This window comes from Vulpes lagopus, chromosome 3 (assembly GCF_018345385.1).
Source record: "Vulpes lagopus strain Blue_001 chromosome 3, ASM1834538v1, whole genome shotgun sequence".
Lineage (NCBI taxonomy): Eukaryota > Metazoa > Chordata > Mammalia > Carnivora > Canidae > Vulpes > Vulpes lagopus.
In genome coordinates, this window is record NC_054826.1 from 30367728 (window position 1) to 30485762 (window position 118035).

At 41.7% G+C, this 118035-nt stretch overlaps 2 protein-coding genes and 1 pseudogene across 2 annotated transcripts; 1 reads left to right on the top strand and 2 right to left on the bottom strand.

Annotated features, from left to right (window-relative positions):
* Positions 1-10143: 10143 nt before the first annotated feature.
* SLC36A3 (solute carrier family 36 member 3) lies at positions 10144-35368 on the bottom strand. The gene is made up of 10 exons (XM_041748475.1): positions 35229-35368; positions 32095-32185; positions 29600-29688; positions 26423-26518; positions 20288-20372; positions 18972-19190; positions 16721-16819; positions 16178-16344; positions 13268-13437; positions 10144-10412 (listed from the first exon to the last, which is right to left on the bottom strand). The coding sequence occupies exons 1-10, from the start codon at positions 35366-35368 to the stop codon at positions 10144-10146; spliced, it is 1425 nt and encodes a 474-aa protein (XP_041604409.1).
* LOC121486332 lies at positions 23043-25987 on the top strand (annotated as a pseudogene).
* Positions 35369-39979: 4611 nt separating the features above from the next.
* On the bottom strand, positions 39980-65296 carry SLC36A2 (solute carrier family 36 member 2). Its single transcript, XM_041749663.1, has 10 exons — positions 64985-65296; positions 61767-61857; positions 61138-61226; positions 60516-60611; positions 56599-56683; positions 53186-53404; positions 51360-51458; positions 46005-46171; positions 43995-44164; positions 39980-41336 (listed from the first exon to the last, which is right to left on the bottom strand). Exons 1-10 carry the CDS (start codon positions 65146-65148, stop codon positions 41065-41067), a joined length of 1452 nt encoding a protein of 483 aa, XP_041605597.1. The 5' UTR covers positions 65149-65296; the 3' UTR covers positions 39980-41064.
* Between the last annotated feature and the right edge of the window lie 52739 nt (positions 65297-118035).

The window sequence follows — 118035 nt, forward strand, 5'->3', positions numbered from 1 at the left end:
TTTTGCTTTCCTATTGCTCTGTGACCACTCCAGCCTATTCCCCTTTTGGTTTTTTAGGCCTTGTTCTCACAGTTGTTCTCAGTTCATATCCTAGAATGGAATCTCATTAGCTCGGTTAATCTTTCCATGTCGTGCCAAGCTCTTGGTTCAAATGCTTCCCTGGGTCTCAGTGGGGAGGGTGTGAAAAATCTCAAATCACAGGCAAAATAGACTTTTTTAAGCAATGGTACTGAGCCAACTGGAAAAAGTTGAAAATAGATTCATACTTCACACCAAATGCAGAATAAACTCCAAATAGATCCAGGGTCTAAATATCAATGAAACCATACAACTACTAAAAGAAAACATAGATGCAAAATCCACAAGAAATAAAAGATTGGTACATTTGACTACATTAAAAAAAAAAGTCGCTTTTTACGAAATACCATGAAGTCGAAAGACTGTAAGAGGGATGCCTGGGTGGCTCAGTGGTTGAGCGTCTTCCTTCAACTCAGGATGTGATCCCGGAGTCCTGGGATCAAGTCCTGCCTCGGGTTCCCCTCAGGGAATCTGCTTCACCCTTTGCCTATGTCTCTGCTTCTCTCTGTGTCTCTCATGAATAAATGAAATCTTTGATTAAAAAAAAAAAACAAACCAAAAAAAAATAAAAATAAAAATAAAAATAAAAACAAACCAAGAAGACTCGAAGAAAACAGTTTCAGCACATATCATAGACCAAGTGTTAATATTTCTACTATATAAAGAATGAAACATCCAAGGGACTAAAAACCTGATAGAAAAATTGAGAAGAGACATGAATAGACAATTCTCCTCTCACACATACACACTAAGTTGTAAAAATAGGCCTTAAACATGAAACCTGCAGACTTACCTATGATTAGAGAAATGTCTGTCAAAACAGTAGAACATCACCTCTCAGACTGGTGCACAATGGAGATAGAACCACACTGCTAGTCTAGGCTGTAGGGAACAGGCATGCCTACACAGCTGGTGGGGATGCAAAGTGGTACAATCCTTGACAGGAATTTGTTAGTACCTAACCAGACTTCAAAAGTGCTTATTCTTTGATCCTACATTCCACCGCTGGGAATCTCCTCTGAAGATACACCTCCTACCATACAAAAATACACCTGCATGTGACTTCATGGCAGCATTGTGATTGCAAATACTAAAAATGTAAACGTCTCTAAGAAAGTGACTGAATAAGCCACAATATGTTAACACTGAATCCTATTTGGCCATAAAAAAGAATGAGGGAGATCTTTGAATCGATATTGAGTGATTTCCAGGATATGCTGTTCAGTGCAAAGGCAAAGTGCAATGTGCTACTTTTCATGTTAGAAGGAAGATGGGGGTAATAAATAAATATACATTCATGTGCTCATTTGTAAAGATGAGCCAGCATTAATGAGATTAGTTGTTTGCAGAGTGTAGGTAGGGATATTTTTTTATAAATTTATTTTTTATTGGTGTTCAGTTTGCCAACATATAGAATAACACCCAGTGCTCATCCTATCAAGCGCCCACCTCAGTGCCCGTCACCCAGTCACTCCCACCCCCCGCCCACCTCCCCTTCTACCACCCCTAGTTTGTTTCCCAGAGTTAGGAGTCTCTCATGTTCCGTCTCCCTTTCTGATATTTCCTGCTCATTTTTTCTCCTTTCCCCTTTATTCACTTTCACTACTTTTTATATTCCCCAAATGAATGAGACCATATAATGTTTGTCCTTCTCCGATTGACTTCTTTCACTCAGCATAATACCCTCCAGTTCCATCCATGTCGAAGCAAATGGTGGGTATTTGTCATTTCTAATGGCTGAGTAATATTCCATTGTATACATAAACCACATCTCCTTTATGTTAGGTAGGGATATTGTGGAAAGAAGGGAAAATCATAACAGGGTATAAAGGATGAAGGAAGCAGGAGACTTCTGAGTGTATCTTTTCGTGTAATTGGCACTCTTAGAACTATAATAATGGTCCTCATACCTAAAACATGATTAAAATCAGTCAGGTGATGAGGAGAAACAACATGTAATACAAATGATAACAAACGAATTATATTTCAAATGAAGAATGCAACTGCATTGAAGGAGGTAAGAAAGATAACTGAAGTTACAGTATTTCGATGGGATACAATAAAGCTAAAGTAAAAGGATCTGCACACAAATATTGGATTCTACTCAATTTGTTTTTCACAGGAGTAGGGGTTACCAATTGAGAATATGTGTATTAGGATTGAAAAAATAAATATATTGTGGATAATGAGAGCATGGGGGCATACTGTAAGGACACAGGAACTAACTTGAAGGAGCTCTCAATGGCCAAATCTTGGACATTTTGAGCAATACTATAAATAATGACAGTAATGTGTTCTAATCCATTGAATAAAAAAAAAATCCATTGGTCCATACACAACAGAATCCCAGTTAAATGTAGAAGGAATCTTGGAAAGGGAAAAAAAAATCACCATTAGGCAAATATCATTGTAATAATTGCTGCAGACAGGAGAGACCTATGGATGCTAAAATTGTTAGGTCAAAGTATAATGAAAAACAGGATTTTTTTTCTTTTTATTTTTTAATTTTTATTTATTTATGATAGTCACAGAGAGAGAGAGAGAGAGAGAGAGAGAGAGAGAGGCAGAGACATAGGCAGAGGGAGAAGCAGGCTCCATGCACCGGGAGCCCGACGTGGGATTCAATCCCGGGTCTCCAGGATCGTGCCCTGGGCCAAAGGCAGGCGGCAAACCGCTGCGCCACCCAGGGATCCCGAAAAACAGGATTTTGTAGGGCGCCTGAATGGGTTCAGTTAAGTGACTGACTCTTGATTTCGACTCAGGTCATGATCTCAGGGTTGTGAGATGGAGCCCAGTGTTGGGCTCCATGCTGGACGTGGAGCCTGCTTAGGATTCTCTTTCTCCCTCTCCCTCTGCCCCTTCCCTCCCCACTTGTGCCAGCACTCTCTCTCTCTGTCTAAAGAACAAAACAAGATTTTGCAAGGTTTCAAGGTATTCCCCTTACAAGATACCAACTGCAAAGGGAAAGTAGTCACTTTTTAGTGAGGAAAACTGGCAGGCACCACCTTAACCATGTATATCATTGAGTTAACATCACTAGTAATAAGACATTGACATCGTGTATCTCCCAATATGATGGATCGATAAAACACAATGAGACCTCTGTGGCATTGTCAAAAATGGATCAACCTCCAAGATGAGGAAAGATTAGAAAAACCCAAATTGAAAGACATTGCAAAATAAATGGCCAGTATTCTTCAAAAGTATGGGGCCATGAACAAGACTGGCCATGGCCAAGACTGAAAGGTGCCTGGGTGGCTCAATCCGTTGGGCATCTGTCTTCAGCTGGGGTTGTGATCCCAGGGTCCTGAGATTGAGTCCCATGTGGGGCTCCCTGCTCAGCGGGTAGACGGCTTCTCTTTCTGCCCTTCTCCTTCCCCCTGCCTGTGCTTTCTCTGGATCACTCTCTAAATAAATAAATTAAGTAAGTAAGTAAGTAAGTAAATAAAATAAATTAAAATAAATAGGAAAGACTAAGGAACATTCACAGATTAGAGAGAATAAAGATACTGTGAGCTCTTGAACTGGATGCTGGATTAGAAAAAGGCCCAAAAACAGGATTTCACCAGTTAATTACTTTGGCTTTGATTGTTGTATTAGGGTAAGATGTTAACATTAGTGAAAGCTAGATGAAAGGTATATTGGAAACTCTGTATTATTTTTGCCACCTTAAAGATTTTTCAAAAATAAAGTTTAAAAAATATGTTGCTGACGTCTCCATTTTGAGGGACAAAAAGAGTTTGAGCTATCTCTCATGTAACTTCAGTGCAGGAAGGGAGACAAACATGCAAATAAACACCACAATTGTGATGTGTTACAAAGTAGAAGTTACTGGGGACTGCAGAGTCTGGGTCAGTGCATGACGTCAGAGAAGGTTTTCTTGAGGAGGCGATGGCTGACATCTGAGAAATGAGGACTTAAGTAGGGGAAGAGAGGAATAGTGTATGTGGAAGCTCTGAAGCAAAGAGGAACATGGTGCTTTCAGGGAACTGGACAAGGACTGTTAAAACTGGAAGGAAAGGTGCTGCTGGTGCACGAAGCAGCTGGAGAGGTCGGGAGGGATCAGATCACCCAGGGCCTTTCGACTGGGTCCCAGTTTTTACCAAAGCAGCACAGACATCAGAGAATTTATCCTAGAGGATCAGTTCGGGTCCTATTAGTGATCTTCAGAGTGCTGCTGATTGTAATCAGATAGTGTGCGTGTTCGGTCACACGGTGCTGGATGTTCCTTGTCTGGGAACTTACCTCCCTGACCTGTAAGTCCAGCTTCTGAAATTGGAGTCCTCCTGATGAACTTCCCTTTCAAGAGTCGTATCGCCTCAATTTCACTTTCAAGTGGTATTTGCCATACCAGACAGTTCTGGCCCGTCACCCATTTTTGATCTTTGAACTCAGGTACTCGTTTGAGAGGCTCCTGTGTAGGTTTGAGTCAGCCTGGACATTGTTTGCCAATAGCAAATCTTGTCTATCCTTAGGAATTTGCCTTTCAGTTTCATTGCCAGGGGCACTGTGACTTTTTTTTTTTTTTTTTTAATTTATGATAGTCACAGAGAGAGAGAGAGAGAGGCAGAGACACAGGCAGAGGGAGAAGCAGGCTCCATGCACCGGGAGCCCGACATGGGATTCCATCCCGGGTCTCCAGGATCATGCCCTGGGCCAAAGGCAGGCGCCAAACCGCTGCGCCACCCAGGAATCCCGGCACTGTGACTTATAAACCATTGCACTGTGTCACTAATGTCCACTTGGGGCCAACTCTGAATGCCTCCATTTCACTTGGGTGACTTCTGCTGCCCACCCGCCCATGCAAGGTTTGTGTTGCTTTAGCAGTGAGTTCTGTAGCAATCCCAGTTCTCTTATCGTTCCTCATTTTGATGGGCTTGCTTGCTGAAGATCCAAATTAAGCCTCTCCCTAAAATGATTCTGCAGATCATTCCACTTTATGCCCCAAATGTGGTCCAGCTCTATCATTTTAAGACTGATCACAGTTGTCCAGCAGAGAACTGCAACAGGAGATATTTCTGAAGGTCCTGAGGTAGGGGAAGGAATCCCTCTCCATCCTCGATATCCCCTAAAATATCTCTATTCCAGTTACCGGGTCCCAGTTTTTGCCAAAGAAGCACGTAGCAGTAGAGAATTCAGCCTACATTGTTGCATCAGGAATGAGCAGTTTGGGTCCTATCAGTGATCTTCAAAGGCCAGGCTGCGATCAGATAGTGTGTGTTGCACCAGTCACATGGTGCCTGACGTTTAATGTCTGGTAGCTTACCTCTCTAATCTGATCTTGCATTGCTTTATTTTGCATGCAAACCTTAGTGCCAGGGTTGGCTATCCACTATCTGTAGATTGTTCAATGCTATGAGAAGCAGACATTCTTGCATTCCTCTTTCCAAAGGTTCTTTTGCAACCCAGGGTCTATTAACTTCATGGATTTTGTGATTGTTCCTGAAATTGCACATAAAATTTAGCAAGCATGCATTTACGTGAATTTTATGAAGGGGGATCTATAGTTTCCCTTAGAATCTCAACAAGGTGTATGACTCCCCCCACCAAAGTCATAAACCACTGTCTTAACTTGCTCTATATTCTATAGGAAAGCTTCCATATATTCCTCAAAGCCTCACTTTCTCCACGCTTGTAGCTTTCTTATCTAGGGATGGGATGCTCCCCTCTGCCTCCCCTCTCTTTCATAGTTATTTCACATCTCCTCCAAGAGCTAGTTAGTTGCTGGACATCTGACTATTGGTAAATGGATGATGATGTGCTGAGGATGAGAACTCTGCTAACTCCAGTTGGGATTCCTGGGATTCCATAGCATCAGTCATGTCATAGAATGGGAGGTTGAAAAGTGACATTACCTGTAAGTATTCATTACACTGTACATTTATGCTTTATGTACTTTCTCATATGGGTTAAAGATAAAATTTTTATTTTTAAAATTGTGTTTCTGTTATAGTGAAACAAATCATTAAATTTCCCCCTCACACACACACACACAAATTTTCCCCTCACATGCAGTTTCTTTAGTTATAAAATCAACGTTACTGCTAAAAACACAATAACACAGGCAGCAAAAAAAAAAAAAAAGCATAAAATTTCATTTCTAACTCAACCAACTTGTGAAAATTCCTATAACATTTTATGTTCTGTATACCCTTCAAAATTGCTTGAATATATGCAAATGACTTCTTTTTAAAAAAGAACCTGAATGGAATCATGCTTCACATTTTGTTTTTTAACAACTGTATTGAGGCATAGTTAATATTAAATGGTGTATATCTAAAGTACATAATTGCTGAGTTTTAAAATATATATACACGCCTGGGAAGCCACCCTCACAATCAAAATTATGAACACATTCTCCATCAAGCCCAAAAGTTTCCTCGTGCCCCTTTGTAATGCCTCCCACTTACTCATCCACTCCTTCACCTTTCAACAATCTTTCTGTCCCTACAGAACGTGTTGCATTTTCTACTATGGTAAAGCTACCATGAACATTTATGTATAAGTCTTTTGTAGGTATATGTTTCCTTTTCTTCTATGGGAGCTGGAGTTCCTCTACATATTTGCCAACACTAGTGATGTCAATCTTTTAAATGTTAGCTATATGGTGGGATCTCATTATGGCTTTTATTTGGGTTTCTCTAATTACTAATGGTGTTGAACATATTCTCATATGCTTATTCACCATCCATATATCTTCTTTGGTAATGGGTTTTTCAAACCTTTGCCTATTTTTTAAAAAAAGGATGTTTTCTTATCCCTGGGTTTTAAGAGTTCTTCATGTATTCTGGGTATGAGAGTTTCAATAGACATAACTTTGCAAAGATTTTTCTCTCAGACTGTGGCTTTTCCTTCCATCCTCTCAACAGTGTCTTTTGAAGAGTAAGAGTTTTAATTTTGATGAAGCTCACTGCACTGAATTGTTCTTTTATGGATTGTGCTTTTGGTACTGTATCTAAGAAAATCTTTGCTTAACCCAAGGTCACAAAATTTTTTCCCCTATGATTTCTCCTAAAAATTTTATAGTTTCAGGTTTTATACTGAGGCCTAAGATTTATAGGACTATTTTGAGTTGATTAATATATGCAATGTAAAGTATGGAACCTAGGTCCCTTTTTTTGGCATATTGATATCCAATTTGTGTAGCTCCATTTCTTGAAAAGGCAATCCTTTTCCAACTACTTTGCCTCTGAACCTTTGTCAAAAATCAGTTGCCCACATACGGAGAGAGTTTATTCTGGGTGCTATTCTGGTCTACTCATCTACTTGTCTGTCTTGGCACCAACACCATGCAGTTTTGGTTACTATCTCTTTGTTATAAATCTTGAAATCAGACAGTGTTAGCCCTCCACCTTTGTTCTGCTTTTTCATAGATATTTTGGCTCTTCTAGGTCCTTTACATTTTCATATGAATTTTAGAACCAGTTGGTCAACTTATACAAAAAACAAAACAAAAGCCTGCTGAATGTGGTAAAAATTGTTATCTTAACCACAAAGAGTCTTCTGAGTCATAAAGAAGGTTTATGTCTCCATTTATTTAGGCATTAATTTCTTTTACCAAAATATGATAGTGCCTGCAGAATAATATTAGTGCCTGCCTTCGGCCCAGGGAATGATCCCAAAGTTCCAGGATCGAGTCCCACTTCGGGCTCCCTGCATGGAGCCTGCTTCTCCCTCTGCCTAAGGCTCTGCCTCTCTCTCTCTCTCTCTGTGTCTTTCATGAATAAATAAATAAATAAAATCTTAAAAAATATTATAGTCTTCATGAATATTATATATTATAGTCTTTAACAGGTGTTTCATGTCTTTCATCAGATTTATTCCCCCATTATTTCATCTTTTTTGATGCAATTATAAGCGGAATTTCTGACTGTTCTCAGCTAGTACAGAAAAATAGAGTTGGATTTTGTATATTGACTTTGTGTCCTCAAGCTTTGTAAACCAATTTGTAGTAGCTTTTTCTTAGATTCGGTTGGATTTTTCTATATTCGTATAATGACATCTTCATAAAGACAGTTCTTTCTTCCTTTCTGATCTGGATGCCATACATTTCTTTTTCTTGACCTATGTCATTGTTTAGATATCCAGCACAATATCAGATAGAAGTGGTGAGAGTAGACGTCTCTGATTTGCTTCTGATCTTTCTTACAGGGAAAGCACTGAGTTTTTTTCCATCCAGCATGACATTAGTTGTAGGTTTTTATTGACACTTTTTACTGGTTGTGAAAGTTTCCTTCTATTCCTAGTTGCTGGGAGTGGGAGTTGTTTTTTTTTTAAGACATTTATTCATGAGACACACACACACAGAGAGAGAGAGAGAGAGAGAGAGAGAGAGAGAGACACAGGCAGAAGGAGAAGCAGGCTCCATGCAAGGAGCCCAACCTGGGACTCGATCTTGGGTCTCCAGGATCATGCCCTGGACTGAAGGCAGCGCTAAACCACTGAGCCACCCGGGCTGCCCAGTTGCTAGGAGTTTTATGTTAGGAATAGATGTTGGATTTTGCCAAATGCTTTTCTGTGTCTAGTGAGATGATTATTTTTTCTATTTTAGTTTATCAATAATGGTGAACTACACTGATTTCAAATATTAAACCAACCCTATATTCTTAGAATAAATCCCATTCTGCCATAATACATTACCCTTTTAATATACTGTTGAATTTGATTTGCTGAAATTTTTTTTACAATTTTTGCATGTCTGTCCATGAAAGATTTTGATCTGTAGCTTTATTTTCTCATAACGTCTTTGTCTACTTTAGGTTCACATAATGTTCTTAATAAACCAGCTTTACCTACTGATCAATCACAAATATATTTGCATATCAATGGGTGCATTTTTGCCATAGGTGGGGGCATATACCATTTTATTTTGGAAGAGTCATAATTTAACCTAATGTGTCTATTAGGTTAAAAGTTAGGTGTTTCCAACTTTTTAATATTATAAAAATATAAGCTCTCCTTTTACATAAATTTTTGCAAACACAAAGTATTCTTAGGATAAATTCCCAGGATTAGTGGGTCAGAGGGCCACATATTTTAAAACTTATGTATTATAAAATTTTCCCTCAGAAAAGCTATAACAATGTATATTCCCATCTGCAAAATACAAGATTGTCTGTTTTTCAAAACCCTTCCCAAAACTAGGTATAATTTTTTTGAAGTAGGTCAGTAGTCCTTGCACATGATGAAATCCTTCTCTCTCATACAAATTGCATAGACTCTTCGGCCTAAATAGCTCTAAGTGGCCTTAAAATTTCAGAGGAAAAAAGAGAAGGAGAGAAAGAGGTAATGTCTTTCTAGGTAGGAAATCACCATAATGACAGATTGCTAAGAAATATGTTTGTATCCCTTACTCTACTTCCAGTAGGTCCATATCTCCAGGGCAATAGTATGGCTTGCTAGATGGCAATCACTTTGCTTTTCACACATGTGGTTGAAGGACAAATTAATCTATTTTTTCACTTACAGAATGTTAGATCTAGATGAACCCTTAACAACTGACTCATCTAGTCCTGCATTTCATAGATGGGACAGAGAGAAGGAAGAACTTGCCCAAGATCCCATAGGACATTAGTGGCAGAGCCAAATGGGCGGATAAAATTACTGCTAAGTTCTTTGTTCCATCTGTGATTCTGCCACTTAAAAGAATATCCAAATAGAACACTGCCCTTTCCCCAACACACACTTCCCTAAATCTTATGCTTTAAGGGAAGCAACTGCAGAATAGAGAAAACAATTGCTTTTGCATTTACATTTGTGCTTGGTCTGTTTCCAGGGATACCGTGGGCGAATGGCAGTCCTCTTCCCAGTAAATGAGGGAGATGATACAAATAATTGAATGCGGTTTTGGTTCATAGGTACAAAAGACCTCTGAAGACATCCAAAACCAAAAAAGGCATAGCCTGAGAGATATGAGTACTGACTTGTGTCATGTACATTTTTCTTGGAAAGATAAAGAAGTCACTAATTAATATAGAAATATTGGGGTTTGATGAATGTATATAACATCCACAATGGAAGTCAAGTTGGGATGGGAGAAAGAGCTACTAGAATAAAAATAGATAATTATGCATAGACACCTGTGGAGTTGGCTATGGAATGGTTGATGGGTTGGATCAACTCATAGAGGGCTTGGTATGTTCCAAATACACACCCTAAAAGGCCCAGGATGCTGATCATGATGTCTTTTGCAATGGTGACACAGCTCATGTCTTCAGGATAAAAGGTGATGAGCTCCAGGAGGGGCGGGATGATGAGGGCCAGGGCACTGCTGCTCACTGAGCCCACAAAGGAGATGACCAGGTCCAGGCGGGGGATGAGGATGGCTGAGACACCTGCAGAAAGAGAAGAAATTTAGAATCATTGATGGTTCCTGCAAGAAGGAAGCTTAGAAACAACCATTTCTTTGGAGCCTTATAATCCCATAGATGCCTGACAGACTATTTTGGAAAGGTGGGAAAGAGTTTCATTGCAGATGTGAGCAGGAGGTCAGGCACTGTGGTTCTGGACTCTCAGCTCTATTTTAATGGCCAATATAGATGCTTTCCTTCTATCTATTGGGTTTTTCGAATATAATAGTTATTTTAAAGGCTCCTCTGTCATCTATCTATTATCATCATCTTCTTATTAAAGAGGTGGGGGCATCTAGAGCCCTAGAGGGAATGGGATATGGCCGAGGTCACATATTCTCTTGATGAGAATCCATCGAAATGCCTGTCTAAGGCTCTTTCTTCTAGGTGCTCAATAAATGTCTGGCTCTTAATCAGACACTGAATCTACTGTGAATTTTTACTACTCTACAAAATATAGCTACTGTTAAGAAGCAAGAATGAATTAAAAATGAGATGGCTTTGTCATTGTCAGAATCTCGACTACTTGTTTTCCTACTCCTAGAATGATCCTGGTAATTAAAAGCATAAAACATAAACACAGCAATAGGCTGCTCTCTCCCCACCTTTTCTAAAACAGGGTCTTCTTACATCTCCATCGTTTATACCTATGATGAACATAAATATGAATTTTCCATGGGGGTCCAATTTCAATAATGTATGAATGAATAAATATAGCAATTATGTGATTTCACTTTGCATAACTGTATGATTTTCCTATGAACAAATTAGGGGAAAAACTGTCTTGGAAAGCACTCATACTAGCCTGCTGGATTTGAAGAAAACCTCACTTCTTTCTGAAATTGCTGCAACATCCAGTCAGATAATGAGACTCATCGACTCTCACAGTTGAGAATTCATCATCCCTCTGATGGGATGGTCATGTCCACAGCTTTCCCTTCTCAGATATTTAATAAATTGTTTACTTAGAGGAGGGCACAGAGAGGAATCAGTGTCTGTTCTCCAAGAGAGCCCATACTGACAGGACAGAGAAAATAATGTAAAGGAAAGCTATAATGCAAGGTAGGCTGGAGGAACTCTCTAGAAAGATCATGCTCATAGACCTTCCATAGCCCTCCATTGCCGATCTCCTTTAGCACAAGGTCTCTGATGACTCCCTGCCAGGTCCTCTGGCTTCAGATCTTATCACTCCCCACTTTTAGTTTTCCAAAGAGGCCAGTACATAAGTACTTGTCTCAGATCTGTGCACAGCCTACTGCCTACACATGGTACCTTCTTTGCTCCTCCATCTACTTCCTACTTATCTCTTAGATCTCAACTGAAATATCACTCCACTGGAGAGGACTCCCTGACCTGACCTAGGCTAAAATATAGGACCTTCTTATGTACTCTTAGAGAACCTCTTCTTATCTTAACCATCATACGGTGGTACATCATTATGTACCATCGTAACATTCATCACAATGTGCTATAGTTATTTCTTTGCATATATTTCTTACTCAGCATGTCTTCTTTATTATTCATCATTGTATCCCTAGTGCCTAGCACAATGTCAGGCACACAGTAGGTGCTCAACAAATGACTGTTGAATGAATGAAGGATAATGGAATTGACAGAAGAAGGAGGAGGAAGTGGTCATACCACATATAATAGAAGCAGGGCATGTCGTTAGATGGTCAGCTCTGTCTAACACTGCCTTCCCTGATCTTAAATGGCCTGAACTACTCAGTTTTTCTCAACTTAGACCCTTCCTATTAGGAATGATCTCAAAACAATAGAGCCACAGGTCCCTAATGTCTTGGTACAGACTGGAAACTCTGTGATACCTTAAACCATCAAATGTGCTGCTTCTGCTTCTAGAACTCCATCTATGTGAACATCTGAAAGCATGTTCTTCTTCTGGAAGCCTCCAAGAAGTACAGTTTCTTCTGACTCTGAACTGAAACTGCATTTCCTCAACTTTAAACTAAGAGTCTCTAAAACCAAATTCTCTCTCTCTCTCTCTCGTGTGTTATCTCACAGGTGTTTAAGGACAGATATAGAAGTTCCCAAGCCTTCGTTTCTCCAAGAAAAACATCCCTAGATTTTCCCCCTTTCCTCATGGGGCACCATTTCTGATTTGCTTCAGAGAAAAAAATTCCCCAGCCCCACTCATGATATTTCCCAAACATCTACAACAGTGCCTAATGTAGAATGAATGAGTGAACCAATGAATGGAAGGAAGCATTAAGAAAGGAAGATGGAAGGAGGAGAAGAGTAAATATTGCACCCAAAAAATGATCTCCAAGACTAACAATCAGCCCCTTGTTTGCCCCTATAATTCAATGCCACTTTATGATAAGGGACTTGATCTTAATTTATAATAGGAAGGAATATGGCACATGATAGAAGAAGACAGGCTTAGGTGCTATAGAACCTGTGTTCAAATCCCAACTCTGTCACTTAGCAGCTGTATGATTTGAGTGTGTTACTTAAATTCTCTAGGCCATAGTTCCTCCAGTTGGTAACATTATGTTGCTAGGCTGTCACGAGTATAAGGCAATGTCAGTATGGTGCCTGGCCTCTAGCAGGAACATAGGAGTGTGAGTGAATGAATGCTACTTCTTTCTCCCATAAACCAGCCAAAGGATACTTTCCATGTGTAGACAGTAGAGACGATTGCAACATGTGATCATTCTGTTAAGCCCCCTTTTCAGGTGGAAAGTTGAGGTGCAGGGAGGTGAGCTATCTTGCTCAAGGTCACAAAGAAGGTAAGTGGCAGAGTCAAGGATACTGGGGTAGACGCCAATGTGACTCACAGCCACAGCTTTGGGCAAAGAGTGCCCTTATATTCTACTCACAGGTCAGACAGACCAAGGCTGTGCGGACAGACAGGTCTATTAACAGTGTCCAGCTCTCTGACACCTGGGAGATGACGAAGGGGATGATGATCTCAGCTGGGACGTGGAACTGGAGGGCGTAGGTGAAGAAGATGCCAATGGAGTACATCAGCTTGACCGACTGGTACAGCCTGCAGACAGATAGATAGGACATGACATTTGATGTAACTTCCGGGCAGGGCCATTCAGGACTCACTCATTGCTCAGAAGCTGGTACCTGTCACCCAGTTACAGAACTGGCTCAGGCCTGACCTGCCATCAGAGCCATCTGGGAAGCTCATTAAAAGTGCACATTCCTGAAAATTCTGATTCAATAGGCCTGTGGCTCAGGTGTCCGTGCCTTTAATTCTTTTACTTTCTTAAAAAGGTATATTTGTATAGAGTAAAATTGCTAGTTCAAAAGTCATATAGTAAAAAGCTTCCCTTCCACACTCGATCTCCAGCCTCCAGTTCTTCTTTCCATAGGCAGTTCCTCAACAGTTTTCTTGTAGCCCTTTCAGAAATAATCAGTGCACATAAAAGCTTATACCCGATGTAGGTATACCTACACACACACACACGGTAGCATCCTCTACACACCACTGAGCTCTATTTTTGTTCATTAAATATATATTGGAGATTGTTTCCTGTAAGTACACATAGACTTGGCTCTTCTATTTAATAGATGCTTGGTATTCTAATAATGTAGATCACTATAATGTTTTTGGCCCAGTCCCCAGCTAATCGATACTTAGATTATTCCCAGTCTTTCACTAGTAAACAATGCTGCAAAATATATCCTGCTACATACATATCTATGCACATTTAGCATACATCATGAGAGGTGAAAATGCTGGCTAAAAGTATATGTGATTTCAATTTTGGATAGCTATTAACATTTGTCCCTTTGTTGTCCTGGCATATTGGAATGCTTGCTTCCCCATATCCTTGTCAAAACACAATGTGTGAATATATGCTAGTCTTCGCCATTCTGTTTTTTTCTGGCATTTCTATCTTTTCAAACATATAAAAAGCCATTTTAAAAATTCGCCTGTGAACTGTGTGCACATGCCCATTTTTTCTCGGGTTGTTGGTCCTTTTCTTAATGGGAAGAGGTATTTCTCTAAGACTCCTCTGGGGAATCTGATGGCCAGCCCGGTTCAGAGCAGATGTGAAGTTCTCATGGCACCTGATGCCTGTTTTCTAGCTGAGGCCCACACAAGGAAAGTGCCGTGTCCAGGGTAGCCAGTGGCAGCCTGAATGGCCCGGAATAGAAATAGCATATTAGAATGATTATCTTGACTTTAAAGAAATCACATTATTACCCCACCTAGTTATTATCACAACACAATGAGGTAGGTGGGGCTGGTGGTATTTTTCTCATTTTATTAGCTGTGGCCTTGTGGGAAATGAATGCCCTACCATTCTACTCACCTCTGAAGGAACAGGCTGTGGGGAGATATAACAATGACAATAGCTAATACTTGATTAGTATTTACTATGTGCCAAGCACTTTTCTTTTCTAAGTAGTCTCTACACCCAACATGGAGCCCAACGTGGGGCTTGAAGTCATGCATGACCTTGAGATCAAGACCTGAGTTGAGATCAAGAGGTAGATGTTTAACCAACTGAGTCACCCAGGCACCCCTGTGTCAGACACTTTTCTAAGCTATATATATATATATATATATATATATCCTCACAATCACTCCCCGAGATAACATGACAGTTATTTATTTGTGATGTTCATTAATACTTCCAGTTCTTCCAGGCAGTGGTAGAATTTTACTTCCTTGCCCTTTGGGGTGAAATGTGGCCATAGGACTTGCTTTAACCAAAGAAGTGCAAGCTGGGTGAACATACATGTCACTTCCCAGGGAACCTTTAGCAGCTTCATGGTGAAGGGCCTGATTCACCGCACTCTCTGCCATGGCAGCATTTGAGGGAATGGCCATCTTATCATTCTGTGTCCTTGAGTGGGGATAGTGTAGAGCTGAGCCCTAGCCACCCCATACTGGGCATGTAGCATGAGCATAGATTAAGCATTTGTGTGTGTTCAGCCACTGAGATTTTGGAGTTGTTTATGACTGGAGCATAACCAAACCTATATACATAGGCATTAGTATTGTCATTTACCGACAATGGAAATGAGGTCTGCAGGATTAGGTAGCTTGTCTAAGGTCACATAAGAATCAGGATGCAAATCCCTTTACTTAGCTTTAGAACCTGTGCTCTTCAACACTTGGCTCTGCTGACTGCTTAGTCTCAATGCACTCAGTATACTGCCAGAATAATGATAATGGACAACACTTGGTGAATGCTATGTGCCAGCCCCCAAAACGTTAACTGGACAAATGAATGGATGAGTAGATGAATGATCAAGTGTAAGAACCCCAAACTAAATTCCAACTGAGGCATAACAATGGCATCTTAGGTCCATTTCTGGAAGTGGAGGCCTGACTAATGGTCCATCTGTGGGACCCTCAAGCATTATTCTGGAATTATACTTTTTATTGTTGCTATTTGTGCTTCCTAAACACTCCCAGATCATTCTGCGTTAGGGTCTTTAAACCACAGAGTCAGACAGATTCAGTGTCAAATATCACAAACAGTGTGAGCTGGGAAGGTTCCATGTGGTCACTCCAAACAGCAACTTCCTCATCTAGGGAATGGATTTCATAATAATCATGCTAACTCACAGGGCTATTATGAGGGTTTAACCAGATAATGCACAATGCCTGGATTGTCAAACCTACCTGTTATCATCATACGAACACTGGCAGTTAATATATGGTGTTAGTGACAATCCGAAGGAATGCCACATTCTGTTGCTAAGGCTCAGATCCCAGGACTCTGCTCCCCTCGCATCACCCCAGGCAGGCAAGGACATACCAGCAATTAGGTAAGTTGAGGGTGATGCTGGCCTGGGTACTGGACCCAAACTTCATGTAGCCCAGTGTCCCCAGGCAGATGTAGAGGATGATGACAAGGGACATCCCCAAGTACAGCACAAAAGAAAAGTGTTGTGGATGCTTCATCTGATTTTTGAGAGGCAGAACCTAAAAGTGAAAGGAGATTGAGAAAGAAGAGTCAGAAGCATGACTCCTCATGAAGGATAAGGTTTCCCCTACGGGTACAAACTTTTTTCTTTGGGTGGCCCAGGGTCAGAAAGGTCCACACTCCTTTCTATTTGCTTCCACTCTATTGCCAGGAGTGCCCTACTTGGCCTGGGCTAATGAGTATATTTGCACTCAGGCTTCAAGGCTTAGTGTGGTGCATGGAGTGGTTGGTGACCCAGTGCACGGGTCCTAATTTTCCCTTCCAGCAGGAGCAGATCATAGGAGCACTTTTCATAAATACTTTAAGACTTCTGGAATGGCCAGCTTCCCCAGAGGGCACCAGGGACCATTCTTGCAAACCTCATGTCCATCTTACCATACCGACGCCTTCAAACGTGAAAATGGCTGTACCAAAGAACAGTAAGAATGTCTTCCAGCTCGCCATCAAGGGGAGGCTACTGGGATCCGGAATCTCCTGAAAGGGAGTAGAAGAAGGGCATTGGTTTTGTCATGGCATAGGAGTCATCCTCCAACTTTGCCTGTTAGAAAGCTGGGCCACATCTGCCATCAACAGAGACACTATCAGGAGCACCTGTGAGATAGCTAGAGCCAAATCAGCCTTCTTATCTTTAAAAAAGTTCTTGAGGCACCTGGGTGTCTCCATCAGCTAAGTATCTGACTCTTGATTTTGGCTTAGGTCATGATCTCAGGGTCCTGCAATGGAGCCCTGTCACCATCCCATCATTGGGCTCAGCACTCAGTGGGGAGTCTGCTTGAGAATTTCTGTCTCCCTCTGCCCTTCCCCCCACTCATGCTCTCTCTCTCTCTCAAATAAATAAATAAATCTTAAAAAAATTTTTTTTAAAGTTCTTTATTTATTATAGTAAATTATACATAGTCTAATTACATATACATATAAATTATACATAGCCTAAAGTTTACCATTTTAAACATTTTTAAGTGTACAACTCAGTGGTGTTGAGAGCATTTTCACTGATGTACAACCCTCACCACCACCCACCTCCAGAGCTTTTTCATCCTCCCAAATCGAAGCTTTGTATTTGTGAAAGAATAACTCATTACCCAGCTCCTGGTCACCCCTATTCTACATTTCCATGAATTTGACTACCCCACGTTATCTCATATAAGTGAAATCATATAATACCTGTCCCTGTCCTTTTGTGACTGGCTTATTTCTCTGAGCATCTTTTTAAGCTTCAACCTTGTAGTGTGGATCAGGAGTTCATTCCTTCTTAAGGAATGCATTGCATGTATTTACCGCATTGTGATTTCCCACATCTTTACATGTGGGAGAAGTGGGACCCAGGGAGGAGAAGGGAGTTGCCCAAGGCTTCTCTGCAAGCTAGTGGCACAGCCTGAGTGAGAATTCAGGTCTCCTGTCTTCTCATTCTCCAAAGCCTCTTTCTCATCACTTCCCCCAGAGTCCTACAGTCTAGTAGCTGGTGTGCATGCAGAGAGAATGATTAAGAGACTTCCTGTGGTGGGCGGAATACTGGCTCTTTTCCCAAGATATCCATATCCTAGTCCCTGGAATCTGTGAATATGTTATGTTATATGGCAAGGGAGAATTAAGTTTTTAGCCTGAATTAAGGTTGCTAATCAGCATACCTTAAAATAAGGAGACTATCCTGGGTTACCTGGGTGGGTCCAATGTAATAACAAGGGTCTTTAAAAGTGGAAGAGGGAATTGAAAGAAAGAACTAGAGAGAGGGTGGCATCTCAATGGAAGGCTGAGCCTTATATTGCTGACTTTGGAGATGGAAGGGGACCATAAGCCAAGGCATGCAGGTGGCATCTAGAAGTAGGAGCAGGCAAGAAAACAGATTCTCCCCATAAGCTTCCAGAAAGACACCCAGCCCTGCTGGCACCTCGACTTTATTCCAGTGAGACACCCAGAAATGTAAGATAAATTTGTGTTATTTTAAATGGCTAGATTTGTGATGATTTTCTACATCAGCAATAGGAAACTAATATAGCCCCAAAGATTTTCAGATTCAAAGAAATGAAGCTATAATGGTAGAATTTCAGGGTGGTGATAATGGCAAAGCATGGGCCTGGGAGGCAAATTTTTCTGTTGATCAGTTTCCTTGTCTGTAGACTGAGGATAAGGGTAGTACTTACAAAACATAAAATATATAAAATAGTATCACTGTAAAGATTCAGTGAGTTAATATATGTTAAGAACTTGACACCAAGTAAATAAAATGTCTTTATCATACGTGTATCCCTTGTCAACCTACTACCATTGTAATTTTTGTTGGTTTTTAGTGAGGTATATCCTCCCGAATGGGTGTGACTTTCATGAGAGCAGATACACCACCAGTTTCACCTACCACTGAATCCCAGTGCTTTGTACCATGCCTGCGTCACAGAAGGTATTCACTAACTGTCACCTGACTCACTGCTATCCAGTGTGACAATGAGGATGATGGTGATGATGTTGACTAGCTTTTGTGGCTTGTGGGCAGAAGTGTTCACAGATGTCACTTAGCAGAGGCTGCTCAGAGGAGGGCACCTTTCTCACCTTCACCCACCCTGTAATACTATCCTATCTTTCCCCTGGTTAGTATCTAGAACCCCTTCTGCAGTCAATTTCAGGCACAGACCTGTATGATATACTCAAAGATCAGAGCCATGCTCCCCAGGGTGGTGATGTTGGCCAGCGTCGAGAAGATGGACAGCATCCTGAGGTTCTGGATAAACACCAACAGGACCACGAAGGGCAGGATTGTCAGCATGTAGAAGTGGATGTCCAGGATGGGGGTCAGTGCCAGGATCTTCCTGGGCTGGCAGTTGTTGGAGGTCATTTGGGCTTCTTCTACCATCTGACATAGACATAACGAGGGGCAGCATAGTCAGAGTTGTCAGATTAAATACAAAATACCCACATGAGTTTCTAGTTCAGATAATTAACAAGTAACTTTTTAGTAAAGTATGTCCCAAATATTCCATAGGACATACTCATAGAAAAAAAAATTCTTGTGTATCTGAAATTCCAACTTACCTGAGTGCCGTATATTTTTATTTGCCAAATCTGGTAACCCCAACTGTAGTGCCCATGACTTTGACAAAAGGAAACCCTTAGAATCTAAAGATCTCTTTTTGTCATTTAACCCAACCTCTTCCTCCTCGTCAAATGGTTTCCTCTCATATACTCGGAGAATGGAAGTTGATTACACAAGAATATCTTCTTTAACTTTAGATAGCCCTAAAAGTTAGAAAGCTCAAATACTGAGCAAAATCTATCTGCTTGAATATTTCATCTACAACAGTTGCCGTAGTTCTGGCTGTTTGAATGCACAAAACCAATTATGCTCCCTCTATTCCATGAAGCCAAGAAAGAACACTGTGATTGATTCGTTATGCCTCATGGAAATGCAACGAGGGCAAGATTGCATCTTGTTTGTCTTACATTTAATTAGTCATCTTTACTGTGACAACCCTGAAATACCTGAAGTGAATCTCACCAACACTTTTCAGGCTAAAAATTCCCAATTGTTTCTGATTGGACATGATTACAAACCTCTCTCTCCATCTTGGCTATATTCCCCAGATGTTGCTTTGGCTTCTCAATAATCCTCTTAAAAAGTTATTTTTGGGGCACCTTTGTTTGGCTCAGGTCATGATCCCAGAGTCCTGGGATGGATCCCTGACTTGAGGCTCTCTGCTCAGCGGGGAGTCTGCTTCTCCCTGTCTTTCTGCTCCTCCCCCTGCTTATGCTTGCTTTCTCACTCTCTCTCAAATAAATAAACACATTTTTTAAAAGTGATTTATAGGACTGAGAGAACTCCCAAGTAGTCTGATCAAGCATGAGAAATGAAACCATCTCCTCCCAAGATCTGAACACTACACTTTTGCTAATGCAGTCCTAGCAGTGGGATGTCTGCTTTTCTCCCACTCTACCCAGAAGTATCCTCTTTACCTGTTGTAAGTTGTCTGCCATAAACATGAAATAAACGCTGCAGAATCCCAGTTGGGTGGTAATTAATAAGAAGCTGACAGTGTACCTGAGTAGGAAAAGAGGAGACAGAGGGAGAAAACAAATTACTTTAAAAAATGTATTTATTTTTATTTTGAAATGATTATTTGTTATTTTTTTAATACTTTGCTTTTTTTTATTTTGAAAAATTTGAAGCCCACAGAAACAACGAAAAAATCGGTATAATTAACATCCATATATCTTTTAACTAAATATGCCAATTGTTAACTTTTGGTCCTACCTGCATTATATAAATATGTATGTGTATGAATGTACATATTCATCCATACACACACATGCATTCTTTTTCAGAACCACTTGAAAGTCAACTGCAGATATCATAATACTTCAACCTTAACTCCCCCAGCATATCCCTTTGAAGACTATGAGATTCAGTATTTTGTCAAATACTTTCTCTGCATCTATTGAAAGGATCATATGGTTCTTGTTTTTTCTCTTGCTGAAAATGGATGAAAGATCTAAATGTGAAATAAGATTCCATCAAAATCCTAGAGGAGAACACAGGCAACACCCTTTTTGAACTAGGCCACAGTAACTTCTTGCAAGATACATGCATGAAGGCAAAAGAAACAAAAGCAAAAATGAACTATTGGGACTTCATCAACATAAGAAGCTTTTGCACAGCAAAGGATACAGTCAACAAAACTAAAAGACAACCTACAGAATGGGAGAAGATATTTGCAAATGACGTATCAGATAAAGGGCTAGTTTCCAAGATCTATAAAGAACTTATTAAACTCAACAGCAAAGAAATAAACAATCCAATCATGAAATGGGCAAAAGACATGAACAGAAATCTCACAGAGGAAGACATAGACATGGCCAACAAGCACATGAGAAAATGCTCCCATCCCTTGCCATCAGGGAAATACAAATCAAAACCACAATGAGATACCACCTCACACCAGTGAGAATGGGGAAAATTAACAAGGCAGGAAACCACAAATGTTGGAGAGGATGAGGAGAAAAGGGAACCCTCTTGCACTGTTGGTGGGAATGTGAACTGGTGCAGCCACTCTGGAAAACTGTGTGGAGGTTCCTCAAAGAGTTAAAAATAGACCTGCCCTACGACCCAGCAATTGCACTGTTGGGGATTTACCCCAAAGATACAGATGCAATGAAACGCCTGGACACCTGCACCCCGATGTTTATAGAAGCAATGTCCACAATAGCCAAACTGTGGAAGGAGCCTCAGTGTCCATAGAAAGATGAATGGATAAAGAAGATGTGGTTTATGTATACAATGGAACATTATTCAGCCATTAGAAACGACAACTACCCACCATTTACTTCAAAGTGGATGGAACTGGAGGGTATTATGTTAGTGAAAGAAGTCAATCGGAGAAGGACAAACATTATATGGTCTCATTCATTTGGGGAATATAAAAAATAATGAAAGGGAATAAAGTGGAAAGGAGAAAAAATAAGTGGGAAATATCAGAAAGGGAGACAGAACATGAGAGACTCCTAACTCTGGGAAACGAACTAGGGGTGGTGGAAGGGGAGGTGGGCGGGGGGTGGGGGTGACTGGGTGGCAGGCACTGAGGTGGGCACTTGATGGGATGAGCATTGGGTGTTATTCTGTATGTTGACAAATTGAACACCAATAAAAATAAATTTATTTTTAAAAAAAGACTATGAGATTCAGAATATCAACTTCAATGTCCTCAAATATGTAGTCCATATTTTAAATAACCTAATTGTCTCCAAAACATAGTTTATAGCTATTATTTATTTTTTGGATTTAGGATCTAATCAAGGTTTACATATTGCATGTGACTATGTCTCTAGTCTTTATCCATGTAGAGCAGCCTTGTGAATATCCACATTTTTTGGTTTTCCATGACATTGGCTTTTGGGGAAGGATCCTATAGAAATGTCCCACACTGGAGGCACCTGAGTGGCAGGATGGTTATGCATCTGTCTTTGGCTCAGGTCGTGATCCTGGGGTCCAAGGATTGAGTCACATCGCAGGTTCCCTGAGGGGAGCCTGCTTCTTCCTCTATGTCTCTGCCTCTCTTTGTGTGTGTGTCTCATAAATAAATAAATAAATAAATAAATAAATAAATAAATAAATAAATAAATAAAATCTTAAGGAAAAAAAAAGAGAATGTCCCACATTGTGGACTTTGATGACTGCTTCCTCATGTTTAGATTCAGGTAAGCATATTTGGCAAGCATACCACATAGGTGATATTTTGTACTTTTTCCATCATATTGGGAGGTCCTGGGGTCCTGTGGCTCCACTGTGATGATGACAGTCAGTTGTCTCCATTGCCAATGCACATTTCCCTTGTTATAATCTGGAAGTAAAGCTTTGAGACAATATGAATATCCTGTCCTCTCAAACCAAGGGTTTTAACATTCGTTGATGATCCTTGTCTGAATCAATTATTTCATCTGTGGTTGCAGGGTGATGGTTTTCTAATCCTGTAATTGTTTCTAAATTTATTGGTTGGCATTTAAAAAATATGTATTCTTCCTCTTTTTTGGTATCACACACACAAAAAAACTCACATTAACTTTGAAAATTTAGTATATTATACTCCATTATTGTCATTATTCTTTTGGATTCTTCAATTATCTCAAATTTGAAGATGCATTTATTGTTTAAGGGACCAAAATATGTTCCTCTACTTAGATCAGTTTAGATGAGATTCGGTGTGTTCAGGGTGACATGGCCGTGGACTTTAGTTCAGTGGTTTTCAAAGTTGGGTTGCTGTACCAGTTGCATCAGAATTACCTGAGGTTTATGCCAAAAATACAGATTCCTGACTCTCTAATGCCTATCAAATCAGAAGCTCAGTGATATCATATGAGACCAGAATAGGGATGTTTTCTCTCTCTTTATTATGGAAATTTTAAAACATATACAAAAGCAATGACAATAATCCATGACTCCTCGTGTGACTATCCCAGCTTCAACAATCACTAACTTTTTGTCAGTCCTATTCCAACCATCCCTTTACCTACACACGTGCTTATTTTGTTGGAATATTTGTAGCAAACTAAAGAACTCAAGGTACTTCATTGTAAATAATTCTATATGCAGCTCTAATGGACAAGGACTATATATACATATATATATATATCCAACATTATCACCCCTTGCAAAATTAATAATAATCTTTATATCATTTAATAACAGTCCATATCAGATTTCTCCAAATATCTAAAAAATATTTTACTGCTGGTTTCTAAAGTCTATACTCTGTGTTTTGTTTTTATGTCTCTTAAGTTTTTAAAACTGCTATATTCCCTTTGCTCTCTTTTTTTCCCTTACAACTTTTAACTTTTTGGAGGGTGTTGAAGATACCAGATAATTTACCCTGTAGTGTGTCTCACTTTCTAGATTTGGTTGATGACTTCCTCATAATGTCAGTTAATGCATTTCTCTATGCCCTGTGTTTCCTGTATACTGATATTAGTTCTAGAAGCTTGACTAGATTGAGGTTCTTTATTTATCTCTCTGGCAAGGATATTTCCTGGGTGATAACAATACTCCCTGCTGTCCTGCTGTATCCCATCATAAGACACATTGTGTCTGGTTATCGCATGTCTAGACATGAGATACTAAGATTAATACCTGGGGTCAGATGACATCAGTGTTGTCTTCCTTCATAAAGTTTCCCAATGACTTTTTGCCTAATGGCTTGAGCATCCATTGATGATTGTTGCCTTTATCAAGCTCCCAGGTATCCCTTAGCACACTAAAAATTACAAATCATTGTTTAAAATACGTTCCCAACTCTTTTTCAGTTACTGAGCTTCTTGAAAAATGGTACAGTATAATGAGTGGGAGCTAGATGTTCAAGATTCAAGCTCTTGCTCTGTCACTAAATTCCCCTGTAACCCTGGGCAGCTTTATTGCCCTATCTGGGCTCTACATTTCTCCATTGAATAAGCATGGATATGGTGATCTCTAAAGACCCTTCTTACCCAAAAGTTTTATTCAGGGGTCATCAGAAACAAAAACTTTGGTGGGAAAGGATGAACAATTGTGAGTCATTTGTTATTATTGCCTCATGACCTCACCTGTCTGATAATCAGAGTGACTTCTGATCAAGAGAGCGATGACCTACTGAGAGTCCCAAGAGAGGAGCTGCAGAAGGGATCTTGGCAGTCACAATACTGACTCACTACCTCGTGAAGGGCTCTGCTGAGAAAGGCTGAAATGTTAGGTTTGGGTTGAATTTCTGTGCAACTGCAACTATATCTGTTTGTGGACATGTTATTTTTTTCCTTATGAGCTTTGGTCATCTCATATTTCTAGGACAATAAAGACTCTCCCTGCCCATCTACAAAGTCAAAGATATGATCAGAGACACTAAGACAAAGAAAAGCATCTTGTATACCAGGCACTTTTTATCACGCAAGGAAGCAGTCTGAATGTTCATTAGGGGAAGGCTTGAATGAAACCATGGCACATGTCCCCACGGAGGAACATCCTGAACCTTCACAAATAATCAGATAAGCCCAGGACCATCCTAAGCTGCCACAGGACACCACGAAGCTGCTGCCAGTTGCCTGGAGACAAGTTAGGAAAGCAACATGGAAGACCTTTACACATGCACACACCCTGCACCCTGGAGACAGATCCTGTGCTCCGGTTGGTCACAGTTGTTCATATGAACCCCCAGCAGGTGGTGCTGAGAGGCAAGGTCTTCATTGTTGGGGGGAGCAGATCCAAACAAGAGCTTCTCAGATGTGCACACCCCAGATCTGGGATTTAGCCACCTTGGAGGGCCTCTTGCCCCATTCCAAGCATACTGGCTTTGTTCTTTCTTATGCACCTCACAGCGTCTGGGTGTTTGGAGGTGATGACTAGTCAGGAAATTGAAATTGCCTGCAAGTTCTGAATCCTGAAACTAGGACTTTGGGACCATGCCAGAGGTGAGCAATCCCCCACTGTTCCCAAGACCATTCACACATCATCTGAAGCCACTGGAAACCAGTTGTATATCTTTGTGGGTGGAAAGAGAGGCACCCAGCCCATGCAGGATGTGAAGCTGCATGTGTTTGATGCAAACACTCTGACCTGGTCACAGACAGACACACTTGGAAAACTTCCAATCTCCCGGGCATGGTCATGTGGTGGTGGCAGCAGGGACAAAGCTCTTCATCCATGGAGGCTTGGCAGGGGACAGATTCTATGACGATGTGATTGCACTGACATAAGTGACTGGAAGTAGCAGAAACTAAATCCCACTGGGGCACCTCCCACAGGCTGCACTGTCCACTCAGCTGTGGCTTTGGGGAAACACCTGTATCATCTTTGGAGGGGTGACTCCCACAGGAGCACTGGATACAATGTACCAGTCTCACATAGAAAAGCAGCATAGGGGGGACCTTGCATAAATTTGAAACTTTTCTACCACCTGGACCATTGGATCATTCTATGTGTCATTCCATGGCCAGTGATGTGTAATTCTGAGAAAGAAGATTCCAATTCTGTTACTCTGAACTGTGATATGGAGAAAGGGGCTTCTACGGGCAAAACAGTGACCCAAGCTGTTTTTTTTTTGACCCAAGCCAAAAAACAGTGACTCACATGAAGAAAGTCAGGCTAACATGCTGTTCTGTATTGTGCTTGGTAAGATGAATAGAGAAGGGGAAATCTAGTGATTGCATTTTGACTCTAGCTGACTAATAAATTGCACATTTTTGTTAAAAAAAATCAGGTATGGAATTTTGGAAAGTGTGGAAAGAAACTAGACACATTGTTAGATGAAAGAGCAAATTTCCAGAAAAATATTCTAACCAGTGTTCAGGAAAATGCAAAATGAAATCTAAATTTCCACTCACACACATATACTCATGAACACGCAGAGACAAAGTCTAGAAGAATATTTACTAACTAGGTATCACTGGTTACTTATTGGATGAAGAGTGGGGATGGAGCTATCAGAGGAGGTTCTCTGTACTGCTCTACAGTTTGTAATGACAACATATTCACTTAACCCTGCATAACTTGGAACAAAGGAGGATCAGGTGAGGATTATTATTGATCTTACTACTCCTGCCACTACTACTATGACATCTATGAGTAAATACTACCTGCCCCACACCGAGTGGGTCCTCAGCCAGGCATTTGGGCAGGTTTCCAGGCTGTACATCATGGCCTCTCCATAGTTCACAAAAGTCTTTTGCAATCTAGGGAAAGGACAAGCAACATGTAACTTAAAACATTTTTGTTAAAGGCACAATTTACTCCCAAAGTGAGCAATTATTATATATTTGTGTGTTAACATGAAGCATTCTAGAAATTTTCTAGCAATGGTATTAACAAGATATCTTATAATACACTTTTAAAACTTTGAGGAGACTGCCTTTCCCCCCTTTTTTGTGGTGGTCTTCTTAAACATTATTATTTAAGTTAAAAAAGTTTTTTAAGGAAACAGTAGCTTTGCATTGACTTAGGTCATGCAGACCAGGAAAAAGGGGTCATGAAAGGTGTGAGATGTGTAAACCTAGTCAGGGGGAGGAGGAAGTAGGAGAAGAGGGGGTGTGGGTATGGCCAAGCTAGTGATCAACTGCTGAGGGTGTTGGAACATTTGAGATCCCTGCTTCAGACCAGATCCCATGCAAATGTGGTACTGAGGTTTCTGCCCAGCACCTGTGTAGGATGTGACACCTTAGTCACAGCCTCTGCCCTAGATGGCCCTTCCTAAGGACCAGGAAGGGCCTGAAGAGGAACCACTTGTGAGCAGTGGAGCAGCAGCAGGTAGTCAGGGGATGGATCCCCACTAAGGGGAGTAGCTGGGAGAGAGAAGGAGATTCAGACTTGGGTCTTGGGTTTAAAACCAACACCCCTCTCCCTTAGATGGCTGAGAGACCATGAACAAGTCTCTTTAGGTTTCTGAGTCCCAGTGTTTTTCACACACGTCTGGGGTTATTTTACTTATTTATTTATTTTTTACAGTCTGGGTTTAGGGGAGGAGACAGTGACCAATGAATGTAGAGACGTGCTGGAAACATGGCGTAATCCTTCTATTTTTATTATGGTTCATTGTGCTTGGTATTCCCAAATAAATGAGGTCACATTGCATAGGAGGGGCATATTTATTAGTCTGAAGGTTATAAATTCAAAAGCTGTGGGGCCAGGCAGGTATCAGTAACCTGGGGAGAAGGGCTGGTATACCACAGAAGCAGGAGAGTGAAGACTACGCCAGGCCCCTGGAGCACATCCTATTCTAAAAGGGATCAACTGGGACTTGGTTCTCCAGAGCAATGAAGGAATGACACTACAGAGTTGCCAGGTTGTCTAATTGGCAAGGAGAAGGTGGTGTTTGTTTGTTTGTTTATTTTCCCAATGTGACATCTCTAGGTTTTTAAACATGAAATAAAACAAAACAAAACAAAAACACTGGGGCAGCCCGGGTGGCTCAGCGGTTTAGTGCCACCTTTGGCCCAGGGCGTGATCCTGAAGACCCAGGATCGAGTCCCACGTGGGGCTCCCTGCATGGAGCCTGCTTCTCCCTCGGCCTGTGTCTCTGCCTCTCTCTGTGTGTGTGTGTCTCTCGTGGATAAATAAATAAAAAACTTTAAAACAAAACAAAACTGTGAAGATCTTAGACCATCAGTCTGTAACATCTATATTAGAAAAAAATGAAAAACAAGTCATCAAAAAAAAAAAAAATCAAGGGTGCCCGAGTGGCTCAGTCGGTTAAGTGCCTTCGGCTCAGGTTGTGATCTTGAGGTCCTGGGTTCAAGCTTTGCATCAGGCTCTGTGCTCTGTGGGGAGTCTGCTTCTCCCTCTGTCCCCCTGCCCCCTTGCTCATGCTCTCTCTCTCTTTCAGGTAAATAAAGTCTTTTAAAAAATCAGGAAAAGACTTATCATGAATGGCTTAGGTATCAGAAACATACAAGTGATATAATTGTCCCAGTAAGCTTAAGGGGAAACAGGATTTGCAGAATGGTTGGAGTGGGTGCCACAGGCCTTTGAATACTGGCTCTGCAACTTCCTAGAGTGTGACCCTGAGCAAGGCATTTAATTTACCCAGGTCTCCGTTTACTCATGTGTAAGCTGGGGATAATAATAGTACCTGCCATAAAAGTTTACTGTAAGGAGTAAACTCTTGTTACTTAAACACTTGTAAAGCTCTGGCCAGGTATCTGGCACATGTAATTGTGTGATAAATTTAATAGTTGGATAAGTAAATGCTATTAAAAGAGTTTTGCGAGCTGGAAAGTGTGCTGCAAGTTGGGTGTGACTGAGATACTCCAGATCCACCTGTTTGATAATTTTGCTTTATGAGAAGTTTCAGTTACTGTCTCTACTTTGACCTATGGGGAGTTTCTGCATATCTATAAGACCCCTTTGGATTTGCATGCCTCTGGAGCAGCTAAGTATTACAAATAGAGAGCCACCAGGCAGTTGGCTAGAAGGAATTACTAATCACCCATGAATTGGTTGGTTTATAAATATGAAACTTGCAACAAGTTTGTCTTCACTGCATTTGTCTTCTCTTTCAGGATTTTTTTTTTTTTTTTTGCATGGCAGTTTCAAATATGTAAACACCAAGTATTGTATGGATGCTTTATTAATGACTAGAGCCATTGTGAATTATTCATTTCAACTATGTTTTTTTTGCTTTTACTAAATTTGTCTCAGAAAGAATTTGCCTGGGACAAATTACCCCTATAAGGTGTGTGTGTGTTTTGAAGTTGGGGGAGGGAGGGTGTGGGGAGATAAGAGGGAAGGAAGGACATCCTAAGTATCTTGTATGTTCTCGGTAGTTTATAAAGCATGCTTGCGTCTTTTATCACCTTTTTTTTTAAGATTTTATTTATTTATTCATGAGAGACACACAGAGAGAGGCAGAGACACAGGCAGAGGAAGAAGCAGGCTCCATGCAGGGAAACTGACATGGGACTTGATCCCGGGTCTCCAGGATCACTCCCTGGGCTGAAGGTGGCGATAAACCACTGGGCCACTGGAGCTGCCCCCTTTTATCACTTTTGACCTTTCCAGGTACAGATATTTAAGGCAGAGGGTGCAGGAACTTGGCAAAGTCATCCAGCAGATTAGCAGAGTTAGGCCCAGACATAGGAGTTTCCAGTTGGGATTGTCTAACCCTCTCTACCACCTCTGTAGAATCTAGAGCAGTAGGTGTGTGTGGTGGTGGTGGTGGGGGGGGGGTTTGAAGTGGCTGGTTAATTGGGTCAGTGGTCAAAGGAAACTCAACACAGATGGGGTCTGGCCCCGGGGAGAGAGGAAAGCAGGATTCTCACCTCTGACTGAGGTGGTGGGCACAGTTCAACAGGATGACCATGCAGTGCACAGTGAGGATCCCAATGGCTAGCAGGCTGATAGGACCCACCTGGAGGGGAAAGAGAGGTGGGGACAGTGAGCCATACACTGATCATTCCCATAACTAGCCCTCTTCCCGTCTGGGTGCAATGGTCCCTTTCATCATAAAGCTGCCTTTGGGATAGAGGTCCTTGCCTGAATGTCCTTGTGGCCGTAGACACTCTAGTTTGAATGCCTTTGGAGTTAGCATCACTGCAAATCAGCTGTCTAATCTCTGCTGTCACACTTCCTGTGACTACCCCACCACCTCCACAGATAATCCATGCCTTTCCTTATCTGCCTGGAGTTCTGCCGTCTAGATCCCTTGTTCCTTTTCTCATACCCTAGCCCTTACCTCCTCCAAGATACTCGAAGACCAAGGTTTCTTTTAGGACTTCTCTTCCTCTAGCATAGAATTGCCAATGGGGGCGTCAGTGATATTTTGGATCAGATGATTCTTTGTTGTGGAGGCCTTCCTGTGCCTTGTAGGATGTTTAGCATGTTCCTTGATCTCTGCTCAAGGTGAGTGGCACTCCCTCTATGAGTCTGACAGCTGAGAACGTCTCTAAACATTGTTCATGTCTCGGGTGGTGTGTGTGCAACATTGTCCCCAGTTGAGAATCATTGCTCTAGTATATCTAATTCATCATTAACCCTTCTATTTAAGGATTGCATATATTTAAGGTGTAAAACATGACAATTTGACACACATATACATAGTGAAATGACTACTGCAGTCAAGTTAATAGAACTACCTTATCCTCACATAGTTTCCATTTTTTAATTTGTGTGATGAGATTAAAAAACCGAGGTCATTAGTAATCCTAATCTCTCAGATATGATCAGAGGGGAATAGAATAAAGAGAGACTCTCTCACCTCTCCTGTGCTGGACACTTGTGCCTTTATAGATGTGCCCTGATGTAACAAATGAGAGATGAAGAGCACCTGTAGATTTCACTAGAACATAGCCTCCATCTAACAGAGACTTCTTTTGATCTTCTTTACTTCTATATTCCCAGTACCTAAGAATCCACATAGTAGGTGCTGGTATGTATTTCTCAAATGAATCATGGTCAGAAGCTCTGGGAGATGGAAGGCAGAGGAATCACTAATGACTCTTCAGAAGCAAAAGTAAGAAGAGAACAGAGCTTATCTTCAATAGCATATACCACACTGGTATAGACAGTTTGGCTAAGGGCCATGTGGTAATAATACTCTTCAGAAGTTCTAGAACTCTGATGATTTCAAGGGGGAGAGTCTCATCTGTGGGTTGGAACTGTTACAGGCTGGAAGTCAGGTCAAAAGAAGTCAGGGTCTTTATATGCCTTCCTTTGACATGCAACCCACTTACCAGGCCTGGAGAAAGGGAGAAATTAGCATCACCTAAATGGAAGTAATATATTTGGCATCCATCCAATTCAATAGCCATGAATTGGAACTTCCTGTGTGTCAGTCTCTATAGCAGTTATTGTGAGGAGATGTAAGACTACATCAGTGAGTTCCTGCCCTCAGGGCTTTCAGGTAAGTGAGGAAAGTAGGTATACTAAAAAATTATGTCTTCTCTTTGTAAGAATTCTGGGTGAGGTAGATATAACTTCTAGAAAAACACAAGGGGAAGGTGGCATTAATTTTAGCAGGAAACAGTAAAGTTTCACGGAGGAGGCAGATTTTAAAAGACAAGAAATAAGGGAGAAGAAATGGCAGATGCGAAAAGATAGAGGTGGGATGATGCAAGGTGTCAGTGGACTGGCAAGGCCTTCGCTATCTTCCTCTTTCCAGCTGCTTTCTCACGGCCAACCTCCTGGTTTGAAACAAGAGCCAGTGTGCATATGTCTGTAGGGAGTAGGCTGTGAAAGTACATGAATGAAATGGGCTGGGTGTGTGGAGGATGATGGTACATACCAGTGTGTGAGGATGGTGGGTCTTTAAGTATAGTGGGGGGGGGGGCATTCGATGAAGGGGTTCAAAAGGTACCAACTTCCAGTTATGAGATAAACAGGTACTGGGGAGGTAATGTACAACATAATGAACCATAGTTAATACTGCTGTATAATGCGCCTGGACGTTGCAAACTATATGATATATAACATCTATATGTGTACACGAAGAGATGGATGTTAACCAAACTTACTGTGGTAATCTTTTTGCAATATATGAATACCAAGTCATTATGTGGTACACCTTAAACTTATATGTTACTGTATGTCATTTATATCTCAGTAAAACTGGGGGGAGAAAAGAATAATGGCCTATCCCCTCTGGGAACACTCCATTGGACTCCAGGTTGACTCCAGGGGATTGATGCCAAGAGGCACATTTCCTATTGCAGAGGGTATCCCCAATTGTCCATTGATAAAAGTGCAGAGTCTTTAGGGGCCCACTACCACTTTCCCCCAAATTGGTATACCTAGTTTCCATTGCACAGGTCCCTCTTACCAATAAGCCAGCATTTTTCATGGCCAAGGGAAGTCCCAGGAGTCCTGTGCCAATGTTGCATTTCAGTAAATGGACCAACGTTTGCATGATCCTGTAGAGGGAGAGTAGGGAGACAAGAGGGTATCTTAGTGGATGGGAAAGGTGACCCAAAATTCAGGTTCCTTCCAGCATCTCCAGCACTGTCTTTTGGGAAGAGGGACAAAACCAGGTGAAGTGGACTCTGGAACATCTGATCCAGGGCTGGTGCTAGTTTAGGTGACTCAACAAATATTTAACACACAACAGGCTCTAAAGAAAAGATTAAAAATTCCTCCCATTCTGGATAACTCCCTGCCAGCAGTTTATGCATTAACACATCCAGCGATTTTTTTTCACAGCCAATTCACTCAATATTTATTGAGACTACTAACTGCCTGGCATTTTAGATGGACAATGAAAAAAAAATTACTAGTAATTTTCTCAATTTCTAGAGTAATTATTGATACCTGGTTATTTATTAATTTGCTCACTAGAAAAAAACATAACCTTTCCCAGCATATGGGATATTTATGCTGATTCTAGTTCACTCCATCCATTTTCTCAACCAACATTCCTGTGAACTATTCCATGCTCTGCATTGGATACAATTTAATAACAATTGTTATTGCGCATATAGAATTCTTACTAAGTGCCTGGCAGGGTGCTGGGTACCAGGGTTCTAAACACTCTCCACACCTGTGCTGGCAGTTTCTGCCCAGCACCACTCATCCATTGGGAAGGGAGAAGGTGGGACAGGATCATGAGAAGAGAATCAAGAAGGAACTGAAATGAAAAGCTGAGTGCAAGAGCAATGAATTCAGAGGTAAGAAGCCCTGAGTTCTGAGTTCTAGCTGTGCCATCGACCTCCGAAGTTTGGTCACTACTTTGCAAAGTCCCTTAGCTGTGTACATCTTCTGTTCATCTGCCAAAAAAAGAGATAGAAAAAGGCAATAATTCTTGCCCTGCCTACCTCCCAGGGAAGAATCAGAAGAGGTAATGACATGATGAATCTTGGAATTATGAAGTGCTTCTAGGATGTGAGGCATCCTCACCACCACCACCCTCATCATCACCATCTTCTTCATTATCAGTATCACTACCACCTTTAGTCTGACTTTATGGTGCTCACCTGCTAGCAGGGCCCCTGGAAGGGGAAGCAGATTTGGGTTAATAGAAAAACAGCAAGTAAGGGCTGGGTTAAGTAGGTTGAGGTGTCCCCTGCCCCTGGAATGAAAGGTACATTGAGGAAGCCTTTGGAGGTACCTCCTTGTGCAGTCTTAGGACTGTCTACAGGCAGCTTGCCTCGGTCACACATTGGGTCCCTTAGAGACCGTGCTCATCACTCCAGGTCTTTGTCCCATCTGTTAGGGATTCAGGACTGTGTCAAATTTTACAATTCAGTAACAACCTGGGAGAGGGTTGGGGCTGAGACAACAGGGTAGGCCCTTGGCATCCCCCTGACTCTTCATATCTTCATTAATTTGAGGATGGAGGAGGGTACCTGTTGTCCCTTCACTTACAGGAGGCCATTTTTATAACTTTCATTTCTTGATAATTGCAATTATTGGAAAACATGTCAAAGCAAAACAAAACACTATGTTTTATGTTTTGTCAAATTTCTTAGTAATTTCTCCAACAGATAATGCTCTTTCTCCCCCCTTCCTGCCCTCTGTCCTTCCATTCCTTAGTTCTTTCCTATAGCATCATCTTATCCAAGCTGAATCAGATCTCTTTTCTGATCTGAAAAGGTAAGACCAACTTTTGGAGAAACCAGGTGCCCTAGATAACAGCATTATACATCAGGGCCTTGGATGGTGAAACACACGTTGGGATTTTTTTTTTTTTAATTATTTTCCCTTGAGAAATGATACATTGCTATTGTAAGATGAAATACCAAAATTCTACTAATTGGAAATAACCATGGTTAGCATTTGGACTAGCATTCCTCTGGGCATTTCTGTTTGTTTTTAAAGGTGCACACTTTCACATATGCAGAACCATTATTATACTGTTTCCTAAATTAATTTTCTTTATGAATGGTGTGTCCCACACATTTTCCACAAACAGATTTCCTTCACCACTTGTAATGGCTGTATTATATTCTACTGTATGTGTGTACCATACTTTATTCAGACAGTATCTTCTTATTTCCAAATCATCCATATTATAACTGGTGCTTCAATAAAATTATCACGAATATGTGTGTTAATAGCTCATTAGGAAGAATTCCTAGAAGTGGTATTTATTGATCAAAGGATATATTTATTTCTATCTGTACTTAAATAGTACCTAAGTAACACACAGTATGAAATTCAAAAGGTAAAACAAAAACAAGAACCAAAACCCCTTATGTAGTGAATATAAACCTCCCTGCCTCTCTGTCTCCCAATCCTCTTACCCCAAAGCAGCCACTGCTGCCAGCTGTGTGTGTGTGTGTGTGTGTGTGTGTGTGTGTGTACTTTCAAAGGAAGCATATGCCAAGTATTTGTATGTTTTATATAAGTAGGTGTTAGGATTTGACATACATTACAACATTGCCATCTGGAAAGGTACCAGTTTAATTCTTCCTAGAAGGACGAGCAAGGGCATTTCCTAACACCCTTATCCACACTGGGTATTGTCATTTACAATCTCATTATGACCAAGGATGTTATTTGGTCTGATTACTAGATAATAGTTAAATTGCCAATAAAGCTCTAAGAAAAAGTTCTGTGTGTCTGAGTTTATAGTAGTAAAAGTAGGGTCAAGGGGCTAGAAGGTGACCTTCTGTGTCCTGGGTGAGTTTGTAGGAGGGAGGGAGGGAGAGAGAATGAATAATAGCAGATGTAAGAGTCTGAAAACGTGGAAGAGCAAGCAGCATATGATAGAAACTGTTCCTAGAATCAAGCTCACATTGGGGCGGCTACTCTGCTTGGATTCTCTGCAAAAACTGGGAGACAAGGGTCATACCCAGAGCCACACGGATCAACCTTCTTAGATTCTGCTTTCATCTTTCCTCCACACATGTGTTCAGTTGGGCTAAGAGTGTTAGGAAGAGAGAAGTAGGCAGATGTGGCCTGAGCTGTGAGGGCAGCATCGCTTGACCTCAGATCTGGAAGGGCAGTGAGGCCACTTACGATAATCTGTTGGCTTCTTCAGTAGGATGGACATTCTCTGAAGCAACACTGCCTCTACTCTCCGAGAGTGACTTGGACCTGTTGTCCAAGGGGCTGGGCTCACTGTTGAAGTCTCTTCCAAGCAGTGACGTCTTCAACATGGTGGGTAGCTGGTGGCAGCTCAGGGTGAAGGCCTGTAACCACCTTGAACCAGCCTCCCATGGGTTTTTCTCCAGAGAAACCAGGGCTGCAGGCACAAGATGCTGGTTCCTGTTTCCCAACGATGCCTGACCCAGAATGAAGCCCGGATGTGCGAATCAGTGAAGCGCTGGAGGCAGGGGAAGCTGATCTTGGCTATGCCTCACCTGGATTTGGGGGACTTAGGAGAGTCTCAGCATGACACTCAGGGCCCCTTATATTTGGTTGGCCATAAGCCAGGACTTACCTGGGCTTCCAGTCCCTCCCAGTTCAGCCCTAAGTGCTACAGGGCAAAGTGAACAGTGTGACTGGGAGGAGGAAGTCACCCTGGGATTGCAGGTCCTGGTGCCTGGATGTGGGGCCAGGCTCAGTGCTCACCTACCTCCATGAGGAGGAAGCCACAGCTACCTCACAATGGAGGCTGCCCAGCCAATAAGGTGCTGCAGAATCCCAGGATGCAGGGTGGCCCAATCGATAGTGGATCCAGCCACCACCCTCACTGGGTGGGAGTGAAGAGTGGCCCTTTTAAGCCCAGTTCAAATGTTACCTGCTCAGGATTCCGGTACAGGAAGGGTATGTGTTCTGTACCTATTTGGAAGTGAGTACAAGTAAACTTTAAAAAAAAAAATCATTTATTCAAGAAATATCTCGAGTACCTGAGTATACTAGGCACTGTTCTCCCTGCTGGGAATACATTAGGGTAGAAACTTACTGTAATCTCTGCACTCATGGAATTACAGTCTAGTGAAGAGACAGATAATAAACAGATATGTCAAGTTATGTTAGTCGGTAATAAGAACTATAGAGAAAAATAAAGGAATAAAGGGGAATGGGAAGTGTTGGCTGGTGGGAGAAGGGTTGCAATCCTGGATGAGGTGGTCAGAGAGAGCCTCGCTGAGAAATTGTCATCTGAGTAAAGGGCTGACTGGGGTGAGGGAGCATGACTCGTGTATGTTTTGGGTAAGAAACTTAAAGCAAAGGAACAGTATGTGCAAAGGTCCTGAGGCAGAAGAGGGCCTGGGTATTTTGGGAATGGCAATAAGGCCATGTGGCTGGCTCAGCATGCACAAAGGAGAGGGGAGATGGGCAGAGTTGACACATGTCTGGTTTGCCCAGGGCTGTGCTGGTGTGTTTTTATTGCCCTGGCATAATCACCAATAGTGCCTCTTTTCCTTATCAAAAAGTGTCCTTGTTTGGATGATAAATTATATGGTCACACTAGTGGTGCAGTTAATGAAAGTGGAAGTAATGGAAGAGGGATGGAACGGGATAGGAAGGATCTTATAGGCCACTGTAATGCCTTTAATTTTTACTCTGGGATGGGAAATTGTGAAGGGTTTGAGAAGAGAAGTGACATGACTTGCATTTTAACAGGATCTCTCAGGGCCATTTGGTTGGGAGCGAATTCAAGGAGGGCAAGGGTCAGAGCAGGGAGATAATTAGGAGACCACTGTGATGAGTTGGGTGCCAGTCAACAGTGGTTTAGATCAGCACAGTAGCTAAAGAGATGGTAAGAAGCACACAAAGTCTGGGTACTTTTAAAAAGTAAAGCCAAGAGGATGTGCTGAAGGATGGACGTGGTGTGGGGTATAGAGGAAGGGGAGGGATCAAGATAACGTCAAGAATTTTGACATAATGGGAAGGATGGAGTTAGTGTGCACAAGCCTTTGTCTTGGAGATGCCTTTGCAGAGCAAGCCTGGGCACACCAATCTTGGCTTGCACGTTCATTTGGGATGGCCTAGATAGGCTACTTATGAAGATTATGGGAGCCACATGCTGCCCACGTCAACTCAATGCTGCTGTCAAATCTGCTCCAAGCGCCTCTTCCTTCCTCTGAATGTCATCAAATGAGACCTCTCCTTCCTCTGATGCCCCAAAGGTTTTTTCTCAAGTTGAAAAGAATCCCCCCGCCCCCAGCACCACTGCATTTGTTTACCACTTTAGTACTGTCTAGTGATTGTCTCTCCACATCAGGCACTGCAGGCTTCGCAGTGAACACTTTCAAGGAGTCCACACTTTAGTGGGAAGCAGGAAGATGACACAAAACAAATAAACTAGATAGTGAGAGATTATAGTCAAGGCCACGCTCATTCTAAAGCAAAGCAACACAAAACTCAAGAGGGTGAGAGTCATCACCATCTAGGGAAAACGACTGTGAACATTTGGATGTGCTTCATCACTTGTACACATCCCACTACCAACTTCCTGTGTAAGGAAAATAAGTGTGTTCCACATAACATCAAATCTAGCATCTTAACCATTTTTAAATGTGCAGTTCAGTAATGTTAAATAATCCCAACAGGGCAGCCTGGGTGGCACAGTGGTTTAGCGCCACCTTCTGCCCAGGGCATGAGCCTGGAGACCCCTGCTTCTCCCTCTGCCTATCTCTCTATGTCTCTCATGAATAAACAAAATCTTAAAAAAAAAATAATCCCCAACGTTGTGTAACCAGTCTTCAGCCCTCTTTTCTTCTCACAAAACTGAACCTCTGTCCCCATTAAGCAGCTGTGTGTTCCCCTCACCAGCCTGCCCCCATCATTCTATATTTTTAGGAGTCTGACTCCTCCAGGTACCTCGTAAAACTGGGATAATAACATTATTTGTCTTTTCGTGACTGACTTATTTCACTCGACATGTTTTTCCTCTTTTTCGCTTTGACCATATCAGCATTCGAGATCCCTGCTGGGCCCTACAAAGTGAGGGATGTTGGTATACAGCTGTGTAAGTCCTGAACCCAACTACATGTTTGATCATCAGTAACTTCCTTTCTATCTCTCAGCCTGTTTCCTTATCTGAAAACTAGGGACAATCACAGTACATATCTCATAGGGTTAAGGATTAGGTGAGATAATCCCAAGCAAAACACAGTAAGTGCTCAGTGAGGGAAGGAAGAAAGGATTTTTGCTAGGATTCCTTGATTCAAGAGCAAGATCCAAAAGTTAAACAATCAGTGGGGATGGGAGGTAGAAGGTGGAGGGCCTGTGTGTGTGTGTGTGTGTGTGTGTGTGTGTAAACAAGTACCAGACAAAAAAAATTTAATATCCCCACCACTGAAGCACAATTCTAGCAATTGGTATTCTTTAGCGCTGCTGACAATTACTAATGAGTCTCCCCAGCTTACTTTTCTTGGTTACATCCATGTTACTAAATTTTTTTTTCTGAAATTGAATTTTAGCCAGATTAGTCTAAATGGTAAGATTAACCTGAGCATCTTACACTGTAGGGCCTTGTCCCTGGACAACGAGTGACCATTTTTTAATAACAGGACAGTCTTAAACTTAGCAAGGCTGATTGGGCGATGGTGGAAGATGGTGGGAGAGGCAAGCATATAGAGAGGAAGAATGCTTTGCCATGGAAAGCATTCTTCCATGGACTGAGCCAGTCTGTGGAAGTGCTCTGGGTTTGTTGATGAAACAGAGAAGTGTAGGGTGGAAATAAGCCAGCTCTCTGGCCAGGTGGGCTGTGGACCACTGCATAACCTATGAGTGCCCTCCCAGCAGGTATTCTGTAGTCTACGGGATCTGGGTGCAGTCTGCTGGCCCTTCTTTCACCTGAGCAGGGCTGGTATGCATGAAGTACCTTCTGGAAGTCTAGCAGGTAGAAAGCAACATACAAAAGGAGCAGACCAGGATTTAGGAATTGGGGTGGACACTCTCCTCCAACATCTCTCCTAGGCTGTTTAGGAAGGATCGTGGTTGAAAATAAGTAGGAAAGGGCTTTTTCAAATATTCTCTTAAAATGGAAGCAGAGGGCAGCCCGGGTGGCTCAGTGGTTTAGCGCCACCTTCAGCCCAGGGCGTGATCCTGGAGACCCGGGATTGAGTCCCACATCAGGTTCCCTGCATGGAACCTCTGCTCTCCCTCTGCTTCTCCCTCTGCCTGTCTCTGCCTCTCTCTCTCTCTCTTTCTCATGAATAAATAAAAATTTTAAAAAAATGGAAGCAGAAACAAGCATGAGGGCATTCCCATAAATTACAGTAAGTTTGATGAAAAACTCTCCCCTGAGATTATAGATCTGCCTATAATATCTACTTGGTTATTTCGGGGTGCTTTTCCAATTTTAGTGATTTTAGGGAGGAAGGAGCAAACACTACGTGGAAGGTTGAGATAGTGTTTCATTCAGGTTGGCTGGCTCCTGCAGCCAGCCAAGCTCAGACATGAGAAAAGGCCCAGGACTGTGACGGAAGCAAATTGAAGTGGAAGGAGGGCAAGATTCAGTGTCAGGAGATCCAAAATCTACTCAAAATCCAGCTCAATGGCGCCACCTGTGGAAAGCCATGCTTAGTACTCCAGAGCAGTTAGTGTCCCTCTGCCCTTATAAGGACCTATAATGGTACCAACTAAGTGGGTTACCTGTAATTCTTTCCCAGTGGACAGAGAACTAGTTTTTTTGAGGGCAGGGGTGTTTTTCTCCTTGGCATATCTCCTTTAAAGTGAGTTTCAGTTAACTTTTGCTGCATAAAAACTCCCACACCTTATGGCTTAAAATTACATTTATCATTTCTCACAATTTTGTGGATCATCTGGGCAATTCTCATGATCTGGATCAGCCTGAATGGGGCTGGGTGTAGTCTAGGAGTCTTCCCTCATGTGTCTTGAAGTTGGCAGGCTGGTTGATCTGAGGAATGGCTTCAACTGAGATGATTCACTTCTGCTCGCACGGCCTCTCATCCTCCAGTCGGCTAGCTCAGGCTTCTTCACTGGGTGGTCGTGGCTCCATAGCACAGTGAGCAATGAAAGTCCTGCTGCACAAGCTATCACCAAACCTTTGCTTATATCACATTTACTAATGTCCCGTTGGCCCAAATAAGACATGAGGCCAAGACCAGATTCAAGGGGTAGAGACATATATTTCACCTCTTGATAAGAGGAACTGCAAAGTCACATTGTCAAGAGGAATCTTTGGCATTCTTGCAACCTACTAGGAGAACCTTGAACTATGCTTGACACACAGTAGGTAGAATGCTTGTTCCAAGAATTAAGAGGTAAATAACATCAAATACCATAATAGTATTGTCCACCTCCCTCCCCCTGCCACTGACAGATCTACTTCCATGCCTCCTATCTACTGTTGGGATCTTCAAACTGAGCCAGAACTTTATCCAGTGGTTTAGAAAGTTTATTGCCCTGGACTTAAATACGATGATGGCTCCTTTCTGAGAGTTGCAGTTCACATTGGACCTCTTTGTCCTACCCATTTTTGTCATAGGAGTTGTGTATACTTTATTGGATTATAGGTTAGGCCCTCTAGTCTTTGCTCTGGAAAAGGGGAAACCCTTTGTTTACCAGATCAGGGTCAGCCTTAGCCAGCTGCACATCCTTTTGCCAGTTGGTGTCACTTGGTTTCCCCCTGGTGGCTGCTTCTTGCAGAGCATCACTCAAGGTACAAAATCCACCTTGTGAATTGCCAAGAAGTTGGATGGAATCAAGAGCCTTCCATGGGAGGCTCTCAACTTAATGGAAAGCAAGAGATGGAAAGAAAAGTAATAAGCAAAAAATTTTAAATTACCATCTAGACCCTGTAGCTGGTGAGTCCTTGATTGTTTCACCATAACTTGGCCCGGAGGAAAGGTAAAGCAGCAAAATAAAGATAATACATACAAAAGATATCCATATCAGTAGAAGTCAGGTTGCTGGTGGGTAAGGAGTAGTGCCATTATCATTGAACAAAAATGGTGGAGTTGGAAGAGGTGAGGGGGTGTCCTGAGAAGATCAGCTCGTCCAGGGCCTGGTAGGTCCCCACAACAAAGCCCACAAAGCCCAGGATGCTGATCAGGAGGTCCTTGGCGATGGTGAGGGGGCTCATACCCTCTGAGTAGTAGGTGGTGATCTCCAGGAGGGGTGGGATGATGAGGGCCAGGGCGCTGCTGCTCACGGAGCCCACCAGGGAGAGGACCAGGTCTAGGCGGGGGATGAGGATGGCCAAGGTGCCTGCAGGAGATGATACAGGATACATGGATCTTCAGCACTTAGTCAAGGTTTTCAAGTTTGGCTTTAGAATCCGTTTCTTAAAACAAACTAGTTGTTTCTCACATTTAGTTACATAAGAAAAACATCAAAAGTCCTGTAATACTCCAAACACATTCTCTAGACATTATGAAAATTTGGTGTGTGTCCTAATAATTTTTCCAAAAAATGCATTCATAATGTTGGGAAGAGAAATCTTTCCTTTGAGGTTCAATGATTGGGGAGGGGGGGGGGGGGCGTTGGTAGGAGCTGGGGATTTACTGACAATGGACAAAATTAACAGGACAAAAGACAGAGTTTACTTCAGGCAACACAGAACAGCCAAAGATAAGAGGTTCACTTGCTCATTTCATAAGGGGAAAGAAGGGGGCAGAAAGAGCATCTATGTAAGAACAAGTAGAAGTTATGCAAGGTTCAGATCGTTTATTTAGGGAATTACTCAGTCTGTGATGATGGTTAGTCTCCTTTCCGGCAGAAAACCTTCCAGAGGGGATTTATGGTGGTTGAACTTGTCAGAAGTTCCTGCTTAATTCAGCAAATGAAGTTCAGATAAGCATTTATTTTTTCCTTCCCTGTGGCTGTTTGTTTAAATGCTTTTAGCTTAACATAATTTTTATGCCACTGAGGTGCACTTCAAATCCCCATATTATTCAACAATGATTAAGGGACACCTGGGTGGCTCAGTCAGTTGAGCATCCAACTGTTGGTTTTGGCTTAGATTGTGGTCTCAGGATTGTGGGATCAAGCCCTGTGTCGGCCTCCCTGCTCAGCACAGAGTCTCCTTGTCCCTCTCCCTCTAATCGTCAACTGCTCTCTCTCTCTTTCAAATAAATAAAATCATCTTAAATAAAACAGTGATCAAGCTCTTAATAAATAACATAACAGTGCTGGGAACTGTCCCATCTGTTTGGGACATATCAATGTACAAAAGATACAACAATTTTTTAAAAATGCCTTTATAGAGCTAACATTTTAACAACTAACATGACTACACACACCTCTTACTTGCAAATAATTAGAATATGAAATTATTTATAGGAGAAAAGGGGTGTTCAGTTGGAACAAGATCACAGGGTCTCATTAAGAGAATGTCTTTGTCAGGTTTTATATACATGTCAGAAAACAACAAACACCAGAAGCTAAAGATTTTGAAATTATGTATTTTTCAGTGGGATGTCTTACAGGCCTGGGCTTCTACATTTTTTATTTGACTTTTTGGAAGATTTTCACCAAGAAAGCCCAAAAGTCTCCCCCAGGCCTCCTGTGGAGGAGGTGTGTGGTATATCAGAACCAAAACAGGGCTGGGAGGCAGGATTCTGGTTTCCCCTGTGCGGCCGTGGTTCTGTCCCTACCTCTTGCTCAGCTTGTTTCCTCCTCTGCAAAATGGGGATAAATGCTATGTGTCCATAATGGTATTATGGTTCACACTGCAAATGGTGTTCAAGTTTTAAACTCATTTATGTCCTGGGATAACTGAGTTACTTGATGTAAAGCACCCAGAAAAGGTATCTTTACTGTTACTTCAATTTATTCCTCATTTGTGTGGATTGGGGCAATGCATGCAGAAGCCATAGGCTTCAGGAATTATATTCATACTTAGGACAAATTTCTTATCTTGCTGGAGTCTCTAAGGTTCCGAATGGCAGTGTCACTGCTTCCTGGGGTAAATCGAGACAAACAAATCATTTCAAAGAAAGAAAACTGGTGTCCATTGCATTGCATGGGTTGGTCTAGTACAGCAAGAAGCAAGAATCGCCCCAAGGAGAAGTCTTAGAATCAATTAGAAGGAGCCTTAGGGATAGCTGGGGAACACAACACTCTGTACAGGAATCACTAGCATCTCCTTCAACCCTTCTAAAACACTTGCAGAAGTGGGGTACCTGGATCAGTGGGCTTGAGGCATAAGGAGTACTGAGAGGCTGTGATGGGGGCCAGCTGAAGCCCAAGGGGCAAGTCCAGCTCACTGCTGCCCCTGGGGAATGTGATCCTAGGCTTGCCAAACCATTTTAATTGTCTCTCTCCCAAAACATCAGAAATCTGGATTTGTATGTGAGATCTTGGACATTTTAAATGTTGGCACAAATTTATACAACATTCTGAGGCTCAAAAAAACACCTCTTCTGTCAGATTGGACTCGCTGGCCAGTGACCTCTGTCTTAGAGGTGAAGGGTGCTGATGATGTGGGTTCAGATCCAAGCTCTGGCGCTCCCTAGCCAATTATCGCTCCCTGCTTCAGTTTTCTCACTTATAAAGTTTATCATAGTCCTGCCTCATGAGAGTCCCTGTAGGGCTGAATAAAATACTTTGAATATGGCCAAAAAAGAGGGCTGGTACACAGCAGGTATTTAATAAATATCAGTTCTTAACATTATGATTATTGTTCAACCAGCTGTGTCACTCCCTCAGGCTGGACACCTGTGACTCTGTCTAATTAGGTACATGGAGAAGAATTAGGTGTCCCTGGGCTTACATGAGTTACTCCTTGTAATGCTTTAATATGGTCCTTGAAATACAATTAGCACTTAATCAGTGCTGGTTATCATGACTGCCCCTCACCATCTGGTGGATTCCTGACAGCCCTCAGGAAAAGAGCAACATTTTGCTCTGCCTTGTTGTACTCACATGTCAGGCAGACCATGGCGAGGCGGATAGACAAGTCCAGAGGCAGCGCCCAGCGCTTTGACACCTGGGAGGTGGCAAAGGGGATGATGATTTCTGCAGGGACGAAGAACTGCAGAGCATAGGTGCACAGGATACCAACGACATACAAGAGCTTGACCGACTGGTACAGCCTGCAGGACAAACCAGAGAAATGTTCCCTAAGGCCACCATGCTCAGATACCTGGCCTCCTCAGAACATTAACCCCTGACCTTGGGATAGTCCCTTGGGCTCCAGTTTCCTTGTCTGAAAATGATGGGCAGAGGACTTGCCAGAGTCAAGAGGGAGTCATGGCAGAGCACGTGGTGAAAACAGAGGGAAGTATCACAGGTTCAAGTGACAACAGGGGGGTCATCTCTAAATAAAAAGAACCTTGAGCATGCTTCTATGGAATACCGTCATAAGCCACTATCAATTGGTCAATTTTAGATTTTAGGAACTAGAGGCTCAAGGCCAGCTACCTTGCCCAGGTGAAGACCAAAAAACCTGGGTATAAACACGGTCGTCCTTTGTGATCTAATGTTAGTCCTTAGCGATTCTCTGGATTTCCCCAAAGCTCTTGGCATATAACAGGCCATCAACACATGCTTCTTATAGGTTGAGAGAACTGCAGAGTCCCAAATCTTTGGGGGAAGAGGCAGTTTACAAAAGTCCCCAAAGCCTCTCTGCTACTCTGGAGGGCTCCTTGTTCTGTTCTATTTGTATATATAAACTAACCCTCCCTCATTCTCACTAGATCATGAACTGGGGAAGGTAGTGAAATTCAAGATCATAGCTTACTTGGTCAGCACCTTCCATGCCCCTATGTGCCTAGACTGGTGTCTGCACAGAATTGCCATGCAGTAAATGCTTGACAAATGATATTTGTCACCTTGGGAAAGGAGCCCCATTTAAGCAAATGAAGCTCCAAGTGACCCTTAAAAAGATAGCATCCTGTAATTAATGACATGTCTCAATGTGAGAGATAGTGCTGCACAATGCAATACAGGCTCATGTGTCTATTTAATATGGTACTGGGTAGCCCGGGTGGCTCAGTGTAGTTTAGCGCTGCCTTCGGCCCAGGGCATGATCCTGGAGACCTGGGATCGAGTCCTGCATGGGGCTCCCTGCATGGAGCCTGCTTCTCCCTCTGCCTGTCTCTGCCTCTCTCTCTCTCTGTCTCTCATGAATAAATAAATAAAATCTTTAAAAAAATAAACAAATAAATGAATATGGTACTGTTGGAGCACTGGGGTGGCTCAATGGGTTGAGTGTCTGCCTTTGGCTCAGGTCATGATCCCAGGGTCCTGATATTGAGCCCTGTGTTAGGATCCCTGCTCAGTAGTGAATCTGCTTCTCCCTTTCCCTCTGTTGCTCCCCCTGCTTGTGCTCAATCTCTCTCTCAAATAAAATCTTAAAAAAAATAAATATGGTACTGTTGAAGTCTGGGTTTCATGAATTGGGTTCATTTAAACGTAAAATTTTAAAAAAAATAATAAATAAACATAAAATTTTTACAGTGGTCTTCCCAAATTGGTTCTTGTTTTACTACTTTTTCATCCTAGCTATTCTAACTTGGAGGATGTGCATTCTTGGTTAGGGAAAGCAAGGCTCGGTGGTAGCACAGGCCTTAGGAAATGTAGTTGGAGATGAGTGTTGCCACCCACCAACTCCTCTCTCTGCTGTTTGTTCTCCCTGAGGACCCCTCCCTTCTCTCCTTAGGTGAGCAAGGACTGTCACTTCTTCTCTCTCTTCCTAAATCATGTCCTCCTTTATACTAAGCTATCAAAGCCTCACTCAACATGGGAGGCTATTGAAGAAGGAGCTCCTTGGACAGAGATACCAGAGCCCAGGGTTCCTATGATAGCTCTGTTTCTCATTCACTGTGGGGGCCCTTTAGACCCTATTTTGCCATCAGTGGAAGGGAGGCAGCAGTCACCCACACATTTCCACCTGACCCTGAGTGCCCACCACCTGAGGGCCCGTGAAGTTACCAGCAGTTGGGTAGGTTAAGGGTTATGCTGGCCTTGATGTCATTTCCAAACCGCAGGTAGCCCAGAGACCCGATGCCAATGTACAGGGCAGTGATGATAGACATTCCCAAAGACAGGATAGCTGGGAAGCGGCGGGCGTCCTTCATCTTGTTTTCCAGGGGCAGAACCTACAGAAGGATCATAGTGTAAAAAGAGAGAAGGGGAAAGAGGAACATGAACAAAAGAAGAAAGGCACGTGACTTCTGAGTATATCCCAAAAGAACTGGAAGCAGAGACTTGAATAGGTATTTGTACAGCTATGTTCATAGCATCATTTACAATAGCCAAAAGGTGGAAGCAACCCAAGTGTCCATTGATGGATAAATGGATAACAAGGATGGTATATACATACAAAAGATATTATTCAGCCTTAAAAAAGAAGGAAATTCTGACATATGTCATAACATGGATGAACCTTGTGGTCATTATGCTGAGTGAAATAAGCCAGTCACAAAATGATACATGGTACATAATTCCATTTACACTGGTACCTGAAGCAGTCAAATTCAGAGTCAAAAAGTAGCATGGTGGTTTCCAGGGACTAATGGAGGGGGAAATGACCATTTTGTTCAATGATTATAGGGTTTCAGTTTTGCAAGACAAAAAGAGTTCTGGAGATGGGTGGTGATGATGCTTTCATGATAAAATAAATGTTCTTAATGTCACTGGTGTGTACACTTGAAAATGGTTAAGATGGTAAATTTTATGTTAGATATGTTTTACTACAATAAATGAGAAAAGAAAGGAAAGAAGGCCTGGAGTCATAAGATGAGCCCTGGACCATTTGGAGCTGGAAGGGCCCTTTTTAGGTTGTGCAGACCAAGGAGCTCAGCCTCTGGGGCAGCCTGATCTGGCTAGCAGATGCATTTTGTTTGGCCAGCACAGCCTTTTAGACAATTGAAGGTGAATGCCTTTGGGCACAGTATTATTGCCCCATTCACCAGGCCCACCTCTCCCCCTCATGTGGACGTATACCTGGCCTCTTCAACCACATTGCCTTCTAAAGGCTTTGGAGTTTGAGACTTCCAATTCTAGTGCATTCGCTGCTGTCTGTTCAGATGGGAAGGCTGCGACACAGGTTACACACAGTGGGCTGTGGCAGAGCTGGGACTGGAGGTTCCTGGTTCCTCAGCAGGACATTCCCTATACACCATGTTCTTGGGATCCTTCTTCTCCAGATGCATACCTGGCTCTGAGAGAATCCAAGTTGAAACAGCCTATCTGGAGCCTGCTGGGCATCCCAAGTTCACTTCTGTCTTTGGAACCAATCTGCTGGGCTCTCCTCCCATAAATTCTTCCTTAGGCTTCTATCAGCTAACAGCCCACCTCCACCTTCTCCTTCTCATTGATCAGGCCATAGGCTAAAGCACATTTTACATGCATCATTAGGCTAATCTGTGTCTCGGTTTCTTTATCTGAAAACTTACCTACTGGAATTTTTTTGAGATTTATATGAGCAACATAATGGCATACAGTAAGGGTTTAGTAAATGCTAACTGTTCTCATTTTTTAATACTGTGAAGACTACATACATCTCTATGAAGATCGTGTTTGTATAATTCTTATATTATAGATGAGGAAGACAAGACTCAAGATGGAGTAAATTGCCCCAAGTTACACAAAGATGAAAGTGGCAGACTGAAGCTGCAGACTGGGGCTGTCCTCCAAAATTCAAGTACTTGCTTCTACTCAATCTTGACTATATCCCTCCAGCATTGGATATATTTATTATTCAGCAGGACCTTAGTGTTTACTCCTTTGTACTGTTAACTCCTTTTTTTGTCCTATATGCATCTCAACCCCATGCAAATAGAAAATGCTTGAGGGGAATGCCATGTCAAGGTCATCATAGTGCCTTTCCACTTTCTTTCAGATTAGGGGCAGGTTCCTAGTAGAAGCCAGTGCTCAGGAAAATGTCCGAGGGATTATGTGGAGCCTGAATGACCCAACCTGAGCTTTCCCACCCTGCAATACATTTTCACTGCATAATTTCTACAGGCTAAAAAATTATCTTTTTTCTCAGTAGCTGGCTCTCTCCTTCTACAATCAAATTGATAAACAGCCATTTACATAAAGTGCAAAGGTCCCTGGACTGGGAGTAAGGGGCACTTGGCTTTAGCTACAGCTGTAGCTGTTCCCAGCTTGTGATCTGGCTCAAGTCCCTTTCCTCTTCAAGGCTTAGGCTCTTCTTCTATAAAGTTAGAGACTGGGCTAAAAGATTTCTAGAGCTCATGTGAACTCTGAAAGTCATCATCATTAGCATGTAGTAGGTGTATTACTAATACTTATTGAAAAATTACTACTATCATTTAGTTGGGGAATTAGAGTTCATGGCCAAAGTAGATTCCAGCATATTCTGCTTCCAAAGTCATTTGCTCAACCACTGCACACTGCTTTCTTTTTGGTATCTCTGTCCCAAATCCTAAATATACTGTGCTTCCACTTCCATTAAGATGTTGCAGACACATTCCACCATAGCTCTCTTACTGATTAAAATTAAAATCTCTGGAAAGAATACATAAAACAACTATCCATGGACCTGCAAAGTATATAATAGCACGTGGATTGATCAAAACCAGTACAAATTACCTTTATGGTACTGGGTTTCTTGATTTTTTTTCTTACTGTATCTCCCAATTTAGACTCTAGAGGACCTCAAATCCTAGAATTCTATGCAGGGGATGGAGAAAGAAAACCGTCCAAGAGAAATCCTCTTTCTGGCTAGAGGACATGGAACAGAGACCCCTGTGGGACAGACAGTATGGAGGAGATCCCTATTTTTTTTTTTGTTTGTTTGTTTCCTTTTTTACTCTCACAATCACACTCCCAAGGCAAGTCCCAGTCACAAAACAGCATCCTAGTGTATCAGTGACTATGGTGTTCACACAGGTACCTAAAAATCTGATACAAATTTTTCTCTTTGAGCAAAAGAACTAGGAAAGGGGGCTTTGGGACTTCAAAGAATGTGAGGACAAATCAGCTCTGGTACATAATTTGCAGGGTCCATTGCAAAACGAGCATGCAGGGTTTCTTGTTCAAAAATTAAGAATTTCACGATGATAAAAACAGAGCATTAAACCATGTGTGGGATTCTTCCAAAGACAGGTCCCTACCCTATGTGACTGCACAGGTAGCATGTCCAGAAGCAGGGCCTAGAAGGAATCACTGTTCATTCATTCATTATTTTTATTTTAGTTTTTCCCTCTCTTTTCTCTCAGTGCTTAATCCCAGTCAGACTCGGTCACAGGAAATGCACAGTACCATAGGAGCCTAAAGCTTTGGCTTTCTAGCCAGAGAACCAGAAAAAGAAGCCATTAGAAGCTGGTGAGTGTTCAGGAAAATATGCATAAGAGGAGGTTGGAGAAAGTGATCCCCTAAATCTGTGGTGAAGTCCTAGGCTTTGTTCTAAGTTGTGCATGTGTGGGAGTGATGTGAAGCATCAAAGCATTGTTCAAAGAAATTAAAGAAGACTCAAATAAATGGAAAGACATTCTATGTTGATGGATTGAAAGACAACACTGTTAAGGTTTTTGCACAGATGCAAAAACAATTCAATGGAGAATGGATAGTCTTTTCAACACATGATGCTGGAACAATTGGGCATCCTATTTAAAAAAATGAACTCCAACATACAAATACCTTTATCAAAAATTAACTCAGAACAGATCATAGATCTAAATGGACAATGAAAACTATAAAATATTTAGAAGAAATATAGGAGAAAATCTTTGTGAACCTGGGTTAGGCAGAGTGTTTTTAGATAAAGTACTAAAAGCAGAATCCAGGGCAGCCCAGGTGGCTCAGCGATTGAGCATCTGCCTTAAGCCCAGGGTATGATCCTGGGGTCCCAGGATCGAGTCCCACATTGGGCTCCCTGCATGGAGCCTGCTTCTCCCTCTGCCTGTGTCTCTGCCCCTCTCTCTCTCATGAATAAATAAATAAAATCTTAAAAAGAAATAAAATAAATAAAAGCAGAATCCATAAAAATAAAAATTTTGACATATTGGACTTCATCAAATTTAAGCCTTTTGCTCTTTGAAAGGCATGATTAAGGGAAGGAAAAGACAAGCTACAGACTACAAAAAAATATTTGTAATTATATATCCAATAAAGAACTTGCATTTTAATAATATAAAGAATTCTTTAAAAAATGATATAAAGAATTCTTAAAGCTTAACAGCTCAGTTTCTTAGAAGTTTGCAGAAGATTGGAACATACACTTCATCAAAGAGTATATACAGATGACAAGCCCACAAAATGATGCTCTAGATTACCAAATACTATGTCCCTATTAGAATGACTGAATTAAAAAATGCTGACAGTACACAGAAGAACTAGCACCTGGAATGTTCATCTATTCCGGTGGGAATGCAAAGTGGTACAGCCATTATGAAACCCTGTTTGGCAGTCTGTTATAAAGTTAAACATACATTAATATGTGACTAACAGACTTTTCTAGAGAAATGAAAACTTCTGTTCACATAAAAACCTGTACACAAATGCTTGCTTATAGCAGTATTACTCATAATCGTCAAAAACTAGAAACAACTCAACTGTTCTTCAGTGGGTGAAACTAATCAACAAATCCTGGTGTTGTCCCTACAGTGGATACTCAACAATAGAAAGCAAGGAGCTGCTGATGCATGCAACACAGATGACCTTAATGAGCAGTCTCAGAAGGTTACGTACTGCATGATCCCAGGTGTATAGACATTGTGGAAAAGATAGAACAACAGGAGATGGAGAACAGAAGGTGGTTGCCAGGGGCTAGTGGGAAGTGAGGAGCTGACTACAATGGGACAGTATGAGGTAGTTTTTTGTGATGGGGGAGTTGTTCTGTGTCCTGATTGTGGTCCATCTGTGACTCTCTGCATTTCTAAAACTTACAGAAATGTACACATACCCCACAAAGTGAATTGTATTGTATGCAAACTAAAAGTAAACAAAAATCACATACATAGCACTACCCTTCCTCAAATGTGGAAACACAAACTATTTAATAATCCATTGTAAATATATAGTACTTCCCAGCTTAAGACTCCTTTTGTTTCATTAAATCCTGTAAATTGTATTCCTCCATTTGCCTTGATTTTAAAAGATTAAGAAACACATCTTGGTATAAAGATAAATGTTTAATAGACATTAAACATTAAATGTTTACATTTACATTAAACATTAAATGTTTAATAGATGAATTGGGACAAGAGATTACTTTCTCCTGTGTGCACATAGAGACTCAGAAACCCAGAGTTCCCTGCTCCTGTTCAGAGGGCCACCCAGAGCACAGGAGAATGTCTACCCCAATTCAAACCTTACCACACCAATGCTTTCAAATGAAAAAATGGCTGTTCCAAAGAAGAGAGGATAGGTCTTCCAACTTGCTACCAGGGGCAACCGGCTGGGGTCTGGAATTCCCTACAGGAGAGAGAAATGTAGTAAGACCTTTATTCTCAAAGCATGTTTCGGTTCATTTAAGAGGGGAGTATTCTGAGAGCAGACCTACATTAAAAAAAAAAAAAAAAAAAGGAATGTCAGAAATTCCAAAAACTTCAAAAGGAAGTAGGCATCAAACTTAATTTTATTTTATTTTTAAATATTTATTTACTTTTTCATGAGAGACACACAGAGAGAGGTAGAGACAAAGGCAGAGGGAGAAGCAGGCTCCCTGTGGAAAGCCCAATGTGGGACTCTAACCCTAGACCCTGGGATCATGACCTGAGCTGAAGGCAGATGCTCAGCTGCTGAGCCACCCAGGTCCCCCACCAAAGTTAATTTTAACATGCACCATACCATAGGGCCAGAGGACAGAAACACTGAAGTACTGTCAAAGAACTGAAGGGTCAGCACCTTATGGGGAAGGAGTATGGTTTACTAGAACCCTCCAAAAGAAAATCTTATGCACCACAGGTTGTACTAGCTTCAAGTCCCATAGACACTTGGAATGTACCAGTGGTTATGGGTGACAGAAACTGTTGTGACTATAGTTAGTGATAGTCTCAGGAATCCGAAGTCATTAGTTAGATATGAAAGTCCCCTTTTCTTCTTCAATGAGCTATAAACTGAAAGGATAGAAAGAGTGTGGAATAAATATGTTATATACCCTGTGACCTGAATGAAACAGTAATTACAGAGACATTTCTCCAACTAGGCAACCTTAGGAATGGTCTATACGTAAATTGAAGGTAGTTATCTTATTGGGAAATTCAATTTTGGAGAATTTCTCAATATTGTCTTGAGGAATATAATACCTATTTATAATTATCCTTAAAAAATTTGACTGATTTGTTATTTTTACTAAATTCCACAGACAAGATAATTTTTTTTTCTTGTGACTTCTGAAAGTGAAGAACATCTGAAAGGTTTGTGACATATGCCAGGGGGTTTCTAGGTTTAAATTTCTATGTAGCCTTGGGATGCCTGGGTGGCTCAGTGATTAAGTGTCTGCCTTTGGCTCAGGGTGTGATCCTGGAGTCCCAGGATTGAGTCCTACATCGGGCTTCCTGCATGGAGCCTGCTACTCCCTCTGCCTATGTCTCTGCCTCTCTCTCTCTCTGTGTCTGTTATTAGTAAATAAATAAAAATATTTTTAAAAATTTCTATGTAGTTTTGTCCAGCAAATAAATATTAGAAAGAGTAGAAAAGTAGGAAATTGAGGGAAAATCAATATTCGCAACTCAACCTCAGAGGTATTGTAATTTGCATTGTGATAGAAGGCCTGTAGCCTTCTGAGGCTGTCTCTGTGACTAAATACTATTTTTCTTCTCTTGAGTTCCTATGGGTAATTTTGGACACCTGGAATTGTAGCCTAGAGGATATAGGGCTATAGGTAATTTGGTAAGTTTCAGCTTTAGTACGAGCTCCTGCTTTTCATTTGCCTTTTGCTGCTATCCAATCATTGCAGGAATTGCAAAGCATAATTTTTTTCAAAGGCTAGAATTTGACAAGGATTGAAGAAGCAATATAAAAGAGGAGCTATCCAGAAGAATAACAGAGACATCTTTGTGGAAATAATGGTACAACAGTACAAGGTAGAAGAGTGAGGTACACACCTACCCTCAGAGCTGACCCTAGGTAGGAATCAGTCTGTTATTGATATAAAGCTCTGCCCAGTGGAGGAATCAGGTGTGTGTATGTGTACTCACTTGGGCAATATACTGGGTGATGATGATCAAGCTGACCAGCATGCTGATGTTGGCCAACATGGAGAAGATGGTCAAGACCCTGAGGTTCCGGATAAGGACCAGCAGCACCAGGAAGGGCAGGAAGGAGAGCATGTACAGTCGTGAGTCCATGGTGGGCGTCAGAATCACTGTCTCATTATAATGGCAGTTGTTTGTTGTGCCATTAACTGCTTCCACTACCTGAGGAAGGAATAGGAAAAGCAAGGGGGAAGATTCAATAAATCTACTAGCCACATGATTAACTTAGTGCCTGACCTGTAATCAAACTTCCTCACAAAAAGCATGCCTCACATGGTAGGGCCTCATAATGAGTTAGGGTGTTTCTTTTGCTTATAACCAAAAAATCCATCACTTACTATTTCTTAATTGGACTAATTCTGGTATTTGAGTGAGAGAGTTATTCCTTATGAAGACTGGACCATTCACTGCAAGACATATTCAATGCATGATCCAGCATTCCTGGGTCCCACCCAATAATAGCTATTTGCATCCCCCAATCATAGTGACAGACAAGAAACTCCCGCACCCGCACACAGTACAAACACCCCTGGCAAAGTCAGGGAGGGTGGGAGAGAAGAAGGATGGTATTACCCTGACTAAGCCTGACTTAATGGATACAGTCTTATTGCATAAGCAATACAATCCACTGCAGAACAATTAGAAACTAGAATTAGGCAAGAAGATGTGAAAGCAATGATAATCTCAGTACCCATTAGTAGCCAGGGTGATGTCCTAGAATATATTCATCTATGCATTTAATTTTTTTTCTTCTATTTTTCATCTATAAATTTTCTATGTCATATCACAAGTTACATGTATTATGCTCATCCTTTTTATTTTACAGCATATGTAAATTGCTCTTATTTTGAAATCTCCTTTTCCCTTAAGAACACACCACAGTTACTTAAATGAACAATTAAGTCTTATTTTTTTTTCTGACTCCTTGACTTCTAATTCCTTTCAACAGGAAAAATACCTGAAACATTAGCAGGCATTCATGGCCCTCAACCTGGGCCCATTCAATCCTGAAGGCTTATCCTCTCCCAAAGTCCACACCTTCTCCTCCAACCAATTTTATTGCCTCTCCTGAGCCAGTCCCCTACATTCCTGCCTCCAGGTGTTCACTCCTCCCTTGTTGGCTGCCTACCCCTCTTCTCCTCAAACCTGTCCTCCAACATCTAGCTCAGATGCACCTCCGCAAGGGAGCCTTCCCTTACTCCAGTGATCCTTTCTGCCCCCGCACATTTTTGTTCCTTAAGTTCATTATGAGGCAGCCCCGCCTTCAGAGTGTTGTTAGTGGTGTCATGACCCAGCACCAAAATATACTGATAGCTAACTTTTTTGTTTTAGGACACATCCTACTTAGCCTGCAAACTCTTCGAGAGAATGTTTGCCTTGTCTCTAGACAGATTATAATATTCTGCTGATAGCAGATTGATTTCCAATCTGGTGACACGTTTTAAGAGCCTTCAAGCAATCAAACTCTTTGACCCAATAATTTTACTTTAAGGAATAGATGCCAAAGAAATAAGGGGTATACAAAGACTTCCACAGATTACAGTAGAAAAACAAAGGGAAACAAATAAAATATCCAATGATAGAAGACTACATCCTAGCCAATCTGTGTGGTGGAATATTATGAAACTAGTAAAAATTATATTAAAAAATGTAAGGACAGGGCAGCCCCGGTGGCACAGCGGTTTAGAGCCGCCTGCAGCCCAGGGCATGATCCTGGAGACCCTGGATTGAGTCCCACGTTGGGTTCCCTGCATGGAGCCTGCTTCTCCCTCTGCCTGTGCCTCTGCCTCTCATTCTCTCTCTGTGTTTCTATGAATAAATTAATAAAATCTTTTAAAAAAATGTAAGGACAAAAAATGGTAAGGACATTACAAAATGCTAATCAGGTAATGCTAACTTAAAACAATAACTATGAATGGTTGGATTAATAATAATTTTCTTCCTTTCTTTCTTATTTTTTTAAGTAGGCTTCATGGAGCCCAACATGGGGCTTGAACTCACAACCCTGAGCTCAAGACATGAGCTGAGATCGAGTCCAATGTTTACCCAACTGAGCTACCCAGGCACCCCAATTTTGTTTCATTTTTATTTTATTTTATTTTGTTTTATTTTATTTTTAAATATTTATTTTTTTAAATTTATTTTTAATTTATTTATTTATGATAGTCACAGAGAGAGAGAGAGAGAGAGAGAGAGAGGCAGAGACACAGGCAGAGGGAGAAGCAGGCTCCATGCACCGGGAGCCCGATATGGGATTCGATCCCGGGTCTCCAGGATCGTGCCCTGGGCCAAAGGCAGGCGCCAAACCACTGCGCCACCCAGGGATCCTTTGTTTCATTTTTAAAAGCAATATAGCATAGTGCTCAAGAATTTGAGCTCTGGGGATGCCTGGGTGGTTCAGCAGTTAAGCATCTGCCTTTGGCTCAGGGTATGATCCTGGAGACCAGGGATTGAGTCCCACATTGGGCTCCCTGCATGGAGCCTGCTTCATCCTCTGCCTATGTCTCTGCCTCTCTCTCCCTGTGTCTCTCATGAATAAATAATAAAATCTTAAAAAAAAAATTGAGCTCTGATGTCAAAAGCCTGGGATCTTTAATGTTGGCTCTGCAATCATCTATCCATACATAATAGAGTTTATAGCTTCAGTTTTTTCATCTGCAAAATGGAAATAACCACAGTACCTACTTTGATAAGGCCATGGAGGGAATTAAATGGGGGAAAGCATACGTAATACTCCCTGTTCCTGACCCAGAATAGATGCTAACTCTGAATGCTTGCTTTTTATTCCTTCTTTCTAATTTCTTTATATCTCTAAATTTCTGTGGTATTATAAGCAAAAAAAGAGCCTAAAGAATAATTTCTTTTTTAAGACTAAGGATGTCCTTTGTTATTACCCATAATATTTTACTTAAATTGCTACAAGATAACTTCTGGGCTAGATCAAAACAATTTCCTGGAGACACCAACTGTTAAACCAGAGGTTAACCAGCTAAAGGTAGATAAGGATGGTCTAAGGAAGATTAGGTATCATCCAAAAAGAGCTACATCAGTCTTAGGAGAGTTAATAATGATTAAGGTCCAAGGCAGGACAACTAACAAAAATCCAAGGTTTCTTCCAGCTAGGTTTTAGAGAATGGCTTTGAGAAGAGGTCCAAGATACTGGAAAAGTAACCACTGTAGAACAGTAAGTGAATTGGGGAAGTCTGGATTCTTTAGTAACATCTAGTTTAACTTCCTTTGTTGTATTGATGAGGACAGTAGGAGCCCAAAGGAAGAAGCCACATTTGCTGAACAACTAACAGAGGACCCTCCTTTTCCATGTCCTTTCCCCTTCCACCTTCTCTAGAAGACTCTACCTGTTTTAAATTATCAGCCAGAAACACAATGTACACACAGCAGAAGCCCAGCTGGGTGACTATAAGGAAGAAGCTCACGATACGCCTGGAAGAGAGAAAGAAAATGAGTTATAAAAGAAGAATTAGTTTGTCATTTCTATTTCTGTCCCCAGGGGCTCATGACCTAGTTCCAGCACCTTCCCTTCTGCTATCGCAACCAGCAATGGGGCAATAAATCAAGTGACAATAGTTCTTTTAAAAAAAAAAAAATGTTTCTCAACCACCCTCACACTCCCAGCTCAGCAAGTGGCAAAATTCTTCATGGTTCGGAACTCCCCACACCTGGCTCTGCAGCATTCCTCATAATTGATACTAATTGATGTAAGGAAGTAGGCACACCATTTTTATTAGCTATCATTAACATGACAATTTTTTTCTACCACGTGCCAGACACCGTATTAGGTTCTGAGGAAACAAAAAGAATACATGGTCCCTTCTTGAGTGGTTTATAGGTTAGTGATCAAAAAAGAATATGGCACTAAGGGCCATGGTGAAAAGAATATTTTACCCTAATTTTAGAGTAGATAGCCTTCATAGAAAAACTAATATCTGAGGGGGAGTCCCTTGGGAAGGGGAAGAAAGAGAGAAATTTTTAAAAAGACAAGGAGGAGGAGATGGAGAGGGAGGAGTGAGGAAAGCATCTCAGCAGAGGGATTGGGCAGATTTCTCTGGCTGCAGGGAATCCACTGGAGGGGGCCAGCCTCAGCATGGGGTAGACTGCATAGGTCTTCACAGAGGTGTCCAGCAGCCTGGCCATTAGGAGGAGAGCATTAAAGCATTTTACGAGGTACTAGGGAGCTAGAAGTTACAGAATCTGGTGATCACTTACATCTAGGGGAAAGGGAAAGGAAATGATAGAAGGTTACTGATAGGCTTTGGCTCGGACAATGAAGTGCACTGGAAGGAACAGATTTTAGGGGAAGGGGAAGAAGTGACACATTCAGTATCACTGAATCGTTGAGCCAGGGGTTCCTACAGGAGACATTCAGGTGGCAACTATATGAGGGTCTGGAACTGTTGATTTGTCAGTAATGGATAAAGCCTTGAGAAGACAGGTCAGTGTTAGGGAGCCTGTAAAGGGAGAAGAAGAGAAGGTGGTGTGCCAAACCCTGGAGAACACCAATATTTAAAGGGAAGATAGGAACAAAGGAGCCTGAAGTAAAAACAAACGACTGGCCAGAGAGGTAGGTGGGAAACTAGGGGTGGGGAGGCGTTTAATAGAAGCCAAGGGGAGAAAGTGTCTGAAAAAGAGAATAGTCAATTGTACCCACACTGTTGAGAGATTCTCTAGGGCAAAGAAGGTGTAATAAGGAGGTCTTTTAGGACATTGGTGGAAAGAACTTCAACAGAAGTATAAGGACAGAAAAGGCAGATGACCCATGGAAGAGGTGTATGGAATCAGATGTATGGAAGTCAAGGCAGAGGATGTGCTGTTCTCTCACAGAGCTAAGGGTGAGCGCCAGTCTTGATGATGCCCATTCTGTCCATCGTTGTAGAGCCATTGCCTCATTGCCTGACACTGCAAGAATTCAGTAAATATCTGCTGAATAAGCAGCTGCTGAATAGGAGCTAAGACGGTGGCTAGAGGATGGTGTAAGGTCCAGGAAGCTTTATGAGTTTATTTTACTATTCTTAAGATGGAGATACGTGAATGCATTTAAATGTTGAGAGGAAGAGCCCACAGATCCAAAAAAAAAAAAAAAAAAAGTTGAAGTTATAGAAGAGGAAATGATTAGAGGAGCAAGCTCTCTAAAAAGAGCAGGAAAATCTGCTTTACATATTCAACGATGACTACAACGATTTGAGGGGTAAGTGACAGGCAAAATCTCCTCTTGAGTCACACATTAGGAACATTCTGGTTATCATCCCATAGCCTTCCTTGTCTACTCAGAGGCTGAATCTATTGATTCAGTATGTGAATGAGCTTTGGGCCAAGGGAGATGCCAGAGCCAATGGTTTTCTGCAGACTATATTATGTAAGAGGGCACACAGCAGGGCTGTAATGGTTGAGTATCACAGTTCAAGAGAGACTTTGATCTAGATGGTACTCAGAAAAGAGTATGGAGAGGGGGTGGGCACAGGCCTGAAAACAAAGATAAAAGAGCAGATACAATCTCAAGTACCAGAGGATAGAAGGGATTGACTTATTCTGTGTTTTTTCCTGAAAGCAAAAGACAGGAGCTGCAGCTCAGCAAAAGGTCCTTAATATCTCCATCTTTTTTACTCTTTTCTTCTTACTATAAACTCTCTCCCTGGGGAACCTGGGTGGCTCAGTGGTTGAGTATCTGCCTTTGGCTCAGGTCATGATCCTGGGGTCCTGGGATTGAGTCCCATATCAGGCATGGAGCCTGCTTCTCCCTCTGCCTATGTCTCTGCCTCTCTGTCTCTCATGAATGAATAAATAAAATCTTAAAAAACAAAAAACAAAAAACAAAACAAAAAACAACAACCCACAACAACTCTCTTCCTAAGGGACCTCTTCTGCCCCCTGGCTTTGTGGTTGATGACTTCAGTTCTGTATCTCCTGTATGATGACAATAAGTTCAAACGTATATACATATCACTGGCCACTTGGCATCTCCACTTGAACCTCAAACCCAACTTGTCCAAAACAGTAGCCATCAGAAATCTCAGTCAACCTTGACTTTCCTTTTTCCCCACAGTCCCAGGATCTGGGATTTGGGATAACCAAATTCATTTTTCTCCATCCCCACTGTTACCCAGCTTGGTCCCAGCTGTCACTGCCACCTGCCTGGCAGTTGTCACTAGCCTCTTCATGGGTCCGACTTAATTGATGATTGCTCACTTACAATGTATTCTCCTCACAGAAACCAGAGAGATCTTTAAATGATGCAAATAGGATCACTTGCCTGATTAAAACCCTCCAGTAGCTTTCTAGTTGTTGTAAAGAAAAGAACAAAAACCCTTAGGAGGGTCTAAAATGTAGTTTTCCAGGCTCCTGCCCACTTTCCCCTGGGTAATTCCTCATCCTTAAGAATTCCATTCCTTCAGGGATGCCTGGGTGGCTCAGCGGTTGAGTGCCTGCCTTCAGCCCAGGGCATCATCCTGGAGTCCGGGGATGGGGCTCCCTGCATGAAGCCTGCTTCTCTCTCTGTCTATGTCTCTGCCTCTCTCTGTGTGTCTCTCATGAATAAATAAATAAAATCTTAAACAAAAAAAAAAAAAAAAAAGAAGGGCAGCCCAAGTGGCTCAGCGGTTTAGCTTCGCCTTCAGCCCAAGGTGTGATCCTGGAGACCAGGGATCGAGTCCCACGTCGGGCTCCCTACGTGGAGCCTGCTTCTCCCTCTGCCTGTGTCTCTGACTCTCTTTCTCTCTGTGTCTCTCATGAATGGGTAAATAAAATCTTAAAAATTGTTAAAAAAAAAAAAAAAAAAGAATTCCTCTCTTCAGGGCTCATCTCAATTGTTCCATCCTAAGAGGCCCCCATGAGCCCACACACATCTCCTTACCTGCTAGTATTTCTTCATCATATTTATCCTAGTGGTTATTAAGTGACTGTTTCTTAAACTGTGTAATGCTTGTCTTTCCTACTGGATTATGGGTTCTGTGAAAGGAAAGCTCATTCGCATTGCTCTCCACAGTATCTCCAGGGCCTGGTATATAGAATAACTGGATAAATATAGTTTAATAAATAAGTGAAGATTATTAAAGCTGCCAAACAAAGGAATGAACACACTGTCACTGGAGGTATACAAGGAGGGGGGCTGGATCAGGAACATTGCCAATGAACCCCTTTCCATGCATAAAGTCCAACATTTTGTGCCACATGAGCCAGCTTTCCAGGGAAGAAGGCATCCCTGACAGCCTCATCTCCTCCTGTACCTTAGTCTACTTCAGGGAAAGCAAGAACAAGCTACCTTCCCCAGTGGGCATGGTTCCGGAGCCAGGTGCTGGGGCTGGCTTCCAGTCCGTGCTTCACCGTATCGCCATAGTCCATGAAGGGCTTGTTAAGCCTGTAGGAGAAGGTGCATATATAGTTACCATGACAGGGTTTAACCTAAGATCATGTACTAAAAAGTCAGGAGACACATAGCAGGTAGGACCCAGCTGGAGTAGAAAGACCACTAGGGCAGAGACCCAAGTTCTAGACTTAGACACCTGGCAGTATTTCCTGGGTTGCTTGTTTTCCTTACCTGTCAAGTGGGGGTGATTACTATATAACAAGGTTAATAAAGCACACCTCGCATGGGTTCAGTAGTTTTCATATCCATGATCCCAATGGAGTCTCATCACAATTCTCCAAGGCAGGGTTAGGCATGGATTGTTTATGCCCAATTTATAAATGAGCCAAGCAGATAATCACAGTGGCCTGATTCAGATTACCTAATATCCCAGAGCCTCACCTTAGGTCTCTGTCCCAAATGCTTTTTGGATACTTGTTGGAAGAAAGAGGGAAACTCTTGTGATATGTAGGATGTTTCTGGGATATCCTTGAGAACTGAGTACCAAAGGAACCAACATGAGAACAGTTTTCCTCACCTGTGGCAGAAGTGCTGGGCACACCTGACCAGGATGTGCATACAGTGGCAGGCGGTGAAGCCCATTGCTAGCAAACTGAGTGGGCCCATCTGAGGTAAGGAGGAGCCAGGGGAAATGGGAAGAGAAAAGAGAATGGATTCATGAAGAACAATGCAAGGAGAGATTTGCTAGTACAGATACCACTTGGCACTCAAGGAACTTTCTAACAAACTGCTTTGTGAGTCCTTTTTTAGCAGCAACAACTATTCTTTCAAATACAGTCTCAAGTAGTACTTCAATAAAGTACATAAAGCAATTACAATAGGAGTTGTGACCCTTAGTGGCCTCTGAGGTGTCCCTGAGAACTAGTGCTTCATAGGGCACAACTGGAAAACTCATTATAGTCCAACCCCTGCATTCTACAGGGGAGAAAACGGAGTGCCAACGAAGGGACAAATGATTCACCAGGGCCACTCAAAGTCTGCAGCAGAGCCAGAACTCAGATCCTAGATGTCTAGACTCCAAGTCTGGACCAAGCTGCTTCCCACAAAGAGTGCTTATTGCAAGCCATTATAAACTCTTAGAGACTGTCCTCCCACTCTCTGCTACAACTCAGTCATGCAGGCCCCACCTGCAGCAGCCCCTCTTACCAGGATGCCTGCATTCTTCACTGCCAGGGGTAGTCCCAGGATCCCTGTGCCCATGTTGCCTTTCACCAGGTGAACCAAGGTCTGGAACGCTCTGAAGGAGAGAAAAGAGACATGAGGGTAGGTGTGTGAAGGTGAGGAGGTCCAACAGGCATTTGCTCACAGCATGCCAACACCTGAGCACAGCTGGATAGCTGGGCCCCTGGCCATCACTCAGTCCCTGTGGCCTTGATTGGCACCTCTGGATCTCCTGTAGGGTGGTCAACCATCCCATTTGCCAAAACTGTCCTGGTTTTATTTTTTTTTTAATTTTTTTTAAAAAATTTTTTATTTATTTATGATAGTCACAGAGAGAGAGAGAGAGGCAGAGACACAGGCGGAGGGAGAAGCAGGCTCCATGCACCGGGAGCCTGATGTGGGATTCGATCCTGGGTCTCCAGGATCGCGCCCTGGGCCAAAGGCAGGCGCCAAACCGCTGCGCCACCCAGGGATCCCAACTGTCCTGGTTTTAGCAGCTAACATTCAACATAGCCATTCTAATATTTAGTATATAATAGATACCATACTAAGTATTTTACCCGTATTGTCTTATTTAATTCTCTTGTCAAGACTAGGAAGTAGGTTATTGCCTTTATTTTGCTGATGAGCAAACTGAGGCATAGAGATTTTTTTTAATGACTTGTCCAAAGATATAATGTGGAATCAGGATGCAAACCCAGAACCACTTCAGAGTCCCTGTTCTTCACCCCACTTCTACTGGACCACCTCCTGGAAACAGGCCCAGAGAGATGCATAGAGGGAAAAGTTCCATTTTCTAACCAAGGAAACGGAAGCAGAGAAAGGGGACAGCCCAAGGTCATTGAACCAGCAGCTGAGACAGGACTGAACTCAGAGAAGAGGGATGGAGACCATCAGCGAAGAGAAATCATAGTACCTTCTCAATTAAGTATGTCAGATGATTCAGGTCCTCAAATGGGATCTGTGGAGACAGGGTCATTTGGGGATTGGGCTTCAGAGGAATTTTTTTGCCTATCAGGCCAGGACCTCAAGCTGGGGAAAGGCATGTCTCCTCCCTGCCCCAAGAAAAGCAAAAACAAAAACTTAGACCCCTTAAGACAGATGGGTACCTTCAGGGATAAATAGTTTCAAGGAGGTACTCTCCATGCTGATGAGTTACAGAACCACCTATTACTATACCTCTTGGTACCTGATCAGATTCAACCAATGTGAGTGTTGGATTTATAATCACAACTTGAGAAACATTGGAAATTACTTGGGAGAGACTTTTAGCGAGGACACTGACTGTGAAGGGCACCAGAGGTATTCTGGAAGGAACCTGGTCTCTGAGGTTGGATGAACTAGGGATTAAATCCCAAGGCCACTACTTAGCTAGCTGTGTCATCTTGGGCAACACATCTACTTTGCTGAGTCTCTGTAAATGTTGGGAGGAATGATATTTTGAAAGGATTGCCCCAACCACCCTTATCTTTATGTTAATCCCTAGCTCCTCTAGCTTTCTGAGGATCTGCCCATTGATTTGTTATGGGTTAAAGAGAACAATTGAGGGAGAAAGTGGGCGGAGAATAGCGTGCCCTTCTCTCTCCCAGTGGGTGTCAACATCGCTGACTGAGCACTTGTGCCCTACGGCCCTCCAATAATAGGCTTGTTTTGCAACAAGGGAAGGGTCAACAGGTCACTTTAGAAATTTCTAACCAAGGGACTTAAGAAATCAGAATTTAACTTTGGGCCATGTAGCCAACTGGAAAACTTAGTGTGGTGAGCTGGGAGGCAGGAGACTCATGTTTGAGCCCTAACTCCTTTGGTGACCTTGGACCTTCATGGTATTCACAGTGGCCAGCTTTTAAGGGTGCTGGGTTTGTGAGGGGCTTTATGTGCAAATCACCTTTGCAGCCATCCTGAGTGGAATGAAATGTTATATCACAGAGGAGAAAGTGGGGCACAGAAAAGTTCTGTCGCTTGCTCAAGCTGGCTAGCAGCTAAGTGGGCATTTGAACCTAGGTGAGCTGATCTGAGTTCCATGCTTGCCTGACTTGATTCTCTTTCCCTCCAAACCCCTCTGGGTTCTCTCACACTGTTTCTCTGATTCTTGAAATTGCCACCAAGCCATGTGTCAGTTTAGGACACCAGAGCTAGTTGGTTTCCTCAAAGCCTCAGATTGAGAAACAGCCCAATGCAGCAGTGGATGGCCCAAGGCCTGGAAAGTTCACTCGCAGTGTCAGGAATTCACAGCCTCCAGGACTAGCACCTGAGGGCAACCAAACCCCATCGAGTGCCAATCACTGTGCTGACAATGGAAAGGGGCTTTGCTGGCCCATAACTTCTCCCTGCTTGCTGTCCACCCCCTCCCCTCAGATGTCATTCCCACAGGCAGCCTCTTTAAATTCACACTGCCACCCATTTACCTCTATTCTGTATATGGGGGACGCTGGGGCTAGGGGAGGAAAGTGCAGAATGACTAGTTGAACGCAGGTGCTCTCTACTTTATCAGTGTTGTCAACATTCTCTTAAAGCAGCAGCACTCTCCAGCAGGCCACCCCACCCACATTTCCTAAGTGAACTGGCCACTCTGCTTGAGTGGTGGAGGCAGAGGTTGCTGAGCCCTGTAGCTTGGCTCCCCCATCTAAACCCCTTTTTTGTCATGGTTTGCAAGTCTTCCCTACCCCTAATTACACCCCAGGGAGGTGGAAGAAAGTCTTCCACATTCTTTGCTTTGGATATCCTCACAATTGAAGTATGGGTCAAAGTAGAGGCCAGGGTCACTGTAAGAAGGAGGCAGAGAGGAGTCCATGTCTGGTTGTCAAGGAAGCCACTGTGGTCTTAAGTTCAGATCCCACCTCCTTGGAGAAGTTGAGACTCTGCCAATGATCAGGACTGACCAGAACAAAACTGGCTTAGGGCCAGCACTGGATTCTAGTGCCCATCCTGCCAATGACCCAGTGCGTGGCCTGAGTGACTGTGCCTTAGTGTCCCCATCTGCACGTGTTGAGTGTGGGGCCATGAAATCCTGGGGCTTTCTGAGCCCCTGCTCCTGCCCCTATAAGCTCTCACCTTGACTCAGTCTCTGACTACACTTTTTTTGACCTTGTTTTTCCCATCAGCGTAATGGATTGGGGGTCAGACACAGCCACCCCAGGGTGTTTTGTCAGGGCAAGCTTGTAGGCCCAGAGGCAGAAATAGGGGTGGCAGAAAAAAGCACTCACGTTATGCCCTTGGTCTTCTCTAAGCCTGGTGACTCGGAAGGGTGTCCATCCCAGAAACTGGAGTCCTTGCTCTGCAGCTTCTTGGCACTTTTGGGCGAGGATGTGAGGTCCAGTTTGAGGTCAACAGCACCCTGGTGACCCCTGCCACTCTTTGTCACAGGCATGACTGCTTCTGAGAGAGGACTGTGGATGCTGAGGAGGTCTGTTCTGGAAGGAGGCAAGCAGGAAGGTGTCCGACAGGTACAAACCCCAGCTCAGCAGCTTGTGCCTCAGCAGGCTCTGGTGGAGCTGGAATGAGGCCCCGCCTACCTCCCCCGGAGTACACTCCTCCTGCCCGAAGAAGCCCAGTGCAAGAGAAGCTGGAGCAGAAGAGGCGGGAAGGAATTTGGGAGAGAAGTCATCCATCTCACCTAATAGCAGTGACTCCAATACCCATCATGTTCATAACTAACATGTATGAAGCACTTCACTAAGAGGTAGATATTCTCCTGAGTGCTTTACCTGTATTTTTCATTTAATTCTGTAAATTAAATGATGAAGAAATCAGACTCTGAACTAAAAGGACCTGCCCAAGATCACATAGCCAGAAAGTGATAGATTAGGGACCAGGGCCCACCTTGGCAGGTTTTTAAACTAATATCCTATTTTTTTTTAAGATTTTATTTATTTATTTGAGAGGGAGGGAGAAAAAGCAGTGGGAAGGGGCAAAGGGAGAGGGAGGGAGAAGCAGGCTCCCCACTAAGCAGGGAGCCAGATGCAGGGCTTGATCCCAAGACCCTGGGATCATGACCTGAGCTGAAGGCAGATGCTTAACCAATTGAACCCCCAGGCACCCTACTAATACCCTGTTTCTGTCTCCAAGAGAATACCTACATACCCCATCTCCTTGTTCATCGCGGGTCAGGGGTTCCACTTCTCATTGGCTAACACCTACTGTAAGTCATCCTTCTGGAAGATCCCCTTCCCTGGGAAAAATTGAGGGTAAAAAGGAGCAAGCACTCACGCACCTGTAGCTGCTTCTTAGCTTTTGTGAAGCTCCAGGAGAAAGCAGTGAGGGTTCTTTTGGAAAAAGGGCAGAGATCGTACAACCCCCCAGCCACATTTCAGTGGGTAGGACACTGACACCAGGAAAGCACGTGATTTGCCTAAGGTTGTACATGACATTCAGGACAAACTGCAGCTAAAGAAGGCCTTGCGGGGGTTTCTCTGGTGTTCCATCCTCTGTCATTATCTCTGCTTCAGTGACAGATGAATGGGCCAAGACTTCCTCCTTCCTCAAAATTATAGCATTTTTCTCAAGTCATACCGCTCCCCATACCATCATCTCATGTGCCAGGAGCTTTACTCCAGTGATCTCTCAGCTAACTGGTAGCACCCAAGACAGATTTGTCCGGCCCCTCCCTTACATGGGACCCCTTCCAAGATCCCATATGCAATTTTGAACGTGTAATTTTGTATTCCTGTTCTTAAAGAGGCCCTCTCCACCCCTTACCGGCACCCACCCCTCCAAGCCCACCCAAGTGGTAGAAGTTTCAGGTTCCAAAAAGCCTGGTCACTTCTCTGGGTAGCATTGTCCTTCTGTTTTTACAGATGTGGAAACTGAGGCTTAGGGAGAATAGCTTGCCCGAGGTCACAGCTAATCGTCGCCAGAGCCCCAAATCTACCCTAGCCAGAACTATCTGTCTCTGAAACCTGTGGCTTTTTGGCCACCACACTGACCTCTTGGTTTGAATCCCGGCCCCACCCTTCAAGTTTCTTGCCCTGAATTAACTGAGACACTTGCTGTGGTTTGAGAAACGGCCTCGCTCACTCGCCTGGCAGCCTTACGTGGCAGCATTCCTGGTCTGTGGGGCGGCAGGCTTCATCCTTGGGTCTGCTCCTTGGCCGCCCTGAGCCTCAGTAATTTGATTCTAATCTCAGCTTTCATCCCACCAGCAGATCTTTGTTCCCGCTTAGGCAACAAGATGGATGAAGGAGATTGTCAAGGAGCTCGAGATGTTGAGATATGGGGCTAGTTCCTCTTTTCCTTTTCAGCTTGTGAGAAGCCGGAGTTAATCTTCGGACTTTTGGGGAAGGAGCCGCTGGAATACGGGAATTTGCTGGGGCCCTCGCCGGACATCCTCAGCTACAAGGAAACTGGCCGAGCGCTGCCTGCAGACACCCCACTTGTTGTACCCCCAGTGCGCAGGCAAGAGGCCTTCTCCCAGGTGGGGCCTCCAAAGCAAGCCCTGTAACACTGGCCCGGCACCGTAGCTCTTAATTCCACTGCCACTCTTCCCCCGAAGCTGCTGTGACCCTGGGAAAGGTGCTGCTCCTCTCTCCTCCACCTCTGGAAAGGGACACTAGTTTCTGGGGGCTTCTGAGGCACGGAGGACCCTGGGGTGCGCGCTTCTCATCCCCGCGGGCTGCCGAGCCGCAGGCCCAACTTCCCCTGGCTTGGGGCACGTGCCGCTGTGTGAGGACAGCCTACTGACCTGGCATCGCCCTAATGGGTGGAACAAATGGGCTTTAAATACTGATAATAATCTTTTATGACCCTTTAGAGCAAACAGAGGGCCTTGTTTCTTTCATTCTTTGACGGCCGTTTTGAAAGCTGGCGTGTATCAGAATCATCTGCGGAGGTAATAAGGCACAGAGAGACTCCGACTCATTGAAGTAGGGAGAATCTGGGCCTTTGCATTTTGACCAAGTTCCCCAGGCGGTTCTGATGCTGACCAGAGTTCGAGTTCCACCGTGCTATGGGGTAAAAGTCGTTGCTCGCGCACCCCGCCCCCCCTAACAGATTAGAGGCTGGGAAGTGCTTTGCCTAAAGTTGTAGGACTTGGCAGGACCCAACACAAAGCTCTCCTTCAGGCAGGAAGTTGGAGACTCCAGAAACAACACCGAAACCCCCACCCAGACAGGAATTCATCGCCTGTGCTCACCAACACCCCCCCTCCGCCCTGCAGCTCTTCACAGCCTATAGCCAATGACTAGGACTCTCTCCCTCAGTGCACAACAGTGGCAATAATCCTAACTCACTGCAGTGAATCTCTTCTATGTGCTTGAGAGTGCGTTATGCCCCCACTTTACAGATGAGGAAATTGAGGCTCAAGGGGGTTATTGACTTGTCTAAGGCACTAGAGGCTGAGCTCTGATGTGAATCCGGGCCTCTTGGAATGTGCCTCTGAAGCTGCAGTTTATCCCTGTGTGCCCTGACAACGCTTAATGTATACTAAAAACTCCATAGTAATAATAATAATAATAGACTCATCCATGTCATAATTTATGAGGTTCAAGACTTTGGGATTTCCTGCAGCTATCAAATTTCCAAGTGAATTTTAGGGACTGGTACAGATGGCCAAATTCTCATTTTTTTCCTGTATGTATCTTAAAAAGATCATTTCTTAAAAGAAAGAATATCTCAGTCCCCAAAAGCTGGGAGGACACAATCTTAGGATAAAGGACTATGTTATCATTTTTTATTTTTTAATTTAAAAAAGATTTTATTTATTTATTTGAGAGGGAGAGAGAGAGCATAAGCAGGGGGAGCGGGAGAAGGAGAAGCAGGCTTCCCAACTGAGCAGGGAACTGAGCCCAACACAGGACTTCATTCCAGAAGTCTGGGATCATGACATGAGCCGAAGGCAGACTCTTAACCAACTGAACCACCCAGGTGCCCCAAAAGGAAGATGTTTCTAACGCTAAAAGCACTTGTCCCTTTCTGGTGGCTCACAGCTCCAGGCCTTGGTGTTCCTCATCTATGAGATGCTGACAAGGGTGTCTCTACCATCTCTCCTGGTAAGAGAAATGAGGACACGATGGGGCCTCTTTCACCTGCTGCAGGTGTCGCACTGCTTGCATGACCCAAACCAGTGTGAGTGGTGTTCAGCCCAGTTTGGTTTTGGTAAAAGCTTATAAGGATAATGAGGATGGTGGTGGTGGTGGTGGTAATAATGATACCATAACGAGACTTCCACTTATGGGCCATTTCCTACGTGCCAGGTATGTGACACTCATCATGTTACTTAATGGTTACACCTTCAGGGCCTTCACCCTTGTCTAGGCCAGCACCACCTCTCACTTGGAGGACAGCAAGAGCTCCCCAAGGAGTTTCCTTGCCTCTCTCTTCCCTGCCTAAAAACCTACGTCCTCACAGCAGCAGGTGATGAAACCACCCCCTTTCCTGAATCCTCCTCCTGCTCCGGATTGCCTTGAGAATAACAATCTAGACTCCTTACCAGGAGTCCCAAGACCCTGCGGCTCTGGCCCCTGCTGCCCCCTCAACCTCCCCTTATTCAGCCCTCTCCCTAGAACAGGACACCCAGCCATACCAGGTGTCTGTTGGTTCTCCAAAATTCTGGCCTTTCCTCCATTTGCTCCTCCCTGTGCCTGCATTGTTACTCTGCATTTTGCCTTGCTGGTCTTAGCCGGAGTTTCTTCTCCTCTGAGGGCCTCCCCTGATCACCCTGTCTAAAGCACCTAGTTACAGTGGGTCCACACCCACTGTTTACCTTCACGCTGCTTCGCACAGTTTGTAATTGTCTTTCTTACATAGTGGCTTCTCTCACTAGAATTTAAGCTCCATAGAGGTGAAAAGGGCTTGGTCCCCTGATGTCCCCAGTGCTTAGGGCTGGCCCATGGTAGCTCTCAAAAAACATCTGATGAATGAATATGTAACATATGGGAATAAGGCTTGAAGAGTTAAGGTCCTTACCCCTGCCTAGATTAGTTTCCTTTGGCTGCCTTAAGACATTGCCACAAACTTAGTGGCCTTAAACATCACAAACTTACACTCTTAGAGTTCTGGATGCCAGCCTAAAATCAATTTCAAGGTGTCAGCAGGGCCCTAGAGGCTCTAGAGGAATCTGTTTCCGTGTGTTTCCTGGCTTCTAGACCTGCATTCCTTGCCTTCCTTAACTCCGGGGCCCTTCCTGCATCACCGTTTGGTGGCTTCTCCTTCTGACTCAGCTTCTATCACATGGTTTTCTTCTCTTTTGTCTGTCATCAACTCTTCCTCTGCCTCCTTCCTAAAAGGATACCTGTGATTCATTTAGAGTCACTTAGATAATCAGGATAATCTACTCATCTTGAGTATCTTAATTTAACCATGTCTGCAAAGTGCCAAAAACAGTAGCACTCACAGATTCTGGGACTTGGATGTGGATTTTTGGGGGGCCATTATTCACCTGATTGCTTTACACAGCCAATCATCAAACCCGGATCTGTCTTTTAGAGTCAAACTGTCAATTGGTAAGTGGTAGTGTTTCCATGGCTAGGTCAGTGTACCTAGCACATGGTTGTGCACACAATTACCTCTCACACAGAGCTCATCAAATAAATGTAACTGTTTCCCTTGGGGCATTACAGCTTTTCTCATTCAGGTATGACTAAGGACCCAGATGTGGCTTCTGGGCCAACCCATTTTCCTTGTCTATCTACCTGAAGCAGATACTACTGATGGCTCTGGCTCAATTTGCCTTCTTCCTTAGCTCCTTATCTACCACTTGATGACTTTGTGGTTTCTTTGTCCCATTTTTCTTCCCTTTTCCCTCCTCTTGCCACCTACCTCCTCCTTCATTTTCTGCCTGTTTCTCTCTTTCTTGTTTTTCCTCCCTTTTTATCGTAAGGTGTCACAGACCTGTAGAACTCAAACCACAGACTAGTTTCTTCATTCTATAGATCATGAAACTGAAGCTCAGAGAGAGAAAATGATCATACACAGACACACTGTGTTTGAGACAGAGCCAGGAAAAGAACCTCAAATAGGGTCCTCAGTTTAAGGACTGTCTACCAAAACCTGATGTTGTCTTACAATTTTTTTTTATTATTAATAGACTTTATTTTTTAGAGCCATTTTAGGTTCATAGTAAAATTAGGCAGAAGGTAGAGTTTTCATTATACCCGCTGACTCCAAACACCCACAGCCTCCAGCCTTCCCCACTATCAACCCTACCAGGGAGGTACATTTGTTGCAACCAATGAGCTTACAGGGACATATCATTATCACCACAAATCCGTAGTTCACATTAGAGTTTACTCTTGGTGTTGTACATTCTGTGGGTTTGGACAAATGTATAATGACATGTATCCACCATTATATTATCATACAGGAGAGTTTCTCTGTCCTAAAAATCCTCTGCCTCCCTCCCCCAATCCCTGACAGCTATCGATCTTTTTACTGTCTCCATAGTTTTGCCTTTCCCAGAATACATGTAATTGAACTCATTCATAATGTCGCCTTTTCAGATTGGCTTCTTTCCCCAATTACTATTCATTTAAGGTTCCTTCATGTCTTTTCATGGCTTGATAGCCCATTTCTTTTTAGTACTGAATAATATTGCACTATCTGGATATACTATAGTTTATCCATTCACCTACTGAAGGGCATTTTGATTGCTTCCAACCTCTTGAAATTGTGAATATACCTGCTATAAACGTTTGTGTGGACATAAGCTTTCCACTCATTTGGGTAAACACTGATGTCCTCATTTTATTAGGTTTGGTTTGCAGAACAGCTATTCTGGAGGAAATGATCTCATACCTAAATAAATATCTGCACTTCAGACAAGTCCCTGTGCTTCTCTGTGCATAATCACATAAGCTAAAATGACCTTGGAGAACACAGAGTCCAGCCTCCTTATTTTATATATGGGGAAACAGGCTCAGGGAGACTGACTCTGCCTTGGACCTAGAGCCCCACCTCTCAGCTGGGGTTGGGGGTCGTTGGATTGAGGTCTACTTTGATAGGACAGGAAAGAGGGATGATTCTAGGGCTACTCCCCCTCTTTCTCAGTAGCTCTAGAAATAGTCCTGGCACTAGTTGCTATTGACCAGATTGGGACACACATGTGCCCATGCCTGAACCAGCTACTGTATGTCTGATGGCCCAGGACTGGGTTATCTGTTTACCCCTGAAGTGGGGGGACAGAGTCATCTTCAGAACTATGTATATGGTGGGGGGCAGAAGTGGTTTTCCAAAGGAAAATCAGGGAACAATTATCAGAAGAAGGGAGAATGGATGCTGCATGGCAGAAAGATGCTCATCATGTAGGAGAAATAAAACTTCAACATTAGGAGCTATAATGCAAGGCACAGCATTGTAAGACCTCTATTGATCAAAGACAGGCCCACTAAAATATGTGACATAGCACCAGAAGTTAACCTGGTGATATTTATCAAAATTTTATTTTATTTTATTTTTTTGATATTTATCAAAATTTTAAAAAGCACATTCCCTTTAACTCAGCAATTCAGTTCCTAGGAATCCATCCTACAGAGATGGTTGCACCGGTGTACACCACCATATTTACCATAACATTATCTGTACTAGCAAAAGATTGGAGACAACCTACATATACCTCAAGGGGATCATGATTAAATGAACTATCGGAATTCTATTGAGTAAAATGTGGCTGCAGCTGTGAAAAAGATCCAAGTAGATCTGTACATCCTGATGTGGAGGGATGTTCAGGGTATATTATCATGAAAAATGAAATGCTCACCTAAGTATAATATAATCCATTTTTTCTAAAAAATAAAAAGCCACATATACATACAACCACAAATACCCACCCACACATAGAAAACACACATGCACTTACACTTACACTGCTGTGGTCTGACTTTTTGTGTCCCCCTAAAATTCATAATGTTGAAATCCTAATGTCCAATGTGATGGTGTTAGGGGGTGGGGCCTTTGCGAGGTGATTAGGTCACCTTATAAAAGAGACTCCAGAGAGCTCCCTTGTCCCTTCCACCATGAGGATACAATGAGAAGTCTACACCCTGGAAGTAGACCTTTGCCTGACCATGCTGCTACCCTGATTTTGGACTTCCAGCCTCCAAAAGTGTGAGAAACAAAGTTCTGTCATTTATAAGTCACCTAGTCTGTGGTATTTTTGCTACAGCAGTGTGCATGACTAAGACGCACATATATCACATCCATGTTTATATGTGCTTGCAAAGGTCTGGAAGGATGAGCACTGGGTGTTATTCTCTATGTTGGCAAATTGAACACCAATAAAAAATAAATTTATTTTAAAAAAAGAATTTATAATAGTTTCTCCTGCATTGTAGCAGCATAAGAGAAGACACAGGGGTAGAAGCAGGGGTGGGAACTTGACATTTTAATTTCAGGGCTTTAATTTTTAAAGACATATATGTTATTTTTGCAACAAAAGTCAAATTTTTAAAAAGGGTATGTTAAGAGTACAGGGGGACTCTGATAATGTGCTAGAGGGAAAACACTGAGAGGTCTATTGAGTACTCATGTCCCTTTGAGCATGAGACCATCAGCTCTAGGAGGAGAGGGGCTGTGTGCTGGTGATCACTGCATTCCTCTTTAAGTGTAGAGTCCCACAAGTAGTACGTGCCTCAGTTACACTGTCTCTTTGCTGCAATTCCCTTCTCAGGATTGGCTCACCTCCTAAACTTTTGCAAGGAGAAATGCACACACTAAAGTCTAGCTTCAAGCCACTCTCTCACCCACTCATACTAAGACAAAGAAGGAAGCAGTTCAACAAAATCCTCCCATACTGAGGTTAACTGCTGGGTTTTAGGTTGTAGTTAATCCATCTTCTTGGCCATAGTTCTCTGCTATAAATTTAGTTAAAAAAAAAAAAAGTGCTACAGAACTGGGGACAATTTTCTTCCTCAAATTTAACTTCAGAGGTATCTTTTCCCTTCTACCTGCTAGTGATTCCTTATTCAAAGGCGAGGATCATTAAGGAAGAAAAAAAGAGGCAGGTAATTGGGGCAAATGAGAGAGATCCAGCAGCTAATATTTACCCAGGCAGAGTGTTCCCATGGGGACAGGACTATGCAGTTCCCAAGGACATAACCCATCCAGGATCCCATTGACATTAACAACCTGAGAGGAAGAAGAAGAAGGGTTATTGTCCTCTTGTTACAGATGAGTCACTTGAGGCCAGAGAGGTTTAATGCCACAAACAGGTGTTGGTGGAAAACCAGAAAATCCTCATTTGTTTTCCATTCATAATGCCACAGAAGGTCAGCCTCAACCACTCTCTCAGCTTTAGCCATAGGCTCACATAGCTAAGGAGTTTATTGCTGTGTGATAGTCAGCAGCAAGAGAAATATTGCTGGTAGCCAGTATTAGTGACAAATCATCACTCCTCTTTACACTAGAAGGAGCCATTCTGGCACCAGCTTGGGGGGGGGGTGTGGGTATGTATCTTGACATAGGAAAGATTGAACTTCCATTGCTGATTTTGTAGCGTAGGAGATTTCATTGACTTATACTTTCTTACAAGATGAGTGGATGCCAAGAATTGCTACTGATCTTGTTTGATTTCTCTCTTTTGTGTCAATCTAAGGCAAGGATTGGTAAATTATGACTTTTTGGCCAAATCTATCCTGATGCCTATCTTTGTAAATAAAGTTTTATTGGGACACAGCCATGTCCTACCATTTACATATTGTCCACAGTTGCTTTCACACTACAACAGCAGACTTGCTTAGTCATGGCAGAGATTATATGGCCAACGAAGATTAAAATATTTACTATCTGGCCCTTCACAGAAAATTTCTGTCAACCTCTGACCTAAGTCTATCTTTTTTGAACGTGAAATAGTTCTTGTGTGTTCTCTGTGTCTTCTTACTCTTCCATTTCCAGAAATCCACTGCTATTTTACAGGATTAGAACTTGAATTTTGTGACATGTGAAATGAATACATGTTCCCTGAGAAATTTCTCCCTCCCACCCAATTAGTAGCCATTACTGACTGGAGTAATGGTCCTCAAACTTCAGTGGGCAGGCAACCACCTGAGAAGCTGGTTAAGGTTATGATTCCTGGGGCCCACCCCTTAATGTTGATTTAGGAATCTACATTTTTTCAAGTGCCTCAGTGATTTGAATGTGGTCATGTGAGAGACCGTGTAAGAGACAATACTCAGTCCTAGAGCTATAAAACACATATCAAACTGATGATTTCTTTTCGCCAGGGCAACAACACTGTTTAAACCACCATGTCTTCAGCTTCAAACATTTTCACACTTTCTGAGTTGACTAACTTGGATACAACATCCGTGAATGTTTTAGATCTCTCCTGGCCATCCCACTCAAACTACATCTCTAATGCATTTTTTCCTGATGCAAAAAAGAGTTGAAAGGAAAGAGTAAACTTAAAAGAAAAATTTTAAGAGGTAATTGCTGGAGGAAGCATCTTTTTCTTCTGTTCTAATGTTTCTAAAAGACTCTCTGCTAATAAATGAGATGCTAACCAAAGAGATTCCATTTTCAAATAGCTTTATTGTTATAATTTACATAATTTACATGTCATAAAGTTCATCCATTACAAGTGTACCATTAAATGATTTTAGTAAATCTATAATTATACAATCACCACCACAAGCCAGTCTGGAACATTTCCATCACACCAAAAAGTCTCCTCCTGCCCATTTACAGTTAATCCCCAATTCTACCCCCGCAATCCTAACCAACAATTTATCTGCTCCTTGTCTCTGTAAATTTGATTTTTCTAGACATCTCACATAAGTGGATTCACACAATATGTAGTCTTTTGCATTTGGCTTCTTTCACTTAGCATATTTTCAAGGTTTATCCAGGGTGTAGCATGCATCAATAGTCTGTTCCTTTTAATTGTTGAATGTTATCCCATTCTATGGATATGCCACATTTTATTTATCCATTTACCAGTTGATGGACATTTGGACTGCATCCAGCTTGAGTCTATTATGAGTAATGTTGCTATGAATATTTGCATATACATCATTGTGTGGACACGTGTGTTTTTATTTTTCCTGGATAAATACTCAGATGTAGAATTTCTAGGTTGTATGATAAGCATGCACTTTTTGAAAACTGCCAAACTGTTTTCCAAAGTGATTCCAACTATTTTACATTCCTATCAGAAGTTTGCAAGAGTTCCAGTTTCTCCACATCCTTGTCAACACTTGGTATTGTTCATCTTTTTAAAGTATAGTCACTCTGATGGATGTATAGTGAGATTCCATTTTAACTATAATATAGAATTAGACTGTTGATGCTAAGGATCTTAGAGTTTCATTTCTTTTATTTTGGATAACACAGCCCTGAAAGAAGTGAACACATTTGCTCAAGGTCACTGAGAGACTTAGGGTTCTCTAGTTGTAAATGTCAGAAACCTAGCCTAATGTGACTTAAACAAAAGAAAACTAGCCCAGGGAACTGGGAAGTACAAGGTGGCTTCTGCATCACGTGTCCATGGAAGAAGGAACTCCAGTGATATTAACAGGCTTCTCCTCCATCTCTTGACTTAATTTTCTCATACTTGAGACATGCTTCTGCTGAGCATCTGGGTTTACTAATTACAGCACAAAGATTCCCCTATCCTGGTATCACTGATCAAAGCCCTTGGATCACATGACCACCTCAGAACAAAAAATTATGAGCAGAGGGGGTGACTGTACTGACTATGAATGAAGTCTGGGTCATGTGCCCACTCCTGGAGTCAAAGTGGAGTCTCCTTTTCTGAAATCATATGGTCTGGGAGTGGAGAGAAAGGGTGGTTCCTTAAGGCAAAATCACGGCATTGTTTCTAGAATGAGGGAAAGAATGATGGGAAGGTAGACCTTCCACATGTCCACTCCCCTAGCTAGCTGAAAGTAATCTTGGAACTAAAATCCAGTTCTATATGAATCTCTGCTCAGTGCAGTACCCCTTGAATCAAGATGCTGCTCTTGTTATACAGATGCTATGCTAGTGCTCAGCTGCATCTTCATCTGGTTGAGGTAACCAGTGTTTGCAAACCCATTATCACTCCTGTTTCTACTTGATCGGCTCAGGGAAAGCAACCAGTTCAGGGAGCTACAGAAGGCTGAAGGCAAGGCAACAGCTGGCTCCAACAAGTGGGGGCGGGGAGGGGGAGGCCTGCCTCTTGTTAAGAAGACTTTGAAGTGTACATAGCAAAGATGGCTTAGAATGGGTCCTCAGAGATCTAGCCAACCCTTCCATTTTATAAATGGGGAATCCCAGAGAAAAGTCACTTAAGTCATGCAGCTGGGCAGAAATGGGGTCAGAAGATCTGAGTTTTAATCCTGAGCTCTGTCCTACTCCTACCTGATCTGGGCCAGCCCACATACCCTCAGATGCCTCACTTTTACAAATATGGTTAAAGAGTCCAGCATCATCCACCTCTGAGTGTTGTGGAAAACAAGTGAAGGTAGGTGGACAAGCTACTTTGAAAAGATAAAGTGCTCTACAAATGTCAGTGATTCTTATTATTTTGCTGTTTCCTACTCTGAGGGCCAGAGAGGCAGGAAAGGAACCTACTTTTCTTCAAGCCAGGCTAACATATCTCAGCTTGGAAGCTGAGAGGACACATCTGTGATACAGGAGATCTGGTGTAGCAATACCCCAGGAGCAGGCACCATTGATCCAGGCTTGCTGTGGGTCAGGCAATGTACAAAATGCCCAGTACTATGGAGGTCTCATAAAAAATATAGACATTAGCAATGAAAGGGGGATCTTTGTTCAGACAAGGGTAGAATATTTAAGGAGTGAAGGGAGAAGTGTCAAGTAGAAAACATTCTTCCGCAGTGCCAGTGTTGCTGGGAAAGGAAGTGCATCTCCCAGCTGGATGGGATTGTCAGGGGCTTGGCAGGTCCTTACCATGAAGCTCACAAAGCCCAGGATGCTGATCAGGGTGTCCCAGGTGATGATGAGAGTGCTCACCCTCTCTGAGGGGTAGGTGGTGATCTCTAGGAGGGATAGAATGAAGACGACCAGGGTACTGAGGCTTACAGACCTGATTAGGTCCAGCTTGGGGATCAGGATGACCATGGAACCTGCAGGTGAAGAAAACACCTGATTTCCAAATGCTCTAGAGGGAACACGTCTATAGTAGCAGAATCCTAGCATAGCAGAGCTTTGGAAAGCTGTCTTTGGACCACAGAGGGGATCTCTTCATCCTGCTAATAATGCTTTATGGGGACAGGTTATTCTGGTGGGGCAACTTCAATGTGACTGTATTGGGGCTGTGATTTGATAAAGCCTGAAACACAAATCAATAGACTTTTGGTCTTTTGTAAAATTACCAAGTAATGTGGAAAATACTTCTTATCCTGTTCTTTGGCTTTAACTCCTCTTCTCCATACTTTTCTCCTATACTCCCTGTGGTATATACCTGGGATTAAGACATACTCAGGAATAAGGGAAGAAACAAGTCTCTAAAACCATCACATGGAAAGAAAAACTGGTGTTTGTGGATTTTGATGTGTTAATAACAAAATGTCCTCTGAACCAAAATGACTACAAGAATATGTGTGGTTTTTGTTTTATTGAAATATGATTGACATGAATCACTATATAAGTTTAAGGTAAAGAGCATAACGATTTGACTTACATATATTATAAAATTATTACCATAATAAGTTAACATTCATTATCTCACATGAATACAAAAAAAAAGAAAAAAGTATTTTTTCCCCTTGTAATGGGAACCTTAGGATTTATTCTCTTAACAGCTCTCACATCTACCACACAGTGGTGTTAACTATGGTCATCATGCTGTATATCACTTCCCCAGTACTCACATATCTAAAACTGGAAATCTGTACCCTTTGACTACCTTCATTCATTTCCCCACCCCCTGCTTCAAGTAACCACAAATCTGACCTCTTATTCAATAAGTTTATTTTTTGTTGTTTGGATTCCATATAGGTGGGATTGCAAAGTATTTTATTTTCTGTCTGACTTATTTCACTTAGCATAAGACCCTCAAAGTCCATCTGCATTTCACAAACAGCAGTTGGACTTCCTCCATTTTTATGGCTAAATATATTCTATTCTCTCTATATATATATACCCCACATATACCAAATATACATGCACACACAACCTACATATACGTGTATATGTTATTTTTGTTGCAAAAGGGAGCAGGGATTACCTCTGGTTGAAAATCACTAGTGTCAGTAAAGAGGGAAAATCAATTCAGGGAGGGACTTTGCATAGACCAATGACAATCATTCTTTATATTTGCATCGAACTTTGGAGTTCTTATATAACCTGGTTTCCTAAAAAATATATTCAACATAGAATAACTGGAAAATATACATAGAAAGTATATACACAATTCTATCCCCTAGAGATCAATTGTTATCCACCCCATCTGGACACATATACAAAACACACACACTCACCAATCTCCACACACACACTCACATTCATTGTTTACAAATGGCACTGCATAATATACCTTGTCTTACTATATGTCTTTCTCAGTTAATATATCATTAGCATTTTAAAATGTTACATTATGGCATTTTAAAGCCTAAAAAGGAAACGGAACAGAAATGGATTCCACTTGAGATGAGATCATTGAGGCTTAGTGAGGTTAAAATAACCTCTAGTTGATAATAATAATCTGTCTTATTATTGGCTCCAACTATCAACAAAAATTTGGAAAAGCAAATTTAAGAAAAAAGATATTCGAGAAGGTTAGGGCATAATCTTGTTTTTTTATCCCTTCCTTTGAGAAGGAACTAAAACTCTATATCCAATAACATTCTGTTACACTTTAGAGAAGACAAGTGTGTACTGATCTTCCTTAGTTTTTTTTTTTTTCTTCCAATCAGTGGCTATGTTATTCCTGGTATATGGTGGAGGTGAAGGTCACCAATCAGTGGCTATATCATTCCTGGTATATGGTGGAGGTGAAGGTCAGGGAGAGGGGAGATCCTACTTTTGTTGTGACTGTGACACTGAGGAGGGAGTGGCCTCCCTCTAGTGGTGCATTAACATCATCATCCCGCCTGAGGGAGGACAGCATCCCTTTGAAAGCCGCTGCCTTGGGAGCTGGTGAACTCCCTTCCCTGGAGGTATTCAAGCTCTGAAGCTCAATTCTAAAATCCTATGAAATTTTTTTGAACCCTAGCTTCCAAGATTCCAAGGTGACAAGCTTTTAGAATTCTGAGATTCTGTGACTCTAGTAGAGATTCTCTAGGTTGTTATCCTGGTTGTCTTCTACAAAAGGCTACTCTCACAAACTGATTCAGCTCCAAGACTGCTCTCCACCATCCCAGAAGGCAAAAAGAATTCAGAATGTGACTATTTCTACTTCATGGCATTTCTGAAATTGATTTGGACAGTGTGTGAACAAATAGAGAATTCGGTGGAGAGATGGAGACTATAAAAATAGTAAAAAAAAAAAAAATACTATGAAGAATGTTTGATAGGATATGAAGAACTCTTTTGATAGGAATAACAGTAGACTCAAGAGATCCAAGGAAAGAATCTGTGAACTTGAAGATAGCTCAATGAAAATTACCCACATTGAAATATAAAAATTTTTAAAAGAGTGAAAAAAGTTGGAACATCAGAAGAGCTATAAGACAATATAAAACAGTCTAACATAACAGTAATTGGAATCCCCGAGGGAGAAGAAAATGTGGCACAAGAAATATTTGAAGAAATAATGGCCAAAACTTTTCTTTTTTAATTTACTTATTTATTCAGAGAGAGCGAGAGAGGCAGAGACACAGGCAGAGAGAGAAGCAGGCTCCATGCAGGGAGCCCGACGTGGGACTCGACCCCGGGTCTCCAGGATCACACCCCGGGCTGCAGGCGGCGCTAAACCGCTGCGCCACTGGGGCTGCACTGGCCAAAACTTTTCATAAAATAAATACATAAAACTACAGATCAAGAAGTTCAGGAAAATCATCAAAACAGAATAGGATAAACACCCCCCCCCCAACACACACATATAAACACTCTCACTCACCTAGACACATCATATTCAAACTAATAAAAACCAAAAATAAAGAGAAAATCTTTAAGCAGCCAGGGAAAAAAGACATGTATATACCAAGGAAGAAATATAAGAAATGTAGCATTCTCCATCAGAAATCATATAAACCAGAAGACAATGACATCTTGAAAATGCTAATACGTAAACACTCTCAACCCAGAGAAAATATTTTTCAAAAATGAAGGAGAAATAAAGACTTATTTTAGACAAGCAAAAACTGAGGTAATTCATTACCAGCCGATCGGTGCTATAAGTGTTAATGGAAATTCTTCAGGAAGAAGGAATATGGTGACAGGCAATTATGGATCTACAAAAAGAAATAAGGATATTTGGAAATAGTTAATGAAAGGTAAATATAAAAGATATTTTTCCCTTTTTAAAAAAAGTTTTCTTTGTTTATTCATGAGAGACACAGAAACAGGCAGAGGGAGAAGCAGGCTCCTGACTGGGAGCCCGATGTGGGACTCAATCCTGGATCCCAAGATCACGCCCTGAGCTAAAGGCAGAAGCTTAACTGCTGAGCCACCCAGGCATCCCATTTTTTCCCTTATTTTTAAAGGGACTGGATTATCTAAAGCAGGAATCAGCAAACTGGTCTGTGGGCTATATTCATGAGAAAAGTTTCATTGGAACACAGTCGTGTCCATTAGTTTATGTAATGTCTATGGTGGCTCTGAGCTACAATGGCAGAGTTAAATAGTTGTAGTACAGGCTATGTGGGCTGAAACCTAAAATATTTACCACCAGGCCTTTTAAGAAAAAGTCTGGCTATGGCTATCCCAGGTTTAACGCAAAAATAGCAATATATTATGGGTTTATAGTATATATAAAAACAAATATACGACAAAAACAGGACAAAAATGGGAGGAAAGACTTGATGGTACACTGTTATAACATTCTTTCACTACACACAAATGGTATAATATTATTTGAAAATACCCTGTGATTAAAGATGTGTAATATAAAACCTTTCAACTCCTAAAAAAGTTGAAAGAGGTAAACATAAGATGGAATTCTTAAAAAATATACAATTCAAAAGCAAGCTGAATGAAAGCAAAGAGTAGATGGAATAGAAAATGATTAGCAAGATGGCATGATGGGTTTTAACCCAACCATATCAATAGTTAAATATAAATGGTCTATACACACCAATTGCAAGAGATAACCAAATTGAATGTACAAGAAAGAACCAACTAATTGCTGTCTATAAGAAACCTACTTAAACTATAAAGACATAAATTTGTTATAATTAAGGGGAAAAATGTGTTCTATGCAAACACTAATTTAAAGAAACCTGGAGTGGCTGTGTTAATATTAGACAAATTAGATTTTGGACAAGGAATATTGTCAGAGATAGAAAGAGACATTATATAGTGATGAAAGGGTCAATGCATCAAGACAAATCTAAATGATGTAAATGTGCACATATCTAACAATGTAGCTTCTACAATATGAAGCCAAAACTGATGGACTTGAAAGAACAGACAAATCCATAAAAGTACTTGGAGTCTTCAATACTCCTCTCCCAGTCATTAACAGAATAAGCAGGTGGAAAATCAGTAAGGATATCTAAGACCTGAACAACACCATCAATCAAGTTGACCTACTTAATATTTATAGAATGTTCCACTTAACACCAGCAGAATACACATTCTTTTCAAGTGCACATGGAGCACAGACCAAGATGAACTATATTCTCGGCCATAAAACAAATCCACATGTTGGAATCACACAGAATGTTCTCTGACAAAAATGGAATTAAATTAGAAATCAAAAATGGAAAGTTATCAAAAATATCCCAGATATTTGGAAATTGAACAACACACTGCTTAAAAACCCACGCATCAAAGAAAGAGTTGTAAAGATAACTAGAACCTTATTTTTGCATTGACCTGCCATCCCTCTCTCACTGCATAGGGGTCTGGGTGGCACTTCAGTCTGAATGCCCCCAGCCTCCTTTGTCCAATGCATGGCATGTGTGATTGAACTCTGTCTTGCATCTTGATGCAAGACATAGAATTTGCATCTTGAGCAAAGAGCATGAGGATGGAAATGAATTGGAGGAAATTCATCCCAGAGGCATTCTCTTGATTCCTCTGACTTTAATCTCAGGCTCTCCCTGGTTTCTCGTTTTTAAGGTTTGTGGCTTTTGCTTTTCCTTTGTCTCTGTGAGCTACCTCCAAATCTCTTTGTGTTAGCTTCAGTAGTCTTGCGTTGTATTCGGTTTCTTACCACAACAGCTTCCCTTAGGTTTGGCTTACTTCCACAAACATGAACTCTGCCTGAAATTTTGTTCTGCCCTGAGGTGGCTCTGGTAGCCTGACTTCTGGACACTGCTGGGGTATCATGGAGGGACAGGAGAAACAAGGCTCCCTGCTTTTTTACTCACATGTTCTGTAGACAGACCACAGCAGGAAGGGTGCCCAGGTCTACATGAAGGCCCGGTGCTTCAGTGGAGGGCATGATGATCTCCACAGGGACACAGAGCTGCAGGGGTCTGAGGCAGATACTACCCAAGGAGAGGAGCTTGACAGACTCATACAATGTGTGAAGGCAAAGGAGATCACCAAAGATCTATCTGTAGATACCAGCAGCATACCTCTGGAGAACCTGCTGAGGCAGGGAAACCAGTTAGCCAGAGTAAGGGGGCAGAAATGGGGAATTGTCAAAACTGCCCTGAATAATCCCTTAAACACCCTAAAATATAGCAATGTGTTAAGAGGCCATATAGTACAAAAAGTCATACACATATATCTAGGCACAAAAGCCCTACTCAAGAAAGAGTGTGAAGAACTTTAGTCTCTGAAGAGCATGAAGGGATCAAGACCTACAGAGAAGGTGGTGGATTCACATTTCTCACCTCCTTCAGGAATATCAATCTGATGAGTGGGGATGATGAGTGAAACTGCCAGCACTTTAAAAATAGCACACTCTCCCTCTTTCATAATCAAATTTGCATGAGGTCACAGTGTATGATATGTATGTTCCAAAAAGTAGGTTGAGTTGTAGGAGCTCTAAATCCTAACTCATCTTCTATCATTAACTATCTAGGTCACTTTAATTCCCTGAACTTCACTGGCCCTATCTGTAAAATGGGGATATACTTTGTATTTGCTAAAAGGCAGGGGCTGGATCTGATGGTCTCTGATCATAAAATGTTAAACACACGGGACTCAAGAATAGAAAAGAAAACACAGTACTTTTAGTGGACATAAGACAAAAAAGAGATGAGTGATTATGTTACTATAATGCTCAAAAAGACCAAGAATAGAAAAGAAAACAAGAATAGAAAAGAAAACACAGTACTTTTAGTGGACATAAGACAGAAAAGAGATGAGTGATTATGTTACTATAATGCTCAAAAAGACCTTCTTATCTCATCGCTGATAAGAAAGAGTGTCAAACCCGAGCTTGAGATTAAATGCTCATCATATTTCAAGTGCAATTTCCCACCGACTCATCTCAAACATTCCCTGCCTCTGCCCCACCCCACATGCTCAACACTGCAACTATACCAATGAGAGCCATCCCCTGAGAGTGAGACATACCCTCAGCATCACTGCTTCTGCACACATGCTGTACCTTCCACCAAGAATGCCCTTTCCTCCACTCATCACCTGTCACATTCCTGTTCATCATTCAAGTCTCAGAGGCTGCTGTGAAGCCTCTCTGTTCCCTGGTCAAGATTAACTGTCCTTCTCAGTGCTTATAACACTTGGTTCTCATTCAGGTTCCAGAGCCTCTCACATGGAATATACATTGGTTATGCACGTATCAGCCTTTCCATAATGCTAGAGAATGTGGCCAGATTGTGTCAGGACTCCTTGACCTGGTACTGTTATCTCCCTTGGCAGATGGGGCTATGTTAAGGACAAATGAGATCATGCCTGTAAACCACTTGGGAAATGCTCAGTAAGTACTTGTATTCTTTCTTTTCCATTATATTAACGATGAGTGTGAATTACTCATTCAAAATGAAATCCAACTGATCACAGTACATGTTTCTAAATTTTTATTATTTATACATGAGATTAAGCATGTGAATTTCTGTTTTGTTTGTTTTGAGAGAGAGTATGAGCAGGGTAGGGGGCAGAGGGAGAGAGAGAGAATTTTAAGCAGACTCCCTGCTCAGCAAGGAGCCCAACAGAATAGGAGGGAAGGGGGGATCTCTGTCTCATGACCCTGAGATCATGACCTGAGCTGAAATCAATAGTCTGACCCTTAACCTACTGAGCCACCCAGGCATCCCTTAATTTCAGTTCTTTTTCTGTCATAACTTACAGTAGGCAAAAATCAGTTAGAGGCCATGCACAAGGAAAACAATATATCTTGGTTTAGATTTTTTTTTAAAGGGAATCACATGTATGGAACTATATTTTCAGGGGAAGATAATAATAATGAAAATTTATTGAGTCACTTCTTTGTGATTATCACTATGCTAAGCTCTTTATCTAATTCACATAGAATATTCCTGAGGATGTTAATGTAAGGGCGTAAAGCAGGGAGCAGAATCCAAAAGGGGTCTATATACCTGAGAATCTGAGCACTTCCGGGAAGTCAAGGTGGTGATCAAAAGAGAAAAGAAGCTGTTAACCACCTTCTAGTGATATCCCATTTACCACCTTTGCAATGATTACCTTCTCTGGCTTACTAAGAAGTTGGAAGGATGTCTATCACATAACCTGTGGTCCTCAGATTTGACTGCAATTATGGTCTGTGTTCATGGGCCTCAGATGGATTAACTGAGCAGCCAGCTGCTGATGGGGATCAGTTAACACTTGGTCCCCACTCTGAGTCGGCTAGGTTCAGGGAGCAGATCTGCTCCAGCAAGGCTCAGAATCCAGGCCAACCAATAGGCACATTTCATCTACTGGCCATAGGATTGGCTCAGAATGGACATGTGGCCTCTGCTTCAAGGATCAGAATTCATTCTAAGGATTTTATGGACCTTTCAGAAAAGAGAAGTTCTCTTTATGAGAGGCTGATGGGAGAATGGCCTGTCACCGAGAGGCTGCCAGCAGTGATCTGCTACTGTATACCTGTATTTGTGAAGAGTCTACTTGATAAAGTCCATGCAGAGGAAAACAAGCAGAGATAAAGACAGAGTCCTGCTGATACCACTTAAACAACTGGATCCAGCTGTGCCTGAAGTTATACATATGAGTGGACTTCTCTTTTCTTTTTTAAAAAATTAGGCCAGACTGGATTGGCTTTCACTTGCTTGTAAATGAAAGAGATCTGGTTAATACCTCAGACAAAGCTGGGAGGGCACTTAAAAAGCATTTGTCTAATCCCTGTGTTGGGTAGATAGGGAAACTGAAATCATAGAAGAAAAAAATATCCTGCCCAGAACATAGGCAAATTAATGGCCATGCTAGACAAGAGTCCAGATCTCTTGATTCACCCAGTCCACCTCTCTCTATGGTGCAGTTTCCTGGCATCTCTTCTCCACACTGAAGACCTGATCCACGTTCATGCTCTTGCTACTCCCCACTGAAAAGGGGAAGCTAGGCCAGCCCCACCCTGCACATCATCCTTTTGTCTCTGAAGCTTGAACTCACTCACCAGCAGTTAGAGAGGTTGAAGATGATGCTTGCCTGAGTGATGGCCCTAAACCTGAGATAGTCCAAGGTCCCTAGGCTAGGATGGTGATCTCGAACATCCCTCCACATAGGGTGAGTGGAAACTGAGCATGGTTCTGCATCTTGTTTTTCAGAGGCAAAACCTGTGGACAGGAGGCCATAATCACACAGTGGTCCCCATCTATGTAGAGACCTCATTTAACCACTATTTATTATTCTAAATTCCTTCATATCTACCATCATAAAGCTTGAGAGAGAAAAAGAAACTCCAAGACATGGCACCACTAAGTATAAGGAACTACTGAAATATGACAGTATTAGTTATTGAAAAAACCTTAAACGTCTTCTAGTTCATCTATCCCTATGTGAATGTCCTCTTCCATGCTCAGGAAAGGCTCTACCTCTGAGCAGCTTTGTGGACCATGGATGATGATGATTGCTGTTACAGAAAATCTTAGAATGTACCAGCTGGTTGTCTGCACAGCTGCACAACTTTGCAGGAGTTGTGCTTTGGCATGCATCCCACCAGGGGGAGCACCATCCCTAATTTCAGATCTGGAAGGTGACCTTCCAGCAACAACCGGTGTATGGCCTGCAGGATAATTTTGGATTCCTTTTGCTTGGAGAGTACAGGGGAGACTACCTTACACACCATAATATGCAACAGCTCCTTACCAAAGGATGGAAAAAGAATATAGATTGTACTGAAGAAATGTGTCCTAAGTTATAGTGTTAGTGTCTAGAAAAATCTGTAGAATGCTTTATTCCAGCTCCAACGTCTATGATCTGTGATTCTGTGTCTCAGAGTAGTAACATGGGGGCATCAGCTCCGGATAACAGTTCAGGAAGCCTTACTCATGTATGCACGTGTGTGTACGTGTGTGTGTATGTGTGTGTGTGTGTGTGTGTGTAGGGAGGGAGGGAACTGTGGAGGGGTTGGCGGCAGGGAGACCCAGTAACACTTCTGTCAAAGCAGAACTAACAGATAAACTGTTTAAAAAGAAAAGGAAGATTAGAAGAAGAATCTGAGCAGAGAAAAGCATTGATCTAGAAGCTGGAAGGTGAGGGCTTAAGCCTTGGCTTTGGAATTTCAGAGCCTTATGTGCTTAGGCAAGGCTCATTGCTTCTAGTCCCTGGTTTTATTATCTTTGTATGGATGTGAGCACCACTTCAGCTTGGGGATAAAATTCTGATCTATTTATTTGGAAGTATTTCAGGCTTACAGAAAAGTTGCAAGAATATACCCTTATGCCTTACCCATATATCCTTCACCGGGTTCCCCCAAATTTAGCACATTTACTTTATTGCCATCTTCTCTGTACATGTGAATGTGGGATATATATATATATTCCCACACATAGATATATGTATACATACGTGTGTGTGTGTATAATTTTTTTCTGAGGTATGTGAGGTACTGATTTGTATTAAATATTGTGTTCCTCTTGTGATTTCATTCAAAGGGCTCTCAGAATAAAAAAATTATTTGAAAACCATTGCTAAATTCGCTTGTAGTGCTGGCTTTTTTAGCAATTTTTCTCATGCTGCATTAAAATCTCTCTAGCATCCAAAAGTGCGGATGAAGAACATAGCAAAGTAAATAGTAAATTTTTAATATGAAGACCATGTGTTTAAGTAGGTTAACTTGTTGTCAGGGGTTGTCATAAAGAGGTTTACAGTTCTATTTTACAACTAGGTAAAACAAGGCTCATGAAAAGAGAAGATTTGCCCAACATCCCAAGGCTTTCTGTCAGATATTTTTCTCTAGTGTGTTAGTATTCTCTCACCCACACTTGGTGAAGGACCGTCAAAACAAAATAATAATGATAGTGACTTATTTTGTGCCAACAACGTGCTATTTTACCTACATTATCTAACTGAGGCCTTACAACATCCTTGTTTTGTTAGTATTATAAAACCACTTTACAGATGAGGAAACTGAGGCTCCTAGAGGTATTAGATAGCTTGTCCAGGATCATACAGCTTGAAAAGATGAAGCCAGTCTCAAACCCATATCTGTCGGCTCCATAGCCAGTGCCCTTCACCTAGACTACTCTGCTTCCTCACCCCATCTGGGGAGGGAATGGGATCCTCACTCCATCGCAAACTTTACCACCCTGATACCTTTGAAAGCAGGGGTGGCTGTCCTGAAGAACAAAGGGCAGGTCTTCAGGTTTGAAGGGGTCTAGGATTTCCTAACAGAGAAACCTGGGAGGGCAGAGGAGAATGATCCTGGTTATGATCAAATTGGCCTTGAGAAAACACATTGGAAATCCAGCATATGGAGAGCCAGCCAGCCAGCAAAGTTTTACAGTGTTCAACCTTCTGCTGACCACCGCCCGTGGTGGACGGGCTTTGTTTATTTAAGGAGAGAAAAACCATAGGAAAGTCAGGACAGAACTGAGAGCAAGAGGGGCTGAGTTCTAGGGCAGAAATCACCAGGCAAGTGTTTGGACCTCCATTTCTCCACATGTAGGTGTGCTGGGGACTTGGATGGAGTAGGGATAGAAGTTGGCCTTTTGGTCTCAGCCACTCTAGAACTAAAAACCTGAACTCAGTGAGAAAATAAGGGAGTTTGAAGGCCACAGATGCCAAGCCCTCTGATCTGATGCCTTAATTTTACAGACGGTAAGCTGAGGCTCCAAGAAGTGATCCTATTAAGAAGGTTCCTCTCTAATACAGATGTGAGCAGCTAATATTTCTTAGGTCTTTATGAGGGGTCAGGCATGTACTGAATTCTTTAAATGGACTGTTTAATTATCACCATGGCCCTACAGAGTAAGATTATCTTCATTTTAAGGATTAGAAAATCCAGGCTCAGGACTTTTTTAGCTTTGGTTTCTCCTTCCCCAAAATAGGGAAGTTGAACTAAAACAGCATATCTGAACTTCAGTCATTTATTTTACATTTGCTCTACTTATATATTTTTTCAACAAGTCAATATTTCAAAACAATTTGTTTTTAAAAGATTATAATGTAAGTCTAAATTGCCATAGGTAGAAGAGAATGTATTAATACAAATACATAATTAAGAAAATGAACAAGTATTACCTAACTATCTCCCCCCTAAACTCATTACATACACCACCAGAGGTATGGAAACATACTTTGATAAACCAATGAATTAAATGATTTCCAGGTCCAGTCCAAATCTCTGACTCTGTAAGAACACAGAATCCTGGAGTCTGGTGAGGCCTGACAGCTTAAGAACAATGCTCTTCAAGAGACACCAGCCATGAAAAGGAACACCTTAAAAATCTACTTGTAAATAAGATGATCGCCAGGTTGTTTACAGCAAACTTGTCTCCAGAAGCCTCTGAGGGTACTTTTTTCTTTCTGAGAACAGAGAGATCTTCTAGCCAGGGTGACCTGAAAGGGTGAGTAGGGGCTTCCACTGTTGCTCAGGCTTGGGGAGGGGAAGATGGTCCACAGGAGGTAGAGACCATCTGGAGTTCATGTGTACTTGACTGTAGTCAAGTTCCTTTTCTTATCCTGCTTTGGTTGTTGAAAAGCAGAACCAGTGGCAGCTATCTGAGCTCAGTCCTGATTGGAATTCGACAGGCTTTGAGTCCATAACTGAGTCCAGGCTTGGACACCATAACATATATGTATATAAAGTGCTTTAGAGCTTTGTGATGCAGAATGTGGCCAGAGGACTGACAGCATTGGCCTCACCCGGGAGCTTGTTAGGAATGCGGACTCTCAGGCCCTACTCAGATCTCCTGAATCAGAACCTGCAGTGTAACAAGGTCCCCAGGTGGTTTGTATGCACCCTGGAGTTTGCGCTGCCCTGCTCTGAGATGCTGCTGATGTTTCTGGTCCCAAGACGATGCTTGGGCATAGTAATGCTTTAGAACAGTCACTCCAATGCTTGGCCCATCATTAAAACCAGCTGGGGAAGTAAAAAAAACACCCCCCCCCCAAAAAAAAAACAGAAAAAGATTCTAATCCCAAAGATTCAGATCCAATACAACTAAAGCAGGGCTTGGGGATCTGTTATTAAACAAGATCTCAAGGTGATTCTGCTGCTTAGCCAGGTTTGGGGAAGGTAATGGCTTATGTTTAGTGGTACTTACTAACTTACTAAGTTCCAGATAGGGGCCCAAGCTCTTCATGTCTATTAATCTGTTTGAACCTCAGAACAGCTTTAGGAGATGGGTACTAGTATCAGTCCCGTTTCCCAGATGAGAAAACTGAGGCCTAAAAAAGTGAGATAACTTGTCAAAGTTGAAATGGGAGAGATATAAAGAGAATTCTAGAGCAGAGATGTTCAACCTCAGTGCTACTGACATCCAGGCTGTCCTGAGAACTGCTGGATGTTACACAGCATCTCTGGCTTCTACCTACTAACTGCCAGTGGAGAGAACCCTCTTAGTTGTGACATCCAAAAATGTCTCCATGAATTGCCAAATGTCCCCTGGGGGGCAAATTGCCCCTGCTTAAGAACCACTGCTCTAGAGTGGATACCTGAACCCGCTAAACTTGCTCTGCTGCCTGAGAACCACTGAGTTTTCACAAAGTAGTTTAAACCACAACAGTCTATAACAAGATAAAAATTGTTAGCTTGATTTTAAAGCATGACTTATTCAAGATCACATGGTTTGTGAGTTGCAAAGCTAGGACTCAAATCTACATTTCAGGCCTTTTTCGATTGACCTTACACCTGCTGGATGTCTGCGGGGGAAGGTTTTGTGCCTTGTGGATGAGCAAAGTTGAAGGCTAGGGATGGACTATGCCCAATCTTTATTCATTTCTTTTTTCTTTCGTCAAGGCTTATTAAGGATATCTATGGGATTATCTACTCAGCAACTCTCCTTCAACATTCTTTTTTTTTTTTTTTTTAAGATTTTATTTATTTATTCATGAGAGACAGAGAGAGAGGCAGAGACACAGGCAGAGGCAGAAGAGCTCCACGCAGGGAGCCTGACACAGGACTCAATCCTGGGTCCCCAGGATCACGTCCTGGGCTGAAGTTGGCGCTAAACCACTGAGCCACCGGGCCTGCCCTCCTTCAACATTCTAAAGTGGCCTGACCCCTTTCTATCAGTTATAGTTTCTATGAGTGCTTCCCCCACTACAGTTAATTGGTTCAGGGATGGCACCTGACCCAAGCTGAACCAGTGAATTCCTTCCCTGGATTTTTGGGACCAGCTAGAACTCAGATTTGTGTTCTTCTAGTGCCAAAAAATGGTAAAATCTAAAACTTAAGATCTAGGGACAGGGTTGGTTCACATCGGGAGAAAGAAAGCCAATACACAGAGACAACCTGAACAGAGGCATCAGAAGCCCTAAGGTGGCCTGACTCCTGGGTTTTTGCTACCCCTGAAGCCTGACTGACTTAGGATCCTTCTTGGGGCTTGGCTGTTCCAGGAAAGTTCCCTGAAGGATCTTTGTCCTACATTCTCCTTTTTCCCCCAGTTACGTTTAATTGAGTTGAGTAAGAGACCTTATTACAGTTTGTCTCTGATAACAAAATACCTACTTGTTGGGTGGCCTGGGGAAACTCTTCTTGATATCAGTAATCTCCTAAAATTTCACAATCTGTACAAAGATGCTGATAACAAGTTCCTATTATTTTGAATGGAAAAAATTATGTCACATGACACATCAATGCCAAACATGTAACCAATTTTGGAAACATAAGTAAAATTCAGTAAAAATGTCTATAGGTAAGCAATAAACTATGTTTGGCTATAAATGCTTACAATGTGATACTCAGGACAAATTGATGTGGCAAAAAGTTGCTTTATCTACAGTAACATCTTCCACATCCTTTTTGTGGACCTTTGTTCTGCCTTTCAAGCTATGTGGGATTCCCACGCTTGATTGTATCTGTAAAATAAAACAATTTAAGAAATGCCTCGAGGCTTTTGTCACTGATTGTTTGGTTAAATCTGTTATATTGACTTTGGGGACATATATGTAAATGTTATCTATATAAACAAAGTACAGAAAAGTTGGAGTGGCAGAGATGCATTCATTCTATGCAGTTGGGCATTAAAAAAAAATAGACGTTCCCTTAAGAAAACAGTGGAAAAAATATTCTGAGAGATGATCCTGTACACGTCAAATAGTGCAAACAAAAAAACACATCTCAACCTTACATTTCTTCTGCAGAGAACATCATTAACAGTCTGGAAGGTGTGTTTCCAGATTTTGGTTCCACACACACCTATGTGTGTAAATACATGTGCGCGTGCCCACACACCCACACGCACATCTACCAAGGGGATGGCCTGGGGTGGGGAACCTGCCTGGAAGAGGTGCTGGAAGATGAGGACAAGGATTCCAAGCATGAGAATGTTGGCCAGCGTGGAGAAGGTCTGTAGGCCAGGGAGGCTCTGGATGAACACCAGCAGCGCCAGAAGAAGGGAGTGCCCACACTGCGCTTATGTGGATGTCCCCAGTGGGCCTGGGCCGTGGACGTAGGAGACACGAGCGAGCGCTGGGCCCAGCAGTCGCCTGTGGTCCCATTGGCTGTTTAATAACCTACAGATAAGAAAGGATGATGAGAATTTCAGCTAGACCTACCAGTCCCTTTCCCCATGCCCCTCCTCCACCCCGGCCTTTCAGGCCTATCTTTGGCCCTAGGAAGCTCCAAGCCACTGGAGGTATCCTTTGTGGAACATTTCCCTTCTCTCTCAACCTTCTCTTCGTAGTGACTGCCCAGCCTTCAGACACAATGCTCCCCAAACTAAATCAGGCCTCTCAACTAGATCAGAGCACCTCACCCATTTCCTCAATAGGGTTTATCAGAGGCTGTGATTTTAACTGGCTTATTATGGCTAGATGTTGATCTTCTCCACCGGAATATAGGTATCCAGTTTGCTCATGGTCGATAGTCAATACCCATTTGTTGAATGGATGAATGAATTGAGAGCATTTAATGAAATTCTGAACAGAGAGGTGGCCTGGATACTCCATTTTTTCAAAATAAAGGTACTGTTTTAGGATGATAGAAAATATTTGTGGTTAATAATTTCGAAAACAAAGAAACAAAGCAAAATTATCTAGAGATTTTGTCTTATTTATAATAGCAATAGCATAAGCTAAAATAGACGTAACCCAAATGTCTGTCAATAAGGACTTGGTAAATAAATCACCTATGATGAATTTAGGATATATAATTAAGCAAGAAAAAAAAAGGGAATAGCAGATCAATATCATAGTTTGAAAAGAATGATTACTACACAGGATATTTGAATATTCATGAAAAAACTTGAGAAACGATTCACATAACTTTAAGTGGCATGTTTTTGCAAAAGAGGGATTTGTAGAGAGCTTTAATTATATAATGTTTATATTGTTTGATTTTGTTTAAGAAAGAGCTGTGTTGGCTCTGTGTTCTGAAGGGATAAAATCAACCATAATGATTTAAAAATGAAGATAAAAGATACATCTGTAGGTTCATCTCAAAGAGATAAATGCTATTATTATTTTAGAGTAGATACTATATATAATTAGATATTTGTATATATACACATGCAGACATAGGTATTTACAAAAAGTGAGACCTAAATGCACACAGTACCTTGTAGCCTGCCTTTTTATGGCAGGCTACACCACTTGAGTTTGTTTCAGCATTAGGGCTTAAAGAACTGTGTGCTGAAAATACATACCCAACAAGTATTTATGAGCAGATACTTTGTTTTAATAGTTCCAGAGGAACTATTCTTATCTCAGTGAGCTCACAAGCTAGTTGTAAAGAAGAGATGTGGACCCATAACTATATTTAAGAGAAGCTATATATGTATATAGAGACATATACATGTATATATAGACATATACACATATCTAATGCATATATACATATATAGTATTTGTATATAATGCATACACTCATTTCAACTATACATATATATATGTATAGAGAAAAAATAAGGTAGCAATTCTGCTGTGTGGATGAGGAGGATAGGTGTGATTTAGATACTTGGAGATGAGTGGAGGAGGAAGGACATTGCATGTAGGAAGAATAGCATAAGTAAAGGCTCAGGGGTGGAAAAAGAGGATATATTTGGGAACAGTAGATAGCACAGTTGTGTTGGAGCATAAGACACACACAGAAGAGAAGAGGAAGATCAGGCTGGAGGGTAGTTGAGTGCCAGGTCACCCAGAGTCTCATGAGCCAGATTAAGGTGTTCAGAGTAATATCCTCTCCAACAGGAAGACCTTGAATATTTTCAAGGTGTGCTTGGTTTTATCTGTCGCTGCTCTGAGGTAGGGACCTGGAAGTTCCAAAGCAAAGGCTAAATTGTTTAAGCTTTCACTGACTTGGTTGATTTAGAGAAAGCTGCTCAAAGCTTAAGCTGGGATATCTCTTGCCATCTGTGTTTCTGCTCCAGGGCTCTGCTTGCTTACAGTTATCTGCCAGAAACATAAGGAACGCATAGAAGCCCAGGTGATCTACAACCAGGAGGAAGAACACGATGTACCCTGGTGTTGGGAGGAGATTATTTGTTATAAAAAGAAGGAAGGCAGAGAGAATATGGGGCCACCTAATGTGCTGTCTTATCAACCCCTGCCTCACCTCCCCTACGTGGGTGCCCTTGCTACCTACAGCAACGGCGAGGAAGCCTTGCAGCAGCCTCAAACCTCCTCCAGCTCCAGAAGGGACAGGAATGACCCTGGCAGGCTCATTACACCTGTGTTCAGGTACGTTTTCAGGCAGAATCTTTGTGTCTACGGAGCTATGGAGCCAAGAGGACCTGCCTTGGTCTCCTTATCCCATTACCTGCTGTCCAGTCTCATGGGCTTGGAGAAGGAAGGTTTTGTCCTCCTGCAAATTCCAGCTGACTTGACTTGGATCCTGAACCCTTACTCAGTATGGGCCATCCCATCCCCCATAGAATGAATCTGCTTCCACTCTTGTCCCTCCAATCTATGCCCCACACAGCAGCTCAAGGTCTTTTTAAAATTTATGTTTTTATTTTTTTAATAATAAATTTATTTTTTATTGGTGTTCAATTTGCCAACATACAGAATAACACCCAGTGCTCATCCTGTCAAGTGCCCCCCTCAGTGCCTGTCACCCATTCACCCCCACCCCCCCCCTCCTCCCCTTCCACCACCCCTAGTTCGTTTCCCAGAGTTAGGAGTCTTTATGTTCTGTCTCCCTTTCTGATATTTCCTACCCATTTCTTCTCTACTTAAAGAAAGAGCTTCTCTCTGCTCTTGAAATAACATTCTAACACATGATTGGCTCCTGCCTGCCTTTCCATTCTTTCCTTCTATATCTCTTCCTCCTCAGAATGCTTTGCCAGCCTCTGGAGGACTCTGAGCTCTTCCCACTTCACAACCATGTGTGATACCATTCCCCAAGGAAGTTCTTCCCACGCCTCTTCAAGAGGTTGCTTTTACTTCAGATCTTGGCTTAAACTTTACCTCTGGACAAGTTTTCCACAACCCCTTATTGCTCTTTTCCTAATTCATAATGATACTTTTTTTCTTATTTATTTTCCGTATCTACTGCTAGGTCATAAAACTCTATCAAGGTAGGGATCATGCCTGTGTTATTCAACTTGTCTCCTTAGCACCTAGCATTGGTGCCTGGTCCAGAGTAGGTACTGAGCTGACACTTGTTCAGTGAGTGAGTGAACAAATGAATGAGTGATTGAGACCCTGGTTTCTCGGTAAATGGACTCATCTTCTAGAAAGCAGACTTTGAGTCACTGCATGCTGCCTAACATCCCCTGGTGTTCAGGGTCATGAACCATCTCAGACTCGCCTAGGGCTTCCTTAGTCTGACCCCTTTCAGCTTACATGTACCTTCTAGTTTCTGGGTCCTGGATACCGCAGCCACTGAAGCTGGAGGGTCTCCACCACCCATGTCCTACACCCTGGTCCCAGCTTGCCTTGCAGCTATGCTTTTTCTGTTTATCCAAGTCCATGATTAACAGAACCAATAGCGTTGAATAAAGATGTTCACAGAGTACCCCAAATCACAATCACATCAAAGTGTGATATCAAAATGTGTTTCTTATAAATGATTGCTAGGGGCAGCCCTGGTGGCTCAGCGGTTTAGCACCACCTTCAGCCCAGAGCCTGATCCTGGAGACCTGGGATCGAGTCCCATGTCGGGCTCCCTGCATGGAGCCTGCTTCTCCCTCTGCTTGTGACTCTGCCTCTCTCTCTCTCTCTCTCTCTCTCTCTCTCTCTCTATATATATATATATATATATATATATATATATATATATATAAAATTAATAAATACTTTTTAAAAATCTTTTAAAAATAAATAAATGATTGCCAGTAAAGATTTTACCACAGCATGACATCCATGAATTGAGAGTGATTTATTTCACACTGTGAAAGCAGTATTCAGTGGCTTCATCATTTAATCTTTTGAATTCCAATGACTACAGAATAGTGGGCAATGGGGTGAGGGGAGGAAGAAGAGCTGGCAAAAACAATATAGCTCTGCTATCCCCTGACTGCCAGGAGAAATGACTCCAAACTCTAACTACCAAGAATCAGTTAATCTACACTCAGAGTAACTAGCAGTTATTCTTTTTCCTGGGGGAACTAGAAACTGACTGCATTTATATAACATGTTTGCCCAGAGTCGTGGTCTTCAGCCTTTTATGAATCACTGTGTACCTTTGGGCAAGTTGTTCCCTGTATCGAAAGTTCATTTTCTCCATTTGTACTTTTAGAGGGCTGGGTTCTAGAAGCTCCTGGCTCTGACCCTGTAAGAATCCATATGGACTCATGTGCAAGTCTTGAGTTTTGGTTATTTTTCCATTGCTGTCTTCCTTTTAGGATTAAAGAAAATTCTCCAGTTAAGCACAGGAAATGTCCATTTTTTATATATTAATTTGCTCCTGGAAGCTTCTTTGATAGTCAACATTGCACAGTCATTTCTTTAGGGCAGTGTTTCTCAAACTTTCATGTGCATCAGAACTATCTGGAGGTCTTGTTAAAAATAGATTGCTGGGTCCTATCCCCAGAGTTTCTGATTCAGTAGGTCTGGGGTGGGACCAAAAAATGTGCATTTCTAACAAGTTCCCAAGTGACACTAATGCAGCAGCTGGATTGGGGACCAACATTGAGAACTGCTTTAGGACATCCAAAATTGTTGATATTAATTAGATCTGTTTCCAGAAGGACAGATATCAACATTGGGCCAGAAGCTCTCTGAAACCTTACTGGAATTCACCATCTTACCCCATTTCAGGCAAGAAAAGAACAAGGTACCTCCCGTAGAGGGCATGGTCCCAGAGCCAGGTACAGGGGCTGGCTGCTAGTGCTGCATCAACATATCCTGATAGTTCATAAAGGGCTCATTAAGTCTAAGGGAGAGAGTGCAGGAAATGGGTCTCTGCTGGGTTCAGAAGTATATAATAGGAAGGAAGCAAGGCAGGCCTTTCTTTAGCACAAGGCTGAATGGAAAGATAAATGGTAGATGTATGGCAGAAATGATGGGCACCAACACCCACTCATGCTCACTCTGCCCTCTCATTTTCCCTGAAGGGTTCCAAAAATCATTTACAACTCACTAAACATTTAATGAGTGGCTACCTGAGTGCAGCTGTGCAAGGTAGTAGGGTACATGTTACTGAATAAGAGACACAGGGCCCATCCTCCTGGAGCTGTTGGCCAAGTGAATTAATGGTCACATGTACTCACTGAACGCATGGGGACATTCAGGCCCAGAGGGGGCAGGGCACTTGTCCAAAGTCACACAGCGAGCTGGGACAACATCAAGACCTGACTTCAGGTGTCCTGGCTCTCACCACAGTGATTTTCCTTTTATACCTGCTTCCTTGAGAGCACACAAATTGCTGGTCTTTGTGCTAGTGGTGAATATCATCATGCATGCTACCTCTTGGTACAACAATTTTTACCAGGAGTACAGAGGCTCATACTCCTGTGGGCTCATCAGAATTTCAAGGAAATATAACAAGGAATGTGACTTCTTTTCCATTTAATTAAAAAAATACAGCAGTGATGAGTGCCAATTATAAAAAGGTTAAATGGCACTGAAGTATATAAAGAAAAAAGGAACATCCCTATTCATAGCCTTCCCTGCCTCATCCCAATTTAATTTTCCTCCTTACTCCTTTCCTCAAAAATAGCTACTTTTAAAAGTGTGTGGTGTTCTCAAATCCATACCTTTTCTAGGTATTTGTAAATATTATATATAATAATTTATAAATATATGTATAAATAGGTATTTTAAAGTGAGTTTAGAAAAGCATACTTAATATTATTTTTTAAATTGTGAGTGGAAAGTGAAAAATGGAACTACTTTTGTGATGGAAACTGCAGAGAGGAAAAACTGAGTAAGTTCTTGGCTAGTGGGGCATGACTGAGTGGCCTTGTTCTGGGATGCATATAAAGAAAGGTGGCAGGACACTGAGCAAAACATGGCAGTGGAACTAAAGCAAAAGAAGTCTTGTTCATGACGAGGTTTGAAGGCTCTCACCTGTGACAGAAGTGGTGGGCCCAGTTACCAGGACACCCATGCAGTGCATGGCCACAAGGCCTATCACTACCTGACTGAGAGGACCTAGCTGGAAATGAGGATGTGGACAGAAGGAAGAAAGTTGAGTAGGTATGATAGGATGAAAACACAGGACAAAAATGGATATTTATTTATTTATTTATTTAGTATGAGTGAGTGGGGAGAAGCAGAGGGAGAAGGAAAGAAACAATCCCTAAGCAGGGCTTGGAGCCTGACGTGGGGCTTGATCTCATGATCCTGAGATCATAACCTGAGTCAAAGTCAAGAGTTGAACCCTTGACTGAGCCAAAATGGATTTGTCAACAGAATGGGAATACAAGCCATTTGGAGAAAATATTTGTAAAAGACATAACAGGAAAAGGACTGTTGCCTTCATTAAAACTAAACAATAGGGATGCCTGGGTGGCTCAGCAGTTGAGCATCTACCTTCGGCTCAGGGAGTGATCCTGGAGTTCCGGGATTGAGTCCTGCATCAGGCTCCCTGCATGAGGCCTGCTTCTCCCTCTGCTTATGTCTCTGCCTCTCTCTGGGTCTCTCATGAATAAATAAATAAAATCTTTAAAAAAACCCACCTCAACAATGAAAAAAAGAACAACCCAACTAAAAAGTGGGCAAAAGACCAGAATAGACATCTCAACAAGGAAGATATACAGCGGCCAAATAAGCATATGAAAGATGCTCCACATCCTATATCATTAGGGAATTGCAAATTAAAACAACATGGAGATACCACTACACACCTGTTAGAATGGTCAAAAGCCAGAACACTGACATCAAGTGTCAGCAAGGATGTGGAGCAATAGGAACTCTCACTCATTGGTGGTGGGAGTGCAGCTACCTTGGAATACAATTTGGCAGTTCCTCACAAAACTAACCATATTCTTAATATATGATTCAGCAAAAAAATATGATTCAACAATTGTTTCTTGGTATTTATTCAAATGAGTTGCATGTAAACTTATGTCGACACAAAGATCTAAACATGCATCCTTATAACAGCTTTATTCATAATTGCCAAAACTTGGAAGCAATGATGATGTCCTCTAGTAGGTGAATAAATAAACTGTGGTACAGCCAGACAGTGGAACATTATTCTGCACTGTTAAGAAATAAGCTATCAGGGCACCTGGATGGCTTAGTCGGTTGAACATCTGGCTAGTTTCGGCTTAGGTCATGATCTCAGGATCCTGGAATCGATTGAGACTGAGTCGGGCTCCCCACTTTGTGGGGAGTCTGCTTGGAATTCTCTCCCTCTGCCCCTCCCCCTGCTCATGCACTCTTCCTCTAAAAAATTAAAAAATAAATCTTTAAAAGCAATGAGCTATTAAACCATAAAAGACATGTGAGAAACTTAAATGCATATTACTAATTGAAATAAGCCAACATGAGAAGGTTACTGAATGTATGATTCCAACTATATGACATTCTGGAAAAGGCAAAACTATGGAAACAATAAAAAGATCGATGTTTGCCAGAGGTGAGGGGAGGGAGGGTTAAGTAGAGCACTGAGGATTTCTAAGACAGTGATATTATTCTGTAGGATAACACAATAGTGGACGCCTGTCATACATCTGTTCAAACCCATAGAATATACAATACCAAAAGTGAACCCTAATGTAAACTATGGATTTGGGGTGAAAATGATGTATCAGTGTGGATTCATCGATTGTAACACATGGTAACTCTGGTGGGGGACGCTGATAGTGGAGAGACTGAGAATGTGGTATGGCAGGGGGTATATGGGAGCTCTGTACTTTCTGCTCAACACTGCTATGAACTTAAAACCACTCTAAAAAAAATAAAGCCAATAAAACAAAACAAAAATCCTGAATATTTAAGAAATGTATACAGAGGGATTATGAATTCTGAAGTTTGATATTATTGATACAAGTATATAAGTAGTCAATCTCATGTGGACAGGCAGTAAGACACTACAGAGAGTAGACCAGAGCTGGAGCAGTTAAATGGTCATGAGGAAAGGTCGAATAGGATAAAAAAGGGACCCTAACTCCTTCTGTCATAGGCTCCATCAGAACACTGGAGACTCATAGGATACTAGATAGCTATATATATTTGTGCTCTGATAACTTCAAATAGAATTATGCTAACCATTATTTTTTTAAAAAAGCAGGGAGGTGTGACTGGGATTTGTAACCCACCCCACCCTGTGTAGCTTGTGGGCCAATGGAATAGGCCCCCTGTTGGGAACTCAGTGCCTGGTCTCCAACTTTGCACTGCTTCTGGTTTCCTAAGGCAGATGAGGAGACGCTGGTGGGAGCATGGGGTGACCTAGCTCCTACATCACTCTCCAGGCATAAGCAGAAGTGAGTTTGATGTGCAGTGAGTCTCCTGGATCCATTGTTCATTCTTGTTTCCTTGGCACAGATGCTAACTCTGGATCTAATTGTATTCAGGATTCCAGGACAGGAGACCTGACTTTAACTTGGGGTGTTCTGGGGACAAGTGATAAAGAACATTTCCTCTGCCTTCCTCATGATCTCATAAAATGGGTCAAGTTGTGACAGAAAACCCATGGGATGACAGCACCAGACTCAGACCTGCCCTACACAGGATCTGAGGGAGAAATCCCAGGTGTAAGGGCTACTTACATGATGCTTAATATCCAATACCTCATGTAACCTGCTCAACACCTCTAAAAGAAATAGGATTTATTCTCACCATTGCACCTATGAGTCAGAGATGGAAGAGCTTGCCCAAGGTCGCACAGCTATCATGGGAATGGCAGAGCCAGGATGGGAATGAGTGAGTGCATTTTTCTGTGGTCTTACCACAGGTAACCTCGGAGGTCATCTAGCTCAAAGATCTCCTTCCTCACATAAAATTATTGAATTGTTCCTACTATGGACAGTGCTCAATATACTTCTAGAAACAAACCTCAGGCAGACCAGTGCCTTAAAGGACAGATGATAGTTTATCTTCTTAAAAAACCTTTGGCACTAACACAACCTTCTTTAAAGCTCTTTTTAAGATTCAACCACATTTATTCCCCTAAAAATCTTCCCTCACTTCCAATTTAAGAGATTGATAAAGAGGATGGCTCTGTGTGCCTAGTAATAGGCTTGGGAGGATTCAGAGGTAAATGAGGCCTGGTCATGGTCTTCAGGATGTTTACGGTCTGGGCAGCTAGTCAGACTCATGCTAGAATCAGCTAACATTTTCAGCAATTACTACCTGTCAGGCATTGTGTTAAGTGCTTTGCATGGCTCAACTTAATTGGTTCTTTACAATAATCATCTGAAGTAGAAACTATTAATACCCCCATTTGACAGATCAGAAAATTGAGGCTAAGATAGGTTTAGAAACTTGTACCAGGTTACACAGCTAGTAAGTGGCAGAGCTGGGATTTGGAGTCTGTTCCCCCTAACTCCAAAACCAGTGCTTATTTCCACAATGCTCTAATGACCCAGGTCGATGTCAAACCTAGGATTCTTTGATTCTGTTGGCAAAGTCTGGTCTGTCTTCTTCAGTGTCCTCTCTGGCAATACCATTTCTCTAAGAAATAGTTTAGATGCTACCTCTAATACAAGCCTTCCCTGCTTTCACTATCTGGAAAGAATACACTTCTCTTCTGAACCCTTATAGAACACTGACTTCATTCATGTCATTCTCTCTAGGATTTCAGCTATGTGTGTACATATCTTCCTCCATGAACTCTGAGAGCCTTGGAGGCAGGGGCATAATGGTGTCTTGTGTTCATTGTTGTAACCCCATGATGCCTGGGTCCTCAATAATGTTGAATGAAAGGATCCCTAGAAAGTTATGCTTATAATTAGAAGTATTATCTTCAAGGCACATTATCTTTGCCTCAATATAACTTCCCTACATCTCTCTTTGCCTGTCAGAAATGGAGAAAAGCCCAGATTTTGCCCTTTGAGGTACTGAAAAGAAGGAAATAATTCCTACAAAAGTCTTAAGGTACAAGATCCTAGACCCAGGAGCTCCCACTGGGGAGGAAAGGACACTTACAAGATCCCATTGGCTTCCTCCAGATAACAAGAGTCCTGATGGGAGAGTTGCTGAGCCTTGCCTGGGAGCCCCTGGAGTATTCCTTGGACTGCACCATTCAGGGACTGGCTGCTAGTGGAAGTGCCCCCAGCTTTAGGGAGATGAATCCTTCACTCTTCAACTCCAAACACTGAGTGGGTGTGGGGTTAGGAGCCTCCATGACTTTGGCAGAAGCAAAATAGCTTTGCCTTGTAGGAGCCACAATGCCCTGCTCTTGGTTGCTTGAGCCTTAGCACTTCAGGAACTTAAATACAGCTCCATCTCCCTGGCCTGGAATGATGCAGGTTTTGCTCCTTCGGAAGAACAAAAGATCAAAAGCATGAACGGGTGGATAAATGCACTTCTCCTCCACTCATGCAGAGACTCCTCATAATTGCTCTGTGAGTCTGTTCTTTTTCTTCTTCCTTCCTGCCACCAATACTGGTTGATTACTCATGTGCCAGGCACTTTGCTGGATGCTGAGAACCCCTGGTTCCAGGCAGTGTGGTGCCTGCTTTCCATGAGCTTAATTGGACATCATGAATATTTATCAGTGTTTCTCATAAATAAGCAAAAAATTTCAACTGTAGTCAGTGCTCTGAAGACTTAAGTGTAATAAAAGCAGATATTCTTGAAAGGGGTCAACAAAGGTTTTCCTAAGCAAGAGGGAAGTCCCTGTGCGGCAATGTTCTTTTCACCTCTTTGTTCTAACCAAAATACAGCTCTACTGAATTACCACTTCCTCTGCAGGGCACTGCTTCCAAATAGTTTGCCTTCCATCCTGTCATAGACACCCACGCCCCTATCGTTCCCTAGACTTTGTCATCACCAAAGATTGCACCACCTTCAAAATCTCTACTGCAAGTGTCCTGTTCTCTGGATGGCTTACACTCCTATCGGTCCATCTTATATCCACTAGTTTGCAGACTGTACCAGATCTTTAACATCGGTCTCCAGTCTACCGGTGCTACTCTGCTACCTATCTGCACTCGTCCCCTCATATCCTCACTCCCATTTTTACCCAGTGATTGGACAGTCATTGCTGTTACTCCTGCTACACACTCACATCCATCTTTTCCCCTCTCCTTGTATTGCATCTTTCAAAAACACAATACATCTAACACCGGTTAGAAGCACCTTTGCCTCTACTTTGAGACTACACTCAAGCAGTTGAATGTGGTGAGAGAAAAATACACAGATTTGCCAGCTGGTCACATCTTAACTTTATGAACACAAACCTCAGGTGGGTCGTAGCACAAGTTAGAGATATGCTGGGCAGATCTCTAACTTGTCTTATTCATGTTGCTCTCCCATTCTTCAGGAGGACTCTTTCCTATCTTTTCTCTTGATTCAAACCACCATCACTCTCAGCTGTTGACATTGTTCTTTGTTCAATCAAAAGAGAACTTCTTTATCCTCTGGCCATTAAATCTATCCATTGATCTGTGCCTGAATTCATATACCAGGCTTTTCTTCCATGAAACCAGGAGAGCCGTCCTCATCTGTCTTAAGTTACTTTACCTCAAACACTGATCTCATCCCTTGTCCTTTACTTACTCAAGAGGTTTTCTCTTGCCATGATCCTTCCTTCTCTCTTGGAACATTAAAATCCCCCTTCCTATTGCATTATTTCAATGAACATATACATATAATAAAGTAACTTTTCTCTCATCTCTCTGTTCTCTTTCATAGCAAAACTCCTTGAAAAAGTTATCTCTGCTCTCTCCAATTCTCCTTTTCCATTCTCCTGAATCTACTGTGGCAGACTTTGATCCTTATTACTTCACTGAAACCATTCTTGTCAAGGGTAACAATGCCTCCTGTGCCAAAATCCAATGGCTCGACCTTATTTCTCTTCTTGTCTTTATAAGAGTAGAAATTTCAACCCTCTTTACCATTCATTTAAGTAGAAATTTCACTCAAGTTGGAATTTCAGTCCTCTTTACACTTATCTGTCTGGTGGATAAATGCTAAGGTACCACCCCTCTTAATATGCTATTTTGGGCTCTTGTATATCCTCTCCTCTTGATTGTGGGTGAGACCTGTGCTTACTTCTGACAACAGAATGTGGCCAAGGTGATTGGAATGTCACTTTCATGATTACATTATGTCATATCCAATTTTCTCTTAGAGGACTCTCTCTAGAGGCCTAAAGTCTAGCTGCATTTGGGGAAGTGGCAATTCTAGAAGGCCCACATGGCTAGTTGCTGAGGGCCAACAAGAAGCTGATGGCCAGTGAGAGGCTGGGGCATTCAGTCTTATAATAGCAAGTAAATTAAATGTGCCAACAACCTGAGTGAGCTTGGAGGAAGACTCTTTGCCACTTCTGCCTCCAGATGAGAATGTAGCCCAGCTAACACCTGCCTGCAGCCTTATGATGCTTGTAACCGGAGGACCCAGTTAAGCCTCCTGCATGAACACCTGACTCACAGAAACCCTGAGATACAATAAATGTGTGTTATTTTAAGCCACTAAGCTTGTGGTAATTTATTACACAGCACTCCCAGTAGTTTTTATAGAAAACTACTATAACCACTCATTTTTTATATATGGCTGTTGCAATATTGTTTTCCACAATGGCATATTATATTGGATTTTTCAAAAACTCATACAATTTGTTTGCATATTAAACAGGTACCATTCTGTGCCTTCATATGGCAAATGATAACCATGGAACCCCAGGGTCTAGTGAGGGATCACTGGAAAACCTAGAAGTTCTCACACTTGCTACCAAGTGTAACCTTGAAGAAATACCTTTGTCTCTCTGGGGCTGTTTTCCCATGTGTAAAATGAATGCGTTGCAGCAGACTATCTCAAAGAAACTCTGAGATGTGATATATGATGATTCAGTGCCTGACCTAGCACCTACCCAGTTATCTTTGGAAGGAGGAAGACAGCTGAAACAGGGTAAAGGATTCACAGAGCTGGAAGAGTTAGGAAATGAACTTCCTTCCCCTATTCATTTCAGAACGAATTCAGAAGCTGAAGCCCAGACTGAGAGAGACTTGCTAATCAATGGCAGAGCTGGCCTCAGCTTTTTCCTTTGGGTTCCTACGTCAGTGCTTTTTCAATGGCAACAGGAGGCCCTTCTCTCTTCTAAGCTCTCCCAGGCCCTTTGTTAGCATTGTGAGGTAAACCCAAGGTCTGCCAGCCCTACACATGGGGCTTGAGGGTTTGCTCCAGATCTGTTAAAGCTCCTGGGTTCAATCCTGGGAATATTCCTCGTCCAACAGTGCTTTCTCCTGCCTTGTTTCAGGAAGGCCTACCAGTTGGCTCTGTCTTGTGCCAAGGAAGCTGTTGGCTGAATAAAAGGTTAGGGGAGGGCCTGTGGGTGAGGTGGGATCTAAGCAGGTTTCAGGTAAGGGTGGGGGTTACAGCTTTGGAGAACCTGAGCCAAATAAGCTCTTGAAGGCTTCCTCCAACATAATCCTACTTTAAAAATTAATACTAAAAGTAAACTATACATGCCCAGGGTTAAACTATTAATTTTTTAAACAAAGGATATATAATAAAAGAAACCTAGAGTCTCTTTATCTAACCCTCTCCATGCAGAGTCCCTCTTTCTGGGGCTAAACTTTTTAAAATCAGGTTTATTCCAGTTCTTTAGTTTTCCATCTCTCTATATATAGTATACTTCAATGATATTTTTCAACTTATCAGTATGATATTAGATAAAAATTTATACTTGTTTCAGTTTTTCTTACCTGTGTAACTTAAAGTTATATAAGCATAAAGGTAAATTTGTTACAAATTATAGATATTTGTATTGGTTTCCTTTTGCTGTTGGAACAAATTACCACAAACACGGTGGATTAAAACAACACAAATTTGTTCTCATACAGTTCTGGAGGTCAGAAGTCCTAAAATCAAGATCTCAGCAAGGCTGTATTCTTTCTGGAGGCTCTAGGAAGAATCTGCTTCCACGTTTTCCCAGTTTCTGGAGGCCTTCCACATTCCTTTGACATGTAGCTCCTTCCTCCATCTCCAAAGCCAATGAAATAGCTCTCTCTTCTCTGACCTTCCTGTAAGAATCATTGTGATTACATTAGATCCACCCTGACAACCCAAGACAATCTCCTTACCTCAAGATCCTTAATTTAATCACATCTGCAAAATCCTTCTTGCTATCTAAGGTAATGTATTCTCAGGTTGTGGAGATTAGGAGCATGGACCTGTCTGGGGGCCATTACTCTGCCTACTATACCATACATCCCAATTTTCCTGGAATAGTCCTACTATATGCCTATTGTCCTGATGCAAAAGTTAATACAGCCCCTTTCATTCTCAAAAATGTCTCCATTTCAAATGACATCAATACCCTACTTATCCAGTGTTTCCCAATCTTTTATTTTATATCATAACATATGTATAAAATGATAGCATTTTACAGATCTTCAGGATAAAGGAACAAGCCTGCAAGCCTGCTATGGCACAAGGTAATGTCTCAGGAGCACCTTGGGACTTGCCTGGCTGCTTCAGAGGGCAGGAGTATCAATATCTCAGCACCCCTTTAACTCATTTATGGTACCCCATTGGCCATAACACACTATTGGAAAAGTCTTCCTTACATTAAAACAACATGTTTAAAGTCTGTTCTTGTGATGCCTTCCTGTGTGAGCAGCATTTGGTTCCAATGAGTATAGCTGTGCCTCACACACGTGATTGATGCTCCTGTCAGTGTAATCCTGCTGGTTAATTCAGGTTGTCAGACTGATGTACCCCTTGCCATCTTTTCACATAAGCCTCCCAGTTCTGTGTCAGCAGAATTTGCTGTCTATCCCACGCTCTTCTAGGCATCAGAGTGCTGGCATTGGTTGTGGCACAGCAGTTCTACTGGATTCACAAGAGGGGCTCTAAAGAGCTTGTGCAATTTTTCTCTGGGACTCCAGAGTGCAAAGTCTTTCAGCCTTATGACATATTTTTCTTCTTTAAACATACTTTGCTTACCACAGAAATATTAGTGGTAAACATCTTATTATCATTACTGCCTTTCAGATCATTAAAAAAAAAAAAAAAACAGTAACTGGGCCAAGAGGCACATTACAGTGTGTCGATCTGGCACCAGCACTTTTCCTATGTACTTGAGCTGGTATTTGTTCCTTAGCAGGGTCTTGCTTTAATTGCTGCTTTTCATTTCCACTCTGTTCTTAATTTACTTTACAGGATGCACTCTCCTTAGTCATCAGCATGTCACGTCATGATGGTGTTTGGCCTTTGTTATAGGAATTTTATCTCTTCTAATATCCATACCCAAATTAAGGATGTTAAAATTAATTTTCAGCATTTGTGCCACTTAACGAATCCTTGAATTATAGTTTCATAGCTTACAGAATATTTTAAATTACACTGATGATGAATGCTTGTACTACAGCTAATAGTTACTCATACCACCCACAGAAATTCTATGTGACCAGTGGTGTTTCTCACTGGATTCTCACAGAAGTGGCTGGATACTTCGTGAAAGGTCAAACTTGGGTGGGATTCTAAATTCTGCATATGAAGTGGAACTTTACTAATATTTTTATATCACACTATCTTAAATTCATGTAATTCAGATATGTATACAGACTGTGTTACATGTATATGCACCCTGTTTTTTTTCTTAACAAAATGTGATCATCCTCTATAATTTTTTACCCTTGTATGAGGTGGGGGCTAAGGGTTTGGAAGCTGGAGCGAAGAGACACATGATGTGTGTGTGTGTGTGACTCTAGGTACATCTCTCCTTTCTGGGCCTTATTTTCTCCACCAAAGGATGAGAGATTGGACTCACTGATCCTTAGAGGCCTGCTCTTGTCATTGTCTTCCTGGTCTAGTAAAAGGCAGCTCTACCCTCCTGGGGCTCAAGCCAAAGTATTTGTCTCCCCTCTCTCATACTCCATTTCCTATCCATCGAAATTTGACATTTCCAATCTACCATAAAGATATTTTCAGAAACTGACCACTTCTCACCACCTTCACTGTGGTCATTCTTATTCTTGTCAAATGATCATAATCTTATTCTGGATTATAGCAACTGTCTCCTGACTTGTCTCCCCTTCCTGCCTTTGCCTATATCAACCCAACAGACATGGCATCCTTTTATTATTTTATTTTATGTTTTTATTTTTTAAAAATTGGAGTTCAATTTGCCAACATATAGCATATCACCCAGTGCTCATCTCAGATAAAGGGCTAGTATCCAAGATCTATAAAGAACTTTTTAAACTCAACAGCAAAGAAACAAACAATCCAATCATGAAATGGGCAAAAGACAGAACAGAAATTTCACAGAGGAAGACACAGAAATGGCCAACAAGCACATGAGAAAATGCTCTGCATCACTTGCCATCAGGGAAATACAAATCAAAACCACAATGAGATACCGCCTCACACCAGTGAGAATGGGGAAAATTAACAAGATAGGAAACAACAAATGTTGGAGAGGATGTGGAGAAATGGGAACCCTCCTGCACTGTTGGTGGGAATGTGAACTGGTACAGACACTCTGGAAAACTGTGTGGAGGTTCCTCAAAGAGTTAAAAATAGATCTGTCCTACGACTCAGCAATTGCACTGCTGGGGTTTACCCCAAAGATATAGCATCCTTTTAAACCCAAGTCAGATCACGCATTCCTCTGCTCAAACTCCTCCAGTTTCTTCCTAGACCCCTCAGAGTAAAAGCCAAAGTCCTTAATATGGCTCACAGAGATCTGCATAGTTTTCACCCATTTTTTCTTGCTCTGACCTAATTTACTTCTTTTCCTATAGCTCACTCTGCTACACCCACACTGACCTCCCTATATTTAATCCCAGTATTGTTAATGTACATTGGTATATTAGTCTCAGGTGTACAGTATAGTGATTCAACACTTTCATACATGACTCAGTGCTCATCATGATAACTCTACTCTTAATCCCCTTCACCTATTTCACACATCCCCTCACCTACCTCCCTCTGGTAACTATCAGTTTTCTATAATTAAGAGTCTGTTTCTTGTTTGTCTCTTTTTCTCTTTGTTCACTTGTTTTATTTCTTAAATTGCACATATGAGGGAAATCATATGGTATCTGTCTTTTTCTGACTTATTTAACTTAGCATTATATCCTCTAGATCCATCCATATTGCTGCAGTTGGAAGTATTTCATTATTTTTCATGGCTGAGTAATATCCATCATATATGTGTGTGCACTCATGTGTGTGTGTGTGTGTATGTGTATGTGTGTGTGTGTGTATATATATATATATATATATATATATATATATCACATCTTTTTAATCCATTCATCTATCAATGGACATTTAGCCTACTTCTACAGTTTCACTATCGGATTATGTTGCATATATCTTTTCAAATTAGTGTTTTTGTATTCTTTGGGTAAATACCCAGTAGTGGAATTAGGGGGGCATATGGTAATTATTTTATTTTATTTTATTTTATTTTATTTTATTTTATTTTATTTTTATTGGAGTTTGATTTGCCAACATACAGCAAAATACCAGTGCTCATCCCATCAAGTGCCCCCCTCAGTACCCATCACCGTCACCCCCACCCCCCGCCCACCTCCCTTTCTACCACTCCTTGTTCGTTTCCCAGAGTTAGGAGTCTCTCATGTTCTATCTCCTTTTCTGATATTTCCCATTCATTTTTTCTCCTTTCCCCTTTCACTATTTTTTATATTCCCCAAATTAATGAGACCATATAATGTTTGTCCTTCTCCGATTGACTTGGCATATGGTAACTCTATTTTTAATTTTTGAGGAGCCTTTCCACAGTGGATGCACCAGTTTGCATGCCCACCAACAGCGCATGAAGGTTCCCCTTTCTCCACATCTTTGCCAACAGTTGTTGTTTCTTGTTTCTTATTTTAGCCATTCTGACAGGTGGTAGGTGGTAGGTGATATCTCATTGTGGTTTTGATCTGCATTTCCCTGATGATGAGTGATGCTGAGCATCTTTTCATGTGTCTGTTAGCCATCTGTATGTCTTGTTTGGAGATATGTCTGTTCATGTTTTCTGCCCATTTTTTAATTGGATTTTTTTAAATGGTGTTGAGTTGGTAAGTTATTTATGTATTTCAGATACTAACCCCTTATCGAACATATCATTTGCAAATATCTTCTCCCATTTAGTAGGTCTTTTAGTTTTGTTGATTGTTTCCTTTGCTTTTTTTAAAAAAATTTTTTGTTTCTTTTTTTGTTGTTTCCTTTGCTTTAAAGAAGATATTTTATTTTGATACAGAAGCCTTTTATTTTGATGTAGTCCCAACAGGAGATTATTGCTTTTATTTCTCTTGCCTCAGGAGACATAACTAGAAAAATATTGCTACAGTTTATCTCAGAGAAATTACTGCCTGTGCTCTCTTCTAGGATTTTTTATGCTTTCAAGTCAACATTAAGGTCTTTAATCCAGTTTGTATATGGTGTAAGAAAGTGGGTCCATTTTCATTCTTTTGCTTGTAGCTATACAGTTTTCCCAACACCATTTGTTGAAGAGACTCTTTTTCGCACTGGATATTCTTGCCTCCTTTGTCATAGATTAGTTGACCATAAAATTGTGGGTTTATTTCTGGGCTCTTTATTCTGTTCCATTGATCTATGTGTCTATTTTTGTGCCAGTACCAACAGTCTTGATTAATACAGCTTTGTAGTTTATCTTGAAAACTGGGATTGTCATACCTCCAGTTTTGCTCTTCCTTTTTAAGATTATTTTAGCTATTTGGGGTCTTTTGTTATTCCATACAAATTTTAGGATTATTTGCTCTCATTCTGTGAAAAATGCTGTTGGTATTTTGATAGGAACAAATAACAATATTTGTTTTCCCAATCCATGAGCATGGAATGCTTTTCCATTTGTTTGTGTCATCTTCAATTTCTTTCACCAATGTTTTATAGTAGAGGCCTTTCATCTCCTTGGTTAAATTTATTCCTAGGTATTTCATTCATTTTGGTGCAATCATAAATGGGATTATTTTCTTAATTTCTCTTTTTGCTATTTCATTATTACTGTATAAAAATGCAACAGATTTCTGTATATTGATTTTGTGTCCTGTGACTTTACTGAATTCATTTATTAGCTCTAGTAGTTTTTTTGGTGGAGTCTTTAAGGTTTGCTATATATAGTATCATACACACTGGCCTTCTTTTAATTTTTCAAATAGGCTAGGCACATTCCCTCCTGGGCCCTAGCACATGCTATTCCTTTGGCCCAGAATGCTCTTCTCAAAGAAATCCACAGGACTTGTTTCCTCACCTACATTAAGACTTTGTTTAGATACCACCTCTCAGTGGTATCTTCCCTATTTAAAGAGACTGCAATCCCTCCTCTCAGTCCCTAGACTCTGTTTCTTACTCTCCTGATTCTTCTCCCTAACAGTACACCTGCTGACATGATATGTATATTACTTATTTATTTGTATTGTCTATCTCCCCGCACTAAAATGTAGGCTTCATAAGGGCAGGGATTTTTGTTTATTTTGTTCACTGTTCTATTCACAGTGCCTGGCACATAGGTAATAAATATTTATTAACGAAAAAGAACAAATTTCCTTATCCTTATCTTCTTACTCTTCCATTTGATTCTTAATTTCCGTCATTATATTTTTAACTTCCAAGAGTTGTTTTTTCCCTCAGAATTTTTTTTAAAAGCAATATTTTTTGCTGTGGTTCTTATGTCATGATTGTAACATCTTATCTCTCTGAGGGTGTTTGTTTGTGTGCTTGTTTTTTGCATAGTCTCCTCCAAAGTACTTCATGGGTTTGTGTATTTGATATTTCTTTTATCTTAGAGACTTTCCCCGGATGTCTGGTAATCTCATTAACATTTTGAAATTAATCTTTAGGGGTACAATTTATTTATAATCAAGTTAATATATTTTCATTGTCCAGGTAATGGCTTTGACAAATGTTTAAATCCACATAACGAGCATCCCAATCAATATATAGAATATTAGCATCATTCCAAAAACCTCTCTGTGTCCCTTTACAGCCAATCCTCACCCCACACATCCCAAACAGCCATTGTTCAGCTTTCTGTCACAAGAATCAATTTTGCTCATTCTATAAATTTATACAAATCAAATCATATAGTATGCAGTTTTCTGTGTCTGGCTTCTTCCATTTAGCATAATGAGATTCATCCAAATTTTTGCATATGTCAATAATTCCTTCCTGCTCTATATGCCACAGTGTATCAATTCACCTATTGATAAATGTGTGGGTTGTTAATTATTTACCTTTATTGAGCTCTCTGCTGTGAAAATCTGAATACAAATTGGTGTGGACAACAGCCTGGAGAAAGGTGAGGAAAGCCAAGAAGCCTAGGTCACAAAGTTTAAGGAGGCACTCACCCTTGTGTTCATGTAAGTGCCAACTCTGCACCTGTACAACCCTGAAAGTGAGTGCCTCTTTAAATTTCCCACTTGCTGCACTTTTTTTGCCTTATCCTAGTCCAGGCCCTGGTGTGGATAAACATTTTGATTTTTCCTGGGTAAATATCTAGGAGTGGAGTTGCTGGATCACAGGAGAGCTATGTGTTTAGCTTCATAAAAAAAACTGTCATACAGTTTTCCAAAGTGGTTGCATCATTGTACCCTTTCCCAGCAGTTGATGAGACTTCAGTTGCTCTGCATTCTCACCAACAAGTATATGTCCAGTCTTTTCTGTTCTATTGCCACAGACCAATTGCTTCTTCTAAATATGGCTCATCTCTGTGATTCTTGTTGTTATCCTCATCTTCTTGGCTTCCCTAATCCAAACCAGATTCAGGAGGGCTTTTGTTGAGTCTTGCTGAACTGTTTCCAAATCCATTGTTGCAAATAAAAGAAATATAGCCATGCAGCTCTAAGGGAGCTCTTCATCTTCAAGAAGAGTGTTTTCACCGATGCATTTCCGAGATTCTGAGATCTGTCCCCATTTGGGTCCCTTTACTTCTCTTGGAGTTTCTTTTCCATTCTCCTTTATAGCTTCTGTCTGATTGCAGCTGCTTTTTGTTAGCCTTCACACGTATTTTGGTACCTGTGGATTCTATCTTCTACCGTTGTTGAAAATAGAGTTTTCAAAGTTTTTCATTTTTGCTTTTGCATAGTTTTCTAGGAGTAAAGAATCAAAATGTTTATTTATACATCCATATTGAACAGGAAATCTTTTTTTATTTATAAATTTATTTTTTATTGGTGTTTAATTTGTCAACATATAGAATAACACCCAGTGCTCATGCCATCAAATGCCCCCCTCAGTGCCCATCACCCAGTCACCCCCACCCCCCACCCACCTCCCCTTCCACCACCCCTAGTTCGTTTCCCAGAGTTAGGAGTCTCTCATGTTCTGTCTCCCTTTCTGATATTTCCCACTCATTTTTCTCCTTTCCCCTTCATTCCCTTTCACTATTTTTTATATTCCCCAAATGAATGAGACCATATAATGTTTGTCCTTCTCCTGGGATCCCTGGGTGGTGCAGCGGTTTGGCGCCTGCCTTTGGCCCAGGGTGTGATCCTGGAGAGCCGGGATCGAATCCAACGTCGGGCTCCCGGTGCATGGAGCCTGCTTCTCCCTCTGCCTATGTCTCTGCCTCTCTCTGCCTCTCTCTCTCTTTCTCTCTCTCTCTCTCTGTGACTATCATAAAAAAAAAAGTTTGTCCTTCTCCTATTGACTTATTTCACTCAGCATAACACCCTCCAGTTCCATCCACGTCGAAGCAAATGGTGGGTATTTGTAGTTTCTAATGGCTGAGTAATATTCCATTGTATAGATAGACCACATCTTCTTTATCCATTCATCTTTCGATGGACACCGAGGCTCCTTCCACAGTTTGGCTATTGTGGACATTGCTGCTAGAAACATCGGGGTGCAGATGTCCCGGCGTTTCATTGCATCTGTATCTTTGGGGTAAATCCCCAGCAGTGCAATTGCTGGGTCGTAGGGCAGGTCTATTTCTAACTCTTTGAGGAACCTTCACACAGTTTTCCAGAGTGGCTGCACCAGTTCACATTCCCACCAACAGTGCAGGAGGGTTCCCCTTTCTCCACATCCTCTTCAACATTTGTGGTTTCCTGCCTTGTTAATTTTCCCCATTCTCACTGGTGTGAGGTGGTATCTCATTGTGGTTTTGATTTGTATTACCCTGATGGCAAGGGATGCGGAGCATTTTCTCATGTGCTTGTTGGCCATGTCTATGTCTTCCTCTGTGAGATTTCTGTTCATGTCTTTTGCCCATTTCATGATTGGGTTGTTTGTTTCTTTGCTGTTGAGTTTCAAAAATTCTTTATAGATCTTGGAAACTAGCCCTTTATCTGATACGTCATTTGCAAATATCTTCTCCCATTCTGTAGGTTGTCTTTTAGTTTTGTTGACTGTATCTTTTGCTGTGCATAAGTCATCAAGACTTATCTTGATGAAGTCCCAATAGTTCATTTTAGTTTTGTTGACTGTATCTTTTGCTGTGCATAAGTCATCAAGACTTATCTTGATGAAGTCCCAATAGTTCATTTTTGCTTTTGTTTCTATCATTTGCAAATATCTTCTCCCATTCTGTAGGTTGTCTTTTAGTTTTGTTGCAAATATCTTCTCCCGTTCTGTAGGTTGTCTTTTAGTTTTGTTGCAAATATCTTCTCCCATTCTGTAGGTTGTCTTTTAGTTTTGTTGCAAATATCTTCTCCCATTCTGTAGTTCATTTTAGTTTTGTTGACTGTATCTTTTGCTGTGCATAAGTCATCAAGACTTATCTTGATGAAGTCTCAATAGTTCATTTTTGCTTTTGTTTCTCTTGCCTTCATGGATGTACCTTGCAAGAAGTTACTGTGGCCAAGTTCAAAAAGGGTGTTGCCTGTGTTCTCCTCTAGGATTTTGATGGAATCTTGTCTCACAGTTAGATCTTTCATCCATTTTGAGTTTATCTTTGTGTATGGTGCGAGAGAGTGGTCTAGTTTCATTCTTCTGCATGTGGATGTCCAGTTTTCCCAGCACCATTTATTGAAGAGACTGTCTTTTTTTCCAGTGGATAGTCTTTCCTCCTTTGTTGAATATTAGTTGACCATAAAGTTGAGGGTCCACTTGTGGATTCTCTATTCTGTTCCACTGATCTATGTGTCTGTTTTTGTGCCAGTACCACACTGTCTTGATGACCACAGCTTTGTAGTACAACCTGAAATCTGGCATTGTGATGCCCCCAGCTATGGTTTTCTTTTTTAAAATTCCCCTGGCTATTCGGGGTCTTTTCTGATTCCACACAAATCTTAAAATAATTTGTTCCAACTCTCTGAAGAAAGTCCATTGTATTTTGATTGGGATTGCATTAAACGTGTAAATTGCCCTGGGTAACATTGACATTTTCACTATATTAATTCTTCCAATCCATGAGCATGGAATATTTTTCCATCTCTTTGTGTCTTCCTCAATTTCTTTCAGAAGTGTTCTGAAGTTTTTAGGGTATAGATCCTTTACCTCTTTGGTTAGGTTTATTCCTAGGTATCTAATGCTTTTGGGTGCAATTGTAAATGGGACTGACTCCTTAATTTCTCTTTCTTCAGTCTCATTGTTAGTGTATAGAAATGCCACTGACTTCTGGGCATTGATTTTGTATCCTGCCACGCTGCCAAATTGCTGCATGAAGAACAGGAAATCTTAATTTGTATTTCTGAGTAAACTGTGGAAGCGGAGGTGGAGATTTGTATAGTTGGAAGGATATGTAATTGTGTTAATTCTAATTAGGACTTCATAATGATAAGGTTGATGGAATCCTAACAATATCTGAAAATGATGCGACCTTTTTTAAAGGTTGTCTCTAGTAAGAGTATGGTGGCCAAAAAAAGAATTCTTATTATAATCAATGCATCCCAGCAGCAGACTGGTGAAGGCAAATTCTCACTTCATCAGTAATTCCAACAGGGAGCTCTGTGATTCTCATAAGACCTGGCTTTCTTGAGTAAGACTTTAGAAATTGCCATAGAATCAATGAAATTCAAGGCCTGGGGGTGACATGGGCTCAGAAGCATTCCAAGTATAGTTCTGGCACTGAGCATTCAATGAACTGGTGGGTTCTTCCAGGGATGAGATGAACCTACTGCCCTTCCTATTCTAAACTAGCATGAACCTGCATTCTTTTCTCTTTCCCTGGTGAAATGAACCAACTGGGGTAGATTTTTAAAGAAAACATGCATATGTTTTATCTTTACAGAACATATTAAGATTTTAAATATAAAGTAATGTGTGTTTAAGAAATAATTTAGACAGTATAGAAAGTGAAGAGTAAAAAGTCTTTAGCAAAACACTAAGTACTGTTATTCATAATTCTAGATTTTATTTTTTAAAATTTTTAAAAGATTTATTTATTTATTTATTTATGATAGAGAGAGAGAGAGGGAGAGAGAGAGAGAGAGGCAGAGACACAGGAGGAGGGAGAAGCAGGCTCCATGCCAGGATCCCGACGTGAGACTCCATCCCGGGACTCCAGGATTATGCCCTGGGCCCAAGGCAGGCGCTAAGCTCCTGAGCCACCCAGGGATCCTCATAAGTCTATATTTTAACACCACAAATCTATGTATGTCTCTCTGTATAAATATATCTATAAATACATAATATAGGGTATGAAGAACGATATTCAGATGCTGGTAGGTATAATTCTTTGAAGAAAAGAGTGAATTTGGGAGAAGGGAAATTTTCACTGCTTATATACTTATATATTGTCTAACATTTCTAGTAATAAAAATACATTCATGTATTATATAATTTTTACCATTTTAACAGGTTTATGGAAGTATACTTGATATACAATAAGCTATGCATATTTTTTAAAATTTATTTTTAAACTGCACGTATTGAACGTGTATAATTTGATAATGTAAAATCTATGTTTACTCGTGAAACTATTTGTCACCTGGAAAGTTTCCTTAGGCCCTCTATAATCTCTCCCCTTCTGACCTCCCCACCCACTCCCAGGCAACTGCTGATAGGCTTCCTGTCACTGAGGATGACCTAGCACCTTCTAGAATATGAAATAAATGAACTATTTTTTCTGATGTCTTTTACTCAGCACAATTATCTTAAGATTTATCCATTTTGTAGCTATATCAATAGTTTATTCTTTTTTCATGTGTGAGTAGTTACGTAATTTTTATTTATTTTTTAGTTACATAATTTTTAAAGGAGAAATTCAAGGAGAAGGAAGCAAGAGAAGATAACACACCTCAAACATACTGAAATGCCGCCACCCACTTTAAAATGTCACTTAAATTTTTAAATATATATATTTAAATATTTTATTTGCTTATTC

Bases quoted from the DNA above. Each gene is read 5' to 3' on its own strand.
- SLC36A3 (XM_041748475.1), bottom strand. From the start codon at position 35,368: ATGTTGAAGACGTCACTGCTTGGAAGAGACTTCAACAGTGAGCCCAGC. The intron at 32,186-35,228 runs GTAAGTGGCCTC...CTCCCTCTACAG, and splicing joins GAAGAAGCCAACAGATTATC to GATCATGCAAACGTTGGTCC. The intron at 10,413-13,267 runs GTGAGTAGAATA...CTCTTTCTGCAG, and splicing joins AGCCTTGGTCTGTCTGACCT to GTGTCTCAGCCATCCTCATC.
- SLC36A2 (XM_041749663.1), bottom strand. From the start codon at position 65,148: ATGCCTGTGACAAAGAGTGGCAGGGGTCACCAGGGTGCTGTTGACCTC. The intron at 61,227-61,766 runs GTAAGAGGGGCT...TCCTTACCTCAG, and splicing joins TGAAGAATGCAGGCATCCTG to ATGGGCCCACTCAGTTTGCT. The intron at 53,405-56,598 runs GTAGAGTCTTCT...TTCCTTCCTCAG, and splicing joins TGGCTGATAATTTAAAACAG to GTAGTGGAAGCAGTTAATGG.